Source organism: Somniosus microcephalus, unplaced genomic scaffold (assembly GCF_052327205.1).
Source record: "Somniosus microcephalus isolate GS21.2 unplaced genomic scaffold, FLI_Smic_1.0 unresolved_chr9, whole genome shotgun sequence".
Taxonomy (NCBI): Eukaryota; Metazoa; Chordata; class Chondrichthyes; order Squaliformes; family Somniosidae; genus Somniosus; species Somniosus microcephalus.
The window spans coordinates 25369657-25513835 of NW_028225187.1; the positions used below are offsets into that span (position 1 = coordinate 25369657).

Consider the following 144179-nt stretch of genomic DNA (forward strand, 5'->3'; position numbering starts at 1 on the left):
ATTTCATCTTAAGGCATCAAGTATTAATTCTAAAAATCAATAAAGTTTTTTGAAGGTTTAACTGAATAGATCTCTTTTTATCAATGTCAAATAGAGGGAATTTATACAGATAGGTCAATGTTTAAAGTCTTAATACAAGAATCAGCAATTTCTGTGCTGTAGATTTTAGAGTATAATTTCTCGACAGTCGTTGCTAATGTACTTCATCTCAAATAGAATAGATAGGTTCGAGCCCTTGTTCGATTGGCATCAGTGGAGCTCCCAGTCTGCAGTCTCGAGTTATGTTGAAGGCATCGCCCTGAGGGCTAATTTTAACTTTGGGAGAAGGTGTAACATGAGTCATATAGAATACATAGAGACATAGAGACTTGCAGCACAGAAGGAGGCCATTCAGCCCTTCGTGCTTATGCTGGCTCTTACAAAGATCAGACGTGCTTAGTCCTACACACCCGCCTTTTGTCCATAGATTCTTAATCCTCAAGTACCTGCCCAACTCCCCTTTCAAATTATTGATGGAATCTGCTTCCACCATATTTTCAGGCGGAGCTTTCCAGATTCCGACAACTCTCTGAGTGTGAACAAAATCTCTTCATCTCCTCACTAATTTTTTGCCAATTATTTTAAACCGGTGACCTCTGGCAATTGACCCACTCGCCAGAGGTAATAGTTTTGCTCAAACTACACGATCAAAACCGCTCATCATCTTGCAGTGGCCTCCCATTGTAAACCCCACCGGTTAGTTGCTTCCTGGTGTATGACTAGCGACTAATTCGACATGGAGCATTTCATACCATCCTGCAAATATCAAGTTACACCCCTGAGCATAAAACATGTGCCCAATGCGATGCCGCCCCTTTTGCCCGTCTGTCCCAGGCAGATTTAAACCGTAAACCAGAAACGTTAGTTTGAACTGATATTCAGAAGGTTAGAACTAACTTTTTCAAGGGCAATTGGGGATGGGGAACAAATGCTGGTCTTGCCAGCGACGCCCACACCCAGTGAATGAATAAAATTTCCACAGAACTGACGGTACGACACAAGGACAATTCTGAATTAAGAGTTTTCATGATTCCCTTTACAGCTTACCTGAGCTTTAATTTTGAACTTGAACTTGCTGAATTATTTCCTGGGAGGGGAATTCGGGAAGCAGTTTGGGAAATTAGGTCCAAGGTGGCTAAAATTTATTGCACTGATGGAGGAGCGATTGGAACTGGAAACCCAATAGGCCACAATCAAAGAGCTGAAGGATGCAATGATATGGTTAAATTTAGGGGAGATATTTCAGAAAGCAGGCGAATACGAGGACATGCAATTCAAATTTGATACAATGGCGGCTTTGGATCCAGATGGTAAAAACATGGGCAAGGAGAATTTAGTGCAGATCAGAGCTATTTGGATCATCTGGAGTTTGTAGATCGTGGATGTTGGGTCCAGAAAGGAAGGCGTTGTAATAATGGAATCTCGAGATGAGAAATCCATGGATTATTGTTTTATGATGGAAGGGCTGTGGTGGAGCTGGAGGGAGTCAATTGACTGCCAATCTAAAATGTATTGTTAATGATACACTTGGCGATAGATTGAATCAGTATTACTTGAAACGTTGTTATGTTGTTAATGGGATATGTTTAATTGATTCCAGTGCAGATTCACACAACCGCGATCAGAGCCTCCATTCTTACACTTTTTCTTATCAGTGCCCTCATTGCATTGGTTTCGGTCAATCTTCCCACCAAGAAACAAGGTGAGTCATGTTTTAGAGGCAGGTGATTGGCTCTATAGTCACGTGAATAGATTCAATATATTCCATATTTAATTGCCACATTCAAATTGTCAACATATGTTTTGGGAAAGAGACGAGTAGTCTGGGCTGGAGAAAGCAAAGGTTGCTTGCAATGATTAGTTCAGAACAGACAGGAGCTCAACTATGGGGTGAATTTGCTCGGTTAAGCGAATGTGTTCCCCTGTGTGCTGTAGAGATTCGAGTATCTCTGGTAAACAGGATCGAGTGCAAAACAATATGGTGGATTTACCATGTTTAATTGGAGTTTAGCACGGAATATAACAAACTAGGAATGCAGCAAAAACATATGTCTGTGACAAGCAGCTGGTATCAGACCTGATCAGATAGACGGCTGGCGTGCGTGAACAGTTCTCTGTCTTCCTGCCTTTCTCTCTCTCTCTCTGGGGCCTTCGATGGAGAGTGTGGGATCACTCTCAAATGAGTGTTCGACCAGCTTAACGTCTCATTGCAACTTCAGCTCGGCTTTCCCCTCCACCGTCTGCGCAGGCAAGCACTCGAGGTGTCACTTTCATTCTCTTTGTAGAGGTGGACCTGAGGCCAAGTCATTGACAAGACCATTGAATCTATAAGGATTCCTCTGATGACTTCTTACCCTGTAACACGTGAGGTTCTTCATCCAATTGGTCCTATTTTTTAATCTATTTGAAGGTTCTTCCTTTGTAATTTGTGTTTTCACTCTCTTGTCTCTTTCCTCCTTGACCCAGCATGTACAAGGCCCGACACAATCCCTCTTGTTCATGGCCCCAGCCAAAGCTGTCACACATTCACCAGTCGCTATTTCACCTTCATCTAGCAAACGGCCCATTCTAAGATGGATACTTCAGCCTCCTCAAATTGCTTTCATTCTATATCTTTTCCTAATTAACATTTCATTATCTTCGCAAGCAGTTCTGCTAAACAAACTCCAAATTCTATCTGTAGAGTTTACAATATGGTTTTTAGTAACAATGGATGAAACAAAGGTTGGGCCTTCACTGTCCAAATTAACAAATTCAAAACCCTAAATTACATACAACAGATATAGCAGGCCTGGCAGGGCGATCCTATGGACCACTGTGTGGAATGTTTATGCCTCACCTAAACCAACTGATTAAATTCATTGTCTCAATTTATAAGGCACGTTTTCCATGAAAAGGTAACTTCATCAATCACTCACTTCTCTCAAGCCGAAACATTCAATCATTTAAACACAGTATTATTGGTGTAGCCATATACATTTTCAGGCAGCCCTAGTCTTTAACAGTGCTTTTCAGAATAGGTATGCATCTGGGCAAGGGGCAGAACAATAAGTGGCAGCATCACTCGTGGTTAGTGTAAGGAGGTGATGTGACTTAAAGGATTTGTAATGCATTTGATGGTAATATCTTAAAGGTTTCGGATGTCTTTTCTGTATTGTTTCTGTATTAATAATTTATGTAATGTACGTATGTAAATATTTAGAATTGAGATGAATGAATATGTTTGCTGTTAAACAAAGCCAACTGTACAACAATGTTTACAGGACAAGTTGCTGAATTATGTTTCTTCCTATTTCATGCAGACATTTCTTCAAGAATTTTAAAACAAATGGGGTAAATCCGAGAATTTTTTATATGAATAAGGCATAGTAATATCCCTGAATATAGTCAGTCTCCGTATAGCTGAAGTAAACACGGTTAATATTTGTGGGGCAGATTTTCAAGTTTCATTGAGTTTAACTCTGGCCTAGGTATCAACTGCCTGTTATAGAAAGTGCCTCATTTTATTTCATTTGCATTCAATGGGATTGACAGACTTTGGCTTTCTACAACGGGTGTTGGTTCTGCGATGCCACTTTTAAGCCTGGGTGGCAAGTTGAAAATATGCCCCTTTGGCTATAGGCCTCAGTAGTAGCTAGCACTCACACTATTATACTCTCTGCAGTCCGTAAGAAGTGATCTCTTTTCTGATTTATGTCAGTTGCACCTGGCCTCTCTAGCCTAAACAGAGTGATGGTGCAGTAAAAGGGACGACTACAAATCGTTTTACAGTCCGCACGAAATTAGATTCCAGTGACTTGTGAACGATTTTGTGAAGAAGACATTATACCCCAAACTCTTCCATCACTTAGTGAACTTGGCCATTCGTCAATCCTCACATTTAATCCTCATGTAAATCACAGGGAACTGAAGCATTCTCGGATTTAGTGTGCAGGGCGATTGTGCATGTATTTAATTTTAGTAACATTCACAGAGTGACTATCTCAGACAGTGCTCCATTTAACTAAACAAGCGTTTCTGGATACAGTTCCAAATTTAATAGCCTTGAACCCCTTTGTTGGGAGGGAATATCTCGTCCCCTTGTGAAGCCAATCGCATTTTATTGTTCGACTCTACTATGCTGGATCTATTTCCACATGTGTTTCAACCTCTTACTGAAAGTTGCTTGAACTTCTGATATGCTTCCATGGCCCTGTGATGAAATAACTCTGTGTTCTGGTATTTGTATTGTTGTTGTTGTTGTTGTTGTACTTGAACTTGTAATGTCTGGAATGTTCCACCGGAGGGAACCACTAATGCTCCTCCCTGGCCCCGCCCCTCTTCTGGTATGTTCTACCAAGGGCTCGGTCCATGATGAACTCTGTTAACTCTGCCATGATTCTTTACTTAATAAAAGCCTTCAGCCTTAAGCTTTAACTTCACGGATTCGGGCAGTTATTTGGCACATCACTTTTATTAAGTAACAACTTTTGGAAGATGGATCAATTTTTGAAACCAGAGTTTCTGGATATCGATCCGCATTCGGCAGATGCGTCGAAGAAATTTACGCATTGGCTGTGATGTTTTGAACACTTTATCGCTTCGTTCGATTCGACGGTTAACAAGTTGGGTCTTCTAACCAACTTGGTAAGTCATCAAACTTACTCTATAATTGAAGATATTACTACATATGAAGAGGCCCTCGCAGCTCTTAAAGCCCAGTTCCTTAAGTCGGTTAATGAAGTATACGCCAGGTATCTCCTGTCTACTCGCAGGCAATTACCCGAGGAAACTCTGGACGATTTCCTGCAGGACCTTAAGGCTTTGGCTAAGGGTTGCAACTACAAGGCTGTCTCTGCCATAGTGTATCAGGAAGAAGCCATCCGCGATTCTTTCATATCTGGCCTCCGATCTAATTATATTAGACAGAGACTCCTCGAGAACGACTCGTTAGTTTTAAAAACGGTCGTCGCTGCTGCTCGATTGTTAGATGTAGCCCAGAAGAATTCAGAAGTGTATGCATCAGCCCATGCATCTCTCTCAGCCTCGTGTGTTCCGAGTATGGAGGCATCTATAACACCAATGGAGCCCCCACTTAATCCTATTGTTGCGGCTGTGCCCCATGGGTCTAAGTGTTATTTTTGTGGCCAATCGAAACACCCCAGGCAAAGTTGCCCAGCCAGAGAGGCTACCTGTTTTAAATGTAAGAAACGGGGACATTTTAGTAAAGTGTGTAAGGGTAATCCTGTATCCGAGCTCTTCTCTGCTGCCACCTATCTTTTTACTCTAGCCTCGGCTACGGTTGACCAGACCATACCGTGTTCCTTGTCAAAATCTATGATGGACATCAAGATTAATGGTCGTCCTACTGGGTGTTTGATAGACTGTGGCAGTACTGAAAGTTTTATACACCCCAACCTTGTTAACTCCTGTTCGTTAAAGGTGTATCCTACTTGAAGAGAAATTGTGATGGCGTCTAAATCCCTTACTTCGGAGGTAACTGGTTATTGTAATGTCACATTGACCGTTAAGGATACGGAGTATAAGGACTTTAAACTCCTCATATTACCTCAGTTGTGTGTGAACTTAATGTTAGGCTTGGACTTCCAGTGTCAGCATGAGAGTGTTACCCTTAAGTATGGTGGATCTCAGCCTCCACTCACAGTCTGCGGCCTTTCTACTTTAAACGTAAGTCCGGCTTATTTGTTTGCGAACCTTGCTCCTAATTGTAGACCTATAGCGACTAAGTGTCGATGATATAGTTCAGAAGATAAAACATTTATAAAAGAGGAAGTGGAAAGGCTTCAACGGGAGGGAATCATCGAACACAGTGGTAGCCCGTGGCGTGCCCAGGTGGTGGTGGTTAAAACTAATGAGAAGAAAAGACTTGTGTTCGATTATAACCAGACTATAAACTTGTATACCCAATTAGACGCCTTTCCTTTGCCTCGCATTTCTGAGATCGTGAACCAGATAGCTCAGTACCGCGTGTTCTCCACCATGGATTTATAGTCTGCCTACCATCAACTCCCCATCAAAATAGAAGACCGACCTTATACGGCCTTCGAAGCTAATGGGCGCCTGTACTAATTCCTTTGGGTGCCATTTGGAGTGACGAATGGGGTATCCGTCTTCCAATGGGAGATGGATCGTATGATGGATGAATATGCATTGGAAGCAACATTCCCGTACCTGGGCAATGTTACCATCTGTGGGCGTGACCAACGGGAGCATGATCAAAATCTTGCGATGTTCCTAGAGACTGCAAAGAGGTTAAACCTGACCGACAATGAAAACAAATGTACCTTCAATACTACACGTTTGTGTATTCTTGGTTGTGTTGTGGAGAATGGGGTAATCGGGCCAGACCCTGAAAGATTACGCCCACTTAAGGAATTACCTTTACCTCACACTGTAAATGCTTTAAGAAGGTGTCTGGGATTCTTCTCGTACTATGCCCAGTGGGTGGCTAGCTGTTCAGATAAAGTCCGAACTCTTATTAAGTCGACGTCTTTTCCGCTATCGGCGGAAGCTCAGGAGGCTTTCCTTAATATCAAACGGGACATTGAGAAGGCAGTGGTATGTGCCGTGGATGAGAAGCTCCCTTTTCAAGTGGAAAGAGATGCATCTGATTTTGCGTTGGCAGCAACTCTTAACCAAGCTCGTAGACCAGTAGCTTTCTTCTCTCGTTCATTGCAAGGACCAGAAGTTCGACATTCTTCAGTGGAAAAGCAGGCACAGGCGATTATCGAAGCAGTCAGGTATTGGAGACATTATCTCGCTGGCCAACGTTTTACGCTCATTACTGACCAGCGATCCGTGGCCTTTATGTTCAACACTAAGCAGAGAGGCAAGATCAAAAATGATAAGATTTTAAGATGGCGAATAGAACTGTCAACATATGACTGTGATATTCAGTACAGGCCTGGAGTATTTAATGATCCATCGGATGCTTTGTCACGAGGAGTATGTGCTAGTCTAGGTACAGACATGCTTCAAAGTCTCCACGATGCACTCTGCCACCCTGGGGTTACCAGAATGAACCACTTCATTAAGTCCCACAATCTACCCTACTCTATTGAGGAGGTCCGCACAATGACCAGAACCTGTCATGTTTGTGCTGAATGCAAACCCCGCTTCTATAAGCCGTCCGAGCCAGCTCATCTTATTAAAGCAACTCGACCACTTGAGCGTTTGAGTCTCGATTTTAAAGGTCCCCTTCCATCGAGCGACCGTAATGTCTTTTTTCTTAATATTATAGACGAGTACTCTCGGTTCCATTTTGTTAACCCCTGTTCGGATGTGACTAGTGCTGTTGTAATTAAATGCCTCTGCCAACTGTTTTCCTTGTTCGGCATGCCTAACTATATACATAGTGATAGGGGTTCTTCCTTTATGAGCGAAGAATTACGACAGTTTTTGCTATCGAAGGGGATTGCAACGAGTAGAACTACCAGCTATAACCCTCGTAGTAATGGGCAGGTCGAGAAAGAAAATGCGACAGTTTGGAAGGCTATCGTACTGTCTCTGAAGTCATGAGGCCTGCCAACCTCTCGCTGGCAGGATGTCCTGCCAGACGTGCTGCATTCCATAAGGTCTCTTTTGTGTACAGCGTCGAATGCCACCCCTCATGAAAGGATGTTTAGTTTTCCAAGAAAAGCTACTAATGGAGTATCGTTACCCACATGGTTGACGACCACGGGCCCTGTGTTGTTGCACAGGCATGTGAGAGGCCACAAGACTGATCCACTGGTGGAGGAAGTACAACTCCTCCATGCTAATCCCCAGTATGCGTATATTCAATATTCGGATGGGCGAGAGGATACGGTCTCTATTAAAGATCTTGCACCTGCTGGAGCTCGAAAACAGTTCGACTCTGAGAGTAGAGTTTTCAATCGTGGTATTGGACCTTCAGAGACACAAACCCTCAGTGTGGAAAATACTGATGATTCTGGGAATTCGAATGAACGGGAGGTAGTACTCCGGGAGGAGCCTCAGCAAGAGTTACGTCATTCCCAGAGGATTATCAGACCTCCTGACAGACTGAATCTATAGCAGGGGGTGAATGTGATGAAATAACTCTGTGTTCTGGTATTTGTATTGCTGTTGTTGTTGTTGTTGTACTTGTACTTGTAATGTCTGGAATGTTCCACCGGGGGGAACCACTAATGCTCCTCCCTGGCCCCGCCCCTCTTCTGGTATGTTCTACCAAGGGCTCGGTCGATGATGAACTCTGTTAACTCTGCCATGATTCTTACTTAATAAAAGCCTTCAGTCTTAAGCTTTAACTTCATGGATTCAGGCAGTTATTTGGCACATCAGGCCCTCAATTTGAAACTGTAGTAGTCTTTTGTTGAGCTTCGGTATAAAAACACATCTGTATACACATTCCCCAAAATACTCTAACTCCTTTCAAGGCTCTGCCTCCCTGGTTTTGGAACTAACCTAGTGACCCAGCCGTAATATTCAAGAAGAGTCTTGTATGTTTTTTAGTTAAAATGATGAAAAAACTGTACTCACTGCGCCAGATGCGGGACATCTGCTGGGCAGAGCAGAGAAAGAAAGATCTGGTGGGAAGGATCTCTTGCTGAAAGCAGAAACGCTTGATTTCTGTTCCATTAAGTACCGTGAAAGGAAAATCTGGCGTGTTGTGCAAAGGATTTGTGAACCTCTCCACCATATTCTCCTCTTTGCGTTCCTTCAACATGTATCTTAACAAACAAATGGCAGGAAAATGCACTTTACTCCACGGTCTTGCACCAATACCAACTAAAATTATAAGATGATCTCTCTTGATTTATACGTTACATGGCGATGTATCTCAATATTTTCTTCACTTTCCTAATTGACTTTCAACACTGCACCCGCTGTTTTTCCAAACTGATGCCCAAATATCAAAGATGCATTATTCCATTTATTCGGTATTGACATCTGCCTTCCAGTTAGGACACAATAATGTGAAGTTCATTTTATGGTGGAGTAGAAAACAGGTGCTAAGTGATCGCCGGCCAGTTTTACACATCGCCTGATTTTGTTTCCAAATTCGGCTGAAGTGTAAAACGAGCAGTTAATCCTCTAATGCCCACTTTCTGCTGGATGGTAAAAGTGAATATTATCATCAACTTTCCAACTTGCCGCTCCGACATAAACTGGCATTACTGGTCAGACATCCATTAGAGATAGCGTCCGATTTTCCTTTGAAATAATTTCGAAATTAGAAAAATGCGGCGAGTGCTGTTACTGGTCTTCGATTCCTCCACCAGATTTTTCATTTCTGTACTTGTCCCTGTTGATTCTTACTGCACAGGCAGTAATGTTGATCATATATACACCTCCAGCAGTCACTCTTAACAGTTAACAATCTTCAAGGATGAGCAGTATAACTTCATCTGGGGCCGCAGAGCACAGTGAGCACTAGTGAAACCATATCGCATTATGGACTCCGCCAATTAGATTTTCCATAAATGTCAATGGTTCAAAAATGATCTGGAGGACTTTTAAATGGACACCCGATTCGCTACCTCTCGCTTTGAGCTGTCTTCAAGTAACAAATTCAACTCCAGTGAGTCAAGTTCAGTGAGCTCTGGAAAATATCAGTGAGGTCATTCAGGATCTGCTAAGTCAGCGACTTTAGGACCCTTGGGAGGAAAGTGCCAGAGCTCGGGCCCCGGTCTACCTTGAGCTTCTTCAACATGTCCAATTGATGTGCCCTTGCGATTTTAAAGATTGGTCTCTTGTAAACTGCTTGCTGATTTTTGACAATTATTCTACTATTTCACGTTATTTAATAGTGATTTTTCCGTTGTCGGTGATTATTGTTAAACTTTCATCTCTGGAAACATTTCTGCACTAAGGGAGGCAACTGGAAATAGAGCTCGACCCCCGAGTGAAGAGAAGTCTGCAGACAATTCCGAGTATGAAGCTGTGGGATCAGCCCGAAGCACCGGTAAGCTCGACCTAATCTGCATGTGATGAACCGTAGATTGTTCAGGGTAACATTTCCATCGGGAGCTCTCTCAATACCGTTATGACTTCAGCAGAAATTCGGCGAAATCTCCAGAGAGATGAGCCATTCTGCAAGTTTTCCACCGAAATTCCACAGAAGTTATGACGAGACATTGGGAGAAGCCACATAGAAATTCTATTTCCTCATCTGCGTATAATCAACACAACCTAGCGTTAGATTTTCTCCTTCACTGTCTGGAATTTCAGCATCAATATCTATAACACTTTCTCAAAGTCTATGTCAAGTCTATTTCTATGTCTCTGCCTATGTCTATGTCTGTGTCTATCTCGAGCTCTATGTCGAAATTTACATCTACCTCAAAAAGAAAATACTGCAGATGCTGGAAATCTGAAATAAGAACAGTAAATACTGGAGATACTCAGCAGGTCAGGCTGCATCTCTGATGAGAGAAACAGAGTTAACGTTTCAGGTCGATGACCTTTCATCAGTTGGAAAAAAGCAGGAAATGGAACAGATGTTTACGCAAATGTAGGGGCTAGGAAAGGGGGAGTGGATGAAAGAAGAAAAGGGAAGGTGTGTGACCAGATAGAAGGCGAGAGAGATTAAGAGACATTACGAGATATTCAAGGCGAGAGGGGATGGTAATGGGACAGGTTAAGAAACAAAGGATGGCTCTAGATGAAGTGTAAATTGCGCTGGCAGAATGGAACACAGCTGCCATGTGAGAGGGAAGAACAGAAGGTACAAACAAAACATGTGGATAAAAATATATATCTGATATTGGCTGAGGTTATGGTCTGAAATTGTTGAATTGTATGTTGAGTTTAGAAGGCTGTAAAGTACCTAATCGAAAGATGAGGTTCTGTTCCTCGAGCTTACGCTGAGCTTCCGTGGAACAAAACAAGAGGCCGAGGATGGTGAGGTCTGAGTGGAAATGGAGCAATGAATTAAAGTGACAGGCGACCAGAAGCTCAGGATCCCCCTTGCGGACTGAACAGAGGTCTTCCGCAAAGCGATCACCCAATCTGCGTTTGGTCTCCCAAATGTAGAGGAGACCACATCGTGGGCAGTGAATACAGTATACTAAATTCAAGAAGTAGAACTAAATCGCTGTTTCAGCTGGAAGGGGTGTTTGGGGCCCTGGATAGTGGGAAGTGGGGAGTTATAAGGGCATGTGTTGCAATTCCTGCGCTTGCACGGAGAGGTGCCGGGTGAAGGGGAAGGGTTGTTTGGGTTGATAGAGGAGGGGACCAGGGAGGGAGTCGTCCCTTCGGAATGCTGAAAGTGGAGGTGAGGGGATGATGTGTTTTATGGTGGGATCACGCTGGAGGTGGTGGACATGGTGGAGGATGATTCGTTGAATGTGGAGGTTGGTGGGGTGAAAGGTGAGGACAAGGGAAACTCTATTGTGCTTCTGGGAGGGAGGGGCAGGGGTGAGGGCAGAAGTGCGGGAGATAGAATGGGCACGGTCTATATCTACCTCCATCACTATATCTATAACTATCTCCATGCCTATGTCTAGCTCTACCTTTATATCTCCATCTCTATCTCCACGTCCAACTCTCTTATCTGTATCTCTCTGTGTATCTTAGTCTCTCTCATTCTAACTCTATCTATCTCTATTGCTCTAAATCTCTCTTTTTGCACCTATCTATCTCTATCTCTCTATCTCTTTTACACTCGACCTATATCCATTTCTATCCCTATCTCTCCTATCTCTATGGGCAAGTTTTCTGTTCGGAACCTTCCTTCGGACGGAGGCCTTATCTAAGGATTTATCTGCTGGCTCCGTAGTTACCTAGATTTCCGATCCGTGTCCTCTGTTCTACGAAATAAGCAGAAGCCCAGTTATCCCAGGGGAGCATGCGTTTTGTAAGCGTCCCCGGGATCACGTGGCCCATGGGGAACTAATCAAAGATGGGAAGCCCTCTTCACATTTTGAAAGGTCTCCAGGGGCAGATCTTTCAAAAGAATGATTGGCGATCTCTTGAAAAACACAGTTAAACATTATTTTATTCATCACGTTTTAAAAATTAGTTAAAATGACATTAAATCAAATATTTTAAACAAAAATCCCAGGCAAAATATTTTGAAAGGTTTTCAGCAGGCACAATTTGGGCTGAAAGCTGAATTCTTCACCCGCAGATTTCCTTTTACCGGACAGGCAGAGGATTAAGAAAATTCTTGACAGATCGGAAGTGCTGGGTTTTAGTGCATGCGCATCACATGCCTGAAACCGGCACTTGCGAGGTCCCTACGGGTGAGTGCACAACTCGTACGGACCCGTGGGTGTGGGAAAAACCGGCCCCATATCTCTAACACTATCTCAATGACCAAGTCTATGTCGAGCCTTCTTCTGTATATTTGTCTATGTCTATGTCTGTGTCTATCTCGAGCTCGATGTGGATATCAATGTCTATCTCCATCACCATGACTATAACTATCTCCATGTCTATCTCTAGCTCTACCTATACATCTCTATCTGTATCTCTGCCCCTGTCTACCTATCCTATCTATAGCTCTTTGTATATCACAGTCTCTCTCATTCTATCTGAACCTCTCACTCTAAATCTCTCTCTCTCTATTCCTCTAACTCTATATCTCTAATGTACCTATTTAACTCTATCTCTCTATCTCTATATCACTCTCTGTATCTCTCTATATCTGTCTATATCCATTTAAATTTCTAACTCTACTATCCCTTTGTATATCCAAGTCTCTCTCTCTATACATTTATCTATATATATAAAGGAATCGATCTGTCTATCTGTCTGTCTGTCCTTCTGGCCTCGGGTGTGCATCTGTCCGGCTATGCGCTCGAAAGTTATAGAGCCTAACTACGCGCGCGTTAACTCTGAAGAAAGCGTACACTTCTGGGACGGTCGTAAGCGTATTTACTTTTCGGTCGCACGAAAATTGTTAGCGCCTTATGCAAAAAACCTTCAAAATTAAACTCATTATCTGCAACTTAGCATTGATTGACTGACGTCAAGGTTCCTCCAATCCTGTGCCATCACGATTGACCAATCCTACAGAATGGTCCCCTGATGGTTGGCCAATCGGTGTGTGTGTGTGGGCGGGACTAATCATTTTCATCTCAGGGATCTGGCAGCCATTGTTTCACTGCCATTACTTCAGCTTCCAGCTCAAACTACTTTGATCATCCAGCTTTGAAAAAGTTAATATCTCTTTTTAAAATAACATAAGATTTACCAAAAACGTTTTATAAAAACTTTCACTTTTATTTTTCAAGGTATTAAAAGGTAGAAATGTTGCCCGGCAGCAGATTGAGAGAGGGACACAGACATGGCCTGAAAGCCTGGTACTCGATTTAAAATGTTGCCCGGCAGCAGATTGAGAGAAGGACACAGAGACCGGGCCCAAAAGCCTGGGACTCCATTTAAAATGTTGCCCGGCACCAGATTCACAGAGGGACACAGGGAGGCCCCAAAGCCTGGCACTCGATTTAAACCGCCCGCCCCAAAACAGCCCTGGAAAAGCCGGGCTGCCCCAGCTAGTACTCTATTGGTGTCAGTATGAACGTTATTTATTTCTTTCGCTATCTCTTACTCCAGATCGTCCTCTATAAGATTCTCTATCATTATATCCATTTCAATACCCTCTCTGCCCATGTGCGTATCTCTCTATTCCGATTAATATTTCTATCTCTATCTCCATGTTGATCACCAGTTCTAGCTAAATCTCCAATACTTCTAACTTCATCCCTCCAATCTCCATCTCAATGTATATCCCAGTCTCTCTCATTCTATCAGTATTTCACAAACTATTTCAATGTATCTCTATTTCTATCGATCTATCTCTCTATCTATGTCTCTCTATCGCTATCTCTATCTGCCTAACTGTATCTATCCCTATTTATCTCTATCTCTCTACCTCTCCATTTCTCTATCACTCTCTCTATCTACGTCCATTTAGAACTCTATCTCTATCACCCTTATCTCTACCTCTACCCCAATTTCTTTCTGTATACTTATATAGCTCTTTTTGTATCAAATCATTTATCTGTACCTCTATCTCTATCTCTAATTCATTCTCTACCAACATCTCCAAACTTATGTCCATCTCAATCCTTTCTCTGCCTCTGTGCCTATCACAATCTTCTCTGTATTCTGTATCTATCTCTATTTCTACCAATATCTCTGCCTCTACCTCTATCTCCATCTATAATCTATAATCTGTATCTCTGTCTCTCATCTGTCATTAATCTCTGATATTTCAGTAGTACCCTTATTTACACGATTGCTAAACTGTGTAAACCCGTAGTTAAGTGAGATGCATTTCCACAGAGAGAAAACGTGCAATACGTAGAGGAAACAGGAAGTTAAATTATGCATATCTTGCAGTTACTTTACTTGGAGACTCTGAAGAGCCGAGATGGTTTTACTTCTCCACCACTCAATTGACCGAAATAAAAGTGATCTTACTGTCCTTACAAATCTCATTATTAATCCTTATTTTCGATCTGATAATTATTTCCTAGTAAGAATATGTCAATCGAGTAATAGAAATGGACTGAAAATGTGCAATACAATTGAGATTGTTGCATTGATAGAATGTTAATTTCCTTTCATGGAAAGTTTGAATCTTCTGACTATTACGTGGCTCCTGTGACATGAATCATCAACAACTGGAAGGGAATCGAGTGCCTGGGCATCTGGAAGAAATATACAGATGATCGGAGTATACAGGAAACTACGTAACATTCCGGAGGCAATAATTGAAGCAAGCATTTTATTCCTACAATTGGCTAAAAAGTTTATAGCAAGGGGAGCACCTCATTTCGAGATGCTCAGTCAAAAGAAAAAGTGTGCAATCGTCACGTTTTAACCACGATTAGGATCTTTCTTCACAAGATCCTCTATGTGCAGAACCTGATTCATCTCTCTGTTGTATACAACTGTTGATTGATCATCACAGAGAATAAGTAGCCCACCTCGAACAACTTAAGCATCTGTTTGTGGATGTAGATATCCGAAGTTCAATGATCTATTGAAACCTTTGGTAAACTATCTTCCTGACTGTGATAGGAATATTTTCATTCGGACCTAAAAGACTTTCTATCGCTTGGACATTTCGCTTGTATTCACCAGATTATTAACTGCTCATCTCCCAGATGTTTCGGGAGATCTTCTGATTGAATGATTTCGCCTGGAATTTTCGTATTGGTACTAATTGGTTGCTTATAACTTGTTGCTTATAGCTCATTTCTGCTACTGACCAATTTGATGATGGTCTGGATATTTGCATGTATAAGCCTGATAATTTCTGAAGCTCACTGAATATTTGTTACTCGAATAATTCTCTGCTGGACAATATCTTTCAGAGTCATGTTTCATTGAATATAACAAATTGACGTCGGAGAACACTGTTTGGCTGATTTTAACTTGATTGCATCATTTCAACTACTGATCAGTTGGGTTCGGGCCTCGATAGTTTCATGTACAAGCAGGTTGGCTGAATGTAACCTTGGCGCTGTTTATTGGCAGCTGAATAGATAATTCTAACCGGAATAATTCTCTGCTGGACGCCTTATTTCAGTGACGGGATATCCATACATTTCTTATGGAATTCGGAGAAAACTGATTGATTGATTGATCCACAGTGGGCTCTTCTAATTTAACAATAATCGACATTACTATTGCAGCAGTTATCATCAGGAGAGAATAACAAACCCGTCTGAAGACTGTTCCCTATTACTGAATGACAACACAATACTTAACGCATTCTGCATCTCAATGTCAGGTGGAATCAACGTCTGAGGGAGGGAAGATTGTGACTGAACTGTAACATGAATCGTCCTTCGTACAAGAGATCTAAGTAGATGAATGATTAACTATTGGAAACACTAAACGGGAGAGATCGGCATTGGTTATTGTTGAACAGACTGGGTGAAGGGGTCGAATCAATGGTTGAAATGGTGAAGAAGCACGAAGTTTTGAACTTAAGCATAATGTGGAGATGCTGTGTTGGATAGTTTGAACACGATCACCGGTTCTGATACACTTGTTTAGTAAACCTTCCTGTATCAACCGTGTCTAGACTCACTTAAAATTAAGGGAATCGACTCTTGTATGTTTAACGCTGTTACATTTGAAAATGTTGCTCCAGTTAGTCTAGTCATAGTAACTGACTTACTGGAATTCGACAGCGGTACAGGTGATTTACTAATAGTTTGAGTCAAGTACAATTTCAGATGCATGATAGCATAAATGCAGGCAACGCTATTGATTAGTGAGGGGAATGATATTGAATCATATTTAATAGCTACTCACAGATTGATGTGGTGTTAATGATTCACAGCATAATAGTTTCCCCACAGGCTGAAGACGGCAGGATTGGTGCTTGACACATGACGTTTTTAAAGCCTTGATGAAAGACTGGGGGGATAGTATTTTGTGATTGAATGTCGAGGAGAATTGATGATTCACTGACAGACTGCAGTCTACAGATTGGAACAATAGTATTATCCTTTGCAGTTAAAATCGAGAGAAAGGGACATGGGCGAGGTGTCATTGTTTTATAAAACAATAGTGACAATACTATTTTTAAATAAAGAATAACGAAACTGAGTAAATATAATAATCATTACTGATCAGAATGTTGCTAATTAACTGATATTCTGTTAATGCTTAGGAGAGGAGCGGAATTATTGATTCACAGCCAGTCTGCTCAGGGACATTAATTATCGAAATAAAATAGAAGCAGATAATCTGAATGAGCTACAGGCAGTTTGGGGATGAAAGTTATTACCAGCTTGCAAAGACTCAGACACCTGATGTATAGCGTTATAAGCAGCAATGCACAGGGTTGATGCCAGAATGAGTTCAGGAACTAATAGAGAGACAGCAGAAAGGGACGATATCAGATATTTACCCAAACTTATATGGAAATGTAGTGACTGCAGGAAGATTGAGTGGACCTGTAGTGAGATTGACAGAGAGGCTAAAGGTTAGGTTTTAAGATGCATCAGCTAAGGTGGGGCTGGACACAATTGGGGATTGCTGGTAATCTCGGATAAAGCTGTTACAGATCCAAATAGAAATATTTGACAAGCCCAACAAGCAACGATTTGCAGGGAATGTCACTATTTAGATTGTTGGGGTGGTTGTTACTGATTGTCGATGGACACTGGGTTCAGACCGGAGCAGATTTGTCATTAACAAATAACGGAATTAAGGCGCTGTCCATGACGTGGAGACAAAGTGATGTTTCTAATGATTCACTAAAGACTCGGGGACGGTCACAACAAAGAGGTATTATTTAATCATTGATAGTAGGCTGTTAAACCGAATATCCAACATATGGGGACCGTTCACAAAACTTAAAGATTTCCATCCCATCTGCAGTCTGCAGTGTGCTGAGGTTTCCCATTGACAATCTGGCGGAAAGAGACGCAGTAATCGTTAATTTTGGACCGGAACACGGGGATGTTGCTAACAGACAGAGCAGTCGCTTTGCTGATTTACAGGCGCACAGTTTGAGCTCTGCTTTGCACGGGGTTTTCTGGGCTGCGAGCTCGCACTGGCAGAATTGATAACATATTGAATGGAGACATTGTTCTATTCATAGACTATTTGGGCAGGAGATGTCCAAGTTGATGGACTCATGTACTCTGATACTCCGCCAGTGAGTCGGAGGTATACTGTGGGGAAATGAGAGTGTGTCCGATGTTGATAGGTAATGGAAAAGCACGACCCGAGATTTGTATACACCGAGACGAGGTAATATACTGCTGGGTGACAGATATAATGTAAACGTAAATCCCTGGTGATTTCTAGGCATATTGCTCGGGGCATTACTTGTGTGCATAGCAGTGCTTTTATTGTTGAATGACAAATGTCCTATACCAGGCGGTGTGGCAGCATTGTCACTGCACACACGTTTGAAGAATTCTATTTTTGTGATTGTAGTTAGCAGAGAGTTATTACTGATGACTGACATTCTGGTGTGGGGGGAGTGTCTGTAATTAACGCATGTGCTGGTTGCCAGCTTCAGTTTGACACGGGTATTCAGAGTTCTCCCCTTCATTGCACAGTTTCTGACGTACTTTGAATAGGCCGCAGTGTTAAATAAAAAACTGAGCGTGTTTTATTGGTGTAAACTGTTTGGATTTGCAGCTCCGAATAATCTAAAGTGCTGCAATCAATTAATTGTTCATTATTAAGATTACAATTAGTAAATGCATCTTTGCTATTGAAATGCCAGCTGGTTTTTAGAAATCTCTGCTGTTTCTGGCCAGGGTGAATTATTTACAACCAATGATCTTTTATTAATTTCGATATGAATACTGCAATAAATGTTGAAATGTTGTGATACATTCAGAAGCTGTCTTTAAATATTTTACAAACTGAAAGCTGACCGGTACCAGTTCAGGTAGGGTATGGCATAACCAAAGGGCAGGACCTGTATAGGTAGCATATGTATCCATCCCAGAATTTCATGTAGTATTGACAGACCTGTAGCAGCAGTAAACTGTAGGTACTTATCACAGACCTGTACAAAGAAGTTAGCGTGGGTACTAATCACAGATCAGTATCAATAAGCTTGTGTAGGTAATAACATAAAGTCTGCACCCATATGACAGTGCAGGTATTAATCATAAATCATAGTTTTGGTATAATCAGGAATCTGTATATTTTGCAGTCTATGTACTAATATCAGATCTGCAAATTTAGGGCAGTGTCGGTAATAATCACAGATCTGTACACAGACAGCACTGTAAGTACTGATCATAGACCAGTAGTAATAGGACAATATATGTACTACTTATACACGGAATAATCATGGTCATGAAACAGTAGTACAATATAGATAATAGTCATAGAGCTTTACCAGTAGAGCAGTGCCGGCACTAATCAGAAAAGAGGGTATTCTAGTTAAGAATTACAGACTAGCACCTCAGCATAGGTACTAAACATAGCCCTGTACCAATAGGACAGTTGCGGTGCACATCAGTGAATAAAACCTGTGGGACCTTGGGCCTCATAAAGAGAGACATAGAATACAAAAGCCAGGAAGTTAGGCGAAATGAACATAAATCACTAGTTCATCCCCTGGTAGAGTGTTCTTTCCAATTCTGGGCACCGCACTTTAGGTAGCACGTGAAGCCTTTGGAGATGGTGCAGAAGAGATTTATTAGAATGGTTCCAGGGATGAGGGTTTACAGTTATGGATAGACTAGAGCAGCTGGGGTTGTTCTCCTTAGAGCAGAAAAGGCGAAGAGGAGATTTGATAGAGTTATTTATAATGATGAAGTCTTTAGGTAGACTAACCAGAGAGAATCACTTTCCAATGACTGAAGGCTCGATAACCAGAGGGCAGATAATTAAGTTGATTGGCAAAAAACCAGAGGCGACATGAGGGAAAACTTTTTAACAAAACGCGTGGTTATGATATTGAGTGGTGGGTGTAGATTCAATAGCAGCCTTCAAAAGGGAATTGGATAATTACTTGCTGGAGATAAAAACTGCAGGGATATGGGGCAAGAGCAGGGGAGTGGGGCAAACCTGATTGCTTTTGGAAAGAGCCAGCACAGACTCGATGGACCGAATAGCCTCCTTCCGTGCTGTACTATCCCAACTTCTATAAAATTATTGACTCGTGCCAGTAGGACAGTATAGATACAATTTGTAATGCTGGGGCAAATGTTTCACAGCCATACTTATTGATTGTATTCACAGGCTTATATATCTACGTATAGTGTCAGTGATATGGTTAATAGATTCATACAACACTTACTCAGTAATTACAAAGGTACACCACATTAATAACAACATGCATGGAAACATTTTTTAACACAGACAGCACTGAATGGGTAAGATATTCCATTGACCTGCATGTCTGCAATGAGATAGCTAAACTTATCTAGAGTGCAAAAATTAATGTTAAAATATAATTAGAGACTTGGTTCTGGTAGAGCAATGTTAATGGTTACCTGGAGTGAGCCGGATGGTGGGATTAGATTGGACAGCTAACGCAGATGCAACTGATGATAAGCCTGTCTTTAGGCTTCAGCAATTTGTGAGTTGAATCACCTTTGTTATACACCGGGTTAAACTCTTGGGACTTCAATGGTTAATGGTGCCAGAGTGAAACACGTTCAGTGGTAACTGTTCCTACTGGTACCTGCCCTTCATCTTGTTTCCCAGGCCACACACACGGAGATGGGGTGACCGCTTCCGTAAAACCGTGAAAAAAACCAAGCATTCAGCCTGGGGCCACAGATCAGGCCAATCTCTGTGCTAACGGTACAAGCTGCGGTTACAGTAAATCTTGTAAAAACAGTTTCCAGAGATGTCTCCGGCCTGCATTCCAACTGTTCCCTTCTGATAAGAATTTATTTTAAAACTGCCAGGGCTCAGTTCACTTTTCAGCGTTAGGGTGGACTCGTCATCACGGTTTAAATTCTCCTTTTCTGCAATGTTGTCAGAAGTGACAGTGATCTCAGTGCGCAGTCGCCTGGTGCATGGGCAGTGAGCTCCACAGCTGCAGAGTGCTCCCGGGGAACTCGCTCCAGCCGCTGTCTCCTCATTCTCCGTAAGTATAGAATCGGGATCTGCGCGTGTGGGCGTTTGGTACTGAAGAAGTAGAACAGTGTCAGCGGCTGAATGTGGGCGGGTACATTTGGCGGGAGCAGGAGTGGGAAGCGGAACAATGCACTTGGGAATAGGTTGTTCTGTTTTTGAAGGAATTGATCTGTTCTGGCGGTCAGTGGAAATGTTATCCAAATCTGACTGAATAGAGGCTGCATTGAAACAAAGAGAATTATGATCCATGGGTTTTTAATATTTGTCATGGCTCTCTTAAAGGCGAGCGACTGTCAGCAAAGTGGAAAAATGCAATGCTTTTGGGAAAGGGCAGGGGAGCGGGACCAATTAGCAAGTTCTGTCGAAGAACCGGAACAGGCACCAAAAGCCGAATGGCCTCCTTCTGCGCTGCATGATTGTTGATTTAACTTTTCAGATAAAAGGAACTGAAAACAGCTGATCCGAAGTGAGCGTCTTCACAGAGGGAAGGAAGCTTCTGCTTGGAACCCCCGCTTTCGAAATGAAGCACATCTGTCGCCTTCTGATCTTCTGTAAGTGAATCTCAAATATTACCTGTGCCTTTGAAAATCTGCGTTACTCACCCCAGACCCACCATCAGATTAATAAAGCTCATTCTGTAAACGGCAGCGGCACACTAAATTGATATTGACAGTTTCTGAAAGTAAAACATTTATTTAAAAAGGCGATGAAATGTCATTTCTATGTTTCAGTTTTAATCGGACTTTAGTGCAACAATGCTAAGTTTGATTAGTCAGGGTACCAGGATCTTTCTGCACGTCTGAAGAGATCCCTTTACTACAGCAGGTTGCTTCTAAACAGCATAATATTTTTTGCGTTACCAATTATTTAGCCTCACCTGCAGAAACTGCTTTCAAATGTCTAATTCTTGTAGTTCTGTTTATAAGTAGGAATTAACATTGTTATGCACGTCATATCACGTGTCAGCGTTGTCCCAGTTGTTTCACTCTTACTAAATGCTATTAATAAATTCAGTGAGCTTTGCAGCGCTTGGTTTCTGCGGCTAGCTGTTAATCTTGGTCTATATCATTGCTTCATGGCTTTGTGTGGCACGGGCTGTCTTCTTTTTTATCATCTGCTATAGAGAGAAAGGGAGAAAGATAGATTTATAGAGAGATAGAGAGGGAGAAACTTTCACACAAACACACACAAACAGATAACGAAAAAGCAGAGACAGACCGAGACAGAGATATAGTCAAATGGAGAGAGAGCAAGACAGAGAGAAAGAGATGGAGTCAATGTGTCAGAGTGAAAGAGGAAGATTAACACACGAGAGAGACAGAGCCAAAGAGATACCTCAAGTCATAGACACAGACGACTGAGAGAGAGACACACAAAAAGATAGAGAGAGAGAGAACATGAGGGTGAGAGAAGGAGGTAGAGACACAGGTACAATGAAACAACATGCAGTGATAGCCAATGAAAGAGAAAGAGTGTCGAATAGACAGAGAGAGAGCAACAGAGAGTGAAATGCAGACAGTGACACTGACATAAGTTAAGTCAGAGACAGGTTGAGACCGAGAGATATACGGGCAAACAGATGATAGTTTGACAGAGAGAGAGAGAGTCAGCGAGGGAGAGATAGATTGAGCGAGTGACAGACAAACAGAAGGAAAACATTCAGAGAGGCGGTGGGCTAAAGTTTCTGTGAGAGAGCGAAAGAGAGATGGGCAGAGCGAGTGACACTCAGATAGGGACAGGGCGAGACAGAGAGAGAGCATTAGTCTTATTTTCAACTCACGTATGTGCAAACACTATGATTAATTTTTTTAATTACTGGTGAAAGGGAGAGCAACATACAGCAATGTGTTACCCGGGCGCCATTTTGAATTTCTGGCTCGTTTAGTATCTGCTGCCTAACCTGGAGTTACAAAGCTGAAGAGATAACATTTACTTTGATTTAACATGACCTAAACTGGTGGTTTTAAAGGAATTTGGCAGGGAATTTCATAATTGTGGATCTTTAATATTAATGTCTGATACAATTTACTGTAACTTAGACAGAAGTGAGTCTTTATGGTCAAATGTCATTGAGACCGCCTTGCTGTGAAAGGCTGATGTCAGCGCTCTGTTTTCTTGTTAGCCACTGGACCACAAGAGCAGAAAACAGGAACAGACAACAGGGTTTGCATACTTAGGGTACCACCGGCTGTTTCACCAGAGCCTCATCTATTTTAAAAACATGACATTAGTTGTGGGACCATGTCAGCCACAGCTAGTTCCACAGCTTAATGCGGTGAATCTTAAATGATGATAAGTCATTCTTAACTTGTTTGTTCTTGACCTTATAATCGCCCGCATGTTTTATTTGTTGCTCAGCACATAAACTAGTGAAAATAATTGGCCCAATTGAATACTTGAAACATTCACCCCATTGATTCCTAGCTGGGCAAAAGGCCCAGGTGCTGCATGTTATACAATGAAATACAGAGACACCTGCATTGATCATTGACACTTTTGCAATTATTTTTGCAAAGTTTGCAGCATCAGGCATTGCCTTAGTAGTGTGATTCCTGTGGTCTGGGTTGGGACAAAATGTTCCTGCAGCTAGCTACTTGGTCATGCACTGTCTTCACGAGCAACAGTAGCAACCCAGTCAAAACTTGTGATGCTGATTAGGATAAAGATGATTTAAATGATGATAGACACATAAGAAAAGGAGGAGCCCATTCAGTCCTTCCAGGATGCTTTGTCATTCAATTATACCATGGTTGATCAGTACCTCCACTCCAATGACACCCCTTTGCTCAGTATACATAGTTACACTCACTCAACTAGAGTCAGCCGTGGCTCAGTGGGTAGCAGGCTCGCCTCAGAGTTAGAAGGTTCATGGATTCGTCGCATTCCAGACACTTGAGCACAAAAATCTGGGATTAAACTCCAGGGCAGTGCTGCGGGAGTGCTGCACTGTCGGAGGTGCCATCTTTCGGATGATACGTTAAAGCGAGGCCCCCTCGGGGAGATTATCCCCGGTGCCCTTTGCAATATTTGTCCTTCAATCAACATAACAAAAGCAGATAGTCTGGTCATTATTATCATCACTGTGTGAACATTGACTGCTACACTTCCTACAGTGACTACATTTCAAAAGCACTCCATTGGCTGCAAAGCGCTTTGGGAAGTCCTGAGGTTGTGAAAGGCGCTCTAAAAATGCAAGTCTTTCTTTTTTTCACTAAAATCTATCTTGATCTCCTTATTGGAATTCCAATTTACCCCCAGATTCCGCAGCATTCTTAGCGGAGTGGGTTTCAATTTCTCACTGCGCATTGTGTGAAAAGGTGCTTCCTGATTTCCATTCTAAATGGCCTATCACTTATTTTAAAGAAATGTTTCCTTCTCCATGACAGAACAAACACACTCAGTGGCTCTCAGAACAATGACTCATTTCAATCTGTGTCAGTTTCCTTTCATCTGGCAGCATATTTTCCATGTAGTCCTCAGACCATTAGAATCTTCAACAACAACAAAATCTCAACTTTGTTCGTGAGAGGGTCAATTGGAATAATTCGATGTATTAATATTTTACTTTTACTTCAATTGTAATGAATATCTGGCGGCACGTATAAACTGGCAGTAAATGTGGTACCGCCTGTTTTATGTCCCTGCCGAAGTCGAATTTCTCCCCCCGGGTGTTTCCTGTATTCAGCTGCCTTACAACTTAGCAGCTTAGGTCAAACTTGAAAATGGCCTCTGATAATGAAACATATCTTACATTGTCTTCTCTATTTCAGTGCAAGTTACTCAGCAGGCGACCACACAAGGTATGATGACAATAATGCTCAGAATTGATAATCTAGTTTGTGAAATGAACCCTTCCAATTTATAGCTAAAGGACTGTAACAATCCAGCAATGGAGTAATTGTCAGCTGTTCGCCCATGTGTAACACTGTCGTTCTGGATTCCCGACTTATAAGAGAAATGCTCAATTAACATGTTGATTGATTCAGTGGGAATGTAATGTGGGCGGTTTCTCTAACGGTCGGCCAGTCAGAACCCCAGTTTTAAGCATCAGCGCCGAATTTAATGTGTACCACAATATATTAAAGACAAAGTGAACTATAAATTGGTCTGGGTAACTGCCATCTCAGTCACCTGAGGATTGGAAGCGAGTATTCATAATTGATTAAATAAATGGATGAATATATAGACTGTTCTTTGATGAAGTAACAGCAAGTTTTGATGAAATTAGTGTGATAATGTTGTGCATAGACTTTGCAAAAGCGCTTAATGAAGTTCCAAATATCAGACTTGTTAACACAATTGAAACCAATATGAATAAGGGGCAGTGGCAGTGTGGATAAGAAATGGACTAAGACTAAAAGCAGAGACTAGTTGTGAAAAGAATATTCAGTGGTGTCTCACAGAGGTCTGTATTGGGACCTCTGTTCTGTCTGATATTTATATAACACCAGGAATTTGGTATACACGGGCGCAATTACAAGCCATGCAAAAGTCCCGAAGCTAGGAAATGTAGCAAGGAATAGGAAAGATTGAAGCAGACTTCAGGATGATAAAGACAGATGGGCGAAAAAGACAGACACATGGCAGATGCAATTTAATGCTGAAAATTGCACAGGAAAGTTAATAAAAGTGTACCAGGGACATGGGATTTCAGTTGCATGGAGAAACGTGGGCTGTTCTCCTTTGAGCACAGAGGATTACGGTGTGATTTGATAGATGTGTTCAAAATCATGAATGGTTTTGATATTGTAAATAAGGAGACACTGTTAAGATTTAAGTTAATTGTTAGATTTAAACTGCCTACCGCCTGATAGAGGGAGGCGATTGTGCCGCGCAACCATTGGTCCTACTGAAAATGGTAGGGGGCAGAATGTCAGCGTTAAAGGAATGGTTAATCTACCGATCCCATGAAAAGGCCGTTACCACCCGATTTCAGCAAGTTAATGTCGCTTCTTAAATAGAAATGTCGATCAATAGACTCCTGATTGGCAGCGCCTGGTTGTGACACTGAGTAGAAATACCCACTGTATTGACTACAGTAGATAGTGCATAGATTAGAAGTTTCAATATTTCTAATCATAAATTCCATTTATTGTCTTTCTGCAGCTTCTGGGCCGGAAGTGCTGGTTAGTTATCCCAGCAGTGGTGTGGTAAAGGAAGGAGAGGAATTTAAGCTGCGGTGTCGATACAGTGGCAAAGCTACTTACGCTAATTGGTTCAAAAATAATATACCTTTACATGAACCTCAGTGAGTTTTATGAATCGCTTGCAGACAGCAGCAGTGGAGGCTCTTACCAGTGTGAACTGTGGTCAAACAAATGGGAGAGGAGTGAGGCTCTGGAAGTTGTCACGATCGGTAGGTAACTATGACACTTAAAATCATAGAAAATAGCAAAAAGATGGAAAAATCTGCATTTATATAGCATCTTTCCCGACCTCCGAAAGCGCATCACAGACAATTAAGTACTTTTCAATTATAGTCACTGATGTAACGTGAGATAAGTGACAGCTAATTCCGGCAGAGCAAAGCTCCCACAAACTTCAGTGTAATAATGCTGGTTGAGCGATTGTTCTTCCAATTATTTTTCTGGCATCTTTAACGCCCACCTAAGAAGGGATACAGGGCCTCAGTATAATGTCTCGTCAAAAAGTCTCCGTTTCCTTCTAATAATGGCACAGGGAGTCTTTGGTGTGGGGTTCGAACCAACGCCTTGTTGTCGCAGAGCGAGTGAGTGGGCCACGCCCATTGTTGATTATTGGCTGCAGAGTCAAACCGCTGGAAGTGACCACCGTCGGTCGGTGAACTTTGAGCCGTAGTCAGCTCAGACTCTTGTCCCGAAAATTTACGGTTTTAAAGAGGCCTCTCAGTATATGGTAAGACAGTGTATCAAATATATTACTTACTTGAGCAAAATTGCCAAGTGGTCACTGGGATGAAGCGTGCAGCGAGTCAACAAAACTGAAGTCCCTCTTCCCTGATACCATCCTGGCGCACCTCCCTTCAACCAGCTCTGCTCGAAATAGAACAATCCCAGCTCCTTTAGTCTCACCACACCCAATGAACAAATACGAGCCGTTCCTTGAGAGAGGGCCGAGTTTGTTGCAAATTTGTAGAATCGGGTTTCGAAGTAAAAGTTATTTGATGAACGTTTGAAGGACAACATATGGGGCATCAGCTGAACATAAGAAGGGACACGTGACTTTCTAATGCCGCATTTGTCACTACGGCTTTTCGGGTTATAGGTCTGTTGTTCTTTACTGAAGTGATTACTATTGATGCACTTTAATGGAAATATACTATAGGATGTCATACCTGTAGTTTAACATATTCCAATTTGTACTTACTTAGTTTTTCTTACATATTTTCAGCTTCTGATATGATTTTAACTCTTGAAGTAAAACCAAGAGCCACGCTTTCAGGTGAAAGAATTATCCTGAATTGTTTGGTGTCTGACCAGAAAGGGAGAGGATACTTCCTGTGGTATCAGAAAGAAGAGATAATATATGGAAGTTCTCAATCTCAGTACATCATAGCTAAAGCAGAAATTACAGATGAGGCATCGTATCGGTGTGAATGCAAAATAGGCTACAGGAAGTGGGTCTCGCAGGAAATAAACGTCACCGTAACAGGTTGGTCGCTGGCTTTGCTGTTTCCTTCCGAAACTTGCTGCTTCTTAATTTGCTGAAAGATGGAAAACGATTCGAAGAACATTTTTTGGCTGGACAATTTTTGCTGAAATTGGTAAATATTTGCAATTACTGGGAAAACATTCCAAGCTGGGCATTTCAGGCAATCTTCTGGGTCGCATGTGGGGAAAATCACACACTCCGTTAACTGTAAGGGCCCCATGAATCCGTAGGAGGGGAGGTCTCCTTCTCGGTTGCTCCTGAGAACTATCGGGAAATGCCGTTGGAGTTCATCTGCGTTTCATTTCCGTGCTCTCACGCTGCTGGGCGATTGCATGGGCATCCCCGTGCTCATATCATTAGGCCTGCATATGGGTTAGTAATAAGAGTGTGGTTAGAATGTGGAACTCGCTCCCACAGGGAGTAGTTGAGGGAACTGCATTTAAGGTGAAGCTAGATAATTACATGAGCGAGAAAGGAATTGAAGGATATCTTGATGAGGTAGATGATGAAGGGTGGGAAGAGACACGTGTGGAAGATAAGCACCTGCATGGACCTATTGGGCCGAATGGCCTGGCTCTCTGCTGTAAATACCGTGTACAATGTACTATGAGTCTGGAGGGATGTTTCTGGTCTTCCACAAAAGTTTCCTATTCATTTACAATGGCGGACCCCAAGAGAGGAGGGCTCTTGAAGGACACTGGTGGTGGAGCTTTCGTCCGCTTAATCTGCCAACCAAAGTCTTTGTGAGGATCCAAGGGCATCCTAAAGTGGTAGCAAGGTAGGTAGTTATTTGAATTAAATTCTCACACCCCAAACTCCTGCCTGTCGATCGTAGATATTGGAAGATTTTGAACTGCTAATTTGTGACTGCAACCAGAAAGCCCCATTTCAAAGCTAACATGAGTCTCCTGGCAGTGATCTCGGTCCTACTGATGTGTATGCAAACCAACGTAAGACCATCCCAACATAGGCGGATTTGATGCTAATGGATGGAAGATTGTAGCTGGTTCAGGCTTACAGCTGAGGCCTGGAATATTTGGGGCACTCTTTACCTTAAGTTCACAACGCACCAAGGCACCTTGTGCCCACTGGCCGATTCAGAATGCAAAATGAGCTGGATGCACTTTTTTCAGTATCTGGTGCTGTGGATGGAATGCTCCTCAAAAAATCCGGCGTAATTTCCTTCTTTAGAAATCAAAAGTATACATATACGGCGGGTTCAGTGAGCAATACGTGATCCTTTGTGCCGGATTTTCTATTCCCTTTTCTGCTTATGAGTTTCTTAACCGCCGTACCCAACATAGATTATTTTCAATGTTCCAACCTAAGAGTAGCTGGGCCAAATGGTGGGGAAGTGCTGCAGGAGGAGAGCAATATCAACAAACCACAATTGGAACCATCAGTAAATTCAACACAAACTGTCCACTGAATCCTTTCTGCTCTGTATTTGCCCCAACCTGGATTGGATTTGGGATTAGGATTATATAACGTGTCCAATGTATTCGGGCTGTTTTCGAAGCAGTTCTCAGTTTGATTTAATCATTTGTTAAACTAAACTACGAAATTCTGCTCCCACCATTAGATGGCGATGTGACCTTCCAGGTCGACCCACCTTCGGTTTTGGAAGGAGATGTTCTGAATCTGAATTGTCGGTACAGAAAATATTATTGGATCAATAGAGATGTTGGCTTTTACAAAGGCAATAGAAGGATCCACTCAATGAAGTTGTATAATTGGAAAGCTCAGCATAGCATTAGAGTGAATATTTCAAAAGACAGCAGATCATACCATTGTACTATTGACAATAAGATTTCTCGAAGTGTTCACGTTCACGTTCACGGTACGTATGCAATATTTCAATTGGTGTTATCCCTCTTTAATATTTATAAATATTACAGGTCCGATAAGTTCTGAATCTGTACAAAATTATACATAGTTCTGTGATTCTGGAATAATTTGTTCACGTTAGGTCATATGGGCCCAGAAATTGGTGTCGGGTGCTTCCCGCGGGTGCAAGACCCCGACCTACACTTACAAAGCGCGCCGACAGTTGAAGCCTGGCCCTGCATGGATTTCCTGTCAGTGGCCCGGTTCAGCTCCCGGCGCGCTGTGCTTGCGTGATCCAGCGGCGTCGTTAGTTTGATGAGCCGGCTGGGATCACGTGAGCACTGGGCAACCAATCGGAGGTTGCAAAAGTTCATTCATGAGTTTGATAGTAAGAAATGTCAAACTCATGAAAACTCCGGGCACTCAAAACAGTACTTAAACTTCAAATAAAAGTTTTAAAAAATCCCACTAATTAAATGAACTATTAATAACTGTAAAAAAACTATTTTAAACAATTATTCAATTTTTTGAAAAAAACAATTTTTTAACAAATCGGGTCTAAAAATACACTTACCTTACTATAAATTCTTTAAAAATAATAAACATGTGGAAAAATTTTCCTAACTTCAATAGACTACTTACCTTTTAAAACTAAGTCCTTATGTCTGCTTTTTTCACACGTAAAAACCGAAGGCCTTCACGCACGGGCAAAGCTTAAAAAAAGGAATTTCAGCGCGCTCGCGCACACTCCTGCACGCATGCGTTCGACCTCTGAACCCCTTGGTTCAGAGGAAAGGAAATGCCGGTTTTCCGCGCATGCGCTGTGCATGCTGAAAACCGGCACTTCCAGCCGGCCTACACGTGACTACCCCGTCCGTACTCACGCGTTGGGACCCAAATTACTGGGCCATGATGTTTATATATCAACATGCTACTTTAGCCAATATATAACCCAGGGTGGGTCTCCTCCCGTGCCAGCTCCAGCAGGTTTCTTTCTCCTCCCACCCAACCTTTGGGCAGAATTTGGCGCCTTCCCCCATTACCACCATGTCACATCTAGAGGCTGACGGGCAATTTTCTCCCACGAAACCGAAATTTGATGCTGCCTCTGTCCTTAATAACCACGATGAGGATTTGACGTAAAATACCAGCAGGTCCTCGTGAGACCCTGGAGCTTCAGTGGTGGGTCCGCTGATGGAATTCGTGGAAGGATAGAATAAGCAGTGTGCTCCTCTCCACTGTGTTTTGTTATTTTAACTTACGTGTTTGGCGTGAGCTTAGTCACAGATTCCAAATAAACGATGTCCTTGTCATCGTAGCGGGTGTGTTATATCATCACCGATCCATCGCCCTGGCCGTGAGAATCCAGAGTCTTTGTAATTTCCGATGGTGACAGCTGAGCTGGGGGCTGGTTGGGAACACAGCGATGTAGCTGCGAACATTTGAGGAGTTCACCATAGTCATAGTAGATGCTGAGACACGGCAGATAATGTCTAAAAGAGAAAAGATCTATGGGAGGATTCCAACTGAAACATACGTCTTGTCCTGTTTGGAATTCCTGTTTCAGCACAATATATTAAGCATATTAAGTTCTCCGCAAACAAAGCAGCGAGAGGAATTCCATAAAAATATAGTACTGCTTCCTGCTCTAGTGTTCCACAATACAGCTGCTGGTTACCATTAATTGTAGACGCCCCTAGTGGCGATTCTCGGTATTGCCTTGCTCCTATTAATAATCTCTGCTGTTTGTTTATCTCAGTGATAGGAACTGTTACCTGTCAATCCAGATTCTGTTTTCACAGAACACTTCTCCAAACCTAAACTGAGGACTTACCCTGCTGTTGAAATATTTGAGGGACACCAGTTAATATTCATCTGTATGATTGAAACAATGCCGTACACAAATGGCCTTCAATACTCATTTTACAAAAATGGCGAAGCTCTGATATTGAATACATACAACAACTTTAAGCTCACAGAGACAGCTTCTTTGAAGGACTCGGGGAGTTACCTGTGTGAAGCAAATGTTTTCTACCGCTATGTGAAAAAGAAGAGTGATGAGGTTTCCATTGAGGTTAAAGGTAAGGACAGCCAGCTGTAATTATTGTTGATTGAAAGAATTCTTCAGGGGATTATAGTTAAATAAACATACGAGAGGGATCCAGTCTGGTAAAGGATTTATCCACATGTTTATCACGTAACAAATCAATTTTGAATGCAACCTGTTTAAATCATAGCGCCATCTGGTTCTTAGACTATCCATACATTTGCCGAAAACCGAAATTGTAAAAGCTGCAACGTTTGAGGACCAGTGCCCACTCCCAGTGGGTAATAGTAGCTTCCTGCAATAGTGTGGAATTGGTCGATATTGAATTTACCTCCCATTATATGTCCCGCCCGTTTTTGCCTCCATTGATCTTCAATGGACAGGAAAATCATGCGTAGTGTGGAATTGGTGCAAGATTCGATACCGTGCGTTTTTACCCGTGGCCCCAAAGTAAAGTGACCTTGCTCTTTCTGTCTGGAAGATGCAGCAGCGATCAGAAGCTGGTCAGGCACAACAGGGTGATGAATCGGACAATGCCTTACCACTTACTAGTCCCGGAAATCTTTTATAGTTGAAATCTCGGGGGTAAAGTTTAACATTGAGAGCGCTAATGTGGATCGGCAGAAAATGGAATTGAAATTGGCCTGTTTTTAAGAAGGGTGACCAATCTGCTACCACCGGATTTGTACCCCAGAAAAACTTGAATTTTCACCCCCTCCAATTTCAGTAGAGTTGGAGGCAAAACGCCCGAGGTCACTAAAGTCTGTGCCTCTGATGCCCGGAAATTCATTTCCATTCCTTCAGATCCGGTAAATCATAACTCTAGCTTCGCATTTTCAATGGAGCAGGCAATCTGAACACAAGCTGGGAGTTATCAATCCTGTGTTGACAGTGGATTTCAGAAATATTGTATTGTCACTAGCTGAGCGTTTAACATGAATGTCCTAAAATTTGCAAGTGCTGCAACAATGACCAAGCATATTTCAGTGTTTATGACTGGAGAGTAAAGCATCGCCTGGGCGGAGAGCAGAGATCAAATGGTGGGGTTGTGGGAGTGGGGTGTTGGGGGATAATCTCACAGGACCCGCAGGATGTTTCTTCCATTCATTTCAATGGAAGGGTTAACTAGTTCTCAAATCAAGCCACGGCAGGATGTTCAGATCTCAGGTGATAGCTTTGTCGGTGTCCCGAACTGCATATTCCCATAGCAGAGCGTAATCAAGGATTATTGAAAGCCCCTTTCTCTGAGCCGCTGTCGGCGTTTCATTGATCTAATCATTAACGTGTGTTGTCCAAACACATAAATTGTTAAGTCTGTGATGGATGTGGAACCCGGAAAATCCATATATCATTCTATTTTATAGAGGTTTTCTCCATACCCACATTGAAGGCTCAGTCTGGAGCTCAATTATTTGAGGGCCAACAGTTAAATCTCGCCTGTTTGGTTAAAATATTTCGATCACTTCAGCGGCAGACCACAGCTATTACATCAAGGAGATATCTCGGCCGGATGATTCGGGGATTTACCTGTGTGAAGCAACCACTTGTAACAATGATGTGATGAAACGCAGCACTCCGGTTTCAGTTTCAGTCAAACGTGAGTAAAATTTACGATAATTGTTTATCACTTTAAAAGAGAACATTAAAATCATAGAAAACCAGTAGCGCTGATTCAACAGATGACGCCAGGGAAGAAAAACGTTATTCACCAGGATAGACTTGAGCTACAGGGACTGACAGTGCCGAGTTAGCGATGGCTAAGTGTTATTTCATTAGTGTTTTTTACATGCCAATTGGGAGATAGGGCGATTAGGAAAAGCTATTCTCTCTGATTGCGAAGACAGGAAGGAGGGATCAGTAAATTATAATTATCACTAAACGCGAGAGGGTAGCGCTTAGGAGTACATTTTATGCGTATCTGACAGCTGGAATATATAATGATTTACCCAGGAGGAGCGGTGGAGTTAGATATCATTGCAGTTAGGTACGGTAGTGTTTATGGTACTGGAATAGTGCAGAGTTATTTCTTTTCACTAGCAGAGTCACTAGGAATAAGGACCAGGCCAGAAATAGGAGGGTGGCCATAAGTGGATTGCAGTAGGACTCATTGTAATTCCAGGATCAGGCTTTCCTCTATTAAGTCCAACTACTTCTAAAGTAGGAGAGGGAGACGGGCGCCCAATATTGGTGTGGTAACCTACATGACGAGGCTGTTTATTATGATTAGAACCCTATTTCACTTGAAAGTAAGAATACAAATTCTACAAAAGCAATGTAATTAACAAATGGTTATATTTGCAGGAATCCCACTGGCCAAACCGGAACTGGCAATCAGCCCTGGTAAAGATTTAATAGAAGGAGACAGAGCGTCGTTAACCTGCACAGTGTCCAACGGTTCTACCCCAATTACCTTCATTTTCTACATAGACCCGAATAAAGAACTCTTCCGAGAGGAGTCCAGCCGAACCACAATTACTTACCAAATCGGTGAAGTCAACCAAAGCACTCAAGGCGATTATAGTTGTGCTGTTTCAAACGAAGCGACAGGACATCCTCTACACAGCGATGTCGTTGCGGTTTCAGTGATAGGTGAGTTATTATAAGTACCTCAGAGGCAGAACGAAACAAGTGACGCAAAGTCAGATCAGCCTGGGAATCACTGCTTGTGCCGTCAGCTTGGATGGTGGAACATCTACTTTGACATTCCCCTGTGTGAAATGAGGCACTGCGCCATTTACATTAAACAGGTGAATACCAAAAAAGAACAAGATTGTCATCTGATCGCATCAAGTATTGGTCTATAAACTGCAACAGTTATTTATAGGGTTAAAAAGGCCGATCAGTCTGTTTAATTGACAAATTGAGGGAAGTAATACGGATAATTTAACGTCCCAAAACATAATACAGTAGGTAGTAATTTCTGGGCTGTATGTTTTAGACCACCAGTTCTCGACAGTTGTTGCTAATATATTTGTATTCGTTTATGGGATGTGGGCGCCGCTGGCAAGGCCAGCAATTATGGCACATCCCTAATTACCATTGAGAAGGTAGTGCTGAGTGGCCTTCTTGAACCGCTGCAGTCCGTGGGGTGAAGGTACTCCCACAGTGCTGTGAGGGAGGGAGTTCCAGGATATTGATGTGGCGACGATGAAGGATCGGCGATATACTTCTAAGTCAGGATGGTGTGTGATTTGGAGGGGAATTTGGAGGTGATGGTGTTTCCATGCCGCTGCGGCCCTTGACCTTCTAGGTGGGAGAGGTCACGGGTTTGGGAGGTGCTGCTGAAGAAGCCTTGGCGAGTTGCTGCAGTGCATCTTGTAGATGGTCCACACTGCTGCCACGGTACGTTTGTGATTGGGAGAAGGAATGTTTTAGGAGGTGGATGATGTGTCACTCAATGGGGATGCATTGTCCTGGATGGTGTTGAGCTTCTTGAGTGTTGTTGGTGCTGCACTCACCAGAAAAGTGGAGAGTATTCCATCACACTCCTTACTTGTGCCTTGCAGATGGTGGAAAGTCTTTGGGGACTCAAGAGGTGAGTCACGTGCTGCAGATTACCTTACTCTGACCTGCTCGTGTTGCTAATATATTTCAAGATCAATTGGGCAAAATAGGTTCTATCCCTAGATTATTGAAATATTGGCAGCATTGGAGCACTCAGGCTTAAAGCCCGAATTAGGCATCGCTCTGAATGGGGACAATGCAACTTTAGGTGAAGGAGAAACGTGGTTCATATCGAATTGTTCGCCCATTATAACCCCCGTCCTATATTTCGTTCCATTATATTCAGTGAGAAGGGAAACCGGGTGTGGTGTATGACTGGTGGATAATTCCACATCCTGCAATTCACACCATCTTGTAAAATTACAAATAATCCCCGAGATGTTCCGTATGAAACTTAGTGCAAGTTGTACTGTTGGCTCATTGTAACCAGTTACTATTTGGAGAATGTGCAGAAACTTTAGTTAGAACTAATATTCGTTTTCACTGATGGTACAGCACAAGGACAATTCTGAACTAAATGTTTTCGCCAATGCATTTGTAGCTGATCAGCAATTCTTGAACCAGTCTGGTTTATTTATCTGATTTAATCTTAGTTAGTACTCAAAATAGGTATCTGTTGTGTCCGTGTGTTAATGGAGACACGGAATGCAGGAGTTGGTTTAACAGGTGTTTACTGAACAAAGTCTGGAGGTGAACAAAACGATACCAGACACTATACAGGCTTATATAGCCCGAGTGGCCACTACCGGCATTATAGTACACAGGGGCTCTTAAAGGCACATACACCACAATTCCTCCCATTTTAGACAACCAGTACATAACATTTTAAGTAATTGTTATTAACATGTGTACAAGAACGATAATCTACACATTTGCTGCAGTTAATCAATTATAAGTCAGTCTCTCTGGAGGCTTCCTGACTCGGTACGGATAACGCCTCGGTGGTGTAGTAGCTTTCGGTGGTATATTAGGTTCTTCTAGCAAGGTCGATTCAGCTTCAATACCAGTGTCGGATTCATCTGGTTCCAGTATTACCGGATCGGAGGTAGATACTATGGGTATCTCTGCTTCATCATTAGGCGTATAGAGTGGTGGTGTAGGTTGTCCCTTTTCGGATGACTCTATGATCTGGTCAGCATGGCGCCTTATTATGCTTTCTCCAATGTCCACGGTATACATCAGCAGTCCTAGTCGTGTGCAAATAGTTCCAGGCTGCCATTTCTCGGTACAGTAGTCCCGGGCCAAATCCTGTTGACCTATCTGGAAGGTTCTAGTTGGCCTTTCATTCATGCCTTGAAATTGGCGGTTCTCTATGTCCCTTTGGATGTTTGGCTTGATCAAATCCAGCCGGCATCTTAGTCTTCTATTGAAAAACATCATGGCGGGAGTTTGGTTTGTAACCACATGTGTTGCATTCCTGTATGCAAACAAGAAGTTATCTACCTTATGCTGTAGATTAATTTCTTCATTACCTTTATGGCCTTCTTGAAGGTCTGGACAAACCTTTTAGCCAATCCATTGATGGCGGGATGGTATGGGGCGGACGTGTAGTGCTTAGCCCCATTGTTTTTTAAGTACTTCCTGAAATCTTCGGACACAAATTGTGGTCCATTATCAGAATAAATCTGTTCAGGCAGCCCATTCCTGGCAAATATGGTCCTTAATACTGTGATGGTATTTTCCGTGGTGGTGGAGGACATCTTTATTTACTCCGGCCACTTGGAGTGTGCATCAACTGCGATTAAGAACATTGAGTCCATAAATGGACCAGCAAAGTCGATGTGTCCCCTTTGCCATGGAGATGAGGGCCACTCCCATGGATGTAGAGGGGCTTGTGGTGGGGCGTTTTGGACCTTCTGGCATCCTAGACAGCCCTTGGTCATTTCTTCGATGTCTCCATCGATACCTGGCCACCATACAAACGCTCTGGCTAGGTTCTTCATTTTCACTCCACCCAGATGCCCCTCGGGAAGCTCCTTTAGCACTTTATCCTGGAGTTTGGGTGGAATCACCACTCTGGATCCACACATCAAGGTTCCTCAGCACACTGACAGCTGTTCTCTCCTTTGCGAGAATGCTGGCAACAGTGGTTCACCGTTAAATCGTAGACTCGTGAGAGAGTTGGGTCATTTCTCATTTCCTTTTCAATGGTAGAATTTGTTACTGGTAGACATTCCACTATGGTTGAGTGGAACATTTCCACTGGGTCCACTGTAGGTGCCTCTTCTACTGTTGGCAACGGTAGACGCGATAATCCGTCAGCATTTCCATGCTGTTTTGATCCTTTGTATTCTATGTCATATTGGTGTGCCCCTAGGAAAAGGGGCCACCTCTGTAGCCTTTGCGCTGTCATAATGGGAATGCCCTTTTTAGGGTTGAATATGGAGACGAGGGGTTGATGGTCAGTCAACAAGGTCAATTTTTGTCCGTGTAGGTAATGGTTGAATTTCTTAACGCCCCATACCAGGCTGAGTGCTTCCCTGTCGATGTGGGCATAGTTACGCTCAGCTCAGTTCAATGAGCGTGACGCAAAAGCTATCGGCCGCTCCGAGCCATCAGGGAATCTCTGCGCTAATACCGCTCCTACGCCGTAAGGGGATGCATCGCACGCCAGTCTGATTGGCAGTGATGGGTTGTAATGAGCCAAAACTTCCTTGGACGTGATCAAGCCTTTACATTTATGGAAGGCACGTTTACAGTCTTCGCTCCATTTCCAAATTATTCCCGTTTGTAGCAGTTCGTTAAGAGGGTGAAGAACAGTTGACAAGTTCGGTAAAAATTTATGATAGTAATTTATCAATCCCAGGAACGACCTTAATTGTGAGACATTTTCAGGTGCTGGGGCTTTTATGAGCGCTTCAATTTTTTCAGGTGACTAATTATGTGGCCACAATATGATATTTGTTTCTGGAAAAATTCGCACTTGGGGTGATTTGCTCGTAGGCCCCATTCTCTCAGACTCGTGAGCACCTGCTCCAAATTGGCAAGGTGCTCGTTGTCGTTTTCTCCTGTTACAAGGATGTCGTCTATGTAGCATTGAGTCCCCGGAATCCCTTGCAGGACTTGCTCCATAGCCCTTTGCCAGATAGCTGGAGCTGATGCTACTCCGAAAACCAGTCGATTTTACTAGTACAGGCCTTTGTGTGTGTTTATCGTGAGATATTTTTAGAAGCCTCCTCAACCTCCATCTGTAGATATGCCTGAGCCAAGTCAATTTTGGTGAAACGTTTCCCTCCGGATAGTGAGGCGAAAATATCTTCTATCCTCGGAAGAGGATACTGTACCGTGTGAAGGACCGGGTTTACAGTCACCTTGAAGTCCCCACAGATGCGAATTTTTCTCTGTTCTTCAGGTTTATCATTATTCAACATTTTCTTCATGACCGGGACGATGGGTGTTGCCCACTCGATCCAATCTATCTTGGATAACACGTCTGCCTTTTCCAAATTCTCCAGCTCTGCCTCGACTGCTGGACGAATTGCGTATGGCGCCGGCCTTGCCTTAAAAAACTTGGGAATTGCCGCATCTTCCACTTTTATTGAGGCAGTGACGCCTTTCAAGGTTCCTAGTTCCTGTTGAAACACTTGTTTGGCGTTGGCCAAGATATCTTTTAATCATTCAGGTTTGACGTCATCATAATTTTTTTTCTCACTGGCCACCGTCAGTGCCTGAATGGAGTGCCAGTCTAAACGTATCTTGCTGATCCATTCTCGTCCCAACAGCGCTGGACCACCATCTTGCAGAACATATAAATACAACTTCTGTATTTCCTTGCCGTTGTATACAACAGGCACCCTTATTTTCCCTCTGGGGTATACTTTCTGGCCTGTATATGTCTTCAAGATAATGGATATGCCTTTCAAAGTTATATGCTGAAATAGCCGCTCGTAATCCCGTAGACTTATGATGGTCAGAGCTGATCCTTTATCTATCTCCATTTTAACTGGGGACCCCGCTATCGTGAGGGTAACCCAAATGGTCTGGTAATCTTCTTTGGCAATTACATTATGTAATTTGAGAGAGCTTAGTCTCTTGTTTCCGGAGTCGTTATCGCTCTTCTGGTCTTTGGAGCTACTGTCCGTCATCATTTGTACCTTTCTGTACTTTTCCTTATTGATTTTTTTTCTGTCAATGGTTTTTTTGTTTCCAGATCGGCATACATGTGTAATGTGTCCCATCTTTCCGCATTGCCTGCATGCATTGTCCTTGAACCAGCAGTCCCTCTGGTAATGGGTGGATCTGCCGCAGCGATAACATCTCTCTCAACCCCGTGTCATTTCATGGGTGCCGCAGTCTTGTGGCTTTTGCTGTATCTCTGCAGCTCCTCTTGCTGCTGCTTCGCATGATACAGCTACACTGAAAGCCTTGTCCAGTGTCAAATCTTTCTCAGAAAGTAGCCTTTTTCGTGTTCCTTTACTTAGGAGACCGCAGACGAATTTGTCTCGTAGAGAACCTGCCAGTCCTGCCCCGAATTGGCAGTGTAGGGTATCAACAATCTCCTTAAAATTCTTGTCCATCGGTTTGGCTGGAGTGATTAAGTTTTCTAACAGCCTGTATGTCCTTGCACCCATTAGATTTAGAAGTACCGATGCCTTTTTATCATACTCTATTTTATTCGCTGTGAAATATACCACCACTCTCTCCACATATGTGGTCCAATCCTCTATATCGCCATCGAAATCAGTAATATTGCCAGTCTTAGGCATCCTGAAAAAAAATGGCGCCTCCCGCGCTTTCCTTTCTTCCCCGCAGAAAAAAATGGCACCTCCCGCGCTTTGCTGCCGCTGCTGACAACTCTGTTCTCCGCGGTTTTTATTTACACAGGTATTTTTTTTTAATAGGTGGAGACTCGTTCCCGCCGGACTCTCTGGGACTTTTCCCTCCCTCTGCTTGGTCCGAACGCCGACCTGCTTTGCAGCGCCGGCCGTCTCCCGTATGCTCCACCCTCTGTCTCTGTTTACCTCCGCCTTCGCTGCTCGGTCCCACTGCAGAGCCAGCCGATGGAGCCCCAGCCCGCCGCCCAGGAAGGATTATTGCAGTACCTGCCACCAGCTCGGCTAGCTGGTGAAACCACAGTTTTTTTTTCTTTCTTGTTTTTCTTCGACTTTCGCCTGAGGAATCGATATCCTTGAAGTGCTGCCGAATTGCAGGTAAGTCCGTTTCCAATTCGTCGCCACTGTTGTGTCCGTGTGTTAATGGAGACACGGAATGCAGGAGTTGGTTTAACAGCTTTTTACTGAACAAAGTCTGGAGGTAAACTAAAAGATACAAGACACTATACAGGCTTATATTGCCCGAGTGGCCACTACCGGCATTACAGTACACAGGGGCTCTTGAAGGCACATACACCACAGTTTCAATTTTGAATTGTAACTTGCAGAATTAATTCTCTACATCGTTAAACTTATTTGCTTTTCTCTAGTTCCTGTAGCTGGTGCTTCTCTCACATCCACTACCAACAAAACTGAGATTCCAGCTGGGGACCATCTCGTTCTCCAGTGCTTGGTGAAGAGAGGCACTGCACCGCTTTTCTGCTGGCACCTGAACAACCAACAGTTAGAAAATAAGAGCGAATCTTATCACTTAAGTACGAACGGGAGTGAACTCATTATCAGTTCATTCCAGACAGGCCATGGAGGTCGATTTCATTGTGTAGCGACCAACAGCGGGACCTATGAAGGAATATTTAACACAACCAGCAATTATATCAGTGTCACGGTACAAGGTAACAGAACATTGTGTTTGATCTGATTTTATTAATTACTTTTCTTTCGGCAAAATAAACAGTATATTGAATTCGCATGATTTATATATCATAAAGGACACATCGCACCTCAGGTGAAAATTTATAAGTAAAGTTTCGAATTAAGTAATTGAACTTAACTAAGTGAAAGTCGTTCTGAAATAAACTAGCAGAATTTCACAACGGCGCTTTAGAACTTGAAATCCATGTGGATACAAAGTGACAGAGAGGGGAAGGTTGGGAGGAGTGAGCAAAAACCTGGCGGCAAATATGGTTCCTGAGAGGATGTTTGAAGCAGGCTATAATAGAGGTGGTTTAGGAGAGTAGAGCAAAAGTATTTCACTAATGGTGTGACAAAGGAAGCGCGTGAGCCCAATAGGCGACAAATCAATTGACTGAGGGCTGTAAGGATGGAGATAAAACTGGAGCAGATGTGTAAGAAATATAGTGAACACGAGGACCAGGTGTTTAATGTTGTTACATTCGAGGACAGGAAGCTAGATGGGAAAAATGGCGAGTAGGAATTGGTGCGGGACAGGGACGTCTGGTTTAGTTGTAGTTTGTGGACGGCGGCGTTAGGAGCTCAGAAAGGAAGGCTTTGTAATAATCTAACCTGGAGCTGACATGTCAATGGATCAGTGTTCCAGGGTCGTGGGACTGAGGTGGTTAGAAAGGGAATCCATTCAGTGCAGATTTTAAAAACAATTTTAATTCTACGTATGGTGCCAGGTTGAATTTGTAATGCTTGGAACGGTTTCATGCTATTCGTGAAATAAGTTTGTTTGATTCCAGCACAAAGTCACACAACCGCGATCACAGCAACAGTTCTTCCACTTTTTCTGATCGCTGCCCTGACTGCACTGGTTTTCTTCAAACTTCGGAAGAAGAAACAAGGTGAGCAGTGTCTTATGGGCAGGTGATTGGCTCGACAGTCACGGGACGGGATTCGTTACCCTCCATATTTAGATGCAGCATTCGAAAAGTAACAGGCTGATTTGAGAGGGAAATGCACAGTGTGGGCGGGAGAGCAAAGAGGTATTTACACGGATGACTTTGGATCATGAACTCAGCTTACTGGGTTGAGGATATGTTTCCACTTCTACCATTCTCAAAAGGAATAAATCTGTGTGAGGGGGAGAATAATAACTTGCACGTGCTTAGGAAGAGAATGTGAAATCTGATAGATGATTAGTAATGATTGGGGTTATCGTAAAGTTTTCTGGACGTTCTTTGTGCATTCGTGCACTGTTTTATATAATTATTGATATAAATGCACGTTTATAACAGATTTAAATTATTATCAATGAAAATGTTTACTGTTTGGCGATTACTTAAAGAAACCCAAACCATCTCTAGGCAGTAAGAGTGCCATATTTATTGCACAACTTGCTTAAATATGTCTCTTCCTATTTTATCCAGACAATTCCTCAAGTGTTTCACAGCAGCAGGGGTAAGTCTGCAAAATCTTTATATTAGTCAGTCGTAGCTATATCCATGATTAAACTGAAAGCTCTTTGGCACGGGTGCAAATTATAAACCCCTGAATGGAACTGAATATCAGACTGGACATAGAGAGGCGTTAGGTGCGCTACCACCAGTTATGCCGCCACGTACAAATGGAATTACACCCCATAGTCTCTGATATAGCTCCGATGGAGACGGTTACAGTGTTTAAGAGCTAAATATTCCCATTTTTTGTTCTTGCTTTTTAGTTTATCAACAGGTCAGTCAGCCGAACATAGGTATTGGAAACCATTATTAGTGGGAAAAAAAACTTTTATTTTGGAAAGACTTTGGTTAATCAAGGAGATCCATCATGGATTTGTTAAAGGAAATCATGTGTGACTACCTTGACTGAATACTTTGATGAGATAACAGAGACTTTTCATCAAGATAGTGTAGTAGATGTTGTATTTATAGACTTTCGGAAGGCAGTCCTCCGGGGCTTGTTAAAAAATATGTAAACCCATGGGATTAAGGGAAAGTGGCGGTATGGATACAGAATGGGCTCGGTGATTGGAAGCAGAGTGTGCTGGTGGATGGATGTTTCTTAGACTGGGAGGTGGTTTTGCAGTGGTATTTCCCAACAGTCATTTTGGGTCCATTACACTTGGCAACTTAAATGACCGAGCAAGACAAAGGTGTAGGGAGCAACATTGTAAATTTGCAGATGATACGTAATTTGGCCAGGCAGTAGATCGTGATGAGGATAGTTGTAGCCTTCGCGGTGACATAGACAGGAATGGTTAAATTGGCAGAAGCATGGCAGATGGAGTTCAACCCGGAGAAATGTGACGTGATGTACTTTTGGAGAACTAATCTGGAAAGACAATATACAATAAAGGACACGATTTTGAAAAGTGTAGATGAGCAGAGATAACTTGGTGTGCGTATACACAAAACCTTAAAGATGGCAGGACAAGTTGATAAAGTGCTGAAAACAGCATATGGTTCACTTGTTTTTTTTAAATAGTGGCTTAGCATATAAAAGCAAAGAGAACATGCTAGAACTTTATGAATGAGTGGTTAGGCCTCAGCTGGACAATTCCGGGCAGCAACTCGCCAAGGTTTCTTCGGCAGCACCTACAAAACCCACGAAATCTTCCATCTAGAAGGACTTGGGCAGCATGCTTATCGGAACACAACCACCTCCAAGTTCCCCTCCAAGTCAAACACCATCCTGACTTAGAAATATATCGCCAATCCTTCATCGTCGCTGGGTCAAAATCCTGTAACTCCCTCCCTAACAGCACTGTGGGAGTACCTTCACCACATGGACTGCAGCGGTTCAAGAAGGGCAATTTGGGATGGGCAATAAATTCTGGCCTTGCCAGCGACGCCCACATCCCAAATACGAATAAAACCACGCTTCGGGAAACATGTAAGAGACAAAGAAAGGACACAGAGGATGTTTGCAGGATATTACCAGGGAAGAGGAGTGATTGGATAATAAGGGCTTGAACAGACAAGGTTGAGAGGTGAGCCAATAGAGATTTTCAAGACGATGAGAGGTTTTAATAGAGGAGAGAGCGAAACAGTATTCCCTCTTGGTCAATAACTAGATGTCTTAGATTCAACATCATTGTAAAAAGATCTTGAGAGGAGATGTTGAGAATTATTTTTCATTCAGAGAGTTGTCGGGATCTAGAACAGTTTACCAGAAAATTTGGTGGAAGCTATTTCCATAAATATCTTTAGCAGTGATATGGACTGATCTTTGTGGATGAGGACCTTACATGGCAGCGGACACAAGCCAGGAGTATAGGACAAAGGACGATTGCTCCTTCAAGGAGTTCTAGGTTCTGGATAGCTACTGCTGAATGTTTCTGTGATTCTGTAACATTTCGTTAAAAAGTGAACTTTGAGTTGTTGATGCATGAATCCTTAATATCTGAGAACATTATCGTGTACAGGGTGCCAAAGTAAAATAGATCTCGAACCCCGAGTGATGTATCATCTGCGAGCAATTTCACGTATGCAGTTGTTGGATCAGCCCGAGACACTGGTAAGCGTGAAATGACAAATGTGAGAAATATATTAGATTGTGCACGGTAGCATTTGTGCTCCCGGCAACCCCACCGTAACTTCAACGGAATTTCGGTAAATTCAGAGAAACGACCGTTTCTGCATGCCTTGCGGCAATATTCCACCGACGTTGCGAGGGGACATGGAGGAAATCGCCCGTGGGAATTGGAATTCTTCATCTGCAAGCATTCAGCATACCCTCGTGTTAGATTTACATTTACTGCCTGGAAATTAATCATCGCGTAGATGGAGCATACGAAGGGAAATAGTTTGGGGCGGTTGGCACGGTTCTATTGAGCCATATTAATGGAAAGAAAAGCTGGTGGGCTCCGTAAAGGATGTGTCTTTTGCCCCAGCAGTCTGAGCTGTCTGTACTCTTTGCAGGTGAAGCTAACTGCTCCGACGCCAAGACAAAAAGCTTGCCCTTATTCCCTATTCATTTTGTGTTCATTATTTCCTCTACTTCTCATTTTTCTTTTTCTGAAATTAGTGGTTCTCAATCGGCCGGGATTGGTCGGAGGACATCTGGGTGCTAGTCCAAAGTGTTAATCTCGGAATCTGATAATCAGACATAATGAACAATATCTTGAATACTAAATTGATTTGGGGAACTGTCTCCTCCCCACCATTAAAAATCAACTTTCCAAGCAAAGGATGCTGGAACTGGTCCTCAGACCGATATCCTGGTTCTGGGACTGGAGAGAATGAGAGAATGTGCTGCTCACCATCACCCTGTTTACAAGCAAGCGACTCAGCACTGCCCCATTTCTTGGGACCAAACCACTTCATGACTTTGCTCAAGGGACTGTGGCTCAGCTTGTGTTTGGTCAGGTTAATTAATTGCTTGATTTTAAAACCAGTAAACACAGCAGTAAATGTCCAATCATTATTGTAGGATGGGTCTGGTACCTAAATGCTTCCTTGATTAACCATGTAATTGAGCACAGTTTCTTATTTTTCTCTCTACAGTTTCTAGTTCTGATCAGGTAACATACAGTGTATTAAAGGCACGGAGCCCATGGAAGGTAAGGATTCGGTGTGTTACTTGGCTGGAGGGATTTGTATATCTCATAGATCTTGATAGCTACTGTGAGGGTAGCGACTGTCTTGAGACTGTGAGAAGTTACCTAAGAAGGGTCTGAATCGATTAATGCATTATAGGACTGGCACCACAATACCAGTATTTGTAAATGAAAAAATCACTATAGGCACTTTGTAAGTTCCATCTCTTGGGCGTAGTATCCTCAGAACCTGCACATAAACTCCCCAGTTCTGTTTTTTAGATAACTACTGTGTGGAACATCGTAATTGGCCAGACTATAAATGAACCATAAACTGCAACGACGATAACAAATGCTTAATATAAGTCGATCGATACAGATGAAGGCAATAAACGTGTACATTTGGAAAACATAATCCATTCTTGGACATTTAAATCAAAGCTATGCAATTAATGGTTATATATCATCCTTATTAGATTGATGGAAATTAAATGTTCTAATCACATGCACCATATTCATATTATGGATACTAGTATGGTTGTCTAAATTCATTATCGCTTTCAATTAATTTATATCAAGGAATCAATCAATCTACCTCTCTAAATATGTATCCATGTAGCCATCTATTTATGTATCTATCTATCTTTATATCTATCTTCCAAATATCTATGTATCTTTCTATCTATCTCTACATGTCTTCCTCCCTATATCTCCATATATATCTATCGTCTCTCTGTCGTCTATATATTAATCCCTCTTAATGAAGCCTCCTTATTGTCTTGTTTTCTCCTTTATGTTTATATGTAGATGATACCGGAACTGCTGCCCATTTAGTGTAGTCGGAGTTCACGATCAGAATGTCACGAGATTGTGGTAAATTCTTTCAATTGTTCGCAGCTGTCGGAAAAGGGAGATTATAATTACAGTTCTAGATAATGTTGGGATATTCCTCTGCTTGCTATAGTGGGAATGAGGCACATGGACTGTTTACTAAACAGTGGGGGGATGTTTCAGGTGAAGGGAAATTTAGAAAGTCAAAGAGAAAGGAGAAGGCAATAGTGCAGGGTAGTGATAGGGTTCAAGATAACCAGAGAGTGACAAGAGGAGACAGAGAATACAAACATAAACGTGCACCTGCAGATAGATTCAGAGTAGGTAACAGTGGTACAAAAATAAATAAAAGCTCTTTATCTGAATGCACATAGCATTCGTAACAAGATAGATGAGTTGCCGGCACAAATAGAAATAAATTGGTATGATCTGATAGCCATTACAGAGACGGGATTGCAAGGTGACCAAGGCTGGGAACTGAATATTCAGGGGTATTGGACATATCGGAAGATTAGGCAGAAAGCAAAAGGAGTTGTGGTAGCTCTTTTAATAAAGGATGAGAAAAGTGCAATGGTGAGAAATGATATTGGCTCAGAAAATCAAGTTGTAGAATTAGTTTGAACGGAGATAAGAAATAGTAAGGGAAATAAGTCACTAGTGAGAGCAATTTTTGGCCTCCTAACAGTAGCTATACTGTAGGAGGGAGTATAAACCAAGAAACAATAGGGGCTTGTAAGAAAGTTACTGCGATAATCACGGGCGATTTTAATCTTCATATAGATTGAACAAATCTAAATGAGAAGGTTAGCCTTGAGGACGAGTTAATAGAATGTATTCAGGATGGTTTGTTACAATAATACGTTGTGGGGCCAACCAGGGAGAATGCGATTTAAGATCTGGTAATATGTAATGAGGCAGGAATAATTAATGATCTCATGGTAAAGGATCCTCTGGTGAAGAGTGATCATAGCATGATGAATTTCTACTTCAGTTCGAGGGTGAGAAAGTTGGGTCTGAAACTAGTGTCTTAAACTTAAATAAAGGCAATTACAAAGGAATGAAGACAGAGTTGGCTAAAGTAGACTGGGAAAACAGATTACAGAGTAAGATGGTGAATTAACAGTGACAGATATTTAAGGAGGTTTTTCATAACACTCAGCAAAGATTTATTCCAGTGAGAAAGGGCCTTAGTGCGACCTTGGGAGTACTGTGTGCAGTTTTGGTCTCCTTACCTAAGAATGGATATACTTGCCATAGCGGGAGTGCAGCGAAGGTTCATCAGACTGATTCCTCGGACAGCATGACTGTCGTATGAGGAGAGATTGGGCCGACTAGGCTACATTCACGAGAGATTAAGAGAATGAGAGGGCATCGCATTGAAACGCATCAAATCCTGACAGGGCTAGACAGACTGGATGCAGGGAGAATGTTTCCCCTGGCTGGGGGGGGGGGGGAGGTCTAGAACGAGTGAACACATTCTCAGGATACGGAGCAGGACATTTAGGACTGAGATGAGGGGACATTTCTTCACTCAGAGTGTGGTGAACCTATGGAATACTCTACCACAGAAGGCTGTGGAGGCCAAGTCACTGATTATATTTAAGAACTAGATAGACAGATTTCTAGACACAAACGGCATCAAGGGGTATGGGGAGAGAGCGGAAATATGATATTGAAATAGAGGATCAGCCATGATCATATTGAATGGCAGAGCAGGCTCGAAGGAACGAATGGCCTAATCCTGCTACTAATGTTGCATGTACTATGTTTTCTAAAACAATGACTATCATTGGAGAAAAAATACGAGGCAAACTAATGAGACTAAAGTCTGACAATTGCCCTGGACCTGATGGCTTACATTCAAGCGTTTTAAAAGAAGTGGCTGCAGTGATACTGGATGCGTTGGTTTTAATCTACCAAAATTCCCTGGATTCTGGAGAGCTCCCAGCGACTTGGAAAACTTCAAATTTAACGCCACTATTCAAGAAAGGATGGAGACAGAAAGCAGGAAACTTTAGGCCAGTTAGCCTAACATCTGTCATTGGGAAAATGCTGGAATCCATTATTAAGGAAGTAATAGCAGGACATTTATAAAATTATAATGCCATCAATCAGAGTCAACATAGTTTTATGGAAGGGAAATCGTGTTTGACAAATTTACTTGAGTTCTTTGAGGATGTAAAGAGTAGGGTGCATAAAGGGGAAGCAGTAGATGTAGTGTATTTGGATTTCCAGAAGTCATTCGATAAGGTTCCACATAAAAGGTTACTGCACAAGACAAGAGCTCTCGGGGTTGGGGGTAATATCTTAGCATGGATAGTGGATTGGCTAACTAACAGAAAACAAAGAGTCGGGATAAATGGTTTATTTTTCGTTTGGTAAACTGTAACTAGTGGGGTGCCACAGGGATCATTGCTGGGACCTCAACTGTTTACAATCTATATTAATGATTTTGCCAAATTTGCTGATGATGCAACGATCGTTGGGAAACAAGTTGTGAGGAGGACATAAATAGTTTGCAAAGGGATATAGATATGTTAATTGAGTGGGGAAAAATTCAGCAGATGGAGTATAATGTGGGAAAATGTGTGGTTACCCACTTTGGTAAGAAATATAAAAAAAACATATATTATTTAAGTGGAGAGACTACCTAATGCTGCCGTACAGAACGATCTGGGAGTCCTCATACTTGAAACACAAAAGGTTAGCTTGCAGGTAAAAAAATTAATTAGGAAGGCAAATGGAATGTTGGACTTTATTGCCGGGGTTGGGGCACAAATGTAGGGAAGTCTTGCTACAATTGGGGTACTGCGTGCAGCTTTGGTCTCCTTATTTCAGGTGGGATATACTTGCATTGGAGGCAGTTCAAAGAAGGTTCCCGAGGTGGAGTCCTGAGATGAAGGGGTTGCCTTATGAAGAAAATTGGGCCTATACGCATTGGAGATTGGAAGAATGACAGGTGATCTTAGTGAAACATATAAGATTCCGAGGGAGCTTGACAGAGTCGATTCAGGGAGGATGAATCCCCTCGTGGGGCAATGTAGAATTAGGGTGCACAGTTTCAAGATAAGGGATCGCCCATTTAAAACGGAAATGAGGAGGAATTTCTAATCTGAGTGTCGTGAATCTTTGGAATTCTCTACCCCAGAGAGATGTGGAGGCGGAATCATTGACTGTATTCAAGGCAGAGATAGACTTATATTTGAGATACAGTGGAGTCAAGGGTATTGAGGAGCGGATGGGAAAGTTGCGTTGAGGCGAAGATCAGTTCAGCCATGATCGTATTGAATGGTGGTGCAGGTTCGAGGGGCCGAATGGCCTACTCTTGCTCCTGTTTATGTTTCTTATGAAATATCAAGTAGATGATATTAGCACATGTAATTTTAACCTAACTCAGCCTGGCCGAAAATGGACAGGATCTGGTGAAAGGCTGGTTGCCAATCGCACCCAATTATACTCTCCTACTACCGTGGAGAGTAAGGTCCATTGGGTGGTAAACCCAGAAATTGTACCAATCCCTTCAGTTTACTGCCAGGGTTGGTTAAATTAAAATGACGCCTGATTAGGCTGGCTTCATCTTATTCTGTACATCGACGACCCAGATTGTTGCCTTTATAATGCATCTGCTTTATTTTACAGATAACGATGTTGGTGCCTCAGGAAGGAAACAGGTAAGTTATCCTTAGAGGGGAAAGATGCTGCTGATAAATATTACAACCAATGCGGCTAGATTTCTAACTTACTTCTGCAAAGTAAAGCGTCGGCCATCAGTTAAAGCAATGGCCCAATTGAAACACACACACTTATCGAAAAGATATTCGTTTTGACTGTGAAACGAGCAGCACATTCGCTGTCACCCGTTATGGTCCCACTGCCGAAGAGCAATTTTAACCCCGATGTCTATTATTCTCTACCATTGGGACAGCTATTCTGCTTGCTTCTTGGGCTTAAATAGGGCGATGAGGATCTTTCACGCAGAATAGAAAACGCACACTTTTAATTTGCAATGATTTGAATTAAAAGTAGAATCCGGCGGTTCCGATCGACGCCACGTTTAAGCCTGAGCCCATTTTGTAATATCCACATCATTCTGTCTGCAAAGGTCGCTCCTAATCTGAAAATATTGACTCCACCCCACTAAAGTAACCAGAGAATAATAATTTAATTCCCAGCCATTACTTCAATCATTCAGTTGCCAGTTGTTTACCGAATGATAAAGACCATTGTAGTTTCGTTCCACCGAAAGATCACTGCAATCATGGGTGCAGTAGCTTAGTGGTTACATAACTTGACTAATAATCCAGAGGTCTCGACTAATGATCAGATGACATGAGTTCATAATGCCACTACTGCTAGCTGGGGAATGTAAACTCAGTTTATTAAATAAATCTGGAATAAAAAGCTGATAACATTAATGGTGACCATGACACTCTCGGGTTGTTGTAAAACCCAAATAATGTCCTCAAGGAAGGAAGTTGACTGTCCTTAACTGGTCTACCCTATATGTGACTCCAGACCCACTGGCAATGTGTTTGATACTTAACTGCCCCTGAAATGGCCTAGCAAGCCGTTCAATTGTACCAAACCACTACGAAAAGAGGTTACCCCTATGGGGCCACCTTCCCCTCCAGGTCACACACCATCCTGACTTGGAAGTATATTTCCGTTTACTCATCGCCGCTGGGTGAAACTCCTGGATCTCCCTCCCTAACAGCACTGTGGGGTAACCGTCATTAAACAGACTGCAGCATTTCAAGAAGGCGGTTCGCTGCCACCTCTCAATGGCAATTAGGAATGGGCAGTAAATGCTGGCCTTGTCAGCGACGCCCACATACCGTGAATGAATAAAAACTTATCATCGCTTGTTTAAATTTAATCAGTAGTTTCTTCATTGCTAGTTTCATTCCAACCACTTTATTCTGATTTTAAACTATAACAGTTAACTCAGAGAGGCATTAGAAGTGAAATAGAGTGTCCTCAGCCAATTAATTGAAAGTAGTTTTGACCATACTGTAAATCGGGCGATATTGACTTGGCCATCCATTATCCATCTCTCCCGACTTCCCTTCCACTGAAGTCACCACTGATTCTCTCTTGGTAGCTGTTCACCGCCGCCTGAGACCAACTTCAAACCCATATTCTTTAATTACAGGATAACAAGAATGGCCCCAGCGACTATTGTGTCACATACGCCACAGTTAACCGTGCAAACACTGAAGCTAGTTTGGAAGGAGGTCCAATGGAAGAAGGCTGTGTCTGTGAAAACCTTCCACGGCAATAAGAGCGAAGCAGGATTAAAAAGCATAGAAACAACAAAGAAAACCCAATGGAGGCAACGTCAATCAACTTGTGCTCTGTGCAAATTACCTGCCCTCAGCAACTTTAGTCTGAAGGCAGGTTAGGCCATTGATCCTTGTGCAAGGCCTTCGAGGGACAGAGTGCCTGCCCGCCAACAATTCAATTTAACGTATGTTTTACCCTGCCAGGACATTATATCTCGAGGGACATCATGTGGCAAGTTGTGCAGCTTCTATTTTGCAGAAGGATCCTACATGTGGCTTTGGTGGTGCTGCATGCAAGACTATACAGTGTGTAAGACTATTACACCGGAATGTAGACCCAGGTTATGCATGTTCTAATGCAATTAGTTAATGGATGTGCCTGGGCTCTTGCTCTAGTATTCCGCCAGTGTTCTTGCATTCTTCCATAACTGCAGAGGGAGACCAGTAGATCTCCTGGAGAAATTATGCAAAAGACCGAAGAAGGCTGGAGAAATCCTGGACAAGTTCTAGGGTCAATTATATCTTTAGTCATGTTGTAAAATGAATGCTATCAAATTGACCGCTGATATAACTCCTCTTCCGTTAACTTCAATGTAAAGGAAAACCCGGCATGGTGTATAATGGGAACCTTGATTTGATATCGTCTATTTCCCATCCTCGCAAAAAATTCAAATTATTCCAATCTATCTGAATGCCACTAATAAACCGTGTATAGAGTAAGTGGTTACAGTGTAACCTTCATCACCTGGGAGTTTAGCACACCATTGGCAGATCGCATGATGGAACATCTGGCGGGGAGGATGGCCCATTACTTACAAAGCCCATCGTATTTTGCTATCTTTCAGCCTTTAACAACCAGTCTGTTCCTTACCGGTATCACTCTTGACAAATCTTCCTTTCATGTTCCGGCAGTAAAGACTGAATTCTACTCCACCGTATATTAGTGCCAAATACAAAAGCCATAGCATTTTGTTATGCTACATGATATGATGGGATTTTAAAAAAATACATAGAATTTAAACCATGGTAAACGGCCATTCTGCCCAACTGGTCTGTGCTGGTGTTTATGTTCCACACGAGACTCTTCTCACCTTCCTTCATCTAATTCTATCAACAACTCCATTAATTCCTTTCTCTCTTATGTACTTATCTAGATTCCCCTTTAATACATCTGTGCAGTTCGCCTCAACCACTCCATGCAGGAGCAAGGTCCACATTCTCACCACTGCCTGAGAAAGCTGTTTCTCCTGTTTCTTTATTGGATGCATTAGCGACTATCTTATATTTATGAACTAAACTTCTGGAATTTCTAAAAGTGGTATTACCTTCTCTATGTCTACCCTATCAAAACCACTTCATAATTTTAAAAAACTCTCCTCAGTCACCCCTCAGCCTTCTGTTTTCTACAGAAAAGTATCCCGGTCTATTAGGTATATCTTGAGAGGTAAGACCTTTCAGTTCTGATATAATCCTCCTCAATCCTTTTTACCTTCTCTTGTTCCTCTATATACATGTTATAAAATATAACATAAGAACTTAAGAATTAGGAGCAGGATTAGGCCATGTGGTCCCTCGAGGCTGCTTTGCCATTCAATAAGATCATGGCTGATCTTCAAACTTAACTCCACTTTCCCGCCCGATCTCGATGTCCCTTGTTTCCACTAGGATCCAAAAATCGATCTTATCTCAGCCTTGAATGTACTCAACAATTCTGCATACACAGCTAATTGGGGAAGAAAATTCCAAAGAGTCACAAAGCTCTGAGTGATGAAATTTCTTCTCATGGCTGACCCCATATCCTGAGACTATGCCCCTTAGTTCTAGACTCTCCAGCCAGGGGAAACAATCTCTCAGCATCTATCCTGCAAATCCCCCTCAGAATCTGATGTTTCAATGAAATCACCACTCTTTCTTCTAAAATCCAGTGAGCATGGTCCCAATCTACTCAATCTCTCCTCATCGGACAACCCTCTCATCCCGGGAATCAATCTAGTGGAGCTTCATTGAACAGATGGAGACCACAAGATTGCACAATACTTTAATGTGGACCAACTACGTTTCTATACACATTTAACATGGCTACTCTGCTTTTCAATTCATTTCCTCCAGAAATGGATTCCAATACTTTGGTAGCATTTCTAAGGTCTTCTTAAATTGCGTTACTAATTTTAATGATTTGTGAATGTGTACCCCTGGATCACTTTGCTCCTCTACCACATTTAAATTCTTATTTTGTGAGGATAATGTGGCTTCCTCATTCGTACTAGCAATATTCACAACCCAACTATGTTAAAATTTGCTTGCCATGTAGATGCCCATTCAGCATGTTTATGAACATATTTTTTATATTTTATTGTGCTTTGACAACAACTGTTTGTATCTTTGAATAATAAATATAATTTTAAGAAATATTCACTGTTGTTCACAGATTCAGCCGCAAGTGTAATCTATTCACTAGGATTTCCAGCAAACCGTCTTCTAATTCAATGCACAAATACAGCGGCTTTAGTTTGAAAATGGGGCATGACTATACCTTTCCACTGGTGTTTCACTGGAGATTCCATCCTAATGATTGGGTAAGACAGGGGAGGAAACATTTATTTCTGCTGTCTTTCACTCATATTCCGCTGCATGTTTAATATATATATATTTATTTTAATCAATAAATATTCCTGGATGGGGAAAAATACGAATATGGAAAAAATCATTTCTGGCGATGGCGCCATAATGATTAACCTCTTGTTCTGAAAATTAGAGAAAGGAATAACAAAAATTATGTCAGTTCCTTATGGGCATTCCATATAAAGTGTTATAGCGCATTGTCAGTCTGTTTTTATCTACCTATCGATCTATCTTTTTCTGTTTGTCTTACTATCTATCTAACTATCTGCCTGTATATTCATCATCAGTATAACAAATAATCAAAGGCATGCATCAATAGGTCAGTTGAATTTCCAATCATAGACTGCATCAGTAGAATGGTACAGGCACTAACCATAGACCTGTTTCAGTAGTACAGTATAATTGATAAACATAGGCCTGAACGAGTAGCACAATATAGCTTCAAAAATCTGCCTGTACCGAAAGGACAGTATAGTTACTAATCAAAGACCTGCAGCAAAAGGACAATATAAACAGACATCAAAATATCTGAGCCAGTATAACAGTTGAGGTATTAATCATAGACCTGCACCAATAGGACAGTATAGTTAATGATTAGAGACCTGCAGTAGTCGGGCATTATAGGCACTAATCATAGACCTGGACCAGAAGGACCGTGAATGTACTGAGCATTGACTGGCACCTGTAGGGCTACATCGGTGCTAATTACTAACTGCACGATTAGTAAATGACAGGTTCCTTAACCAGTGTCTCTGTGTCGGTCTCAGTGACTGACCAACACCAATAAAACTGTGTAGATTCTAATTAGAGTTCGCCAAAGTAGTATAGAGTGGGTATTTATCGGAGATTTGGGCAAAGAGGACGGTATAGCTACCAATAGCTGACCATTACTAGAAGTGGTGTCTAATTACTCATCATATACATTCTGCAGTAGGAGAGTCGAGGCAACAATCATAGACCTGCACCAGTAGGTGATACCCAGAGTGAGCCCCAGAGAGGAACAATATTGTGCGGCTCAAGTAGATGACCCATATAAGCCTGGTTTTAGGCTTCAGTAATTTGAGAGTCGAATCACCTATTTGCTAAACATTAGTGAATGGATTAAACTCTCGGGACTTAAATGGTTAATTGTGCCAGGGTGCAATGGGTTCAGTGGTTTGATTTTTCGCTGATGTCAGCACTTCGCCTCCCTTCTATCTCTACCGTTGTGCCAGCCCATACACACAGAGATGGGTGGCCGCATCCATAAGCTCGTGAAAAAAACAAGCTTTCAGCTGGGGCCACAGAGCATGCCAGTCTCTGTGTTAACGGTACAAGCTGCGGTTAGAATAAATCCTGTTTAAAACAGTTTGCAGAGATGTCCCTGGCATGGTTTCAAACTGTTCACTTCTGATAAGAATTTATTTTAATACTGACAGGGCTCAGTTTAATTTTCAGTGTTCGGGTGGACTCGTCATCGTGTCCAGTTTAATTTCCTCTTGTCTGCAATTTGGTCAGAAGTCACACTGATCTCAGTGTGCAGATGCCTGGTGCATGGACAGTGAGCTCCACAGCTGCAGACTGCTCCCGGGGAATTCGCTCCAGCCGCTGTCTCCTCATTCCCCGTAAGTACAGACTCGGGATCTGTGCGAGCGGGCGTCTGGTACTGAAGAAGTAGAACAGTGTCAGCGGCTGAATGTGATTCTATTATTTCACTTTTCAGGTGAACGGAACTGAAAACAGCTGATCCGAAGCGCGGGTCTTCACAGAGGGAGGTGGACTGCTGCTCGGATCCCCCGCATTCGAAATGAAGCACACCTGTCGCCTTCTGATCTTCTGTAAGTGAATCTCAAATATTTCCAGTGCCGTTGAAAAACTGCGTCACTCACGCCGGACCCATCATCAGATGAATAAGGTTCATTCTATGAGAGGGGGCGTCACACTAAATTGATATTCAGTCTTTATTAAGCTCAGACCTTTAATTAAAAGGCCTTGAAATGTCATTTCTACGCTTCAGATTTAATCAGAATTTAGAGCAACAACAGTTTCGTTAGTCAGGCTAACATGATTTTCTGCTCATCTAAAGGGATCCCCCTTTAATATTAAAGGTTGCAGCCCACTTATGATTGCTTCTAAACGGTCCAAATTTCATTATATTACCAATTAGATAGCCTCACCTGCAGAAAATGCTTTGACATTTCTTATTGTTGCACTTTTCTTTCTTCTTCTTAGGCAGTCCCTCGGAAGCGAGGATGACTTGCTTCCACAAGGCAAGGGAATACACAATGAATGGTAAGACCCTAGGCAAGACGGAGGGTCAGAGGGATCTGGGTGTGCAGGTACACAGATCCCTGAAGGCGGTGGAACAGGTGGATAAGGTGGTAAAAAAGGCATATGGGATACTTGCCTTCATTAGCCGAGGCATAGAATATAAGAGCAAGGAGGTTATGATGGAGCTGTATAAAACACTGGTTAGGCCACAGCTGGAATACTGTGTGCAGTTCTGGTCGCCACACTACAGGAAAGATGTGATCGCGTTAGAGAGGGTGCAGAGGAGGTTCACCAGGATGTTACCAGGGCTGGAGCGCTTCAGCTATGAAGAGAGACTGGGCAGATTGGGTTTGTTTTCCTTGGAGCAGAGGAGGCTGAGGGGGGACATGATTGAGGTGTACAAAATTGTGAGGGGCATAGATAGGATGGATGCTGAGGAGCTTTTCCCCTTAGTAGAGGGGTCAATAACTAGGGGGCATAGATTCAAGGTAAAGGGAGGGAGGTTTAGAGGGGATTTGAGAAAGAACTTTTTCACCCAGAGGGTGGTTGGAGTCTGGAACTCACTGCCTGAAAGGGTTGTGGAGGCAGAAACCCTCACAACATTTAAGAAGCATTTGGATGAGCATTTGAAATGCCATAGCATACAAGGCTACGGGCCAAATGCTGGAATATGGGATTAGATTAGACAGGGCTTGATGGCCGGCATGGACACGATGGGCCGAAGGGCCTCTATCTGTGCTGTATTACTCTATGACTCTATGACTCTATGACACATTAAAAATGAGCTTGCAGGTGGCTGATTAGTCCAATGCGGGACCTACAGTCTCTGTCACAGGTGCGGCAGATGGTGGTTGAAGGGGTGGGTGGGTGGGGTGCTTGGGTTGACGTGCATTCCTTGTGCTTGGCTTCCGCTTGCTCACGGCGAAGAGACTTGAGGTGTTCGGCGCCTTCCTGGATGCTTCTCCTCCACTTTGTGCGGTCTTGGGCCAGGGATTCCCAGGTGTCGGTGGGGATGTTGCACTTTTTCAAGGAGGCTTTGAGGATGTCCTTGAAGCGTTTCCTCTGCCCACCTGGGCCTCTCTTGCCGTGCCGGAGCTCCCAGTAGAGCGCTTTTTTGGGGAGTCTTGTATCGGGCATGCGGACAATGTGACCCGTCCATCAGAGCTGATTGAGCGTGGTCAGAGCTTCGATGCTGGGGTTGTTGGCCTGAGCAAGAACACTGACATTGGTGCGCCTATTCTGCCAATGGATTTGCAGGATCTTGTGGAGGCAGTGCTGGTGGTACCTCTCCAGTGCTTGGAGGTGCCTGCTGTACATTGTCCATGTCTCTGAGGCATACAGCAGGGCGGGTATCACTGCTGCTCTGTAGACCATGAGCTTAGTGCCGGGTTTGAGGTCCTGGTCTTCAAACACTCGCTTCCTCAGGTGACCGAAGGCTACACTGGCACACTGGAGGCGGTGTTGGACATCGTCGACGATGCCTGCCCTTGTTGACAGTAGGCTGCCGAGGCATGGAAAGTGGTTCACGTTGTCCAAGGCCTTGTAGTGGATTTTGAGAATCGGAGGGCAGCACTGTGTGGCGGGGACAGGTTGGTAGAGGACCTTTGTCTTACGGATGTTTAGTGTAAGGCCCATGCTCTCGTATGCTTCGGTGAAGGTGTTTACGATGGTTTGGAGTTCGATCTCTGAGTGAGCGCAGACGCAAGCATCGTCTGCTTACTGTAATTCGACGACAGAGGATGGGACGACATTGGATCGGGATGGAGGTGACGGAGGTTGAACAGTTTCCCGTTTGTTCTGTAAATTAGCTCCACTCCAGTGGGGAGCTTGCTGAGGGTGAGATGGAGCATTGCAGCAAGGGAGATTGAGGAGTGTTGGTGCGATGACACAACTTGCTTGACCCCAGTTCGTACATCGGTCAGGAACACAGCTTCCATGTCATTGTGAAGCTGGCAGAGGATAGTGACAAACTTTTGAGGGCAGCCGAATTTAAGGAGGACACTCCATAATCCCTCATGGTTGACAGTGTCGAAGGCCTTTGTGAGATCAAAGGCGGCCATGTACAGCGGTTGGTGATTTTCCCTGCATTTCTCTTGTAATTGACGTGCGGTGAAGACCATGTCCATTGTGCCCCTTTCTGGAAAGGCAACTTTTGTTTAATAGGAAAGGATAAACATTTTTATGCGCTTCATATCAAGTATCGGCATTGGCTCAGTTGACACACTCTTACAAATTGCTCTTAATACATGCGGTGAGCTTTACAGTTCATGGTTTCTGTGCTAGATGTTAAACTTGGTCCGTATCATTGCTTGATGATTTCGAGTGCCACAGGCACGCTTCTTGTTAAACACCTGCCACAGAGGCAGAGAGAGAGAGAGAGGGCAGGAATGTTTTTCAAATCAGCTTCGCACATTCACTATGATGAGCTTATTTTATTTTATGTAGTGAGGGAGAAAATAGACATTAACGGGGAGACATCCCTTGAGTGAACAAAGCTGATGAGAACAGAGTTACTATGATTGAACTTGACCTAAACTGAAGGCTTAAGCGTGTTTGGCAGGGAAATTTATAATGGCGCATCTTCACCATTACTTTCTAACGCTGTTTACTGGAATTTAGGCAGAAGTGACTCTTTAACTTCACATGTCATTGAGGCTGCCTTCCTGTGAGATGCTGAGCCCAGCGCTCTTTTGTCTTGTTAACCACTGGAACACAAGAGCAGAAAACAGGAAAAAACAAGTGTTTGCATTTTTACTGTACCAGCGACTCTATCACCAGAATCTCATCCATTTTAATAACTTGATAATAGTTGGCAGAACTTGTTAGGCACAGCTAGTTTCACAGCTTAAGAGGTAGAGCTTAAATGATGTGAAGTTATACTTAAATTGTTCATTCTTGAGCTTATAATTGCCCCCAAATTTTATTTGTTGCACAGCAAATAAAACCGACTTTGTGGAAAGAATTGGCCAAATTGAATAATTGAAACATTCACCCTATTGTATCCTAGCTGGACAAATGGCCCGGGTTCTACATGTGAAACAATGACATACAGACACATCTGCATTGATCATTGTCCCTTTTGCAATTATTTTTGCAAAGTTTGCACCATCAGGCATTGCCTTAGCAGTGTGATTCCTGTGGTCTGAGGCGCGACTAAAGCCTTCTGCAGCCAGCTGCTGGGTCTTGTACGAGCAACAGTTGCCACCCAGGCAAAACTTGTGATTCTGATGAGGATAAAGATGATTTAAATGTGGATCGGAACATTGAAACGTGAGTAGGTCATCCAGCCCTTTGCGCCTGCTCTGTCATTCAATTATATCATTGTTGATCTGTACCTGAACTCCAATTAAACCCGTCTGCTCAATATCCATTGTTATCCTTACTCAACTAGTGTCTGCCGTCTGTGGGTAGCATCCTCGCCTCTGAGTCAGAAGGTTTGTTGATTCAAGTCGCAGTCCTATTGAGCAGAAAAATTTAGGCTCAAACTGCAGTGCAGCGCTGCGGGAGTACCGCACTGTCAGAGGTGCCTTCTTTCTGATGAGACGTTAAAGAGAGGCCCCGTCGGGGGAGTTATCCCCGGTGCCCTGGCCTATATTTGTCCCTCAATCAACATAACAAAAACAGATTATCTGGTCATTATCATCATCACTGTGTGAAAATTGGCTGCCATATTTCCAACAGTGACTACACTTCAAAAGTACTCCATTGGCTGTAAAGCGCTTTGGGAAGTCCTGAGGTTGTGAAAGGTGCTATAAAAATGGAAGTCTTTCGTTATTAAAGAAAATCCATCTTGACCTCCGTCTTGAAAATCCAATTTTCCACCAGAGTCCAAAGTGCTGTTGGCGGAATGAGAATAAATTTCTCACTACAAATTGGCTCAGGGACATGAATTATCGAAATATGAAGCTGATAAAGTGAATGCCTTACAGACAGGATGGGGATGAAAGTTATTACCAGGTTGCAAAGACTCGGACACCTGATGTATAATTTGAGAACTAGCAATGGACAGGATTAATGCCAGAATGAGAGCAGGAACGAACAGAGAAATTGCAGAGAGGGCCAATAGTGGAACTTTACGCAGACTTATATGGTAATTTAGTGACTGCAAGAAGATTGAGTGGACCTGTAGTGAGATTAGCAGAGAGGCTGAAGGTCACTTTTAAGATGCATAAGCTAATGTGGGGCTGGGCACAATTGCGGATTGCTGGAACTCTGGGATAAAGCTCTTACAAATTCAAAGAGAAATATTTGACAAGCCTAACAAACAACGCTTTGCAGAGAATGTCATTCTTCATTTGCCATAGAGGGAGTTATACTTGCCATAGAGGGAGTGCAGAGAATGTTCACCAGACTGATTCCTGGGATAGCAGGACTTTCGTATGAGGAGAGATTGGGGAGATCAGGCCTGTATTCACTAGAGCTTAGAAGAATGAGAGGGGATCTTATTGAAACGTGTAACATTCTGACAGGACTAGAAAGACTGGATGCAGGGAGGATGTTTCTCCTGGCTGGGGTGTTGAGATTGAGGGTTCACAGTCTCAGAATACGGGGTAGGACATTAAGGACTGAGATGAGGAAAAGTTTCTTCACTCAGCGGGTGATGAACCTGTGGAATTATCGACCACAGAAAGCTGTGGAGGCCAAGTCACTGAATATATTTAAGAAGGAGATAGATTTCAAGACACAAAAGGCATCAAGGGTTATGAGAGAGCGGGAATACGGTATTGAGATACAGGGTCAGCCGTGAACTTATTGAATGGCGGAGCAGGTTCGGAGGGCCAATTGGCCTACTTCCGCTCCTATTTTTCAATGTTCTATGTTCTATATTTAGATTTTTGGGGTGGTTGATGATGATTGTCGATGGATACTGGGGTCAGATCTGTGCAGATTTCTTGTTAACACATGACGGAATGAAGAACCTGTCCATGACGTGGAGACAAATTGATGTTTGTAATGATTAACTAAGGGCTCCAGGACACTGCAACCAAGGAAATATTTATTTATTGATAGCAGACTGTTAACCCGAATATCCAACATATGGGTACCGATCACTATACCTAAAGGTCTCCATCCCATCTGCAGTCTGAAATAACAATAGAAAATGCTGGAATAACTCAGCAGGCCTGGCAACATTCGTGGAGAGAGATAGCAAAATACTGCAGATGCTGGAAATCCGAAATAACAGCAGAAATTGCTGGAAAAACTGCAGTCTGCTGTTTGCTGACATTTGTCGTTGACAATCTGTCAAAAAGCGACGCAGTTGTCCTTACATTTGGACCCAAAAACGGGGATGTTGCTAACAGACAGAGCCGTCGCTATGCTGATTTACATGCGCACAGTTTGAGCACGGGATTTTCTGGTGATCGAGCTTTCACTGGGAGGATTGAAAACAGATTGGATGGAGACATTGTTCTATTCATAGACTATGTGGGCTGGAGATTTCCATGTTGAGGCACTCATGTACTCTGAACCTCCGCCAGTGCATAGGAGGGATACTGTGGGGAAGTGAGAATGTGTGTGATATTGATAGGTAATGGAAAATTAAGAACGGGGTTTTGCATACACTGAAACGAGGTAATATACTACTGGGTGACAGTTATACTGTAATAGCAAACGCCTGGTGAATTCTAGGCCTATTGCTCGTTGCCATTACCTGTGAGCAAAGCCATGCTCTTATTGGTGAATGACAAATGTCCTACACCAGGCAGTGTGGCAGCATTTTATCTGCACACACGTTTGAAGAAGTCTCTTTATGTGATTATAATCTGGGGAGAGTTATTATTGATGACTGACAGTCTGGTGTGGGAGGAGGGTCTGTAATTAACGCATTTTTTGGATACCAGCTTCACTTTGACACTGGTTTTCAGAGTTCTCCTCTTCACAAGCAAGTTTCTGACGTACATTGAATAAGTTGCATTGTTATGTAAACATTTATTGCTGTAGATTCTGTTTCGATTACCATCTCAGAATAATCTAAAGTGCTGCAATCAATTAATTGCTCCTTATAACGCTTACATTTAGTAACGTTATATTTGTTATTAAAATGGCAGGTGCTTTTGGACATTTCTGCTGTGTTGATTGCCCAACTGAATTATTTACAACCAATGATCTGTTATCAATTCCGATTTGAACATTGCAATAAATAATGAAATGTTGTGATAACCTCAGAACCTTGACTCTAAATGCTTTACACAGTTCAGGTAGTGTACGGTATAAACAAATGCCTGGCCCTGTATAGGTAGCATATATATCAGTCCCAGTATTTCATGTAGTAACGACAGCTCTGTACCAGCAGGAGACTGGAGGTACTGATCACAGACCTGTACAAAGAGGGTAGCGTGGGAAATAATCACAGATCATTACCAGTAGGCTTGTGTAGATACTGATAAAAAGTCTGCAGCAGGTTGGCAGTGGAGGTATTAATTATAGATCTGTACCGGTAGGATAGTGTTGGTAAATCAGGAATCTGTATATTTTGCAGTCTATGTAGTAATAACAGATCTGTACCATTAGGATAGTGTCGTTGCTAAGCACAGACCTGTACACAGACGGCACTGTAAGTACTTATCATAGACCAGTACAAATAGGTAGTAAATGTACGTCTTGTACAGGTACTAATCATAGTCATGCACCAGTAGTATAATATAGATATTAGTAACAGAACTTTACGAGTAGAACAATGCCGGTACTAATCAGAAAGGAAGGTATTGTAGTTAATAATTACAGACCAGGACATAAGCATAGTTTCAAATCATAGGCCTGTGGCAGTAGTATACTTTCACTGCACATTAGTTAATAAAGCATATGGGATCCTGTGCTTTATAAGTAGAGGCACAGAGTACAAAAGGTAGGAAGTTATGCTGAAACAATATAAAAGACGGGATAAGCCGCAGCTGGATTTTTGTGTCCAATTCTGGGCACCACCCTTTAGGAAGAGCGCGAAGGCTCTGGAGAGGGTACAGAGGAGATTTACTACAATTGTTCCAGGAATGAGGGATAGCACTTACGTGGCTAGACAGCATGAGAGCCTTGGAGGTGAGAAGGCTAAGAGGCGATTTGATAGAGCTGTTTAAAGTCGTGAACGGTTTAGACAGACTGAATAAAGATAAACTCTTTCCAATGACTGAAGGGTCGATGATGAGAGGGCACAAATTTAAGTTTACTGGCAAAAAAAAGAGGCCTCATGCAAAAAAATTGTTATGGAACGAGTGGTAAGTATTTTGCATGCACTGGCTGACAGGGTGATGGAGGTGGATTCAATAGCAGCCTTAAAAAGAAAATTGGATAAATACCTGAAAGAGTAAAATACTGCAGGGATACGGGGCAAGAGCGGGAGAGTGGCACTAATTGGATTGCTCCTTGAAGGAGCAAGTGAAGACTAGATAGGCAGAAAAGGCCTCCTTCTGTGCTGTACTATTCTATGATTCAATACAATTATAGATCTGTGACATTAGCACAGTATAGATACACTTTGTAATTCTAGGGCAAATGTTTCACTGACGTTCTTAGTGATTGTATTCACAGGCTTATTCATCTGCCTACGGTGACACTGATATGCAGCTTCATACAACACATACTCAGTAATTAGCATGTTGCACCACAACAATAACAACCTGCATGGATACACTTTTGTATGACAGTCTTCACTGAGTGGGTGAGATAATCCATTGTCGTGCATGTCTGCAATGAGATGGTTAAATTAATCTGGAGTCCAAAATGTTATTGTTAATATATAATTAGATTCTTGTTTCTGGTAGAGCAATATTAACGGTTACCTGGAGTGAGCCCGATAGTGGGATTAGATTGAGCAGCTCAGGCAGATGCACTTGTTAAGCCTGGGTTTAGGCTTCATTAATTTGTGAGTCGAATCACCTCTTTGTTAAACACTGGGTTAAACTCTTGGACATAAATAGTAAATTTTACCCGAGTAAAACACGTCCAGTGTTCAATTTCCCCACTCGTAACTGCCCTTCACGTTCGGCCCCCTCTACCATTGTTCCAGCCACAGTCACAGACTGCTTTCCATACCCGTGAAAAAGCAAGCCTTCATTTTATGGCCACAGAGCAGGCCAGTCACTCTGTTATTGGTACAAGCTGTGGTTAGAATGAATCATATTTAAAGCAGTTTGCAGAGATGTCTTCGGCATGTATTCCAACTGTTCACTTCTGATAATTTATTTTAAAACTGAAAGGGCACAGTTCACTTTTCAGCGTTAGGGTGGACTCGTCATCACGTTCGGCTTAATTTCCTGTTTTCTACAAAGTGTTCAGAAGTCACACTGAGCTCAGTGTGCAGACGCCTGTTGCATAGACTGTGAGCTCCACGGCTGCAGACTGCTCTCGGGGAACTCGCTCCAGCCGCTGTCTCCTCATTCCCCGTAAGTACAGTCTCCGGATCTGCGTGTGCAGGCGTTTGGTACTGAAGAAGTAGAACAGTGTCAGTGGCTGAATGGGGGTGGTTACATTTCTTCGGGAGCTGAAATGGGAAGCGGAGCCATGCGCTTGGTCATAAGTTGCTCTGTGTTTGACGGAATCCATCTGTTCTGGCGCTCAGTAGAAATGTTCACCCAAATCAGCTTAAAAAGAGGCTGCATTGAAACAAAGATAATTATGATCCATGGAACTTTAATATTTGGCTATTGCTGTCTTTAAGGCGAGCGACTGGGTGCCAATTTAAATAATGCAATTCTTTGGGGAAAGAGCAGGAGAGTGGGACCAATTGGCAAGTTCTTTCGAAGAGAGTGCCAAGGCAGCAAAGGCCGAATGCCCTTCTTTTGCGCTGTATGAGTCTATGATTTCACTTTTCAGATAAAAGGAACTGAAAATAGCTGATCCGAAACACGCGTCCTCACAGAGGGAGGGGGACATCTGCTCGGGTCCCCTGCTTTCAAAATGAAACACATCTGTGGCCTTCTTATCTTCTGTAAGTGAATCGCAAATATTTCCAGGGCCTTGGAAAATCTGAGTCACTCACCGCGGATCTATAATCTGATTAATAAGGCACATTCTGTAAAAGGCAGCATCACGCCAAATTGATATTGACAGTTTCTTAAAGTCAGCCATTCACTGAAAATGCGTTGAAATGTCTTTACTATGTTTCAGTTTTAATCAGAATTCAGTGCAAGAGCAGAACTAAGTTGGTTCAGTCAGAGTTACAGGATATTTCTGCTCATCTAAGAGGATCCCTATTTACAATTACAGGTTGAGGCCCGCTTAAGATTGCTTCTAAACTGCCTAATATGAATTATTGTGGCTATTATTTAGCATCACCTGCAGAAACTGCCTTGAATGTCGTATTGTCGCAGTTTTGTTGATAAGAGAAAAAAACATGTTTATGCACCTCATATGATGTATCAGTTTTGGTTCTGTTGTTTCACTCTTAGCAATTGCTATTAATGAATGCGGTCAGTATTACTGTGCATCGTTTCTCTTGATAGTTGTTGATCTTGGTCCATATCATTGCATCATGAATTTGTGTAGCCCAGGCAGGCTTCTTGTTCAACATATGCCACAGAGAGACAGGGGGGGAAGAGACAGAGATAAAGAGAGAGGTAGGCAGTGAGTGAGGGAGAGAGACACTCACACACATGCAAAAAGAATGCGATCAATACAAAGAGAGATCGAGACAGCGTCAAAGCGAGAGAGAGGAAGGGAGAGAGAGAGAGGGGAAGGGAGTCAGAAAGTCAGAGTGAAAGGAAGATAGACACACAAGAGAGAGCGTCAAAGGTATACAGCAAGAGACAGAAACAGATGACATGCACAGAGACACCAAGAAAGGCAGAGAGGAAAAAAAGAGAGACAAGGAGGTACAGATAGAGAGAGAGGCAAAGACAGAAAGACACACATTCAGGGAGACAGAGAGCTAAAGACAGAAAGGGAGAGTTAAATAAACAGGGAGAAACAGAGAGTGGCATGGAGACAGCGACACTCACATTACGCAAGTCAGAGAGAACGCGAGACCGAGAGATCTACATGCAAAAAGATGGAGAGCGGGAAAGGTTGTCAGCTAGAAAGAGTCGGTACGAGAGAGACAGAGAGACGGGGAGAGAGACATACAGCAGGATTAACATACATGCAGATGGTGAGCTAAAGATGAAGAGAGAGAGAGTGAGCGAGTGTGAGGCGTTGCGAGAGACATGCTGATCGGGACAGAGCAAGAGACGTAGAAAGATACAGTCAGAGGGTAACAATCGAAGAGTATTTCTGCAACTCACGATTGCAGTTTCACTGTGAGTACCTTTCCTTTATGTTCTGGGGCAAGTGAGAAACAATAGCGTAATCTATAAACGGTGCACGATTTCTAAACTCCCGCTAGTTTCAGTATCTGGTGCCTAACATTGAGTTAACAAAGCTGAAGAGAAATAATTCAGTATAATTTAAATAGACCTAAACTGAAGGATTAAGTGCGTTTGGCAGGGAAATATATAATGGTGGATCTTCAATAATAAGTTCTAGAGCTGTTTACTGGAACTTAGACAGAAGTGACACTTTATAGTCACATGACATTGAGGCTGCCTTTCTGTGAGATGCTGAAGTCAGCGCTCTGTTGTCTTGTTAACCACTGGACCACAGGAGCAGAAAACAGGAACCAACACAGAATTTGCATCTTTAATCTACCACCGACTCTATTACCAGAATCTCATCTATTTTAATAAATTGACATTAGTTGTGGGACCAAGTTAGCCACAACTAGTTCCACTGCTTAATGCGGTCGATTTTATAAGATATTGGCCCAGAAGTTCGGGTCGGAGGATTCCCGCGGGTGCAAGCCCCCGACCTGCACTTACCTAGCACGCCGGCCGTTGAGCTGTGGGCCCGCGTGGGATTCCGATCCTGGGCCTCCTCCAACTTCCGGCGCGCAGTGCTTGTGTATCCCAGGGGCGCAGTTAGTTCAATGCATCCCCTGGGATCACGTGCGCCATGGAGAGCCAATGGTAGCAGGGAAATGCCCATTCGTAATATTGACAGGAAGAGCTGTCAAAACTATAAATACTATAAGCCCCAAAACATCACTAAAACTGAAAATAAATTTTAAAAAACATCATATTTTAAAAATAACCGCAAATTACTTAAAATAACTATTTTAAACAATAATTTAAATTTTTGAAAAATTTATTACATTTTCTAACGGGGCTAAAAATAAACTTACCTTTCTTAAAGTATTTAAAAATAATAAACCTGTGGAAAAACTGTTTTAATGTTAATTAATTCACCACTTAGATTGTTAAAAGCAAGCCTTGCGCCTGCTTTTTAAAAGTGTAACTCCTGGAGACTTATGTTTTTTTTGCAGGTTTCTCTGGGAGGGTAAGTTCCAGGCGCACAAGCAGCATCTCCAGCGCACATGTTCGACCTATGAACCCTTTCCTATAAGGGAACGGAAGTTCAGGTTTCCCACGCATGCGCAGTGCATGCATGAAACCGGCACTTCCATTGGGCCTACGGGTGAGTAACCCATGCGTACTCACCCGTAGAGACCCTAATTTCTGGGCCAAGTTAAGTTATTCTTAAGAACATAAGAATATTAGAAATAAGCCCATAAGAAATAAAGCAGGAGTAGGCCATATGGAGCCTCGAGCCTGCTCCGCCATTGAATAAGATCATGGCTGATCATCCACCTCAACGCCACTTTCCCGCCCGACTCCTTATCCCTTGATTCTCATAGAGTACAAAAATCTATCTATCTCAGCCTTGAATATACTCAAAGACTCAGCATTCACAGCCCTCTGGATCAGAGAATTCCAAAGATTCACAACCCTCTGATTGAAGAAATTCCTCCTCATCTCATTCTTAAATGACCGACCCCTTATCCTGAGACTATGCCCCCTAGTTCTAGAAACTCCAGCCACGGGGAAACAGCCTCTCAGCTTCTATCCTGTCAATTCCCTTCAAAATCTTATATGTTTCAATGAGATCACCTCTCATTCTTCTATACTCGAGAGAGTATAGGCCCATTCTACACAATCTCTCATCATTCGGCACCCATCTCATGACACTCATTTGTTCATTCTTCAGATTATAATGGTCCCCATGTTTAGTTTTTTTGCACAGCACATAAATCCCAACTTGTGGAAATAATTGGCCACATTGTATACTTGAAATATTCACCCCATTGAATCCTAGCTGGATGACAGGCCCAGGTTCACCATGTGAAACAGTGAAGTACAGACACATCTGCATTGATCATTGACACATTTGCATTTATTTTTGCATAGTTTGCAGCAACAGGCAGCGCCTTACTGGTGTGATTCTTGTGGTCAGAGGCGCCATAAATGATTTCTGCAGTTAGATACTTTGTAATGTACTGTCTTCACGAGCAACAGTTGCAACCAAGTAATTACTTTTTTTATTCGTCTTTATGTGATGTGGGCATCGCTGGCAAGTCTAGCATTTGTTGCACATTGCACTTGCCCTTGTGAAGGTGGTGGTGAGCCGTCTTCCTGAACCGCTGCAGTCCGTGTGGTGAAGGTACTCCCACAGTGCTATTAGGTAGGGAGTTCCAGGAGTTTGACCCAGCGAAGGTGAAGGGTCGACGAAATACTTTGAAGTCAGGAACTTGTGTACCTTGGAGGGGAACTGGGAGGTTGTGGTGTGCCCATGCGTCTGATGCATTTGTCCTTCTAGGTGGAAAAGGTCGTGGGTTTGGGAGGTGCTGCCGAAGAAGAGTTGGCGAGTTGCTGCAGTGCATCTTGTAGATGGTGCACACTGCAGTCACAGTACGCTGGTGGTGGAGGAAGTGGATGTTTAAGATGGTAGAAGGGGTGCAAGCCAAGCAGGCTGCTTTGTCCTGGATGGTTTCGAGCTTCTTGAGTGTTGTTGGAGATGCACTCATCGAGGCAAGTGGAGATTATTCCATCAGAATTATTACTTCTGCCTTTTAGACGGTGGAAAGGCTTTGGGGAGTCAGGATGTGAGACACAAGCTGCAGAATACCTAGCCTCTGACCTGCCCTTGCTGCCACATTATTTAGGAGGTTGGTCCAGTTAAGTTTCTGGTCAATGGTGACCCCATGATTTTGATGGTGGGGTATGCTGTGATGGTATTGCCATTGAATGTCAAGGGGCCATGTTTAGGCTCTTGCCAGTTGGAGATAGTCATTCCCTGGCACTTTTGTGGTGCGAATATTAGCTGCCACATATCGGCACAAGCCTGAACGTCATCCAGGATTTTTTGCATGCTGGTATGGGCGGCTTCATTATCTGAGGATTTGTGAATGGCACTGAACACTGTGCAGTCATCAGCGAACATCCCCATTTCTGACCTTATTTTGGAGGGAAGATCATTGATAAAGCAGCTGAAGATGGTTGGGCCAAGGACATTGCCCATAGGAACTCCTGCAGCGATGTCCTGGGGCTGGGATGATTAAATTCTAATCAGCACAACCGTCTTCCGTTGTGCTAGGTGTGACTCCAGCCAGTGGAGAGGCTACCCCCCGATTTCCATTGACTTCAGTTTTACTAGGGCTCCTTCATGTCACAAACGGTCAAATGCTGCCTTGATGTCAAGGGTATTTTCGATCACCTCACCTCTGGAATTCAGCACCTTTGTCCATGCTTGGAACAAGGCTGTAATGAGTTTGGCAGCTGAGTGATCCTGACAGAACCCAAACTGAACATCAGTGAGCAGGTTATTGGTGAGTAAGTGCCGCTTCATAGCACTGTCGATGCCATCTTCCATCATGTTGCGAATGATTGAGAGTAGGCAGATGGGACAGTAATTGGCCTGATTGGATTTGTCCTGCTTTTTGTGGACAGGGCATATCTGGGCAGTTTGCCACATTGTCAGATAGATGCCAGTGCTTTAGCTGTGCTGGTACAGCTTGGCTAGATGCGCGGCTAGTTCTGGAGCACAAGCCTTCAGCATGATAGCTGGGCTGTTGTCAGGGCCCATAGTCTTTGCTGCCTCCAGTGCGCTCAGCCGTTTCGTGATAACATGCGGAGTGAATTGAATTGGCTGAAGACTGGATTCTCTGATGGTGGGGGCTGCAGTTGGAGGCCGATATGCATCATCCACGTGGCAATTCCGGCTGAAGAAGGTTGCAAATGATTCAGCCTTGCCTTTTGCACTGACGTGCTCGGCTTCACCATCAATGAGGATGGGGATATTCATGGAGCCTCCTCCTCTCATCAGCTGTTTAATGGTTCACCAACATTCACGTCGGGATGTGGCAGGACTGCAGAGCTTTGATCTGATCCGTTGATTGTGGGATCGCTTAGCCCTTTCTATAGCATGCTGCTTCCGATTTTTAAATGCATGTAGTCCTTTGATGCATCTTCCCGAGGTTTGCGCCTCATTTTTAGGTAAGCCTGGTGCTGCTCCTGGCATGCTCTTCTATGCTCCTTATTGAACCAGGGTTGGTCCCCTGGCTTGATGGTAATGTAAGAGTGAGGGGTATGCCGGGCAATGAGTTTACAAATTGTGGTGGAATACAATTCTGCTGCTGCTGATACCCCACAGCGCCTCATGGTTGCCCAGTTTTGAGCTGCTAGATTTCTTCTGAACATGTCCCATTTAGCACGGTGGTAGTGCCAAACAACATGATGGAGAGTGTTCTCAGTGTGAAGATGCGTCTTCATCTCAGCAATGACTGTGCGGTTGTCACTGCTAACAGTATCATGGGCAGATGCATCTGCATCAGGTAGTTTGGTGAGGACGAGATCAAGTAGGTTTTTCCGTCGTGTTGTTTCTCTCACCACCTGTCGCAGGCCCAGAGTGGCAGCTTTATGCTTTAGGACTCGGCCAGCTTGTTCAGTAGTGCTGCTACCGAACCACTTTTGGTGATGGATATTGATGTCCCCCACCTAGGGTACATTCTGTGCCATTGCTAATCTCAGTGCTTCTTCCAACTGGTGTTCAACATGGAGGAGCACTGATTCATCAGCTGAGGGAGGGCGGTATGTGGTAATCAGCAGGAGGTCTTGCTGATGCTTGAACTGAAGCCATGAGCCTTCATGGGGTCCGTAGTCAATGTTGCGGACTCCCAGGGCCACTCCTTCCCGAATGTACACCGCTGTGCCACCACCCCTGGTGGGTCTGTCCTGCCTCTGGGACAGGACATATCCCGGGATGGTGATGGAAGTGTTTGGGATATTGGCTGAAAGGTATGATAGTGTGTGCATGATTATATCTTGCTCTTGCTTGACTAGTCTGTGGGAAAGCTCTTCCAATTTTGTCACAAATCCCCAGATGTTGGTGTGGAGGAGTTTGCAGTGTTGATTAGGCTGGGTTTGCCATTGCCGTGTCCGTAGCCGCTGCCGAGGTCGATGCTGGGTGGTCCGTCCAATTTCATTTTTATTTCTTTGTTTCGTAGCAGTTTCTTACAACTGAGTGGCTTGCTAGGTCATTTCAGATGGCAATTAAGAGTCAACCACATTGCTGTGGGTTTGGAGTCATATATAAGCCAGCCCAGGTAAACACAGCAGATTTCCTGCCCGTTAGGACATTAGTGAACCAGATGGGTTGGTACGAGAATACGATAGTTTCATGGTTACCATTACTGATAGTACTAATTATTCCAGATTTATTACTTCTGACGTTGATGATGATAATGAGGAGTTAACTGATGATAGGAACATAACAACAACAGTAGGCCATTCAGCCTCTAGAGCCTGATCAGCAATTGAGGTACAGAGAAGTCAGTTTATGTCATGGCTGATCTGTACCTCAACCCCATTGACCCGCTTTTGCTCACTATCCATTGATACACTTAATCAACGAAAATCTATCGATCACAGTCTTGAAAGCTCCAATTGATCTACATGACACACAGCCTTTTTGGAGAGAGTGTTGCAGATTCATACATTTTTTTTTTGTTCACTGGATGTGGGCGTGACTGGCAATGCCGACATTGCTCATCAGTAATTGCCCTTGAGAAGGTGGTGGTGAGCTGCATTCTTGTACTGCTGCAATTCATGTGGTGAAAGTACTCCCACCGTGCTGTTCGCGAACTGGTACCAGTATTTTGACTGAGCGACAATGAAGGAATGGCGATATATCCCCAGGTCAGGATGGTGTGTGACTTGGAGGGGAACTTGGAGGTGGCGGTGTTCCCATGCGCCTGCTGCCCTTGTCCTACTAGGTGGTAGATGTCACGGGTTTGGGAGGTGCTGCCGAAGATGACGTGTCGAGTTGCTGCACTGCATCTTGTAGATGGTGCACAATGCAACCACAGTACGCCGGTGATGGAGGGAGTGAATGTTTAAGGTAAATTCACAATGTGTGTAAAGTTGCTTCTTGATTCATGCGAGGGTAAATTTGAATAATTCGATGTACTAATATCTTACATTTATTTAACTGAACTGAATACCTGGCAGCATGTATAGACTGGCGGCAAATGTGTTACCGCCTGATTTAAGAACATAACATAAGAAATAGGAGCAGGAGTAGGACAATCTGCCCCTTGAGCCCGCTCCACCATTCAATAAGATCATGGCTGATCTGATCCAAACCTCAAATCTTCTATCACTCTCCATCCACCCGAACCCATTTGTGTCCTGCCGAAGTCGAATTTTACCCCCTGGGTGTTTCCTCTATTCAGCTGCCTTACAGCTGAGCAGCTTAGGTCAAACTTGAAGATGGTCACAGATAATGAAACATATTTGACATTGTCTTCTCTCTTTCAGTGCATATCACGCATCAAGTGACCACACAAGGTATGATGAAAATAATGTAAATTATTGAAAACAATTCAGTTTTTTGAATGATCGCTTCCAATTTTTAGCTATAGAACAGCAGCAATCCAAGAATGGAGTCATTGTCAGCTGGTCGCCCGAGCGTAAAATTGATGTTCTGGATTCGCCACCGAAAAAAGAAACGCTTGATCATGATTTTATTGATTCAGTGGGAATGTAATTTGGATGGTTTCTCTCACGGTCGGCAAATCGGTACCCCAGTTTTAAGCCTGAGCGCCATATTTAAGGTCTGCCATCATATATTAAAGACAACCTGGTCTGGAAATTGGTCTGGGTAACTGCCAGCTCAATTAACATTGGATTGGCAGTGAGTAATCATAATTGAGTAAATAAATTGATGTATAAATAGACAGGTCGTAGATGAAGCAACAGAGAATGCTGATGAAATTAGCATTGTTAATGTTGTTGATAGACTTTCACAGTGCGCTTAATGAAGTGCTACATAACAGACTTGTAAGCAAAAATGAATGCCATGTGATTAAAGGGCAGTGGCAGCGTGGAAAAGAAATTCGCTGAGACAAAAAAGTAGAGTGTAGTTGATGAATTTTCGCTTTTTGTGACTGGAAGGTGATATTCAGTAGTGTCTCTCAGAGTTCTGTATTGCGTTCACTGTTCTGTCTGATAATGATATATCAACTGGACTTGGGTATACCGGACACAATTAAAAAAACCTTGGAAATGTAGCAAGCAATGCAAAAGATAGAATCAGAATTCAGGAGCATAAAGACCGACTTGAAAAATGGGCAGACACATGGCACATGCAAATTAACGCGGGAAATTGCAGAGGAGATTTACTAAAATTGTATCAGGGACGCGGGATTTCAGTTTTTAGAGAAACTAGGGCTCTTCTCCTTTGAACGCAGAAGGTTAAGGTGTGATTTGATGGAGGTTTTCCAAATCATGAAAGGTTTTGATACAGTAAATAAGGATACAATGTTATAATTTACTGTATTTGTTATAGTTAAAACGCCTACCGCATGATACAGGGAAGTGGTTGTAACGCCCAACCGTTGTTACTTATGCAAATAGTAGGGAGCAGAGTGTCAGCGCTAAAAGGGATGGTATGTCTACCAATTCCATTTCGTGGCTGTTACCACCCAATTTCAGAAAGGAAATATCACCTCTTAAATAGAAATTTCGATCAATAGGCACTCGATAGCAAGCGCCTGGTTGGCACACTGAGTAGAAATTACCCACTGTGCCTAGTACAGTGACTAATGCAAAGATTAGAAGTTTCAATATTTCTAATCATAAATTCCTGTTATTGTCTTTCTGCAGCTCCTGGGCCGGAAGTGCTTGTTAGTTACCCCAGCAGTGGTGTGGTAAAGGAAGGAAAGGAATTTAAGCTGCAGTGTCGATACAGTGGCAAAGCTACTTCCGCGTATTGGTTGAAAAATAATCAATACTTACCAGACCTTCCGAATGAGTTTTATAAAACGTATGCGTATGGTAGCAGTGGAGGCTCTTATCAGTGTGAAATGTGGACAAATAAATGGCAGAGGAGTGAACATCTGGAAGTGGTCACCATTGGTAGGTGAACATTGACACTTATTAACATAGAAAACAGTAAAAGAAAGAAAAATCTGCAATGATACAGCGCCTTTCATGATCTCCGAAAGCAGTTCAAAGACAATTAAGTACTTTTGAAATAAATTCTCTCTTGTAATGTTGGATATGAGACAGCCAATTCGGGCAGAGCAAGCTCCCACAAATAGCAAAGTGATAATGACCAGATCATCTTTTCACTTCTGCTGGTCCAACTAAGAGGGAATGCGGGGCCTCGGTATAATGGGGCAGTAATTCGGGTCGGTGGCTTGCCGCGCGTGCAAGCCCCTGATATGCACTTACCCGACGCGCTGACATTTCACCTCCAGGGACGCCTGGAATTCCATTGTGAAACAGAAGAATCCCGGGAAGCGTTTGACGTCACGCCGCCCAGGAGTGCAGCCAGCGCGAAGCCTGGAGCGCGCTGTGCAAGTGAGACACGCCCCTTCAGGTCTCAGTTTAATAGGACACGCCCCCAATGTTTCTCACAAGCTGCTAAGCATTTTTACATGCAAAGCAGCATTTTAAATAGGTTTTTGGTATTTTTATGAAGCTTTTGGTAACTTTTATAAACTTTTAAAAACGTTTACATTATTTTGAAGAATCTGAAGTAGTCTTAAACAGAATTAAAGCAATTTAAAGACTTTTAAAAGCCCTAAAATAACTTTTTTTATTCCATTTATTTATTTAGCAATGTCGTCGTCATACGTGCCTTCACACTGTTCCCTTTGGGGAACTGTATGAAGTGGTGGAAGGATTTATGGCCGTGATTAACACTCATTCCGTGACCGTAACCATCTTTGAACCAGCCATTAGGGTGGTTAGTCCTATGGCGGGAGGGTTTTACGGGCTCCCACAAGCTATACAAGGAGGGGGGCCACCCACACCCACAGACGCAAATATCCCACTGGATGTCAAACCCAGAATTTAGAGCCGGAGCTCCGACTCTACTTGCCGGGACTGTCTGGAAGTGAGGTTCGAAACCCTACCCTGATCTGGCCCAGCGGCGGGGATCCTACCGCTACGCCAAAGGCCCAATCCGATTAGCAATGTGAAATGGCTGGAATGAGCACAATTCACGGCATTAAAAGAACTCACAATTGAACTGATGATGACCTCAGCAATCTCCTCAACGAGGTGGAGGTGCAGCGCCTGCTCATCATTGGTGATGAGAAGTCAAAGGCGCCGCAAAAAGGACAGATGATAGCTTGGTCTTTCAAGTGGCAGCATAGGGCTCCAGTCACGGGGAGGGAAAAGGCGCAGGAAACGTATGGGTGTCGCCTTTTGCACGGAGTGGGCCTTTTGCGTAGCGGTAAGCATCCCCGCCGCTGGGCCAGAAGGAGTAGGGTTTTGAACCCCACTCCAGACAGTCCCGGCAAGTGGCGTCGGAGCTCCAACTATAAATTCTGGGTGGACATCCAGCGGGATACTTGCGTCCGCGGGTGTGGGTGCCCCCCCCTCAGATGAGTTGTGGGAGCCCGTAAAACCCTCACGCCATAGGACTAACCACCCTAATGGCTGGTATGAAGATGGTTATGGTCACGGAAGGAGTGTTAACGTGGCCAGAAATCCTTCCACCACTTCATACAGTTCCCGAAAGGGAACAGTGTGAGGATACGTACGACGACGAACTGTTGCGCAATGCACCTCCTTGGACCCTTAGTCGCAGATGCGAGTAATTATCTATGTATGTCTGTATATATTCCTTTGCGTGTATGTATATATTCCTTTACTTATGTGTATGAATGTATGTATTTAATTATGACTTTCAGAGAAAGTAACTTATTGGAAAATCATAATTAAAAACATACATTCATACACATAAGAAAAGGAATATAAAACATACATACATATACGTAAAGGAATATATGCGGACATACATACATAATTACTTATTACTGATGAAAAGTCTCTTTCTTAAAAGTGTTGGTAATGTTACATTACTCATTTTAGAACACTCATTCTCACATTCAATTCACACAGCCACAATTGCTCCTTCTACATACCGTACTGAAAACCCGTTTAAAAAAAAAATAAAAACATTTAAACTTTAAAACTAACTTCAGCATTTCTTAAAATAACATTCCTCCCTTTCCCAAACAAAAATATTGCCTTTCAGAAGCTCCACGATAAAATATATCTTCCTCCGCAGCCTTGGAGCAACTTTACACATGCTTTTTTCAAGTGTAACTTGTAAGGACTTACCCTCACTGAATCCATGAATGAAATCGACGAAGTTCACTGCGCACGCACTGCCTGTGCAGTCCCACGTGGTGTGCCTCTGAACCCCTTCGTTCAGAGGACTGGAAATGCCGGCGTTCCCCGCATGCACGGTGTTTCCTGAATGCCAGCATTTCATCCGGCCAGATGCGTGAGTACCCAGACCGTACTCACGCATTTCGACCCGAATTACTGGGCCAATATGTAATCTGAAAGGGTACACTTACGACAATACTGACAATGGCAGTCTCTGGACTCGGGGTTCGAACCCACGACCTACTAATTCAGAGGCGATTGGGCACCGAGTGTGTTGGTTGCTGCCCAATGAGTCAAATCTCGGTCGGTGAACTTTGACCCATAGTCAGCTCAGCTCTTGTCTAGAAAAGTTACTTTTCTAAAGAGGCCTCTCAGTATAACGTAATACTGTAAAACAAACCATATTCAATACTTGAATAAAATTGCCAAATGATTACTGGGCAGAAGCATGCGGAAATCTTAACCCCAAATCCTACCAGACAAACCTTCTGATTAACCCAGATTTGAAAATAAAGCCATTCAAATTGGAGTTAGTTGTATTACTAAATTCATTCATTACTTGTTCATAGGACTTCCATTTTCACTTTTATCAATGGAGTCATAACCGCTGATCTTGCATTGAAGCAAGGCTCCCTAAAATAGCAAACAAGTTAATCTTCGTTAATCTCTCTGACAGTAATTCAATGAAGGGCATCTGTTGGGTGACCAGATTTTATGCAGTTTATTTCATTTTCAACCGTCAGACATAAAAAATTGTGATTTGCAACCAGCATTCGAATAACAAGAATGACAGTTGGTCATTATCACATTAGTGTTTGTGGGATCTCTCTCTTAACATATTTTTTACATTACAACCGTAACTATACTTTAAGAACGTACTTAATCGGCCTTCCTGACGAATTGGGAAGTTTTGAGATCGCGAAAGGCGTTGTATCAATGCCTTACCACAGTGGATGGAAAACTAATAGAGAACATTGTCAAGGACAACATTAATTCTCAGTTGGAGAAGCATGGGCTAATAATGAATAGCTAGCACTTATTTGTTGAATGCAAATCATATCTGACTAAGATTTATAATTTTGTTGAAGTAATGGAGCTGTTTAATGAAGTTAGTCCAGTGGAAGTTATGTATAAGGACTTTCAAAAGCCTTTTGATAAATTAAGACATGAAAGACTTATTCGGAAAATAGATGCACATGAACCCTAAAGGGAGGTTGGTCACTTTGGTACGTAATTGGCCCTGAGATATCAGTCAGACAATAGTGGTATGTTTATCTTACTGTGGAGATGTATGCATTGGAGTCCACAGCTGTTAATATTAGACACATTACCTATCTATCTATCTATCTATCTCTCTATCTCTCTATCTCTTCTCTGTTATATAAAGCGGTTCCATACGTTTTGTCTGTCCGGCTATACGCTCGAAATTTATAGAGCATACCTGTGCTTGCGTTACCTCCAAAGAAAGCGTACCATTCCGGGACAGTTGTAAGCGTTTTTACTTTTCGGTCGGACGAAAATTGTTCGCGCCTTATGCAAAAAACCTCCAAAATTAAACTCATTATCTGCTAAGTAGCATTGATTGACTGACGTCACGGTTCGACCAATCCTGTGCCGTCACGATTGACCAATCCTACAGTTCAGTCACCTGATGGTTGGCCAATCGCTGCGTCTGTGGGCGGGACTAATGCTTTTCAACTCGGGGATCGGGCAGCCATTGCTTCACTACTTCCAGCTCAAAATCTGCTAATCCAGCTTCGAAAAAGTTAGTATCCCTTTTAAAAATAACATAACATTTACCAAAAACGTTTTATAAGTACTTTCCCTTTCATCTTTCAAGGTATTAAAAGGTAGAAATGTTGCCTGGCAGCAGATTCACAGAGGGACACAGAGAAAGGCCCGAAATCCTGGGACTCCATTTAAAATGTTGCCCGGCAGCAGATTCACAAAGGGACAGACAGACATGGCCCGAAAGCCTGGGACTCAACTTGCCCGGCAGCAGATTCACAGAGGGACACAGAGACAGGCCCAAAAACCTGGGACTCGAGTTAAAATGTTGCCCGGCAGCAGATTCACAGAGGGACACAGAGACAGGCCCGAAAGCCTGGGACAAGATTTAAACCGCCTGGCCCAAAACAGCCCTGGCAACGGCGGGCTACCCCAGCTAGTTTTCTTATATATTAATGTGCTGGACTTGGGTACATTCTGTTCCATTTCGAAGTTTGCGGATTTTCCAAAACTTGGAAATGTAATGAAAAGTGACGAGGATAACAGCAGATTTCAAGAGGACATAGACAGACTGGTGAAATGAGCAAACACAGGGCAGATGCTATTTAATGCGGATGACTTTCAGCTGATTCATTTCGGGTGAACTAACATGGAGAGACAGTATTATCTAAACAGTACTATTTCAAAGCGGGTGCAAGAGCGGAGGAATCTGTCGTGCATATTCCCAAAACTGTGAAGGTGGCAGTGCAAGTGGATAGGAAAGTGTTAGGAAAGCCTATGGCATACGTTGTTTTGCAAAAGGGGCACTGGATACAGAAACAAGGAAGCCATGCTGAAAGTTGGAAATCACTGGTTAGGCCTCAGCTGGAGAATTGTGTACAATTCTGGGCAACACACATTAGGAAGGATGTCAAACCCTGGTGTGGATGCAGAGAACGTTTACCACGATGATACAGGAATGAGGGACTTCAGTTATCTGGAGGGATTGGAGAAGCTGGGATTGTTTTCTTTAGAGAATATAAGGTTAAGGGAAGACCTAATAGAGGTATCAACATTCGTGAGGAGGTTTGATAAAGCAAGTAGGGTGAAACTTCTTCCTCTGGCCAGTGGGTCGGTAGCCACAGTTCGTGGGATTAAATTAATTGGCAAAAGTACAAGAGGAGAACTGAGGAGATTGTTTTTGCATGGAGGGTATGTGACGATCTGTAACGCACTACCTGAAAGGGTGGTGGAAGCATGTTCCATGGGAACTTTCAAAAGGCAATTGGACATATACTGGAAGAGGACTAATTTACAGATTTAATGGGAAAACGCTGGAGTGTGGGAATATATTGGACAGCTTTCAACGAGCCACCACAAGCATGGTGGGCCGAATGGCCTCCTTCTGTGTTGTAAGTTGATATGGTTCTAGATATACACGACCATGGGTAGATGTTTCTGGGCACCCAATAGGCACAGAGGGGGGGAAATTCAGTTGATTCCACCTCCCATTAGCACCTTAAGAGGGCACCAATTGGGGTGCAAAGCAACCGGCGGCCGGGCGTGGTGATGTTTGTGCCACACGCAAAATTAACTAGAAATTTGTGGCGGTGTGAAACACTACCACCACGATCTCTTACGCCGGCAGATTGTGATGTCAGTCGAGTGCACAACGCCCCGTTAGCACCCTGGACTGGATATTGAGTGGTGCTCGCTGCCTTACCGCCTGCTGCTAGCAACAACAGTCTGATGGGAGCGTTATGCTCTCAGAAAGGTATCGGGGAAGGTTATTTAAAGGCGACCGCTTCCTGCCTTTTTTTGTCGCTGACAATTTTGCACCACGCAGTCTGAGAGAGCGAGAGACTTCTGGAGAGATTCAACGCTGTGTGAAGGAGTTTTGAGTACTGAGCAGCACTTTGCAAGTTTATTTTGATTCGCCTTTGCTTGCTCCGCCAGCACTCTGAGGTAGCGCCTCACTCCTTAGTGTTTGCGCCTTAAGACAGGTGTGAAACGCCTGATTTAGCGCTCCAATCACCGGCAGTGGTGATAAAAGCCAAGTTTGCTGTCAAAGGCGATAATTAGAGCCAGGTGCTGAACTTCGCGCACGGCCGATAACGGCACCCCAAATGGGGCGATACCGAATTTTCCCCCCTGTTATAAATCAGCTTGGGCGGTAATCAATGGGAAAGAACATGAGGCTCAGAGTAAATTGGGCAGCTGATTCGATGTCGTCCATTTTAAGTTACCTTCCAAGACCAATTTATACACAAGTGGGTTTAAATTTAACTTTTATCGCACTTTAAAATTGGATGATTTCGAATTGCCCGCCCGTTTTAAATCACGCGTAATTTTCATTTCCATTCCCTTCAAGAGAAGAGAAATTCCGGTGGGGTCTGTACCGGGAGGCCGGTCCATTGCCGCCAATTTCTGTTGCATACCTGCCGGAGTAACAGAGGCGGGTTGATAGAAGTCCGAGAGAATTCCCATTTGTTTCCACACAGACTTATGGGATCAATGACCAATTGATTAGTTTGCTATTGCCCGAGTAAACAAGGCTGAGGAGAAAACTCCATGAACGTCCCACTCTTGGTGTCGTTCAATGGGCTTTCCGACTGATACATGAGGCACCTGAACAGTCGGTGAGGCCTCGATTTTAAAGTCTTGACTCCACATGCAGCAGAGAAGACGGCCTTGTTCAGGTTCATATGGTAACTGTGCTGGCTCATTGAAAGAGCAATGCAATTAGTCGCACTCCCCTTCCTTTAACACATAGCCATGACATTTTCTCCCCTTCAAGTGTATATCTAATTCCATTTTTGAAATTACAACTGAATCTGCTCCCACCACTTTTTTTTTCTGGCAGTATGTTCTAAAACTTTAAAAACACGCTTCGTTAAAAGAAATCTCCTGCTCTTTCATCTGATTGAGGAGAGATTGGGTCGATTGGACTTATACTCACTGGAGTTTAGAAGATTGAGAGGGGATCTCATCAAAACCTATAAAATTCTGTCAGGCCTGGACAGACTAGATGCCGCAAGGATGTTCCCGATGGCGGGGGAGTCCAGAACCAGGGGTCACAGTCTAAGGATAAGGGGTAAGACATTTAGGACTGAGATGAGGAGCAATTTCTTCACCCAGAGAGTGGGGAACCTGTGGAATTCGCTACCACACAAGGCAGTAGAGGCCACTTCATTAAATATATTCAAGAAGGAGTTAGATATATTTCTTAAGGCTAAAGGGATCAAGGGATATGAGGAGAGGGCAGGGACAGGGTACTGAATTTGGATGATCAGCCATGATCTCATTGAAAGGCGGAGCAGGATCGAGGGGCCGAATGGCCTACTCCTGCTCCTATCTTCTATGTTTCTATAATTATTTTGCTAATTAATCAGTGTCCTCTGCTTACCGACACTCCTGCTAGTCGAAACCGTTTCTCTCCATTTAAGCTATCAAAATCCCTCCTGAATTTGAACAACTGAATTAAATCTCCACTTAACCTGCTCCGCTCAAAGCAGAACAGTCCCTGAAGGGTCGCAGACCTGAAACGTTAACTCTGTTTCTCTCTCCACTGATGCTGCCTGGCCTGCTGAGTATTTCCAGCATTTTCTGTTGTTATTCTTGCTCTTTTAGTCTCTTCATACATGATGAACATACACCAAACGGTCCTTGAGAGAGGACTGAGCTACTTCCTAATTTGTGGAATCGATCGGGTCTCGAACTGAAGGTCCTTGAATAAAAGTGCGAAGGACAGGTTAAGGGGATGTCAGGTCAACATAGAAAGGAGCACGTGACGTTCTGATGTCGGAAGAGTTCTCTGGATTTTCGACTTTTAAGTTGCTGAGGTGATAGCGTTAGACCCGGATGCTGCGCTGCAGTTTAAAGACAATTGTCCTCCGGCTTTGATACATGTTCTTTAATATATTCCAGTATTTACTTATTTTATCTTTCTCACATATTTCCAGCTTCTGATATGGCTTTAACTCTGGAAGCCACGCCAAGATGTGAAAACATTTTACTGAAGTGTTTGGTGCCTTACGGTAAAGGGAGTGGTCGCAAGGATTTTCTGTGGTATCGAAATGAAGAGTTAATAGCAAAAACAATTCTACCTGGGTACACCATAGAAAAAGCGACAAAATCAGATGAAGCATCGTATCATTGTGAGCTGAAAATACTCTATAGGAAGTGGGTCTCTCCGAAAGTAGATGTCACCGTAACAGGTTTGTTACTGGCTGTGTTATTTTTCACCGAATTTGAAGGTTGGTTGGCTGCTAAATGATGGGAAGGTTATGAAGAACATTCTTTTGACAGGAAAATTCTGTTGCAGTTGGGAAATAATTGCGGTTATTTGGAAAACATTCAGATGTGTTCACTTTTGTCAAGTATCTGGAGTTCATGTCACAAAATTAAACAAGTGCTTAATTGTACAGGCTTCGAGTGCCTGCCTAAAAAAGTATGAGGGGAGGATCCATCTTGGTTACTCCTGGGAAGGCTGAGGAATTGTCCTTGTAGACACTTTGGCCTAGAAATTCAGTTGCGTTCGCCAGCCGTTAGCGCCATAAGAGGAGTAGATCTCGAGCGCTAGGCACCTAGCGCCCGGGCGCTGACCGATCTGCGCCTACGCCCAACTTCAGTTGACATTTAGCGCCGGCGCAAAGTGTTTGCGCGCGCTCAGCTGCGCGTGCAGCTTATGACATCATTTCGTCATGCAACGCCGTTTGTGCGCCCCAAACCGGAACTTCAGTGGCGCCCGCCCAATGTGGGCATGGCGCTGTTAAGAACTGTGAAGTGGAACGCAGCAGAGGCCCTGCGGGCCTCGGGGAGCGCTAATTAAAGGGCACTTAGACTGAACTATAAAGGCCAGCCATTTTGCTGCAATGACTTTAGTGCTACGGATTTCTGGACAGAGACCAAGGAAGAGACCTTACTGATTTGGGCCAACATAGGAGAGGTATTTTTGGCTTCTGGCTAGAGCTTGGAAATTTGAATCATTGTGATTTCACTGTTTGCAAGTACATTATGGGGGCTGCATGGGGTTCCAACCCTCAGTTCCAGCATTGTGTGAAGGGCTCGCAGACGCTGTGTGAGAGGGGCAGCCATGCCTAGACGCAGAGGGGCCATCAGGCGTCAGCAACATAGGCCTTACCCACTCAGGGAATACCGCCAGCAGGTGTCCTTTCTCACCATTACTGCCGTGCATTGTGTTAAGAGGCTGTGCTTCAGAAGGGAGGTGGTTGCATAGATCTGCCAGCTGCTTCACAGAGATCTGCGCCCACAGCTGATGTGCAGGACATTTCTGTCGGTGGAAGTGAAGGTCACGGTGGCTCTGAACTTTCATGCAAGCGGCTCCTTCCAAGCCGCTGCTGGGGACATAGCGAACATCTTCCAGTTCGCCATGCATCGCTGCATCCGGCAGGTCACCGATGCCCTTTTCGCAAGGAGACACCAATTCATCTCCTTCCCCATGACCCTAGAGAGGCAGGAGCAGCGTGCAGTCAGATTTGCGAGGATCGCCGACTTCCCCATGGTGCAGGGCGCCATTGACTGCACGCATGTGGCTATGCGGGCACCTATCGACAATGCCGAGGATTACCACAACCGGAAGGGCTACCATTCCCTCAATGTACAGCTGGTGTGTGACCACAGGCAGCGCATCCTAGCTGTCAATGCCCGCTTTCCAGGCAGCAGCCACGATGCATTTATCCTGCGCCAGACTACTGTGGCTGACATGTTCCAGGCACAGCCTCCCCCAAGAGGATGGCTTATCGGGGACAAAGGCTATCCTTTGTGTACATGGCTCATGACCCCGCTCCGCGCGCCCAGGACCCCTGCTGAGGAGGCATACAACGAAAGCCATCAAGCCACAAGGAACATCATAGAGCAAACGATTGGCGTCCTCAAGCAACGGTTCCGCTGCCTGGATCGTTCCGGCGGATCTCTACAGTATTCGCCGGATAGAGTCTCCCAGTTCGTCGTCGTTTGCTGCATGTTGCACAACCTGGCTATCCGCAGGACTCAGGCACTGCCACCTCACGTTGGACCACCACCTCAGGAGGACGAGCAGGAGGACCATGAGGAGGAGGAGGATGGGGAGTACCAGCCCAGGAGGGAGCCACAAGGTCCAAGGGCCGCCCATCGGCGGCTTATTGAACGACACTTCTAGGCCCCCTGTCAGGGAATGGCTTGTGGCAATGAAGGCACATGAATGCAGCCACTCCGCAAGCCCTCAGCCGGTTAACGCAACAACCACTTGAAACATCACACATGGACAAGCTGAATAAATAAAAAGCTTTATTGAACAAACTCCGGGCCCTTCCCACATGAAACCCAAAAACAGACAAGACCCCCAAAAAACAGCCAAAAACATATCTCACTCCCACAACCTGGGGAGGAATAACAAAACTTGTCCATCCAAATGGCCTTCATCCTCGGCCTTACCAAGACAAACCCCCCCATACAGAACACAAACACCCCCATATAAAAAAACATTTGGCAACACACTCTACTTTGTGTGCCGAGAGGGCGAGTCCTTGTCCAGGCTTTTCCGGCCCCTGGCCGACCTGCTGCTCCGCCTCAACCTGGGCCCTGTGGGTGTTGCAAGGCTGGGGGAAGGCTCCTGAGGGGCACAATGCGTGACGGCAGATGCCCTTGGGGGTCGGCCTAGACGAGCTCCGGCCCTGGAGGGGCCGGCTGCTGACTGCTGCAGCTGTGGCTGGGCAGCATCAGTCTCTCCAGCAGCTCGTCGCAGCTTTGCTGGAGGAGTGGCAGTGGCAGCTGCAGCAATGGGGGCAAGCTGGCTGATGCCAGGCGCTCGCTGGTCGCCAGAGACACTGGCAGTCGGCCGGGCTGGCACTGCAGCAAGCGCAGCAATCTGGTGAAGGCCAGACCGCTGTGCTGCAGCAGCGCGGCGAGTGCCCTGGCGATGCATGCGTGACACAGCGAGTGTGGCAGCAGTGAGTGCCCGTACTGCCCTGGGCTGTGCCCGCATCAGACCAGCCAGTGACTGCACGGCACCACTCGTCAACTCTCCACTCGCTGCCTGTGCTGCCCTGAATTCGGACCGACTTGCGTCCTGTGGTGCCCTGAATTCTGCCCGACTCGCGTCCTGTGATGCCCCGAATTGTTCGAGACCCCTGGCCTGTGCTGCCGCGAGTTGTTCGAAACCCCTGGCCTGTGAGGCCCCGAAATCGGCCACACTATGAGCCAGGGACTCAATGGCCTCAGGCAACCGTGCCACAACCCCCATGAACTCGGTGTGGCGACGATCCGAGTCCGCGGACATTTGATCAAGGAGGCGCACCTCCTGGGCGAGGACCATCTCCGGACTGGAGGCAGGACTCTCCCTCTGGGGAGAAGGCCGCCGAGCTGCCCGACCCTTCCCGCATGGCTGGACGCCACTGGGCCCAGCAACTGCACTCCCCTTCAACACTTCCCCCTCTGGGGAGAAGGCCGCCGAGCTGTCCGACCCTTCCCGCGTGGCAGGATGCCACTGGGCACAGGAGCTACACTCCCCTGCAACACTTCCCCCCCCTCTGGGGAGAAGGCAGCCGTGCTGCCCGAACCTTCCCGCGTGGCTGGACGCCACTGGGCACAGGAGCTACACCCCCCTGCAAAACTTCCCCCTGGCTCTCCTCCAGGCAAGACGTGTCCCCTCCATTGCCATCCCCTGGCACGGATGAGGGTTCCCCCGATGTGCCGCCTTCCTCTTGCTCCTCGTCATCCTCCTCTTCTGAGGGACTGACACTTGCAGCTTCAGGGACCTCCTCCTCACCAGCTGAAAGCAGGAAGGCACAAGAGTAGCTTTAGAGTGAGGACAGGGCGTCAGCGAGGGAGGCATGAGTGGTGGCATAATGCGCATTGGTCGGACAGTGACAAAGGATGTAGATCTGAAGCGCAAGTGGAACGAGAGACGTCCAAACGGTCACGTCCTTACCATTGGGGCCCAGCACAGGGTCGGCATCTCCAATTGCAACGGGGCCAATCACCCGGGCACCCATGAGTCGACCCACACGCTCCTCCAGGTCACTGAGCTCCTGGAACTGGGCACGGCCTCCCCCGGTGACAGTCTGGCTCTTCAGATTCTCGGCCAGCTTGGCCTGCAAGAGAAAGGACGGCTTCTAAGTACAGTGTGGTGCCCTGTTGTTGTGTGCACTGCCTCCCATGGTGGAATAGCTTGGCCAGTGTGGTGCCCTGTTGTTGTGTGCACTGCCTCCCATGGTCGAATAGCTTGGCCAGTGTGTAATGTGCAGAAAGTGCTACTGATGTTCATGCCAGTGCCATAGCTGCTGGAGGAGGGCTGGCCATTAGGCCTTTGAGGTCCCTTTGCCCATAATGTCAGGTGCACATGCAAGGATGAGGAGGACACTGGAAAGGGTACTCACCCTGACCAACCGAGTGAGGTCGTTAAACTTTTTCTGGCATTGGTCACCAGTCCTGGGGACATCGCTGTTGGCTGTGACCCTCTGGCCGATTTCCCTCCAGGCTCTCCTGTACAGCCTCTTGGGAGCCTTCTTGCCACTGTCCGGGAACAAGATATCTCTTCTCTTCTCCAAAGCCCTAACCAGCACCTTCAAATCATGGGCAGAGAAGCGCTGCGCTCGCTCACGGGCCCTCTGCATCCTTGCTGGTGCTATTTCTCTCCAGCAGCAGTGTTTAGGCCTAGCTGGAGGGCTGCAGTATCCAGGTCGTGGCAGCAGACCAAGTCGACCCTTCCCCCTTTAAGAGCTGGCCAGCGCCAGGGTGTCTGCTGTCAATCAAAACATGACCGCACCTGCGCTGTGCCCGGCCTCGGCGGTATCAGTCTGCACCGCCGGCTTAGCGCCTAAAGATAGGGGTGCAACGCCAGTTTTAGCGCTCGAGCAAACTCCTTGGCCAAAGCTACTGAATATCGGCGAAGTGGCCTCCACTTTCCGGCGGGCGCAAACTTTAGCGCCCGCCCGACTTTACCGCCCCAAAAGTGGCTATACTGAATTTCTAGGCCTTTGCGTTTAATTTTAGTGCCCTAACGCTGCTGAGCGATTACGTGTGCGTCCCCATAATTTTATCAGCAGGCCTGCATATGGGCAAATAACCAGAGGCTGCTTATAAAGTGGTATTCGCCACCATTTGGATTAGTCGAGGCAAATACTATAGATGCTATTTAAGGGACAATGGCCCAGAAATTCAGGTCGGAGGCTTCCCGCGGGTGTAAGCCTCCGACCTGCACTTAGCTTGCGCGCTGGCGGTTGAGATGTTGTCCCGAATGGGATACCGATCCTGGGTCGCTGCCGGCGCGCAGTGCTTGCATATCCCAGGGGCGCAGTTAGTTCAAAGCGTCCCCTGGGATGATGTGGGCCATGGAGATGGAATGGTAGCAGGGAATGCTTCATTCATAAATTTGACAGGAAGAATTGTCAAAGCTCCAAATACTATAAGCCCCGAAACAAATTTAAAACTTCAAATACATTTTTTAAAAATTCACGCTTTTACAATAACTATTAATTACATGAAATAATTATTTTAAACAATAATTTTAATTTTTGATAAAATTAATTACATTTTCTAACAGGGCTAAAAATAAACTTACCTTTCTTTAAAGTATTTAAAGACAATAAACCTGTGGAAAAAATGTTTTAATATTAATTAATTCATCACTTACCTTGTTCAAAGCAGACCTTGCGCCTGCTTTTTAAAAGTGTAACTGCTGGAGCCTTACCTTCCCGGGAAAACCTGCAAAAAAAGGTAAGTTGGATGCGCATTCGCTGCCTCTCCGGTGCACTTGTTCCACCTGTCAACCTCTTCTTACAAAGGGAACGGAAGTTCCGGGTTCCCACGCATGCGCTGTGCATTCACGAAACCAGCACTTTCGTTGGGGCTACGCATGAGTACCCCGTGCGTACTCACCCGTGGGGAGCCGAATTTCTGGGCCATTGAGATAAACACATGAAGGAGAAAGCAGTATCCGGATATGTTGAACTGGTTAGATGAAGAAGGGTGAAAGGAGGCACCTGTGGAGCAGTTACACATTAATGGTCCTGTTAGACCAAATGGCCTGTTTCTATGCTGTGATAAGTGTGTAATACTATGTAAGCATGAAGGAAAGTCTGGAGGGGTGTGCAGGTATTTCGCAAAATATTCCTATTCACTTGGCAATTGTAGACCCCAAGAGAGGGGAATCTAACGGTAACTGCTGTTCGAGCTTGCAAAAGGAGAATCTGCCAAACAAATACTTTGCGTGGATCCGTGAGCAGCCTAAAGTGAGAAAAAGGCAAGTGGTTATTTGATTTCACGTCTTCCATCCAAACCCTAGCCTGCCGATCTTAGGTCCTGGAGCCCTTTCAATTGCTGGTTTTGGGCCGCAAACTAAATTCCCATTTGACAGTTAACATGAGACTAGCAGCAGTGCTGTCCGGCCTACAGTTGTGTGCCTGTTACTGCCCTGTGGAGACCAGCGTAAGACCGTTCCATCCTAGGCGAATTTGTTACTAATGGATGATAGCGTTTAGCTGAGCCAGGCAAATAGCTGAGGCCAAGAAGATTTGGGGCAATGCTTCACTTATGGTCACAATGAACCCTGGCACCCCGTCTTCTACTTCTTCTCAGGCAGTCCCTCGGAACCGAGGATGACGTGCTTCAACGTTAGAAATGAGCTCGCCGGTGACTGATTAGTCCAATGCAGGACCTACAGTCTCTGTCACCGGTGGGACAGACAGTGGTTGAAGGTACGGGTGAGTGGGGTGCTTGGGTTATTGTGCGCTGCTTGCGCTTGGCTTCCGCTTGCTCCCGGCGAAGAGACTCGAGGTGTTCGGGGCCTTCCCGAATGCTTCTTCTCCAGTTTGTGAAGTCTTGGGCCAGGGATTCCCAGGTGTCGGTGGGGATGTTGCCCTTTTTCAAGGAGGCTTTGAGGGTGTCATTGAAGCGTTTCCTCTGCCCACCTGGGGCTCTCTTGCCGTGCCGGAGCTCTGAGCAGAGCGCTTGTTTTGGGAGTCTCGTATCGGGCATGCGGACAATGTGACCCGTCCATCGGAGCTGATTGAGCGTGGTCAGAGCTTCGATGCTGAGGATGTTCGATGCTTGCTGGGCGACTCTCAAAGAAAAATCAGCTGGATGCACTTCTTCTGGTTGGGAGGATGGAAGTTTACTCACAGAATCCGCCAGAGTTTCCTAGTATTGAAATCAACGGCATAAATATACGACGGGTTCTGAAAGCGATAATTGATCCTTATCACCGAATTTTCTATTCCATGCTCTGCTGAGGCGTTGCTTAACCCCCAGGCGCAGGACACATATTGTAGCTCTGTGTCTTGGATGAGCTCTAACGTCCTCGGTTGAGCACCCGAACACCCGAAAACCTTGCCTTAGACAATCAGTAAAAACGTTGCTTCATTGCCACCTAAAGTATACCCCCCTCCCCAGTCACTCTATTAAGCTGATAGAGAAGGAACGTAGCCTTACCTTCCTAGAGAGCAATAATCTGATCTTTGGCACCGCCCTCACAACCCCGAATCCTGCAGCGGCCTGGGTTATTCTTGTCTGCACTCGTCATATTTTGTTTAGTTAAAGGCTTTCTATAAATGTAAGTTAATGCCGTAATCTCTTTTCATAGTAAAAGACAACAGCAGGTCCTTAAACATTGCATAGCGCTCTGGCCTTAGAGGTGAAATTACCCTACACTGAGATGACTGGAAACGAAGCCAATTCTACAGTAAAGTTTCTTAGAAAATGTGTTAGTTATTAATATCAGTCCCCACACAGCCTCTACAGAACTGTCAATTTCCCATCACATGGCTCACGTTCAGTCGTCACTCAGTACCCGAAAAAGTGTCGATGAATTTACCTAAACTGTTGTAGCCAACATAGTTTATTCACAGACTTCCACCATAAGAAGAGCTGGGCCAAATGGTGAGGAAGTGCTGTACGCGGAGAACGATGTCAATAAACCCTAATTGCCGCAATCGGTAATTTCAACATCAACTGACCACTGCTTGCTTTCTGTTCTTCATTTGTCGCGGACTGGATTGGAGTTGGGGTTGGGGTTATAGAACGTGTCCAATGTATTTTGGTTGTTGGAGATGCAGTTCTAAGTTTGAGTTAAGCTTTTGATAAATTATAACCGCGAAATTTGCTCCCAACAATAGATGGCGATGTGACCTTACAGGCCGACCCAACTTCGCTTTTGGAAGGAGATACTCTGGATCTGAATTGTCAGTGCAGCAAGTATCATTGGTGGGAAAAGGATGTTTACTTTTGCAAAGGCAATAGAAGGATCCACTCAATGAAGTTGAATTATCGGAATGCCCGGTATAGCATTAGAGTCAATAGTTCAAAAGACAGCGGATCCTACCTTTGTACTATTGGCAATAAGAAGTCTCGAAGTGTTCATGTTCAAGTTCAAGGTACGTATGCAACACTTCAACCTTTTGAATATGTTTCCATATTACAGGTGTACAATCCGATAAATTCTGAATCTGGACAAAATTAAACATAGCAGCAGGATCTCAGAAGAATTTGTTCCCGTTAGGTCATATAATATTTATTTTAAAAAGTGCCACTTTAGCCGATATTTAACCCAGGGTGGATTTCCTCCCCTGCCAGCGCCGGCAGATATTTTTCTCCTCCTGTCCCACCTCGGAGGATCAGTTGGCAGCTACCCACTTTATCACACTGCCGCATCTAGAGACTGACGGGGAGTTTTCACCCACGAAACCGGCCTATGATGTTGCCTCTCCTCAACAACCAGGAAGAGGTGTTGACAAAAATCACTGGCAGGTCCTCTTGAGTTCCTGGAACAACAGTGGTGTGTTCGCTGACGGACTTTGTGGAAGGATAGAATACGTTTTGTGCACCTCGCCCCTCTCTTTTGCTCTTTTCCCTTACGTATTTGGCGTGAGCTTAGTCACAGACACCTAATAAAATCTGGGAGAAGGTCCCTTTGGATATCCTTGTCGCCACAGCGGGTGCGAGATATCATCACAGATCCATCGCCCTGGCCACGAGAACCCCGAGTCTTTATAATTTCAGATGTTGACAACTGAGCTGGGGCCTGGCTGGTAACAGAGCGATGTAGCTGTGAACATTTAGGGAATACACCCTGGTCATACTAAATGGCGGGACACAGCAGGGAGTGACAAAGAGAGAAAAGTTGCACTGGAGGATTCATGCTGAACTATATGTTTTGCCCAGCGTAGATTTTCTGTTTCAGCAGATATAATAACTTTGCCGCAAGCAACAATACGAGAAGACTTCCATTACAATATATTAATGTTGCCTATTCTAGCGTTCCACATTAGAGCTGCGGGTTATCCAGGGTATCGTTCAGTATGACTGCCCCCTGGTGGCGATTATTTTATTACCTTGCTCTGATTATTAACGTCTCCAATTTGTTTAACTCTGTGATAGGAACCGTTATCTGTCAATACAGATTCTGTTTTCACAGGAGTCTTCTCCCAACCTAAACTGACGCCTGAGCCTGCAGTTGAAATATTTGAAGGACAACATTTGGAATTGACCTGCTTTGTTCAAAAATTCTTGTCCAAAGTTGTGCTCAGATACACATTTTACAAAAATGGCGAAGTTCTGAGCTTGAGTTCATCCAACGAATTTAAGCACATGGGGGCAGCTTCGTTGAACGACGCGGGGAATTACCAGTGTGAAGCAAATGCGGTCTACCACGGTATGGAAAAGAAGAGTGATGAGGTGTACATTTCGGTCAAAGGTAAGGACAACCAGCTGTATTTATTGTTCATCTTTCATTTAAATAATTCTTCAGGCAATTATAGTTAAGTAAACATACTGGAAGGATCCAGCCTCGTAAATAATTTTGTCACGTAATAAATCAGTTTTGGAGCAGATCTGTTTAAATCATAACGCCATGTGGCTCTTACAAAATCCTTGCATTTGCTGAAAACCACATTTGTAAAAGCTTCAATGTTTGAGGACCAGTGCCGATTCATAGTGGGTAATATTAGTTCCTACAACAGTTTGGAATGGGCGACAATGAATTTTCCTCCCATTATATGTCCCGCCAGTTTTTGCCTCCCAACGTCTTCAATGGACAGGATTATCGTGCGTGGTGTACAATTGGCCCAAGATTCAATAGCGCACGTTTTACCACAATGACCGAAGGCAAAATTATCACCTCTGTTTCCGTCTGTCTGATACAGCACCGAGCAGAACCTGGTCAGGAACAACAGGGTGTTTAGTCAGACAATGTCGTATCACTTATGGGGGTAACAGTTAAAATTATGGGTGCAAAAGCAGATCGGCAGTCAATGGAATAGAAATTGGGCTGTGTACAGAACGGATGACCAATCTGCTGCCATCGGTTTTTCAAAGCGGCCAAACATGAATTCTCTCACCTCTAATTTCAGCAGCGTGGGGAAGCAAATCTCTGAGTCTCTGCTGCCTCGGGTACCCCTTCCATTCCGTTACCTCTTGGCAATCATAACTCTATCTTTGACTTTTCAAAACGAGCATTCAAATGCATATTTGTTCAATTTTCTAGAGCTCTTCTCCAAACCTACACTGCGGGCTGAGCCTGAAGCTCAATTATTTGAAGGCGAACAGCTAAAACTCGTTTGTTTGGTTGAAGTACCTCGCTCCAGCTCTTCTTTGAGTTACGTATTTTACAAAGATGGACAAGCATTCATTTCAGCGGCAGACCACAACTATTACATCAAGGAAGCATCTCGGCCTGACGATTCGGGGATATACAGGTGTGAAGCAACTACATTGAACAGCGAGTTGAAGAAACTGAGTAATGAGGTTTCAGTGTCAGTCAGACGTGAGTAAAATTTACTGCAATTATTTATCATCTTTCATTCACTAAATTACCAACACATGCACACAATGGGATTCTTCATTCTGGTACAGGGCTTACCTATATGTTTAAAACGCACTGCATAAATAAATGAATAGTAGATAAATATATGTATGTTGATACAAAACATTCGTTAGGCCACAGATAATATGTGCAATTGGGGGCCTGGATTTCTAAAAAGAACATTAAATCATAGAAAACGGGCAGTGTTAATACACCAACATGGCGCCATCCATGGAAACACTTATTGATCAGGATAGGCTTGAGCTACTGGGACTGATACTATAAGAGTAACCAAGACTTAGTGGACATTTATTAGTGTTTTTACAAGGTAAGGGTGATGATAGAGCGAACAGGGAAACTTATGTCCTCTGAATGTGAAGTCAGGACGGAGGCACCATCAATGCTTAATTATCAAAAATATAAGCGGGAGGGTAGCGTTTAGAAAAAAACTTCCTTTATGAAACGATTGCTGAAACACAGAATCATTTGCCAGGTAGAGCGGTGGAGTTAGATACCATTAATTTTAGGCAGAATAGTATTAATGGTTCTGGAATAGTGCAGCGTTCCTGCCTTTGACTAGCAGAGTCAGTAGGAATCAGGAGCAGGCTAAATATAGTAGGGTGTTCATAAGTGGATTGCTGTAGGAATCATTGTAGTTCCAGGATCACGATTTCCTCTATTAAATGCGCCTACTGCCCAAGTAGGAGATGGAGTAGGGCGCCTAATATTGGTGTGGTAACCTAAATGACGAGGCGCTTTATTATGATGAAAGCCCTATTTCACTTTGAAAGTAGCACCACAAATTCTAACAAAGCAGTGTAATTAACATGTGGATATATTTACAGGAATCCCAGTATCTAAACCGGAACTGGCAATCAGCTCTGGTAAAGAGTTAATGGAAGGAGCCACAGTGTCGCTAACCTGCTCAGTCTCCACTGGCTCTACCCCGATTACGTACATTTTCTACAAAGATTCAAGTAATGAAATCTACCAAGAGGTGTCCGACCAAAGCGAAATTACTCACCAAATCGGTAAAGTCAACCAAAGCACCCAAGGAGATTACAGTTGTGGGGTTTCAAACGAGGCGGCAGAACCTCCTCTACGCAGCGAATTCTTCGCGGTTACAGTGATAGGTGAGTTATTATACGTACCTCTGCAGCAGAACGAAACAAGTGATTCAATAACTGGTCAGCCCGGGAATTGTTGCTGGTGCCGTAAGCTTGGAAGCTGTAACATCTTCCTTGAAATCTATCTGCTGTCGCTATGCCAAAATGCACGCTCCTGAAAGGTGCCGTATGCTTGGAAGCTGTAACATCTTCCTCGACATCCATCTGCTGTCGCTATCCCAAAATGCACGGTCCTGAAAGGTGCCGTAAGCTGGGAAGCTGTAACATCTTCCTTGACATCTATCTGCTGTCGCTATCCCAAAATGCACGGTCCTGAAAGCAGAGCACAAGCAATGATTATTGTAAGGGTCCTTCTCTGAGCCGCTGTTTCTATTTCACTGTTATGATCATTAACATGTGTTGTTCTAACACATAAATTAAGTCTGTGATAGATGCTTTAGTTGGCAAATTCATATTTTGTTCTATTTTATAGAGGCCTTCTCCAAACCGGAATTGAGGGCTGAGTCCGAATCTCAATTATTTGAGGGTCAACAGTTACAACTCGAATGCTCGGTTGAGGTATTTCGCTCCAGTTCTCCTTTGAGAATCCTATTTTACAAAGATGGACAAGCTCTCGATACAGCGGCAGGCAACAAATATTACATCAAGGAGACATCTCGGTCAGAAGATTCGGGGATTTACCGGTGTGTAGCAACAACGTTGAACAGCGAGATGAAGAAACTGAGTAATGAGGTTTCAGTTTCAGTCAGACGTGAGTACAATTTACTGCAATTATTTATCATCTTTATTCCACAAAATTACCAACACCTGCTCACAATTCGTTTCTTCAGTCTGGTACAAGGCTTATCTATATGTTTAAAACGGACTGAATAAATAAATGAATACATCCGGGCATAGAGTACAAGTTTAGATAAATATTTATATATATATGCAAAACATTCGTGAGGCCACTGATAGTGTCCAATTGGGATACTTCCATTCTAAAGAGAGCATTAAAATAATAGAAAACGGGGTGTTTTTTTCACCAGGATGGCGCCATTGATGGAAACATTAATTGATCAGGATAGTCTTGAGCTACTGGGACTTATACTAAAAGAGAACCCAAGGCTAAGAGGACAAGTATTAGTGCTTATTTTTACAAAGTAAGGGTGATGATAGAGCGAATAGGGTAAGTTATATCCTCTGAATCAGAAGTCAGGAAGGAGGGATCATCAATGCATAATTATCACTCAAAGCGAGAGGGTACAAATGAGAAGAACGTCCTTTAGGTAGACGAGTGCTGTAATATAGAATGATTTACCAGGTGGAGCAGTGGCGTCAGATACCATTGCATTTAGGTAGAGTAGTGTTTATGTTACTGGATTAGTGCAGAGTTACTGAACTAGAAAATCGATTCGGGGGTTTATGAAAAACCGGCGGTATTGATCGGCCGCCCGTTATACCTAGCACCAGATATACAGTGGGCCGGATTTTCCGACTCCCACGGTTGTGTACGAGGTGTGTACGCATCTGTAGGGGCCTTGCAAGTGCCGGTTTCAGGCATGTGAAGTGCATGCGCTAAAACCCGGCACTTGCGACCTGTCAAGAATCCTCTTGACAGATTGCAAGGTCCGCCTGCCCGGGAGAAGTGCCTCTGCGGGCAGGGAGTTACGGTTTCTGCACACCTTCCGCCCGCTGAAAACCTTTAAAAATCTTACGCCTGTTAAAAGCAGGCGTAAGACCTGATTTTACCAGCATTAAGAGTTTAAAAAAATAAAAACATTTCACTCATTTATAATTTAAAAATACCTTTTCAAAATGTATGATTATTTTTAGGCCAGTAAAAAACTTTAATTACTTTTTTAAAAAAATTACATTTTTGTTTAATTTAATTTAATGTAATTTTAACTAATTTTCAACATGTGATTGTTCTAATTGATTTAAAGTTTAACTGTATTTAAATGTGATCCGCATTCATACGTTTGACAGATCTACGCGTAGAGACCTATCAAAAGTGTGAATGGGGATTCCCTTCTATGATTGGTTCTCCATGGCCCACGTGATCCCAAGAGCGCATGCGGTACGCATGCGGTTCGCATGCACTCATGTGATACCTGGGCCTCTGCGCATTTCGTACTGGAGCGGACCAGGGTCGGAAGCCTTGGGACATACGGATCCAGCCAGTATGTGCGTAGATTTTTTCAGATCCGAGGCATCCGCACGCAGGAGGGCTGCGATCGGAAATTCAGGTCGACTGTGATTGACTGCAATAGTACTGAATATCAGGCGCTCAGTTATCGCCACTGCCTGTTTTTCACCAGCGCCCAAGACAAATTAGCATAGTCAGCACGAATCAATACCAGGCCGGAAATAGTAGGTTAGTCTCAAGTAGACTGCATTAGGAATCAATGTAGTTCCAGCATCAGGCTTTCCTATATTTATTCCAACTACTGCCAATGTAGAAGATGGAGATGGGCGTCCAATATTGGTGTGGTATACTGTGCTGAGAGCCTCATTTGATATTGAAGGTAACATTACAAATTCTACCAAAGTAATGTAATTAGCAATTCGATATATTTACAGGAATTCCAGTATCCAAACCGGAACTGGCAATCGGCCCTGGTAAAGAGATACTAGAAGGAGACACGGCGTCCTTAACCTGCACAGTGTCCAATGGTTCTACCCCGATTACCTACATTTTCTACAAAGACCTGAATAAAGAACTCTACCGGGAGTTGTCCAACCTAACCAGAGTTACTTACCAAGTCGGAACAGTCAACAGCAGCACCCAAGGGGATTACAGTTGTGTGGTTTCAAACAAGGCGGCAGGACTTTCTCTACACAGCGAATTCGTTGCAGTTTCAGTGATAGGTGCGTTATTATAAATACCTCTGTACCAGAACGAAGCAAGTGATTCAATGACAGGTCAGCCCGGGAGTTGTTGCTTATGCCGTAAGCTTGGATGGTGTAACATCTACTTGACATCCATCTGTTGTCGCTACCCCAAAGTGCACGCTCCTGAAATCAGAGTGCAATTAAGGATTACTGAAAGGGTCCTTCTCTAACCTATTCTTTGACATCCATCAGTTTGAAATGAGGCACTGCACCATTTATATTAAAGAGGTGAAAGCAAAAAACGAACAAGGAATATCAGATGACCGCATCAAGTATTGATCTATAAACCGCTACAGTTATTTATAGTTTTAAAGAAGCCAATCCCTCTGTTTAAGTGACACATTGAGGGAAGATATACGGACAGGTTAACCCTTCAAAGTTTAGTACCTGAGGCAGTAACTTCGGGGCGATTAATTTTAGACCTTCATTTCACGACAGTTATTGCGAATATACCTAAAGCTCAATTGGACAATATAGGTTTCAGCCCTATATTATTGGAGAATTGGCGAACACTCAGGCTTCAGGCCCGAGTGAGGCGTCTCTCTGAAGGGGGTAATTGAAACTGCAGGCGAAGGTGAAACATGGGTCATGTCGAAGTGTGCGCCCATTATAACCCCCGCCCTACGTTTCCTTACATTGTCTTCAATGAGAAGGGACAATGGCTGTGGTGAATGACTGGCGGTTCATTCCACATCCTGCATTTTATCCATCTTGCAAATTTCAAAATACCCCCTGAGTTGTTCCGTTAGAAACTCAGCCCAAGTTGTTCTGCTGGCTCACTGCAGGCTGTGGCTCAGTGGGTAGCACACTCACCTCTGAGTCAGAAAGTTGTAGGTTCAAGTCTCACTCCAGGGACTTGAGCACGTAAATCTAGGCTGACACATCAGTGCACTGTCGGAGGTCTTTCGGATGCGACGCTAAACCAAAACCCAAATCTGCTCTCTTGCGTGGGCGTAAAACTCCCCATGGCATTCTTTCGAAGAAGAGTAGGGGAGTTATCCCTGCCAAATATTCATCCCTCAAACAACATAACAAAAACGGTTTATCTGGTCATTATCACAATGCTATATGTCGCCTGTTATATTCCCTGCTTGATATACAGTCCTGTTGAAGACTTTAGACTTTTGGACGAAAGCCTGTTCTTCGGAGTTATGCCCAGAAATAATGGCCCGTATTTTCCCATCGGAGGCTTCCTGCATGCGGAAGCCTCAGATTTGGAAATAATCTACGGACTTACCTGAGGGCTCCCGAGGTCCAGACGTGACCGGTTCTGGGCCTCTCCAACTCGAAATGTGGATGGGCCACGTATCCCAGATTCGCAAGCGTCCCTAGGATCACGTGGGCCATGGTGAATCAATCAAAGAAGGGAATCTCCCTTCAATCACTTGAAAGATAGACCTGTGAAATATATGAATGGAGATCACCCCAAAAACACTGTAAAACATTTAAAAACACATTTTTATAATGGGTTGAAATTACAATAAATTTTATATTTTAAAGAAAAAATTATTTTTTTGAAAATAATTCATTTAAATTTTTTACGGGGCTAAAAATAAACTAATATTTTTTTTAAAGTATTTTAAAATGATAAATGCTTTTAACAGGAGTAAGATTTCTAAGGGTTTTCTGCGGGCGGAGGTTCTCCAGAAAGTGGAACTATCCGCCCGCAGAGGCCCTACTTAGGGCAGGCGTCCGATCTGTCAGGAGCATTCTGGACAGATTGGGAAGGCTGGTTTTCAGCGCATGCGCTTGGCATTCCTGAAACCTTGGCCCTGATATTCGGATCGGGAGCTTGCCGCGCGTGCAAGCCCCCGATCTGCACTCACCCTGCGCGCCGACATCTGAAGCCCGGGCCTGCTTGCATTTCCTGTCACTGGCCCGGTTCAGATGTCGGCGCGATGTGCTAACCTGATCCAGTGGCGTAGTTAGTGCGATGTGCCGGCTGGGATCAGGTGAGCACTGTGCAGCCAATCAGGGGAGGGGAAACTCATTCATGAGTTTGATAGTAAGAACTGTCAAACTCATGAAAAGTATGGGCTGCCAAAACACTACTTAAACTTTAAATGAAATTTTTAAAAACATCCCACTGATTATATTAACTATAAATACGTTTTAAAAAATATTTTAAACAATTAATCAAATATTTGAAAAAAATCAAATTTTTTAAAAATAGGGTCTAAAACTAAACTTGCCTTACTGTAAATTCTTCAAAAATAATAAACCTGTGGAATTTTTTTTTCTAAATTGTACTAAAAGACCACTTACCTTTAAAACTAAATACTTACGTGTGGCGGTCCCAACGGTTGTCTTTTATATTGAGATATATACATAATTCCCTTTAACTTAACTTATTTATGTATGTATAACTAACCTAACTGTATGTACTTAATTTACTTAATTGTATAACTTACCAGTTAGGGCTGTTGCCTCTTTAACTTATCTGTTGGGCTGTTGCCCCTTTAAGAGGCGACCTAACGCGCTGACGTCACGTATCACGTGACGCATGCGCGTCGGCCGCCGACTTAACGCGCTGACGTCACACGACGCACGCGTACTGGCCGCCGGCCCGATTCGGGCTTCCAAGACGGCCGCCGGCATAGCCCGGCCTATCGAGACTTCGGCTGCATCAGCCGGCAAGCGGGAGCGAAGGGATTCTCCGCTCCCGCGGCAAGTACTGGCACAGCCCGGCCTAGTAACCTCGGCCTTAAAGGCCAGCCTCCGTAATGGGGAGATGCACTGACAACGGCGCAGGTCACGTGACCGCCTAAGCGCACGTGAACGTGCTGACGTCATGACGCGGTCACGTGACGTCGGGAATATAGAGCCGAGTGTGAGGAGGTCGTGAGGCTCCCCACACGTTCCCCACGGGACTGGGAACGCAGTCCTTGTGGAGTCCCCGCTGGGACAAGGTCTACAACATGGTGCTCCTGCAGTCAGCCATCTTACCTGTTACCTACCATAAGACCTACAACATGGTGTTCCTGCAGTTAGCCACCTTACCTGCTACCTTACCTACCGTAAGACCTACAACATGGAGTTCCTGCAGTTAGCCACCTTACCTGCTGTAATTATCCTGCGATCTACAATATGGTGCTCTTGCAGTCAGCCATCTTACCTGCTACCTTACCTGCTGTATTATCCTGTTCTGGTAAATAAACAACTTATTTATAGTTCGTCGAAGCTAAACTCTTTTATATAGTGGCGATTTACACGAACCACTACATACGTCTGTTTTTTTCCACGCGTAAAAACCGGAGGCCTTTACACTCTGACAACTCTGGGGGGAAAAAAAGGAAATTCAGCGCGCACGCGCCGCATCACAAATCGCAAGCTTTCTGCCTGTTAACCCCTTGGGTCAGAGGGCATGAAATGCCGGTTTTCAGCGCATGCGCTGTGCATGCTGCAAACCGGCAATTCCTCCGGGCACACCCGTGAGTATCCCATCCGTACTCACGCGTTGTGACAGGAATTACTGGGCCAATTTTCCCCTGTCCCTACGGTTGTGTACCCAGCGCGTACACACGCTTAGGGATCGGAATATCCGGCCCATTATTTAGGACTAATATTATACATCGTTGATTGAACAACACAAGGACAATTTCTGCACTAAATATTTTCGCCAATGCACGTACATCTTCCCTTCAATACCTGCTGCATTCTAATTTATGTTCTGATTTAGTCTAAGTTAGTACTCAGAATGGGTTTCAATTTTGAACTATAATTTTTAGAATAATTCTCTACTCTTTTAACCTAATTTGCTTTACTTTAGTTCCTGTAGCTGGTGCTTCCCTCACTTACAATACCAACAAAACTGAGATTTCAGCAGGGGACCGTCTCGTTCTCCAGTGCCTGGTGAAGAGAGGCACTGCACCGTATTTCCGCTGGTACCTGAACAACCAACAGTTAGGAAACACCAGCGGATCTTATCACTTAAACACGGATGGGAGTGAGATCATTATCAATTCCTTCCAGATAGACCATGGAGGACGCTATCACTGTGTAGCGACCAACAGAGGGAGCTACGAAGGGATATTTCATACAACCAGCAATTATATCGAATTCACGGCACCAGGTAACAGATTCATTGTGCTAGATCTGATTCTAAGAACTATTTTTCTTTCGGCCAAGCCAACAGTATATTGAATTAGCATGATTTATACCTTTTTTAAAGGACACCTCGCATGTCAGGTGTAAATTGATAAGTATAGTTTCTGATTAAGAAATTAAACGTAACTTGGTGAAAATCGTCCTGAAATAAACTAGCAGAATTTCGCACGGGCGCATTAGAACGTGAAATCGATAGGGATACGACGGAGTGCCATGCTTAGAAAGCGAGATAGTGGGAGAGTTTAGGAGGGTGGATCAAAAACTAGGCTGCAAATATGGGAACTGTGGAGATGCTTGAAGCAGCGTGTAGCAGAGATGGAAATTGAATTTATGCGATGGTAACACCAAAGTACATTCACGAATGGTGTGATAAAGCAAATGCATATGCTCAATAGGCCAAAAATCTCCGGAGTGAAGGATGTAAAGACAGAGATAACATTGGAGGAGATCTATCAGAAATATAGTTAACAGGAGGAAAAGATGTTTAATTTTGTTACATTGGAGCTAGATGGACTCAATGACGAGTAGGAATTATTGTTGGGACAGGGACGTTTGTGTTAGTTGGTGTTTGTGCCTGGTGGGTTAGGAGCCCAGAATTGCAGGCAATGCAATAATCGAGCTAGAGCTGACAAATCCATGGCACACTGTTTCTGGGTGGACGAACTGAGGTGGGCCGAAAGCAAATCCATTTGTGCAGGATTTAAAAGCAATTTTAATTTTGCATATGGTGCGAGGTTGAATTTGTAATGCTTGGAAGGTATTGTGTGATTCATGGAATATGTTTGTTTGATTCCAGCACAAAAACACACAATCGCGATCACAGGATCAGTTCTTCCACTTTTTCTGATGGCTGCCCTGATTGCAATAATTTTCTTGAAACTTCGGAAGAGGAAGCAAGGTGAGCAATGTCTTGCGGGCAAGCGATTCGCTCTACAGTCACGTGACAGGGTTCAATTCCCTCCATATTATAATTGTAACAGTACGATTGTAAAGGAAGTCGCACAGTGTGGGCCGGAGAATGAAGAGTTCTTTACAAAGATAAGCTCGGATCATGAACTCAGCTATCTGATTTGAGGAAATTTTCCCCCTTATACCATTCTGAGAGGTATAAATCTGGGCAAGGGGCAGAACAACAACTGGCACATGGTTAGTAAGAGAATTTGAAACCTGATAGCGGAATTGTAATGCTTGGTGATATCTTAAAGAATTCCGGACGCTCTTTCTGCATTCGTGCTCTGTTTTATGTAATGATTGATATAAATGCAGGTTTGTCAGAGTTTATAATTAATTTAATAGAACATGTTTGCTGTTTAGAGATTATTTAAGGAAATCCAAGACAACTGTAGGCAGTAGGAGCGCAATATTTATTGCACAACTTGCTGAAGTATGTCTCTTCCTATTTTATCCAGACAATTCCTCAATTGTTTCACAGCCACAGGGGTAAGTGTGTAAATATTTATATTAGTAAGTAGTAATTATATCCATAAATATACTGAAGGGGTGAAATTCCTCTCGGGCAAGAATGCCACCAGTTATACGCCCCAAATGGAACTGAATATCGGACGGGGCGTATATGGGCGGCAGGTGCGATTAGCCCAGATTTGCCTCCCTGCCCAATTCAAATTTCACCTCTGACATAGCTCAGTTTGAGACGGTTACAGTATATAAGAGCTAAATTATTCTTTTATTTTAGTTTTTGCTTTTTTATTTCATGAACAGGCCAGTCAGCTTAACATCAGTGTTGGGGATGTTATTGGTAACCGTTAATCAGAGATTCAGAGGAACTTGCAGCACAGAAGGAGGCCATTCGGCCCGCCGTGCTTGTGCTGGCTCTTTCAAAGAGCAGCCGTAGTTAGTCCCCCATCAAAGTTTTTTCTTCGTAATCCTGTAATTTGCTCATCCTCGGGTACCTGTCCAACTCTGTTTTAAAATTATTGGGGTAAACAGCTTCCACCACCTTTTCGGGTCGAGCGTTTCAGATCGCAACAACACTCTTAGTAAAAAAATTCTCCTCGTCTCCCCTCTAGATATTTTTGATAATGATTTTGACTCAATGGCCTCTGATAATTGACCCACGCGCCACGGGGGACCAGTTTTCACTATAAAACATCCGCTGCACTACCTTGATCAACCTTCCGTGTTACCTCATTGAAAAATTAATTCAAGTCAGTCAGATACGATTTAAGAAATCCATGCTCGATCTCTTTGATTAAGCCATGCCTCTCCAAATGAAACTTTATTCTGCTTCTGCACTTTGATGAAGGTGGAGCAGTAGATCTTGTACACATGGACTTTTGGAATGCATTCGACAATTTGCCACACAGGAGGCTTATTAAGAAGATGGAAGCCCATGGGATTAAGGGGAACGTGGTGGTATGGATACGGAATTTGGCTCAGTGAAATGAAGCAGTGGGTAGTAGTAGATGTTTGTTTATCAAACTGGGAGGCAGTTTGCAGTAATGTTCCCCAAGTGTCAGTTTGGGGTCCATTACTCGCTGTAATTTTTATAAACGACCAAGACAAAGATGTAGGGAGCATCATTGTGAAATGTGCAGGTGACACATAACTTGGCCAGGTCGTAGATAGCGATGATCATAGTTGTAGTCTTCATAGTGACATAGACGGGATGGTTAATTGGGCGCAAGCAGGGCAGATGGAGTACAATGCAGAGAAGTGTGAAGTGATGCAATTTTGGAGAACTAATATGGAAAGACAATGGCCCAGAAATTAGGGTCGGTAGCTTCCCATGGGCGCAAGCCCCCGACCTGAACTTACCTTGCGCGCCGGCCGTTGAGCTGTGGGCCCGCGTGAGATTCCGATCCTGGGCCTCCTCCAACTGCCGGCGCGCAGTGCTTGCATACCTTAGGGGTGCAGTTAGTTCGATGCGTCCCCTTGGATCACGTGCGCCATGGAGAGCCAATGGTAGCAGGGAATGCTTCATTCATAAGTTTGACAGGAATAGCTGTCAAACCTATAAATACTATAAGCCGCAAAACATCACTAAAACTTCAAATGAATTTTTAAAAAATCACATTTTTAAAATTTCTATAAATAACATGAAATAACGATTTTAAACAATAATTTTTTGAAAAAAAAAATTACATTTTCTAACGGGGCTAAAAATAAACTTACCTTTCTTTAAAGTATATAAAAATAATAAAACTGTGGAGAAAATGTTTTAATTTTAATTAATTCACCACTTACCTTGTTAAATGCAGGCCTTGCGCTTGCTTTTTAAAAGTGTAACGCCTGGAGACTTACCCTCCCTGAGAAACCTGCAAAAAAAACGTAAAATCGATGCGCACACGCTGCCTCTCCGGCGCACGCGTTCCACCTCTGAACCCCTTCTTTCAGGGGACTGGAAGTGCCGGTTTCCTGCGCATGGGCAGGGCATGCATGAAACCGGCGCTTCCATTGCGCTTACAGGTGAGTACCCCGTGTGTACTCACCCGTGGGGACCCGAATTTCTTGAGCAATGTTAAATAAATGAGACGATTTTGAAATGTGTAGATGAGTAGGGACCATGGTGCGCATAAGCACGAATCCTGAAAGTTGGCAGGGAATTTGATAAGCTGTTCAAAGCAGCCTATGGGTCACTTGTGTTTAGAAATAGCGGCATAGAATATAAAAGCAAAGAAAACATTCTCGAACTTTGTTATTCACTGCTAATTCCTCAGCTGGACAATTCAGGCACCACATTTCAGGGAAGATGAAAAAGGGGTAGAAAGGGTACAGAGCAGTTTTACAGGATGTTACCAGAGATGAGGGGCTTTATTTATGAGGAGAGGTTGTGAAATTAGGACTTGGAACACAGAAGGTTAGGAAGTGACCTAATAGAGGTTTTCACGATGAAGAGAGGTTTTGATAGAGTAGATAGAGATAAAATAACGATTCACTCTGCCGAGTGGGTCAATAACGAAAGGTCACAGATTCAATATCATTGCAAAAAGAGCTGGAGGGGAGATGAGGAGATTTTTTAATCAATTACAGCATGGTCTGGATCTGGAACGCTCTAACTGAAAAGGTGGTGGAAGCTGACTCCATCAATAATTGTAAAGGAGATTTGGGCCGCTACTTGACAATGATGACCTAACAGAGCTGCGGACAAAAACAAGGGGGTCAAGGACTAAGCATGATTGCGGTTTCAAAGTGTTTCTGTAAACTTACTGCTGCTAGTTTCTATGATTCTATGATCTTGGAACAGTTTGTTGAAAGTGAGATTTGAGGTGTTGATCCATTAATGTTTCATATGTGAGAACATTTTTGTGCAAAGGGAGGCAACTGGAAATGGATGTCAACCCTCGAATGAAGAAACATCTCTGACCAATTTCGAGTATGCAGTTGTGGGATCAGCGCGAAATACCGGTAAGCACGAACTGATGCATGTGACAATATATCGTAGATTTTTGGCGATAAAATGTTCCTGGATGTTTTCCCGGCATCCCACCGTAACTTCAGCGCAAATTCGGTGAAAACGTCGGAGAAACGGCCGTTTCTGCATGGCTTGCGATGATATTCCACCAATTTGCGACGGGACGGGGAAATCGCTCATGGATATTAGCTTTCTTCATGGCATCCATTCAGCTTACGCTAGGTTTAGATTTACATCTTATTGCCTGGACATTAAGCATCGCGTGGATCGAGCATAGGAAGGGAAATAATTTGCGGAGGTTGGCACGGTCCGATAGAACCAAATTCATGGAAAGAAAAGCTGGTGGGTTATGTAAAGGATGTTCCTGTTGCCCCAGCAGACTGAGCTCTCTGTGCTCTTTGCAGGTGATGCTAACTGCTCTGACGCCAAAACAAAAAGCTACCCCTCATTATCTTTTAATTTTGAATTCATTATTTCCTCTACTTCTTCACATTCTTCTTTTTCTGTAGCTGACGGTTCTTTCTTTGGCGGTATTGATAGTTGGCCATCTGGGTGCTGGTCCAAAAGCGTTAATCTAGGAGCCGGACAATCAGATATAATGAACAATATCTTGAGTCCTAAATTGAGATGGGGACTTGCCTCCTCCCCACCATTACAAAAAAACATTCCAAGCATAGGTTGTAGTTTGTGGACCTCTCGCTGAAATCCGGGTGCATGACCTGGGGACAATGAATCCAACTGTGCTACGCACCGTCAGCCCATTTACAAGCAAGCAACTCAGCCCAGCCCCGTGGCCTGGGACCAAGCCACTTCATGCCTTTGCTCACGGGACTGTGTAACATTGTATTGACCAGGTTAATTAGTTGTTTCAATTTAAAAGCAGTGAACACAGCAGTAAATTTCCAATCATGAATTGTAGGATGGGCCTGGTATCTAACTGCTTCCTTGATTAACTATGTCATTGAGCACAGTTTCTTTTCTCGCTCTACAACTTCTACTTCTGATCAGGTAATCTACAGTGTAGTACAAGGCACGAAGCCAATGGAAGGTAAGAAGACGTTGTTACTTGGCTGGGGGAATTTGTATATCTCATAGGGTTTGATAACTACTATGAGGGTAGCGATTGTCTTCGGTGTGTGAGAAGTTATCTGGGAAGGGTCTTAATCGATTGATGCGTTATAGGACTGGTACCACGATATCAGTATTTGTAAATGTCAGAAACACTATTGGCACCGTTTAAATATCATTTTTATCCTTAGAAGCTGCACAAAAATTTCCCTTTTTCTGGTTTTTATCTAGCTTTTATGCGGAGCATCGTAATTGGCCTGAATAATAATGTTGGAATAAACTGCAATGAAAAAACCAATTTTTTAATATACGTCGATCGATATAGTTGAAGGCAAATAACGTGTACATCTGGCAAATATTGTCCATTAAAATCAAAGCTATACAATTAATTGTTAGATATCATCCTTAGTAAACTGATGGGCATGACATGTTCTAATCATATGCACTATATTCATAATAATAATACTATTGTCTCAGTTTATTATTGCTATCGATTAATTTATTTCAATCATTCTATCTCTCTAAATATTTATCCATGTATCTGTCTCTCTGTCTGTCTCTATCTATCTATCTATCTAACTATCACTATCTACCTATGTATCTATCTCTCTAAATATGTATCCGTCTGTCTGTCTGTCTATCTCTCTCTCTCTCTCTATGTCTCTAACACCCTATCTCTCGCTCTACCTCTCTATCTATCCTTTCATCTATTTTACTATCTATATATATATATATATATATATATATATATATATGTATATGTTCCAGAAATTTATGTATTTTATATCTATTTCTCCCTTTCTTTTTCTCTATCTTTCTCTATATATCTATCATCTGTATCGTCTTTATTTTAATCCATCTTAATTAATCCATATTTCCATTTTTTCTCCTTCTGTTTTTGTTTAGGTGATACCAAAACTGATGCCGATTTAGTGTATTCCGAGGTCACCATCAGAAAGTCACGAGACTGTGGTAAATTCTGTCAACTGTTCGCAGCTTTTGCTAAGGGAGATGATAATCACAGTTCTGGATAATGTTGGGATATTCCTGTTCTTGCTAAAGTGGGGACGCAACACTCGGACTGTGAATTATCACGCATTGGGTACTAACACTTAATTGGGTAATTTTAATCTAACTCGGCCTTTCCGGAAATGGACGGGGGTCTGGTCAGAGGCTGGTTTTCAATTGCGCCCAATTTTCCCCTCCTACGATAACGGAGAGTAAAGTCCATTGGGTGTAAACCCAGAATTTGTCCCGATCAGTTTGCCGCCAGGATGGGTTAGATTAAATTACCCCTGATTTAGGCTGTATTCATCTAATTCTGTTCAGCAACGTGCCCAGATTGTTCTCTTTATAATGCATCTGCTTTATTTACAGATAACGATGGTGGTGCCTCAGGAGGGAAACTGGTAAGTTATCTTTAGAGGGGTAAGATGCAGCTGATAAATACATACAACCGATGTGGGTAGATTTCTAACCTTGTGCTTTATAGTAAAGCATCGACCATTAATTATAGCAATGGCCCAATTGAAACACAGCCCCTTATCAAAAAAGGGATTCGGCTGGGATGTGAAGCAAGCAGCATATTCGCTGTCACCCGTTATGGTCCCACTGCCCAAGAGCAATGTTACCCCCGATGTCGATTATTCTCTATCATTAGGGCAAATATTCAGCTTGATTATTGGGCGTAAAAAGGGCGTTACGCATCTTACACGCATAATAGATACCGCCCAAATTTACCTTGGATTGATTTGAATTAAAATTTAAATCCAGCGGTTCCGATCCAACCTGTTTTATACCCGGGCAGTAAGTTGTAAAATCTACATCACTCTTTGCAAAGGTTGCCCCTAAACTGAAAATATTTTCTCCACCCCAATGAGGTAGAAGTGAATCTTAATTTAATTCCCGACCATTATTTTAAAGATTCAGTTGCCAGTTGTTTACAGAATGATAAATATCATTGCAGTTTTATTCCCCCTACGCTTTATTGAAATCATTAGCACAGTAACATAATGGTTATGCAACTGCACTAGTAATCCATAGGCCTGGACTTTTGATCCAGAGACATGAGTTCAAATCCTGCTTTGACAGCTGGGGAATTTAAGTTCAGTTAAGTAAACTAATTTGGAATAAAAAGCTGATATCAGTAATGATGACAATGACATTATCGTAAAAACCCATCCGGTTCACTAATGTCCTTAAGGAAGGAAATTTGCCATCATTACATGGTCTGGCCTAAAGGTGACTCCACACCCACAGCAATGTGGTTTATTCTTATGAGCCCTCTAAAATGGCCTAGCAGACCGCTCAGTTGTACCATACCGCTACAAAAAGATTTTAACCATACGGACTGCAGCGGTTCAAGAAGGTGGGTCACCACCACCTTCTCAAGGGCAAGTAGGGATGGACAACACATACTGGCCTTGCCAGCGAGGTCCATGTCCCGTGAATGAATAAAACAAATCATCTCTTGCTTAAATTTAGTCGGAGGTTTCCTCATTGCTGCATTCCTTTCCACCATTTTAACATGTTTTTTAACTGTAAAAGTAAACGCAGAGAAGCATCCTAAGTGGAACTGAGTGAGCTCAGCCAATTCATTGTCAGTAACTTTGATCATACTGTAAATCGGGCGATATTGAATTGGCCATTCATAAGAACAGATAAAATAGGAGCAGGAGAAGGCCATTTGGTCCTATGAACCTGCTCTGTCATTCAATGAGATCATGACTAATGTTCTGCCTCAACACCATTCACCGGCCCTACAGCCATATGCTTTGATGCCCTTCCTAGTCAGAAATATATCGACTTCTGTTTTGAATATACCCAATGACTGAGCCTCCACAGCCCTCTGGAGTAGAGAAATCTAAAAATACACCTCCCTCGGTGTGATTACATTTCTTCTCATCTCAGTCCTGAATGGCCTACCCTTTATCCTGAGGCTGTGGCCACTGGTTTTACACTCCCCAGCCAAGGGAAACCTTCTCCCAGCATCCACCCTATCAAGCCCTGTAATAATTTTGTATGCTTCAATGAGATCCCCTCTCAATCTTCTGAAATCAAGAGAATACAGACCTAGTTTTCTCAATCCCTTCTCATACGACAGTCCCGTCATCCCAGGATTCAATCTCATGAACCTTCGTTGCACTCCCTCTATGGCAAATATATCCTTCCTTAGGTAAGGATTCAAAAATTGTACACAGTTATCCAGGTGTGGTCTCACCAAGGCACTATATAATTGGAGCATGACTTCTTTACTCCTGTATTCAAATCCTCTTGTAATAAAGGCCAGCTTACAATTTGCTTTCCTAATGGCTTGCTGCACCTGCACCTTCACTTTCAGTGACTCATGTACAAGGACATCCAGGTCATTTTGAGCATCTTCATTCTGCAAACTTTAACCATTTAGGAAATATTCTGCCTCTCTGTTTTTCTACCAAAGTCGATAACTTTATATTTATCCACATTATATTCCATCTGCCAAGTTCTCACCTACTCACTGAGCCTGTCGAGGCCCCCTTGAAGCCTTTTAACATCAACGTCACAACTGACACGGCCTGCTAGCTTTGTATCGTCAGCAAATTTAGAAATGTTACATTTAGTCCCCTCATCCAAATCATTGATATAGATTGTGGATAGCTGGGGCCCAAGCAACGACCCTTGCAGTACCCCACTAGTCACAGCCTGCTATCCTGAAGAAGACCCGTTTATCCATACTGTTTGTTTTCTGTCTTTTAACCAATTCTCAATCCATGCTAGTATATTACACCCAATTTCATGTGCCCTAATTTTGTTCACCATCCTCTTGTTTATGACCTTATCGACAGCATTCTAAAAATCCAGATACACCACATCTACCGGTTCCCCTTTGTCTACTCCACTAGTTACATCCTCAGAGAACTCCAATAGGTTTGTCAAACAGGATTTTCCTTTCATAAATCCGTGTTGACTCTGCCCAATCTTACTCTTAGTTGCTAAGTGCCCAGTTATTAAATCCTTTATAATAGATTCCAGCATTTCCCCAACTACTGATGTGAGACTAACAGGTCTGTAGTTCCCCATTTTCTTTCTCCCTACTTCCTTAAATAGCAGGGTTACATTTGCTATCCTCCAATCTGCAGGGACCGTTCCAGAATCTATACAATTTTGGAAGATGACAACCAATGCTTCCCTTAACCCAATGGCCACCTTTTTCAAAACCCTAGGATGTAGGTCATCCAGTCCTTGGGAGTTATCGACTTGTACTCCCCTTAATTTTGCTATTACATTTTTTTTAACTAATAATAAGTTCTTTAAATTCCTCATTCTCGCCACACCCTTGGTTTTCTCGTATTTCTGGGAGTTTCTTTTGTGTCTTTCCATGTGACGACAGAAACAAAGTATGTATTTAATTTCTCTGCTATTTCCTCATTCCCCATTATAAATTCCCCCGTCTCTGATTGCAAAGGGCTGACACTGACCTTCGCCAGTCATTTTCTTTTCTCATACCGATAGAAACGTTTACAATCTGTTTGTATATGTTTTGCTAGTTTGTGTTCATCTTCCGATTTCCCTTTCTTTATCAATTTCTTGGTCCCTCTTTGCTGATTTCTAAAAAGATTCCAATCCTCAGGCTTGCTGCTTTCTCTGGCAACTTTATAAGCTTCCTCCTTTGACTTAATACTGGCTTTAATTTCTTAAGTTAGCCATGGTTGGATCACTTTACCTTTTGGGTTTTTATGCCCTAGAGGCATATGTTTGTTGCAAATTTGGTATTATTTCCTTGAATGTTAGCCATTATATGTCCACCTTCATACCTTTTAGTATAGTCTCCCAATCTACCATGGCCAACTTGTCCTTCATACTCTTGTAGTTTCCTCTGTTTAGATTGAAGACCTTAGTTTCAGATTGGACTACATCACTCTCAAATTTAACGTAACATTCTATCATATTATTGTCACTTGTCATTAAAGGCCCCTTTACCACAAGATTATTGATTAGCCCTTTCTCTTTACACAGTACTAGATTCAGAATAGCCTGTTCACTGGTTGGTTCCACCATATGCTGATCCAGGAAACCATCTTGCATACATTGCAAGTATTCATCCTCCACGCCATTAGAGTTAATTTAATTTGCCCAGTCAATACGTAGATTAACATCCTCCATGATTACCGTATTGCCCTTGTTAAATGCTCTTCTAATTTCTTGATTGATAATGTGCCCTAAATTAGCACTACTGTTTGGTGGGATATGAACAACTCCCACCAATTTTACCACCATTTGCTGTTTCTTAACTCCACCCAAAATGATTCCAGTTCTACATCACGATCTGCTGAGCCAAGACTTTTATCTCTACCGTACCGATCTCATCCCTTATTAACAGCACTACACCATTTATTTTCCTTTTTACCTGACTTCCAAAAAGTTGATATCCTGGAACATTCAATTCCCAGCTTTGGTTACCCTCCAACCATGTCTCTGTAAGGCAATTATATCATACCCATTTACTTCTATTGGTGTCATTAATTCATCCACCTTGTTGCGAATGCTACGTGCATTTAGATAAAGTGCGTTCAACTTTGCCTGTTTAATTTTTTCTGCACTTTGACGCCCTTTACTGTTGGCCTTTCTTTCTGTTCCCTACCAGTTTTGCTGACTATTTTCCTAACTTTCACTTCCAGCTTTGTTCCCCTCCATTCTGGGGCCACAATTTGGTTCCCAGCCACCTGGCAAACTAATTTAAATCCCTTCCAACAGCACTAGCAATCCCCCTGCGAGGATATTGGTACTGGTTCTGCCAAGGTGTACTCCGTCCAGCTTGTATACTTCCACCTTCTCCAGAATCGGTCCAAATGGCACAGGAATGTAAATCCCTCCCTCCTACACCATCACTCCAGCCACACATTCATCTTTTCTATTCTCCTATTTCTCTGCTCACTAACACATGGCACTGGGAGTAATCCTGAGATTACTACCTTTGAGGTCATGCTTTTTAACATATTTCCTAGCTCCCTATGTACTGCATGCAGGACCTCGTCCCTCTTTCTACCTATGTAGTTGGTACTGATATGTATCACGACCTCTGGCTGTTGACCGTCCCACTTCAGAATGTCCTACAGCCACGCAGTGACATCCTTGACCATGGCACCTTGATTAATACTGTGCCCTACATTACCAATACTGTTTGGTGGTCTATACACAACGCCCATCAATTTTTTCCGCCCTTTGTTACATAGAAATTTAGAAACATAGAAGATAGGAGCAGGAGTAGGCCATTCGGCCTCTCGAGCCTGCTCCGCCATTCAATACGATCATGGCTGATCATCCAAATTCAGTATACGGTCTCTGCTTTCTCCCCATACCCCTTGATTCCTTTAGCCTTACGAAATATATCCAACTCTTTCTTGAATATATTTAATGTGTTGGCCTCTACTGCCTTCTGTGGTAGACAATTCCACAGGTTCAACACTCTCTGGGTGAAGAAATTCCTCCTCATCTCTGTCCTAAAAGGCCTACCCCTTATCCTTAGGCTGTGACCCCTGGTTCTGGAATTCCCGACCATCGGGGACATCCTTCCAGCATCTAGTCTGTCCAGTCCTGTCAGAATTTTATAAGTTTCAATGAGATCCCCTCTCATTCATCTAAACTCCAGCGAGTACAAACCCAATCGACCCAATCTCTCCTCATACGTCATTCCTGCAATCCCAGGTATCATCCTGGTGAATCTTCGCTGAACTCCTTCCATGGCAAGAACATCCTTCCTCATATAAGGCGAACAAAACTGCACACAATACTCAAGATGTGGTCTCACCAAGGCCCTGTATAACTGCAGCAAGACATCCTTGTTCCTGTACTCAACCCCTCTCGCTATGAAGGCAAGCATGCCATTTGCCTTCTTAACCACCTGCTGCACCTGCATCGTTACCTTCCGCGACTGGTGCACAAGGACACCCAGGTCTCATTGCAATTCCCCGTCTCCCAATCTATTGCCACCGAAGTGGATAACCTCGCATTCATCGACGTTATATTGCATCTGCTATGCTTTTGCCGAATCACCCAACCTGTCCAAATCATCCTGGATTTTCTCTGCCTCCTCCTCACAGCACACATGCCCACCCAGCTCTGTGTCGTTTGCTGTATCCACCTCTCCCGACTTCCCTTCCACTGAAAAAAACACTGATTCCTTTACGCCAGCTGTGCGCCACCACCCGTAACCAATTTCAACCCCATATCCTTTAATTCCAGGATGAAAAGAATGATCCCAGTGACTGTTATGTCACATACGCCGCAGTTAACCATGCAAACACTGAAGCCAGTTTGGAAGACGATCCAATCGAAGAAGGCTGTGATACAAATGTCTATGAAAACATTCCGCGGAAATAAGGGCGAAGCGGGAAGATAAAGTATAGAATTAAATTGAACAATGACGGCAACTTCAATCAACTCCTGTGCTGAGCAAATAACCTGACCTCTGATGGCCGGTTAGGTCATTGTGCACAGAAGCCCGTGTGCAAGTAACATTCAAATTAAAGTGCCCAGCCAGTATGTTTTACTCTAACAGGGCTTTATACTGCAAGGGGTATCATGTCGCATTTTTGGCAGTTTATATTGTGCAGAAGAATCCTACATGTGGTTTTGGTGGTGTTATGAGCACGGTAATCGAATGTGTAATATATTACATTTTAATGTAATTAGGACTTCCGTGTTCTCATGCAATAAGTGCACCGAGGTAGGAGGGGCTCTGGCCCTCAAAATCCATCAGGGCTCTTTCTTTCCTCCATAACGTCTCAGGTAGATCACTTTTCCCCGGGGGAAATGGTGCAAATGGCTGAAGAATGAGGGAATAACCCAGTAGAAATTTACATGGAGAAATTTGTGTGGCTTGCTCCGTGCGTTAGCGCCAATTTTCAATGTTCAATGTTCTTTGGTATCAGGGAATGTTGTGGCAAGTACAAAGCTCCATAATTATTTCTGAAAAGATCAACCTGCAACACTTGCTAAAAGTCATTGGGGCTGTACTGGCAGTGGACCACGCCCTCCAGGATCTAAGGTGGAGGGAATGGAGACAGTAAGATAATCAGCCTTCTGGTTGGGCTGTCCGTGACTGCCTCATCAGACTCCAGTTCACATGAATGAAACCCCAGAAGCTGGTATCTCACCACATCCCCATCAAACAATCCCTGGGTAATGCTATATTACAGCGTCCTCCGAGTCACAAAGGTGAAATAAGAAAGACCACAAAATATTCCAAACACATTTAATAAATTTCCCTATAAACTTATGAAACATAGTAAATGAAATCTAATAACTAATGGCCCATGTCCCTGCAGTAGTTGAATAGCTGTCATTGAGTGCAAGGTGTGACATTTGGGTATGAATGTTGCTAGGCAGAGACTGCTGGTGGGAGAGTACTGGGGGTGTGGTGTACTGAGCAGTGTGTGAAGCTTGCGATGCAGATTGTGGTATGTAGCATTTGTTGAAGACTTCACTCACCCTGACCACACGTGTGAGTTCCTTAAACTTCCTCCTGCACTGGGTGTTGTTCCAGGGTAGCACTGTGCTGCCCGTGACGTAGTGTGCCACCTTCCTCCACATAGTCCAGCAGCCTTATGTCAAGGGCCTCCTGCCAGTTGCCTAGTACAGGAGTGCCTACCTTCTCTCCACCGCTAAAACCAATGCCTCCAAAGCTTCATCGGTAAAACTCTGGCTCTCTCTCTGGGGCGGCAATCTGCCATCTGGATAAATAATTATGTTCTACTTCTCATACTTCTTTTTATTGTGGTTTTTGAGGCAGCGGCACGACCAACAATGCAGCGAATGATGTGCTGCAGTGCCAATAAACCTCCGCTTCAAGCAGTGATAACAGCCGGTGAAAATCATTATTGCATTTAGACTGCCCACGATATTGGTCCACACTTTCAGTGTAACGCCAATGAGCTTGGCGTTTTAGACGTGAATCATGAAGACAATCATTTTACTGAGGACGAATTTTGCGTGCATCCTAGACGATTTTTAGGTGGCGCTACTTACCCATTTGTAATCTAAACACTGCCCATTCCTTGGATATAACAAATTTCTAGCCCTAGTGGCTCTAGGGGTAATTTTAAACGTGGGCCTGTTGTAAAACGAGTGCTGCCGCATTGGCTGCCTATTCAACAGAACTTCCACTATGGCCTTACATTGAGATCAATGCAAAGGAAATTCAGGCATGTATCAATATCACCCATTTTGCTCTATCGCCCAAAATTAAAATCTCTATCATTCTCTATTAGCCACACAAATATGCTCTGTAAAGTGAGGGAATTAATAACTTTCCATCTGCAGGGTATTTAGCATTCGCTGGGTAGACCTCAGGACGTTAAATCTGAATGGTACTGTTCCATCTCTTACATAACCCATCGGATATTCCTTCCTTTCATTTCTAGAGAACGTACATCAGGCGGTTTTCTCTTACTGGTCTGCTGCCTGACAGATATTGCTTCGGTGCTCAGGTGGCAATGGTTATAATCTATCACACGGTATATTAGTGTTGTTTACTTGTGCTCAAACCCATATTGCTGTGATGACTCATGATATCAAATGAGAACATCTTGTAATGATACATGATAAGATGCAATCGCTTATATCGCAATGCAAAGGGCGTAATATTTTTATTGTAATAAAACTAATTGTAAAGAAACATGGTCTGTTGGTCACATGTACGCCTAGCCACACAGATTTTCACCAAACCTCCTGCTGACTAAAGGCAGAAATACCGCGGCTTTATTCGAAAACTGGGGAATACACATAACCTCTCTGTCGGTGATTAACTGGTGACTCCCCCAATGAGTGAGACAGGCAGAGGAGAAAACAAGGGTTTTCCAGATTTCTCACGAATCTTTGCACCAAAGCCACTCCGTATTTATGTAAAAGTATTATCTAAGGATAATGGATAAGCCATTTAGGACAGAGATGAGGAGGAATTTCTTCACCCAGAGAGTAGTGAACCTGTGGAATTCTCTACCATAGAAGGCAGTGGAGGCATATACATTAAGTATATTCAAGAAGGAGTTAGATATATTTCTTAAGGCTAAAGGGATATGGGGAGAAGGCAGGGACAGGGTACTGAATTTGGATGATCATCCATGATCTCATTGAATGGCGGAGCAGGCACGAGGGGCCAAATGGCCTACTCCTGCTCCTATCTTATTTGTTTCTATGTTTAATCAAAAAACATTCTGAGACACAATAAGACAAACATGAAAAATAAACTAAGAGAGCAACAAGAATATTTAGTACAATAGTTGCTCAATAATGGGCGGTGTCAGTCTGTTTCTCTGTCTATCTGTTTTCCCATCTAATTTTCGAACCTCCAAAGCTGAAGAGTACAACTTTCTTTACTGTCTTCCTAATTGAGTTGTCCAACAATAGGAAATGGTCAGCCACGTTTTATGACCCGGTGCCAAGTTGAAAATCTTCCATGCCAAAGCGTATTTTTGTGGGTGAATGTCAACTCTCTGACCCTCGTTTCACCGGTGTAAAATGGGCGTCAGGCCTCCGAATTTCACGTCGTCATCTACCTGCAACCCCCACCTCCTCCGCGACAGTGACATAGTTATGGGATGCTATATTCGCTTGGGCAGCTTCTAGTCATTCAGTACACCCATCTGAAACAGGTGACATGCAGCTTAATTGAGCAACATAGAAACAGAGATGGTAGGAGCGGGAGTAGGCCATTCGGCCCCTCGAGCCTGCTCCATCATTCAATGCGATCATGGCTGATCATCCAAATTCAGTACCCTGTCCCTGCCTTCTCCACATATCCCTTGATCCCTTTAGCCTTAAGAAATATATCTAACGCCTTCTTAAAAATATTTAATGATTTGGCCTCCACTGCCTTCTGTGGTAGAGAATTCCACAGGTTCACCACTCTCTGGGTGAATAAATTTCTCCTCATCTCTATCTTAAATGGCTTATCCCTTATCCTTAGACTGTGACCACTGGTTCTAGAATCCCCGGCCACCGGGAACATCCTTCCTGTGTCTAGTCCTGTTAGAATGTTATAAGTTTCATAAGAACATAAGAAATAGGAGCAGGAGTAGGCCAATTGGCCCCTCGAGCCTGCTCCGCCATTCAATAAGATCATGGCTGATCTGATCCTAACCGCCAATCCACTAACAGAATTAGACACACGAAACAGGAGCAGGATCAGGCTACATGGCCCCTGGGCCCGCTCCGCTACCCACAGGGCCATGACCTATCCGAACCTAGACTCATGTCCAAATTCCTGCCCGCTCCCCGTAACCCTTAATTCCCTTCTAGGAAACTGTCTATTTCTGTTTTAAATTTATGTAATGATGTAGCTTCGACAGCTTTTTGGGGCAGCATATTCCATGGACCTACCACCCTCTGAGTGAAGTAGTTCCTCCTCATCTCAGTTTTGAAAGATCAGCCCCTTATTCTAAGACTATGCCCCCTAGTTCTAGTTTCACCCATCATCTGGAACATCCTCCCTGCATCCACTCGATCCAACCCCTTCATAATCTTATATGTTTCAATAAGATCGCCTCTCATTCTTCTGAACTCCAATGAGTAGAGTCCCAATCTACTCAACCTCTCCTCATATGTCCATCCCCTCATCCCCGGGATTAATCGAGTGAACCTTCTTTGTACTGACTCGAGAGCAAGTATGTCCTTTCTTAAGTATGGACACCAAAACTGTATGCAGTATTCCAGGTGCGGTCTCACCAATACCTTGTACAACTGAAGCAATACCTCCATATTTTTATATTCTATCCCCCTAGCAATGAAAGCCAACATTCCATTGGCCTTCTTAATCACTTGCTGCACCTGCATACTATCCTTTTGATTTTCGTGCACCAGGACCCCCAGATCCCTTTGTACTTCAGTCCTTTCAAGTTTCTTGCCATTAAGATAACATCTTGCTCTACGATGTTTCCTGCCAAAGTGCATAACCTCACACTTTCCAGTATTGTATTCCATCTGCCAAATCTCTGCCCACTTACTTAGCCTGTCTATGTCCCCTTGCAGGTTTTTATGTCCTCCTCACTCACTACTTTCCCTCCCATCTTAGTATCATCTGCAAACTTTGATATGTTACACTCGGTCCCCTCCTCCAAATCGTTAAAATAGATTGTAAAGAGTTGGGGACCCAGCACTGACCCCTGCGGAACACCATTGGTTACTGATTGCCAGTCTGAGAATGAACCATTTATCCCAACTCTCTGCCTTCTGTTAGATAGCCAATCCTCTATCCATGGCAGAATGTTACCCCCAATCCTGTGATTTTTTACCTTAAGCAATAATCTTTTGTGTGGCACCTTGTCAAATGCCTTTTGGAAGTCTAAATACACTACGTCCACTGGTTCACCTTTATCCACCCTATATGTTACTTCCTCAAAGAACTCCAGCAAATTTGTCAAACATGACTTCCCCTTCATAAAACCATGCTGACTTTGTCTTATTAAATTATGATTATCCAAATGTCCTGTTACTGTCTCCTTAATAATGGACTCCAAAATTTTACCTACCACAGATGTTAGGCTAACTGGTCTATAGTTTCCAGCCTTCTGTCTGCTGCCCTTTTTAAATAAGGGTGTTACATTAGCAGTTTTCCAGTCTGCCGGGACCTTTGCTGAGTCCAGGGAGTTTTGGAAGATTATTACCATTGCATCCACAATCCCTACCGCCACTTCCCTCAAGGCCCTAGGATGTAAGCCATCAGGTCCAGGTGATTTATCCGCCTTGAGTCCCATTATTTTACCGAGTACCACTTCCTTCGTGATTTTGATCGTGTTTATCTCCTCCCCCCCTATAGCCCCCTGCTTGTCAAGTGTTGGGATATTCTTGGTGTCCTCTACTGTAAAGACTGATACAAAATATTCATTCATTGTTTTTGCCATCTCCATATTTCCAACCATTAATTTCCCGGTCTCATCCTCTAAGGGACCAACATTTATTTTAGCCACCCTTTTTCTTTTTATATAACTATAAAAACTCTTACTATCTGTCTTTATATTTTTTGCTAATTTACTTTCATAATCTATCTTCCCTTTCTTAATCAATCTTTCTGTTATTTTTTGCTGTCTTTTAAAGTTTTCCCAATCCTCTATCCTCCCACTAGATTTGGCTACCTTATATGCCCTTGTTTTTAGTCGAATACTATCCTTAATTTCTTTACTTAGCCACGGATGGCTGTCTTTTCTTTTACACCATTTTTTTCTCAGTGGAATATACTTTTTTTGGAAGTTGCAAAATAACTCCTTAAATGTACATCGCTGATCATGTATCGTCTTATCCTTTAACCTATTTTCCCAATCCACTTTACTCAATTCTGCTCTCATACCTTCATAGTCTCCTTTATTCAAGCTTAGCACGCTTGTTTGAGATACAACCTCCTCGCCCTCTAACTGAATATGGAATTCAACCATGTTATGGTCACTCATTCCAAGGGGATCTTTTACTAGGACATTTTTAATTAATCCTGTCTTCAATGAGATCCCCTCTCATTCTTCTAATCTCTAGCGAAAATAAGCCCAATCGACCCAATCTCTCCTCATACGTCATTCCTGCCATCGCATGTATCAGTCTGGTGAATCTTCGCTGCACTCCCTCCATGGCAAAACATCCTTCCTCAGATAAGGTGACCAAAACTGCACACAATACTCAAGATGTGGTCTCAACAAAGCCCTGTACAACTGCAGCAAGACAACTTTGTTCCTGTACTCGAACCCTCTCACTACGAAGGCCAACATACCATTTGCCTTCTTAACCGCCTGCTGCACCTGCATGCTTACCATCAGCGACTGGTGCAAAAGTCACCCAGGTCTCGTTGCACTTCCCTTTCTCCCAATCTATTGCCATTCAGATAATAAACGTCCTTCCTGTTTTTGCAACCAATGTGGATAACCTCGCATTTATCCACATTATACTGCATCTGCCATGCTTCTGCCCAATCACCCAACCTGTCCAAATCATACGGGAAACAAAGGGTTCTACACCCTTTGCAGGTACAGATGGGCGGGGCTTTCAACACACTTGCGGATTTGATGGCTCCAGGCATTGAGTGTCTGGGTTGGTGATCCTTAAAGGGATGGGTTTTGGCCATCAAAAAAGGCTTATGACATTTTACATTTATATTGTTGTGTACCCTGCAAAAACAAGAATACCTCACCTGGGCATACAGACAAAATAAATCCCACTTCCAGTATGCTGGAGGCAACTCCACGGATCGCCTCCCACAAGTACCAGGCAACTACTATCTCCTACAAGCCAGGGTCTAAACACCGCCCCTTGACATTCAACGGCATTACCATCGACGAATCCCCACCAACAATAACCTCGGGGTCACTATTGACCAGAAGCTTAACTGTACAAGCCACATAATTACTCTGACAACATGAACATGCTAGAGGCTGGGTATTCTGAGACGAGTATCTCACCTTCTGAATCTTCAAAGCCTCTCCACCAGCTACAGCGCAGTCAGGAGGATGATGGAATATTCTCCACTTGCCTGGATGAGTGCAGCTCCAGCTACACTCAAGAAACTTGACACTATCCAAGACAAAGTGGCACGATTGATTGTCACCCCATCCACCACGTTAAATATTCATCCCCTGCACCAGCTGCGCACCGTGACTGCAGTGTGTGCCATCTACAAGATGCACAGCAGCAACTGGCCAAGGCTTCTTTGACAGCACCTCCCAAACCCGCGACCTCTACCAGCCATGAATGACAAGGGCGCATGGGAACACCATCAGCTGCAGGTTCCCCTCCAAGTTGCATGCCATCCTGACTTGTAAATATATTGCGTTCCATCATCCTCGCTGGGCCAAAATCCTGGAACTCCCTCCCTAACAGCACTGTGGGAGTACCTTCACCACAAGGACTGCAGCAGTTCAAAATGGCGGCTCGCCACCATCTTCTCAAGGGCAATTAGGGAGTCAATCTTGGCTCTGATAAATGTCAAACGATCAACATAGCTGGGATTGAAAATCTCAAACAAGTAGAATTGCCCTAAGAAATGAATAGCAAATCGTCTGTGGAATTTCTCTGAAGCTTTCTGATATTTTGTCCAGTCACCGTCTATTGTGGTCGGGAGGAACACCGTCATGTAATCTAATTTTATGTTGTTATCTTGAAGGTGACTTTAGGTTTTGATATTTTGGTGAAACGAAAGAAAAAGCTATGTCGCGGCCATGAAACTTTGTGTCTTTGAAAACGTCATGACAATGACTTAGGTTGCAAAATATACCCGATAGAGAATTGAATCATTCTATATGTGGTTCAGAGCTGCAGGTGTCCACCACAAACCACAGCAGCGGCTTGTCTTTATGACAAGAACGAGTGGGAGTTCTAGTTATCTGATTGTGGCTAACCCAAATGTACATTAGGATATACACTTTCTCTCTCTGTCTCTCTCTGCCTCTAATGTCATCTCTCTCTCTCTCACTATCTACCTATCTATCTCTTTGACTCACTCTCAAGGCACAGAAGATTATTTCAATCGAATCTCACCCCTTGAACGCCGAACAAATATTGCATAAAACATCACAAAGTTTAAAATGAACAGATAGAAAAGTCAAATATCATAACTGAGTTCAAAATAGGCTTCCAACCCACAGTGAAACATAAAGATTAGTTTATTAAAGAAAGATATAGCGCCTTTGACAACCACATGACTTCCCGAAGCAATTTACAATCAATGACGTATTTTTGACATATAGCCGCTGTTGTACTATAGGAATCACTACAGCCAATTGGCGCACAGCAAGCTCCCACAAACTGCAAGGTGGTGATGACCAGATAATCCGTTTTTATTCATATTGGTTGACAAATACATCTTGCTCATCTTTGAAGAGTGCCATTATTTGCTTCTAGCTGAGAGGGCAGTCTCGGCCTCACTGGCGTACAGCCGTTTTTCATACTGACCGGCTCAGTGACAAAAGGGCAGGGGTTAGGAAATATCTAGTCCTGGTGCTCCAGGCACCATGATTGTGGGGGAGGCTTGATGGACCATTTGGTATTTTCCTGTCCCTCACTTTCTAATGTTCTTATCTCCACTCTGGTTGTTTTGCCAATTACCTTAAATCTGCCTCATCTGACTACCAGCTCTCAAGCCATTGGAAACAGTTGCTCCTTATTTACTCCCCCAGAACCCCTTATAATTTTGAACACTTCCATTAAATCGACCCTTAAACTTCTCTGCTCCAAGGAGAATAACCCCAGCTTCTCCACATCACTGAAGTCCCTCATCCCTGGAACGATTCTGGTAAAACTCCTCTGCACCCACTCCAAGGCCTTGCGTTCCCCCCTAAAATGTGGTGCTCAGAATTGGACAGAGTACTCCAGTTGAGGTTGACCAGTGATTTTTAAAGGTTTAGCATAAATTCCTTGCTGAATTGTTTGAATTAATATATAGTTTATGGGCAGAATCCTGATTAATGGAGCTGCCTATATTGGTTAAGTGCATCAACAACGGGTGAATAATTAATCAACAAATTGCTTTTATATTACACCTTATGCTTTATGAGACAAACAAATGAGGCTGAGCAAAAGGAGACAGTAGGACAGATGACCAAAAGCTGAAGAAAGAGGTAAGTTTTAAGCAGCGTCTTGAAGGAGGAGGGAGTGTCAGAGAGGCGGAGACGATTATAGAGGGAATTCAGAGCTTAGGGCCCAGACACCTGAGCGCAATGCCACCAATGGTCCGGCGCAGGAAGTCGGGGGAAGAGCAAGAGGCGATGGTTGGAGTAACGCAGCGTTGTGAGAGTTTTGCACAGCTGGTGGAGGCTACAGAGGGAGAGGCCATCGAGGGATTTGGAAACAAGGATGAATGTTTTAAAATCGAAGTGTTGCCGGACTGGGGGTGATGGGTGAGTGGGAGTTGGTGCGATTTAGGATACTGTTAGCAGCGCTTTGGATCAGCTGAAGTTTACGGAGGATGGTAGGAGGGAAGCTGGGCAAGCTAACATTGGAATAGTCGAGCCTGGAGTTATCAGGGCCATAGTTGCAGCAGCAGATAGGCTGAGGTAGGTGTGCAGACAGGCGATACTATGGAATGAATGTAAGCGACTTTGGGGATGGGTAGGAACGAACCATGGTAAGTGTCTCTATGACCTTTCTATTCTCATTCGCCACTAGTTATAGTGGCAGCATTTTCTGGTACATTGTTCTAGATGATCAGTTAAATACTCGTTTAAAGGAAGTGTTGAGCAATTTAAACAAGGTTTGAGAATCAATGTCTTGGTCGTGGAGGGTTGCACTTTGCGGTTTCATTTTTTGACGGTAATTCGCCCATTATGACCACAAGGGTGATGGAACGGAATATCAGGCAGGGTTAAAAATGCGTGGCCGATGTAATTCTGTCTGTTTGCCCGTATCAACTGAGAAATGTCTACCCCATAATTGCAAGCAGCAGCAGTCACGCCATTTTATAAATTGTTTTCAAAAACAAAGGAAAGGAAAGCGACAGGGGTCATTGAATCGTATCAGGCTGCGACAAAAAAACTGACTTCATCGACAGAGTGCCTTAAGATTTGTTCGTGGTTACATGATGCTCGGCAGTTCAGCCGCGAGACCAGCTTCGGGCCTGCAGTTACAACTCACTATTCTCTAAATGTTGCGAAATAAGGATCCTTATGCAGTCCTGTTGGGGTGAGCTGCGTGTCGTTCAAAAATTCAGTACTCTGATTTGAAAAGTAGGCGTTTCCTTCCTCTTGCCTTGGGCACTCCAGATCCTGGAGTTAAAAAGAGACATATATGTAATTACCTTTACCAATGGTGTGTGTTAATAACATGCAATGCCGTGTTTCAGTGATTGAAATATACATAGAGAAAGGGAGAATGTTATAGATAGAGAGGTAGAAACTGCATGAAAGAGAGAGCAGCAAGCGCATGGGACAGATCTAGGGGGTACAGTAAGATGGTGTCATAGTTATACAGCACAGAAAAAGACCCTTCAGCCCATCATGTCTGCACCGGGCATCAAGCCCCGTCTACTCTAATCCCATTTTCCAGCACTTGGTCCGTAGCCTTGTATGCTATGGCGTTTCAAGTGCTCATCTAAATGCTTCTTGAATGTTGTGAGGGTTCCTGCCTCTACCACCCTTTCAGGCAGAGAGTTCCAGGTTCCAACCACCCTCTGGGTGAAAACGTTTTTCCTCAAAGCCCCTCTAAACCTCCTGCCCCTTACCTTGAAACTATGCCCCCTGGTTATTGACCCCTCTACTAAGGTGAAAAGTTCCTTTCTATCTACCCTATCTATGCCCCTCATCATTTTGTACACCTCAATCTGATCCCCCCTCAGCCTTCTCCGCTCTAAGGAAAACAACCCCAGCCTGTCCAGTCTCTCTTCAAAGCTGAAGCACTCCATCCCAGGTAACATCCTGGTGAATCTCCTCTGCACCCTCTCCAATGCAATCACATCCTTCCTATTGTGTGGCGACCAGAATGGCACACAGCATTCCAGCTGTGGCCTAACTAGCGTTTTGTACAGCTCCATCATAACCTCCCTGCTCTTATATTCTATGCCTCGGCTAATGAAGGCAATATCCCATATGCCTTTTTAACGACTTATCTACCTGTCCTGCTGCCTTCAGGGATCTACGTACATGCACACCAAGGTCCATGTGATCCTCTGTCCTTCCTAGGGTCCTACCATTCATTGTGTATTCCCTTGCCTTGTTTGTCCTCCCAAAATGCATCACCTCACACTTTTCAGGGTTAAATTACATTTGCCACTATTCTGCACATCTAACCATCCCGTCTATATCGTCCTGTAGCCTAAAGGCTTCCCTCCTCGCTATTTACCACTCCATCAATTTTCATGTCATTTGCGAAGTTACAGATCAGACCTCCTACATTCATATCTGGTTATGTTACTGGTCTAGAAATAAAAGGCCTGAAATAATGATCCAGAGACGTGAGTTATAATCCCAGCATGGCAGCTGGGGAATTCAAATTCAGTTATTTAAATAAACGTGGTAAAAAAGCTAGTGTCAGCAATGATGAGCATGAAACTATCGGATTGTCGAAAAAAAATCACTAAGGTCCTTTAGGTAAGGAAATCTGCCATCTTTACCTGCTGTGGTCCATATGCGGCTCTAAACTGCCCGCTGAAATGGCGGCTCACCACCACCTTCTCAAGGCCAATTAGGGATGGGCAATAAATGCTGGTCTTGCCGGAGATGCACACATCGCAGGAACGAATAAAAAAAACAGTACAGCGTCACTTCCGAGATAACATCCAGCTTTACCTGACCACTTCTCTCGACCCCTCCACGGCCTCTAAATTGTCAGACTGCTTGTCCGACCTCTAGTTCTGGATGAGCAGAAATTTCCTCCAATTAAATGTAGGGAAGGCCGGAACATTCTTTTTCAGTCCCGCCGCAAGTTCCATTCCCTAGCCACTGACTCCATCCCACCTGACTGAGGATGAACCAGACTTTTCGTAACCTTGGTGTCATAGTTGACGCTGAAATAAACTTCCGACCACATATCCAAGCCATTAATAAAACCGCCTAATTCCAACTCCGTATCATCACCCATCTCTGCCCTTGCCTCAGCTCATCCGCTGCTGAAACCCTCATCCATGCCTTTGCTAACTCTAGACTTGACTATTCCAATGGACTCCTGGCTGGCCTCCCACATTCCACCTTACGTTAGTTTGAAGTCATCCAAAACTCGGCTGCCCGTGTCCTAACTCGCACCAAGTCGCATTCACCCATCACTCCTGTGCTCACTGACCTACATTTGCTCCCGCTTAAGCAACGCCTCGTTTTCAAAATTCTCAACCTTGTCTTCAAATCCCACCATGACCTCGCCCCTGCCTATATCTGTAATCTCCTCCAGTCCCACAAGTCCCGCCCCCCCAACCAGGTATCTGTGCTCCTGTAACTCTGGCCTGTTGAGCATCCCTGATTATAATCGCTCAACTCTTGGTAGCCGTGCCTTCAATTGCCTAAGCTCTGGAATTCCTTCCCTAAAAAACTCTGCCTCTCCCCCTCCTGTTTCTCCTTTAAGATGCTCCTTTAAACATTTTGTGTTTGACAAAGCGTTGGTCAGCTGCCCTAATTTATCCTTATTTGGCTCGGTGTAAAATTTTGATTGTTCCTGTGAAGCGTGTTGGTACCTTTTACGAAGTTAATGACACCATATAAATACAAGTTGTTGTTGATGTTGATTAATTGCCTGTTATGTGTTTGTGTCTGAGCAACAGGGACAGTGTGTGTGTCAGAGATAAAATTAAATTGTGTGGTTATTTGTCCAATCGGAATTAAACGTAATTTCAGGAGGCAGGGAAAACGATCAGCTGGGAAAGAAGAAGTTCAGGGGTGGTGTTACGTATATTATAAAATTCATATTTGCCAAAGTAATAAAAGGGCAACATGATTGGCAATGGTCCAGCTTCTGTTAGTTACACTGCAGGTCCACACTGCAAAGCATCGCTAATGCCCTGTCTGATGTGATATTCTGTTACGGGCACAACGATTGGAGAATCGATCCCTTTCTGCACCAAAGTTATGCTGCAGCTTTATAAAGCTCTGGTTGGGCCATAACTAGAGTATTGCGTCCAGTTCTGATCATCATACTTTGGGAAGGATGTAATGGTCCTTGAGTGGGTGCAGTGGAGATTTACAAGAATGCTTCCAACGATGGGGGATTTTAGCTGCAATGTTAGTTTGGAGAAGCTGGTGTTGTTCTCCTTGCAGCAAAGGGGGTTGAGAGGAGATTTGGATAGATGTGTACAAGATTATGACGGGTATGGATAAGGTAGATAGAAAAATGCTGTTCCCATTAGCTGATGGTACAGGGATGAGGGGACACAGATTTAAGGTTTTGGGCAAGATATACAGGGGGGATGTGAGGATGAACTTTTTTACGCAGCGAGTGGCGATGACCTGGAACTCGCTGCCAACGAGGGTCGTGAAAGCAGAGATGATCAATGATTTCAAAAATAAATTTAATTACCACATGAGGGAAATAAGCTTGCAGGGCTACGGGGATAGTGCGGGGGAATGGGACTGAATGGCTTGCTCAACAGACAGCCGGTATGGACTCGATGGGTCGAATGCCCTCATTCTGTGCCGTAATAAATCTAATGCCCAAAGTTTGCGATCGCAGGCTTGTGGTTTGCAAGCGCCCCTGGGATCACGTGGGCCAGCCCAAACAATAAAAGGGAAACCCCATTCATACCTTTGTGAGATTTGTACATATGGAATCCCTATAAGTATGAAAAGGGATCACTTAAAACATGCACGAACCCACGAAAACATTTTTTTAAACATTACTTATTTAAAATTAATTAAAATGCAATTTAATTAAATAATTTAAACAATTTATTTTTTTGAAAAAATATGTTTTAACAGGGTTAAAAATAAACTTACATTATTTAACAGGGTTTTTAATATATAAATGAGTGATACAATTTCATTTTTCTAGCTTTTAAAACTTTAATGCTGGTAAAAGCAGGCATAAGAATTTCATACTCATTCAGAAGGCGGAAGTTAGGCAAATAGTGCAACTCTCCACCCGCAGAAGCCCTTCACCCAGGGCTTCGAATGCTAAACTCGGTAGTTGTGCGGCCCCTACGGGCATGTACATACTTCATAAGTAGCGTAGGGGTCGCAAAATATGGCCCTATGTATCCTTGAATTTGACTTAGCTCAACCGGAGCAATGGTTACTGCACCAGAATTAACTTCAGGACTCATCTGGGACACCCCACTATCGAATATATTGCCTGTGGTAAACCACTTTTATCGTTCACTATCGTTACACTATAATTATCACTGTTATATTGTTATCACTGTTCTCACTGTTGTATCACTATACGAGGTCGCCTCTTGTCACACTGTTATACCTGGGCTGACCATCACTGACTCCGCCCACGGCTCCACCTACCTGCCCAGGTATAAAGGTAGTCGACTGGCTGGTATTCCTCCTTGTTGGATCCGATCACCCATGAGGGTGGGCTCTGTTATTTAGTCAATAAAAACCTATAGTTACTTTCCTAACTCGTCGCTTTTCATTGGACGAATTGATAGGTATATCATTGCCCATATATCTAAGGGTTACATAGCGAATTGGCCATATGAATGAGAGTGGAAGAGGGCATCCCAGCATGAGGTATGTCCTTGAGAAATACAGAGAAGTACTTTGTAAAAATAAACTTTAACACTTACATATTATGTCTAAATTGAGATTAGATGATCTGCATTGCATTCAAAAAAGCTACTGTTTCTTTCTCAATGCAACTGCAGGTCCGATTCGACACTGTCATTGTTAGTGCCACATGACTGTTGGAAACTCGTTTTAAAATATACTGACAGTTACTGAAGCATGCGTGCAATAAAGAAATGTTCAAGCCTCGGCCTTTAGGATATCTCCAGGACTTGTAATTTGTGGAGGGGTTGTTTTTAAGAGCAGTATTCAATCTTATTAATGAAGAACTTGAACAGGTACAAAGTGCAACTTCTCCTTCTGGAGGTTGAAAGCTGTGTTTGAAGACACGTGTGCTTTACTTATAGAATTATAGAAATTTATGGCATAGAATTGGGCCATTCGACACATCGTATCTGTTCCGACCGAAAAAGATCAAACCAGCCTAATGCCACTTTCCAGCTCTTGGTCCGGAGCCTTGAAGGTTACAGCACTTCAAGTGCATATCCAAGTATAATCAGATACGATGAGGGTTTCTGCCTCTTCCACGCTTTCAGGCAACGTTTCAGACCCCAACCACCCTCTGGGTGAAAAAAGTTCTCCTTAACTCCCATCTAATCCTTCTACCAATTGCTTTAAATATATGCCCCCTGGTTATTGACCTCTGCCGGGGGAAATAGTCCCTTCATATCCAATCTATCTAGGCCCCTTCATCATTTTATACACCTCAATTAAGTCTCCCCTCAGCCTCCTCTGTTCCAAAGAAAACAACCCCAACCTATCCAATCGTTCCTCATAGCTAACAGTCCCCAGCCCAGGCAACATTCTCGTAAATCCCCTCTGCAACCTCTCTAGTGCAATCACATCTTTCCTGTAATGCGGTGGCCAGAACTGTACGCTGTATTCTAGTTGCGGCTAACTAGTGTTTTATACTCTTCCAGCATTACCTCTCTGCTCTTATATTCCATGCCTCTGTTAATAAAGGCAAGTATCCCGTGTGCCTTCTTAACCAAATTATCTACCTGTCCTGCTACTTCAGGGATCTGTGGACATGCACTGCAAGGCCCCGCTGTTCCTCTGCTTGATTGCAAATGTCTGATCTTCCATAAAGGAATAAATATGGACTGACTTACCTGAGAAAACCTGAAGGAACGTCTCGTGTTCACTGCATCTGTGTAAGGAAGGAGTCGCACAGTTAGGTAGAATAAGCATGCGCAGAATTAACGCTAAGAAGCAAGTACAGGCGCAATATTTCTTGGCGTCCAGTAACCTGTGCCACAGAGAGCATACATGGCATGAGTCCACACCATTGTAGAACTAAAGGGAAGTGATAATTGATTAATAAAACAGTGGGACATATTACTGAGGAAATAGCCTGAGATCACTGATTAACTATTCAATTTAATGAAACCCGTGAGAAAGTTCTTGCAAGTGTAGAAATTCCATCATATAACCTAACACGCCTGTTTAGAAAACATAGACAAACCCTTTATTCCTGTCTCCCTCATGTTCTTATTTAAATGCCCCATAAATACATCTATACTATTCACTTCAACCACTCCCTTTGGTAGCGAGTTCCACATTCTCACCACGCTCTGGGTAAGGAAGCATCTTCTGAATTCACTATTTGATTTATCAATGACTATCTTATTATGCTCTTCCCCACAAGTGGAATCTCTCTCTCTCTCTATCTACTCTATCAAAAGCTTTCATGATTTTAAGGTCATCACCCCTCAGCCTTTATCTTTGGAAGAGAAAAGAGACCCAGCCTATTCATCCTTTCCTTTTATGTATACCCTCGTATTTCTGGTATCAGCCTTGTAAACCTTCTCTGCACCCTCTCCAGTGCCTCTATATCCTTTGTATGACATGGCGACCAGAATTGTACGCAGTACACTAAGTGTGGGCCAACCAAGGTTCGATACGCATTTATCATCACTCCACTACTTTTCAGTTCTTCCCAGACGAGATAAATCCCAGGCTGCTGTGTGAGGCAAGGGAGGAGGTTGCAGGGGCTCTGACACATATTTTCAGACCCTGTCTGGCCACAGGGGAGGTGCCAGAGGACTGGAGGACAGCTAACGTAGTACCATTATACAAGAAGTGTAGTAGGGATAAACCAGGGAATTACAGGCCAGTGAACCTAACATGAATATGGCAGTGAATTTATTGGAAGAAATACTGAGGGACAGATTTAGAATCCACTTGGAGAGGCAAGGATTAATCAAAGATAGTCAGCATGGCTTTGTCGGGGGAGATCATATCTAACCAATTTGATTGCATTTTTCGAGGGGGTGACTAGGTGCGTGGATGAAGGTAGTGCGGTTGATGTAGTCTGCGTGGGCTTTTGATAAAGTCACACATGGGAGACTGGTCAAGAAGGTAAGTGACCATGAGATCCAGGGCAATTTGGCACATTGGATCCAAAATTGGCTTAGTGGCAGGAGGCACAGCGGGACAGTCGAAGGTTGTTTTTGTGATTGGAAACCTGTGTCCATTGGTGTACCGCAGGGATCGATGCTGTGTCCTTTGCTGTTTGTAGTGTACATTAATGATTTAGATATGAATGTAGGAGGTATGATCAGTAAGTTCGCAGATGACAGGAAAATTGGTTGAGTGGTAAATAGTGAGGAGGGAAGCCTGAAGCTACAGGACGACATAAACGGGTTGGTCAGATGGGCAGAACAGTGGCAAATGGAATTTAACCATGAAAAGTGTGAAATGATGCATTTTGGGAGGACGAACAAGGCTAGGGAATACACAATGAATAATAGGATCCTAGGAAGGGCAGAGGATCAGAGCGACCTTTGTGTGCATGTACACAGATCACTGAAGGCAGCAGGACAGGTAGATAAGGTGTTTAAAAAGGCATATGGAAAACTTGCCTTCATTAGCCGAGGCATAGAATATAAGAGCAGGGAGGTTATGCTAGTTAGGCCACAGCTGGAATACAGTGTGCAGTTCTGGTCGGCACACGATAGGAAGGATGTGATTGCATTGGAAAGGGTGCAGAGGAGATTCACCAGGATGTGACCTGGGCTGGAGCGCTTCAGCTATGAAGAGAGACTGGACATGCTGAGGTTGTTTCCCTTAGAGCAGAGAAGGCTGTGGGGTTCCTGATTGAGGTGTACAAAGTAATGAGGGGTATAGATAGTGTAGATAGAAAGGAACTTTTCACCTTAGTAGTGGGGTCAATAACCAGGAAGCATAGGTTCAAGGTAAATTGCAGGAGGTTTGGAGGGGATTGGAAGAAAACATTTTCACCCGGAGGGTGGTTGGAATCTGGAACTCACTGCCTGAAAGGACATTAGAGGCAGGAACCCTCACAACATTCAAGATGCATTTAGGTGAACACTTGAAAGCCATAGCATACAAGGCTGCGGACCAAGTGCTGGAAAATGGGATTAGAATAGATAGGACATCTTGGCCGGCGCGGACATGATGAGCCGAAGGGCCACTTTCTGTGCAGTATAACTCTATGGCTCTATGACTCTAGAAATAAACACACTGCTTGGTATTTGTTTTACGGCCTTGTTAACCTATGTTGATACTTTTAGTGATTTGTGTATTTTTACTCTGAGATTCTTTTGCCGCTGGACCCCATTTAGATTCTCAGTTTCCTAGTAATATGTGACCTCCCTATTTTTCTTAAAACATATAGCACATTACATTTATCTGTGTTGAATTTCATTTGGCAATTATATGCCCATTCTGCAAGTTTATTAATGTCTTCTTCTCATTTCTTACAGTCCTCCTCATTATTGACTGTCCATTCCAATTTGATGTCCTCCACAAATTTTGAAATTGTGCTTTTGATTCCAAATCGAAATTGTGAACAACAGTAGTCCTCGCACCTTCTGCCACTTTGAACAGTTACCATTTACCCCTACTCTCTGCATTCCGCCTTGAAGCCAGCTATCTGTACATTCTGCTACTTGTCCCCTCAGTCCGCATTCCCTGACCTTATCCATAAGTTTATTATGTGGTACCTTACCGGTATTATGTGGTGCATTAGGGTCTATCACACGTTTAACTTGCCGATGTTCCAATATCGTCCATTTCACACGGTTTCCCTAGCCCCCGTACTGGAATCTGATCTACCCATCTCAATTATCATTAGGTTATTTTCAACCTATATGACCGCACCTCCTCCATTTTCACAATCGTATCTCTCAGAAAAGTCTACTTTGATTTTCTCCAAATCTGCACCAATAATTCAAATCTCTGTGATTCTAACTGTAGAATGAACTCCCTCCTTCGCAAGTAATAGCTGGTAAATAGTAAACTACGAGTGTAGAAACATATAGTGCAGACTAAGAACTCAAGAGGGAATTTAGCAGAGGATTGTAAAAATCTTATAACCCATAATAAAAACTTACGTGGATTATTGGTGTTGTCGTCAAATGTGGTCCAAAGATTACCTCTAAATAAAATAAAAACATGTCATGCAGCAAATAACAGATTTTCTTTTGAAGTTTCACAAACTTAGATTAAAAGGCACCCAACCAACAATTCGAATTCAACGATGCTCCATTTATGATCACTCTCAAAGAAGGAAATCTTCATAGCATTATGATATCTTATCTTTTTTTGAGTTCAAGGGACATCCAGAAACACTAAGAAAGGAAATGTTGCAATAGGTTTTTTTTCCCATTTTGCCGAGTTTTTCTAAGCTACTGCTACATTTTCAATGCTATGCAACATGGTAGAAAGCTTTATGCTGCAAATTGATCATTTCTTGCTGGCTTAGCTTATAGATACACTGGTAAACATGTGAGTTCAGCCATTTGATCAACATTATATATTTAGGTGTAAATTCATGGATGACGTTCAGGCTTAGGCTGATAAGTGGCAGATAACATTCTCGCAACATAAGTGCCAGGCAATGATAATCTCCAACAAGCGAGAGCCTAAACACCTCCCCTTGACATTTAGCGGCATTACCATCGCCGAATCCCCAATCATCCACAACCTGGGGGTCACCATTGACCAGAAATTTAACTGGACCAGCCACATAAATACTGTGGCAACAAGAGCAGGTCAGAGGCTGGATATTCTGCGGTGAGTGTCTCACCTCCTGACTCCACAAAGTCTTTCCACCACCTACAAGGCACAAGTCAGGAGTGTGATGGAATACTCTCCACTTGCCTTTATCAGTGCAGCTCCAACAACACTCAAGAAGCTCGACACCATCCTGGACAAAGCAGCCCATTTGATTGTCACCCCATCCACCACCTTAAACATTCACACCCTCCACCACCGGCGCACCGTGGCTGCAGTGTGTACCATCTACAAGATGCACTGCAGTACCTCCCAAACCCGCGACCTCTTCCACCTAGAAGGACAAGGGCAGAAGGCGCATGGGAACACCACCACCTCCAGGTTCCCCTCCAAGTCACACACCATCCTGACTTAGAAGTTTATCGCCGATCCTGCATAGACGCTGGGTCAAAATCCTAGAACTTCCTCCCCAACAGCACTTTAGGAGTTCCTTCACCACACGGACTGCAGCGCTTCAAGAAGGCGGCACACCACCACCTTTTCAAGTGTAACTAGTGATGGGCAATAAATACTGGCCTTATCAGCGACGCCCACATCCCATAAGTGAATTAAAAAATGCCCATTAAGCTGATCTGTGCTTGCCCCAGCTATGTGAGTAACTGAGAAAGGGACAGGGAAGACCACGAGTAACTGTGCACAATTCTTCCAGCAAAACTGGGTACCCATGATAATGTTGTAGGTCTGTTTTAACTTGGATGTGAGACCACAGTCCCGATTTTAACCCAACCTGCTTGGAGGGTACCGGGCGGTCCTTGATTTTAATGAAATGCAAAATCGGATGTGGTATAAAGCCTGCTGGTGCTCCACGGCATTCCACGGAAGTCTGTGTGACCTAGCATTCTCGTGGGCCCATCTGACTTCCAAGCAAGATAAAACCAATCAGTTGGCAAGCCAAACTTTAAATTGACCGCTACCTCGCAATCATTGAGATCTCACCTGATGCAGAAGGTCCACAGCCCAGTACACAGCTACGTTTAACAGTGGCCTGGTGGATCTTATCAACAATGTTATTCACTTATTATTCAATACTCCTAAACTAAATCAGAATCTGAGAATGGCTCCAGGCTAAAATTGATAAATAAGGGCCTATGGAGCAAATCTCCCTGCGTACACGTCGAAAATTTACGTTAATTTATGGAACAGGAGACTTAATCTATTTATGGCTGACTAAAATAGTGAAATTATGAGTACTGCTTGCATTAATTAGGTTTGTATTGACTTGAATGTAAAGTATTAAGGGGTGATCTGATTGAAGTGCGTAAGATGATTAAGTTATTTGATAGGCTCTATTTCCTGTGGTGGTACTGTCCTGAACAAAGGGGCACAAATTTAAAATTAGAGCTAGATCGTTCGGAGGTGATGCCAGCAATCCCATATTGTAGTAAATATCTGGATCTACCTCCCCCAAAATGCAATTGAGGCTAGGTCAATGGAAAGATTAAACCTGAGATTGTTAGATTTGCGAGGGTATACATCTCAGGAAAGGATTAACAGACTGGGTCTCCATTCTCTTGAAAAAAGAAGGCTGAGCGGTGACCTAATAGAGTTTTTTAATATTCGGAAAGGTTTTGATAGAGTGGATAAAGAGAGAATGCTTCCACTTGTGGGGAAGAGCATAACTGGAGGCCATCAAAATGAGATAGTCACCAAGAAATCCAATAGGGAATTCAGAAGAAACCTCTTTATCCAAGGCGTGGTGAGAATGTGGAACTCACTACCACAGGGAGTGTTTGAGGTGAATAGTATCGATGCATTTAACGGGAGGCTGGACAAGCATTTGAGGGAGAATGGAATTGAGGGTGACGCTGATAGATTTAAATGAGGAAAAACGGGTGGAGTCTCGAGTGGTGCATGAACAACGGCATGGACTGGTTGGGCCGAATAGCCTGTATGCCTTATGACCTTTGTAATCCTATATAATTTTTTGACAGGCAAGTGTATTACGGGTTACGATACCAAGGAGGGTAAGTGAAGTTAACATACAGGTCAGCCATGATCTACCTGAATGGCAGAGGAGGCTCGAGAGGCTGAATGGCCTGCTCCTGGTTCCTATGTGCCTATATAACTCGAATATTTCGGCACAATGAACTGCTTCTATTGAGAACAGGGAAAGCTGGAGGAAACTGTTTCTAGGCACGACGTTTACACAAACATTTTACTGTAACTCTCCGCATATCCTGAGCCGTATTAGGAACATTGTAAGATAGTGACATATCACCATTCGCCACTCATTTAGAGCGTGGCTGATCTGTACCTCAACTCATTTTACCCACCTTTGCTCCACATCTTTCGATGTCCGTATCTATCAACAACCTATCGTTCGTAGTACTGAAGCTGTAATTGTTCCCCAGAATCCATAGCTTTTTGGGAGCAAACTCCCAAGGGCAGCACGGTGGCATAGTGGTTAGCACTGTTGCCTCACAGCGCCATGGACCCGAGTTCAAATCCTGCCTCGGGTGGCTGTCTGTGTGGAGTTTGCACATTCTCCCCGTGTTTGCGTGGGTTTCCTCCGGGTGCTCCGGTTTCCTCCCACAGTCCAAAGATTTGCGGGTTTAGGTTGATTGGCTATGATAAATTGACACTTAGTGTTAGGGGGATTAAATACGTGGGGTTACGGGGATAGGGTGGGATATGTAGGGGTTACGGGGATCGGGTGGGATACGTGTCGGTGCAGGCTCGATGGGCCAAAATGGCCTCTATCTGCACTGTGGGGTTTCTGTGATTCTGTGACTCCACATTTCCACTGCCACTGTGTGAAAATGTGATTGCTGATATCATTTCTCAATGGCCAACGCTAATTTCACGATTGTCCCTACTTGTCCTGGATTCCCTCCAGCAGCGGACATAAATTCAATGTAGAAAAAAAAAACGGAGTGACCACGCATTTAGAATTAAAAAAAGGAAACCAATGAATTTAACTCGATGGGAAAAAAATAAAAGAGCCTATTTTTCATTCAGGCACCAACTAAACATGCATTACCACAAACTCGCAGATAATATGTTGTGTACGGTAATATAGTGACTATGTTACCAGTAATAATCCAGATTAATGATTGGAAGACGTAAGTTCAAATTCCAAAAGAGCTGGGGAATTTAAATTCAATTTATATAAACCTGGAATTCAAAGCTATTATCAGTAATGATGACCATGACATACCGGATTGTTCTAAAAATCCACCTGGTTCACTGATGTCCTTTAGGGTTGGAAATCTGCTGCCCTTTCCCGGTCTGGCTGATATGTGACTCACAGACCCACAGCAATGTGGTTGAATCTTAACTGCACTAGCAGGTCAGTCAGCTGCTTTCAAGAAGGTAGCTCACCACCACCTTCTCGAGGCAATTAGGGGCGGGCAACAAATATGACTTTGCTGGTGACGTTCACATCACGTGGATGAATGAATTTTGAAAAAAACAATTCAAAGGAAACAGTTAACTCACGCATCATGTCTTCTCCTCCTCGATTTGGCTGCAATCAAAGAAAAGTTGATAATAGTTTTCTTTTAGGTGTAAAATCAAAGATCGTTAAATGTTGTTATTAGCAGAGAAGCAACGATGAAGCTGTGATGGACGAACTCGCCCACAAATAACGTGAACCAAATTTTAAAATGACCCCCATTAGGTCCAATTTTCAATGTCAGTGGGGGGCGTAGAGCTGGCAGTAACCGATCGGCTGCACAGCATACAATTTGATTTCGATTTACCGCCGGTTTTACGTCGCGGACGAAGTTGAAATTTCTTCCCATTGTTCTCTGACTTAACTTTATCATCAGATGAATGTCAATCACAATGAATTTAATGAAAGCGTGATCCCTGACTACTGATCAGTACTAGAATCACTGAGCAAGCAATAAAATCCAACATACATTCATATTTACAACTGCACGTCGACTTAAGAATTTCCAAGGCTCCGAAAGACAGATTGGAGTGGAATGGATCAGATTCTCCCAGTGACTACCACCTGAATAATACCTCAGCGGGTGGTATTTTCGAGATTTCTTCAGTAAAAGTGTTGACTATACTTACTACCGATGTTTCAAGAGAGACCATACTCACATTTCTTATTGCAAATATACCACACGGTTGCTGTGATAATCAAAATCAATACAACTCCGCCAGCCACAATTCCAGCGAATGTCCAGATATTCCCTATTTCAAATAAATAAAGTTGACAATAAATAATTAGAGAAATATTGCTACACACCTCCACTCAATGTCAGACAATAGAACGTGAGCTGCGAGAAGCCAGCCCAGAAATTAAATTTCGCTCTGTGGAGGGAATCTGAGAATAATAAACCGGAGATCTCTGCTCCAGTGATTTTAACGATACGGGAAATCGGCGGGCCCCTTTGCCTGGAATATTGTTCCCCACCGATTTTGATGTATTCGCGGCCCCCAGTCGACCCAGGAACATGAACAGGAACTGTTCCATTTCCAGAGATAACGGTCAACTATATCTCAGGTTAAGAAACATAGAAGATAGGAGCAGAATAATGCCCTTCGGCCCCTCGAGCCTGTTCCGCCATTTAATGAGATCATGGCTGACAATGCAAATTCAGTACCCTGTACCTGCTTTCTCCCCACATCCCTTGATCCCTTTAGCCTTAAGAAATATATCTAACTCCTTCTTGAATATATTTAATGAATTGGCCTTTACTGCCTTCTGTGGTAGAGACTCCACAGGTTCACCACTCTCTGGATGAAGAAATTCCTCCTCATCTCTGTCCTAAATGGCTAAACCATTATCTTTAGACTGTGACCCCTGGTTCTGGACTCCCCGACCATCGGGAACATCCTTCCTGCATCTATTCTGTCTAGTCCTGTTAGAATGTTATAAGTTTCAATGAGATCCCCTCTCATTCTTCTAAACTCCAGCGATTATAAGCCCAATCGACCCAATCTCTCATCATACTCCATTCCTGCCGTCCCAGGTATCAGTCTGGTGAATCTGCGCTGCACTCCCTCCATGGCAAGAACATCCTTCCTGAGATAAGTCGACCAAAACTGCACACAATACTCAAGATGTAGTCTCACCAAGGGCCTGTACAACTGCAGCAAGACATCTTTGCTCCTGTACACGAATCCTCTCGCTATGAAGGCCAACATACCATTTGCCTTCTTAACCGCCTGCTGCACCTGCATGCTTACCTTCAGTGACTGGTGCACAAGGACACCCAGGTCTCGTTGCACTTACCCTTCTCATAATCTATTGCAGTTAAGATAATAAGCTGCCTTCCTTTTTCTGCCACCAAAGTGGATAAACTTGCATTTATCCACATTATACTGCATCTGCCATGCATCTGCCCAATCACCCAAACTGTCCAAATCATACTGGAGTTTCTCAGCCTCCTCCTCGTAGCACACACGCCCACCACCTTTGTGTCATCTGCCAACATGGAGATATTACATCTAGTTCCCTCATCTAGGTCATTTATACATATTGTGAATAGCTACGGTTCTAGCACTGACCCCTCCGGTACCCCTCCAGTCACTGCCTGCCACTCGGAAAAATAACTGTTAATTCCAACTCTTTGCTTCCTGTCTCCCAACCAGATCTCGAGCCAAGTTAGTACTTTACCCCGAAACCCATGTGCTTTTACTTTACACGCTAATCCCTTATGCGTGACCTTATCGAAAGCCTTATGAAAGTCCAAATACAACACATCCACTGGTTCTCCCTTATCTATTCAACAAATTACATCCTGAAAAAATCCCAGTAGATTAATCAAGCACGATTTACCTTTTGTAAATCCCTGTTAACTTTGTCCGACCCTGTCACTGTTTTCCAAGTGCTCTGCTATTACATCTCTTAGAATGGACTCTAACATTTTCCCCACTACCGATGTCAGGCTTACCGGTCTGTAATTCCCAATTCCCCATTTTTTCTCTTGCACCTTTTTTAAATAGTGGGTTTACATTTAGGATCATAAATTGGTCGAATTCAGTATCCACATCTACCATTTCCGGGTTTGGACAATGAAATTCAGGTATCAGGCAGCGTGGGGATTGAGGCAGAGTAAAGCTACCTCCACACCACATATTAACATCATGCATTAACCTCAAATAAAAGCAGTAAATGCTGGAAAGATTTGGAAGTTGAGGCCGGATCGGTGAGGAGAGAAACACAGTTAACGTTTCAGGTCGATGACATTACATCAGAACTGGATGAATGCTCTCATGAATATAGCCTCAAGATATACTTGCACTCGAGGCGGTTCAGAGAAGGTTCACTCGGTTGATTCCGGAGATGAGGGGGTTGACGTTTAAGGAAGGGTTGAGTAGGTTGGGCCTCTACTCATTGGAGTTCAGAAGAATGAGAGGCGATCTTATCGAAACATATAAGGTTGTGAGGGGGCTTGATCGGGTGGATGCGGGGAGGATGTTTCCACTGATGTGTGAGGCTAGAACTTAGAATAAGTGGCTGCCCTTTCAAAACTGAGATGAGGAGAAACTTCTTCACTCAGAGGGTAGTAAATCTATGGAATTTGTTACCCCACAGAGCTGTGGAAGCTGCAACATTAAATAAATTTTAAACGGAGATAGACAGTTTCCTAGCAGATAAGGGAATTGGGGATACTGGGAGAGGACAGGGAAGTAGACGTGAGTCTAGATTCGGATCAGCCATGATCCTATTGAATGGCGGAGCAGGCCCGAGGGGCCGCATGGCCTACTCCTGCTCCTACTTCTTATGTGCTTATGAAAGTTCATCGACCAGAAAAGATAACTCTGCTTCTCTCTCCACAGTTGCTGGCTGACATGTTGAGTGTAGCCAGCATTTTCTCTCGTTATTTCAAATATCCGGCCTCAGTAGTATTTTGGTTTTGTTATAGTGCATTGACTTTAATCTGAGAGGGCAATAATACATTCAGTAAAGTGCCCCAGAAAACAATTGTGTACTTGCTTTGAGTTACATGCGGTGCGACATTGCCATCTACTGGTGGAGTGGCATATTTCACAATGTTCAATAGACAATAATCTCAGATTTCATAGAATCATAGGCACATAAAGCACAGAAGGAGGCCATTCGGGCCAACGTGCCCGTGTCGGCTCTTTCAAAGACCTACTAAATTAGTCCCACTTCCCTGCTCTTTCCCTGTAGCCCTACAATTGCTTCCTTCACACACATGCATTCATCTGTGGAGAGAGAAGCAGAGTTAAATTTTCTGGTCGATGAAACTTCATGAGAGCATTCATCCAGTTCTGATGTAACGTCATCGACCTGAAACGTTAACTCTGTTTCTCTCCTCAGAATTCCGGCTTCAACTTCCAAGTCTTGCCAACATTTTCTGTTGGCCTTCACAGCGAGAAGTTGCCCTTCAGGCGAGAGGATTCAAGTACAGGATTCAAGGTGATATCACACCTTGAGTATTGTGTGCAGTTTTGGTCGCCTTATCTGAGGAAGGATGTTCTTGCCATGGAGGGAGTGCAGCTTAGATTAACCGGACTGATACCTGGGATGGCAGGAATGACTTATGAGGTGAGATTGGGTCGATTGGTCTTATATTCGCTGGAGTTTAGAAGAATGAGAGGGGATCTCATTGAATCTTATAAAATTCTAACATGGCTAGAAGATGCAGGAAGGATGTTCCCAATGGCGGGGGTGCCCAGAACCAGGGGTCACAGTTTAAGGATAAGGGGTAAGCCATTTAGGACAGAGATGAGGAGGATTTTGTTCACCTAGAGAGTGGTGAACCAGTGGAATTATCTACCACAGAAGGCAGTTGAGGCCAATTCATTAAATATATTCAAGAAGAAGGAGTTAGATATATTTCTTAAGGCTACAGGGATCAAGGGATATAGGGAGAAAGCAGGGACAGGGTACTGAATTTGGATGATCAGCCATGATCTCATTAAATGGCGGAGCAGGCTCGAAGGTCAGAATGGCCTACTCCTGCACCTATCTTCTATGTTTCTATGTTTCTATTCCCTTTTGTAAGATACCACTGAATCTGCTTCAGGCGCACTTTCAGACAGTGCATTCCAGAACATAACAACTCGAAGTTTAGATAAAAAATCTTCTCATTGCACCTTTGGTTCTTTTGCCATGTATCTGGAATATGTGTCCTTTAGTTGCAGATCCTTCTGCCATTGCAAACCGTTTCTCTTTATTTATTCTACCAAAACCATTCATAATTTTGATCACCTCGAATAAATATCCCCTTAACCTTCAATGAATACGGAGAACAATCCCTGCTCCCCAATTCTCCCAATTTAGCTGCAGTCCCTCATCCCGGGTACCAGTCTGCTAAATCTCCTCCAAGCGCTTGACATACTTCCTGAAGATTTGTGACCAGAATTGGACATAATACTCAAACTTGGGCCTAACCATTGATTGGTAAAGGGTTAGCACAGCTTATTTGCCATTGGACGCTGTGCCTCTGTTTATTAAGCAAAGGATGCCATGTGCTTTTTTAAAAGCCATTCTCAACTTGTCCTGCCACATTCAACAATGGCAAAAAATTGATTGTTGCAGCGCAGGTCACCTGACAGTGTGCATTTAAGTGCATAAACAAGATCACTTTCAGTAATCCGTAGGTATTTGATGCTGAGAATTCTCCAGGATTGGATAGAGGCAAGACAGACCACGAGGAATGCCATACCGGTCAATACATAGACATAGAGATTATTTGTACTTTCGGAGGTTATTAATAAAGACAACAAGTTGGTTGATATCAGACTTCCGAATCTATATAATTTGTCTAATCTGCGCCATTTACCCGCCTTTGGTCATAATCCCTTGATATATTTACCGAACAGTAATGTTGCTATCTCCACCTAAATATGTCAATGGATCTAGCATCTGCCGTTTTTAGAGGGAGCCAGTTCCAGATTTCGCTTACTCTTATCGTGAACAAATGGTTCCTGATTTCAATTTTGAATGGCCTAGCTCTAAGTTTATTTGCAGCCACCTAATCGAATCTCTTAATCATATAATCGTACAGCAGAGAATCTAACAACACCATGTGAACAGTTGTCCTACCTCAAGGTGGAAAGGAAAACACAGCTGCCCCGTGTCCTAACTCGCAGCAAATCCAGTTTACCCATTACCCCTGTGCTCGCCGGATTCCATTAGCTCCCGCATAAGCAACACCTCGATTTCAAAATTCTCATCCATGTTTTCAAACCCCTCCATGGCCCTCGCCCGCTCCCTATCTCTGTAACCTCCTCCAGCCCTACAATTCTCATCCTCCTGTTCAAATCCCTCCATGAGCCTCGCCCGCTCCCTATCTCTGTAACCTCCTCCAGCCCTACAATTCTCATCCTCCTGTTCAAATCCCTCCATGGCCCCTCGCCCCCTCCCTATCTCTGTAACCTCCTCCGGCCCTACAATTCTCATCCTCCTGTTCAAATCCCTCCATGGCCCCTCGCCCCCTCCCTATCTCTGTAACCTCCTCCAGCCCCTACATTTCTCATCCTCCTGTTCAAATCCCTCCATGGCCCTCGCCCCCTCCCTATCTCTGTAACCTCCTCCAGCCCTACAATTCTCATCCTGCTGTTCAAATCCCTCCAAGGCCCCTCGCCCCACTCCCTATCTCTGTAACCTCCTCCAGCCCTACAATTCTCATCCTCCTGTTCAAATCCCTCCAAGGCCCCTCGCCCCACTCCCTATCTCTGTAACCTCCTCCAGCCCCTACAATTCTCATCCTCTTGTTCAAATCCCTCCATGGCCCCTCGCCCCCTCCCTATCTCTGTAACCTCCTCCAGCCCCTACAATTCTCATCCTCCTGTTCGAATCCCTCCATGGCCCGTGCCCTCTCCCTGTCTCTGTAATCTCCCCCAGCCCCTTCAATTCTCATCCTCCTGTTCAAATCCCTCCATGGCCCCTCACCCCCTCCCTATCTCTGTAACCTCCTCCAGCCCCTACAATTTTCATCCTCCTGTTCAAATCCCTCCATGACACTCGCCCCCTCCCTATCTCTGTAACCTCCTCCAACCCTACAATTCTCATCCTCCTGTTCAAATCCCTCCATGGCCCTCGGTCCCTCCCTATCTCTGTAATCACTTCCAAACCTACAATTCTCATCCTCCTGTTAAAATCCCTCCATGGCTCTCGCCCCCTCACTATCTCTAACCTCCTCCAGCCCCTACAATTCTCATCCTCCTGTTCAAATCCCTCCATTGCCCCTCGTCCCCTCCCTATCTCTGTAACCTCCTCCAGACCTACAATTCTCATCCTCCTGTTCAAATCCCTCCATGGCTCTCGCCCCCTCCCTATCTCTAACCTCCTCCAGCCCCTACAATTCTCATCCTCCTGTTCAAATCCCTCCATTGCCCCTCGTCCCCTCCCTATCTCCGTAACCTCCTCCAGACCTACAATTCTCATCCTCCTGTTCAAATCCCTCCAGGGCCCTCGCTCCTCCATATCCCTGTAATCTCCTTCAGCTCCACAACTCCGAGATATCTGCGCTCCTCTAATTTTGCCGTCTTGAGAATCCCTGATTACAATCAGTGATCCAGTGTTGGCTGTGCCTTCTGTTGCCTTGGCCCTTAGCTCTGGAATTCCTCCACCTCTCAATCTCTCTTTCCTCCTTTAAGACACTCCTAATACCTATCTTTTTGACCAAGCTTTTGGTCACCTGCACAAATTTCTCCTTTTGGCTCGGTGTCAAATTGTTTATCTTACAATGCTCCTATGATGTGCTTTGGGAC

At 43.7% G+C, this 144179-nt stretch overlaps 1 protein-coding gene, 1 long non-coding RNA gene and 1 pseudogene across 3 annotated transcripts; 2 read left to right on the forward strand and 1 right to left on the reverse strand.

The window, feature by feature from the left end:
- The first annotated feature begins 25770 nt into the window (after positions 1-25770).
- LOC147084952 (Fc receptor-like protein 3) lies at positions 25771-55359 on the forward strand (annotated as a pseudogene). Its single transcript, XR_015075830.1, has 11 exons — positions 25771-25888; positions 26902-27155; positions 30755-31070; positions 32401-32633; positions 33338-33625; positions 39963-40265; positions 41076-43788; positions 44778-44833; positions 49280-49311; positions 50793-53498; positions 55247-55359. The product of XR_015075830.1 is annotated as an Fc receptor-like protein 3 (transcript).
- On the forward strand, positions 49286-115990 carry LOC147084953 (Fc receptor-like protein 5). Its single transcript, XM_085979386.1, has 18 exons — positions 49286-49311; positions 50793-51037; positions 72512-72565; positions 73761-74012; positions 81953-82207; positions 90104-90361; positions 91402-91680; positions 92470-92748; positions 93633-93920; positions 94387-94665; positions 96477-96764; positions 100558-100860; positions 101692-101793; positions 102305-102335; positions 105169-105260; positions 107242-107307; positions 107713-107744; positions 113557-115990. Exons 1-18 carry the CDS (start codon positions 49286-49288, stop codon positions 113692-113694), a joined length of 3267 nt encoding a protein of 1088 aa, XP_085835512.1. The 3' UTR covers positions 113695-115990.
- Positions 115991-121934: 5944 nt separating this feature from the next.
- Positions 121935-136907, reverse strand: LOC147084954 (uncharacterized). Its single transcript, XR_015075876.1, has 4 exons — positions 135806-136907; positions 132851-132894; positions 129605-129642; positions 121935-124049 (listed from the first exon to the last, which is right to left on the reverse strand). It is a non-coding gene; the product is annotated as an uncharacterized LOC147084954 (long non-coding RNA).
- Between the last annotated feature and the right edge of the window lie 7272 nt (positions 136908-144179).

Excerpts from the sequence above, each read along its gene's own strand:
- LOC147084953 (XM_085979386.1), top strand. The coding sequence starts at position 49,286 with ATGTTGGTGCCTCAGGAAGGAAACAG. Across the intron at positions 49,312-50,792 it reads GTGCCTCAGGAAGGAAACAG|GATAACAAGAATGGCCCCAG; the intron begins GTAAGTTATCCT and ends CTTTAATTACAG. Across the intron at positions 51,038-72,511 it reads CAACTTTAGTCTGAAGGCAG|CTATAGAACAGCAGCAATCC; the intron begins GTTAGGCCATTG and ends TCCAATTTTTAG.